This window comes from Haliotis rubra, unplaced genomic scaffold (assembly GCF_003918875.1).
Source record: "Haliotis rubra isolate DU_JTF1 unplaced genomic scaffold, ASM391887v1 Scf113, whole genome shotgun sequence".
Lineage (NCBI taxonomy): Eukaryota > Metazoa > Mollusca > Gastropoda > Lepetellida > Haliotidae > Haliotis > Haliotis rubra.
The window spans coordinates 1,248,290-1,360,053 of record NW_025765037.1 but is presented as its reverse complement, the minus strand read 5'-3'; the positions used below and the strand labels follow the sequence as shown (position 1 = coordinate 1,360,053).

The window sequence follows — 111,764 nt, the reverse complement described above, 5'->3', positions numbered from 1 at the left end:
CAGTGATCAACAACATGAGCATTGATCTACTCAATAGGGAACCGATGACATGTCAACCAAGCCCGCAAGCCTGACCACCCGATAGTGCGACAAGCATGGGTTACTGAAGATCAATTCTTACCCAGATCTTCACAGGTGTTTTTTCCCTTGATGCCTCCCAGTAGGCAAGGTAACAACTACTACTGGTCACACTGCTGTTCGGAATTAACATTACCTGGAGTCAAGAAGCACCTGAGTGAATGGAGTGAAGACGCAGTGGTTTACTGGATAATCTATTCACAAGACAGAATACTGACCCTGAGCCAACCAGTTTGTTGTCCCCCTAATGCCTGGCAGTAGGCAGGGTAATATGTATATGTTACACTGTTGTTCAGAATTAGCAATACCTCATGTCAAGGCTCTTCTTGTGTATAGAGCAAAGAAGCTGCAGTTCACCTGAATAACAGTGTGACTGTAAGTTATAGGTGATGAGAAATGGGTTTCAAGTCATGTTCAAGATCATTAAAGAACTGACATGCATATGTGTGCGTCTGCTTGTAACAGTCCAGAAAAGATACTATCTCACTTATTATCTGTAGTCAAGAGATGGTGGAAAGTGGAGGGTAAATGGAACACATTTAACCCATTCATAACTCTGTGGTCATTATACTAAATCCAGTTTATTATATTTTATATTATTGGTTAGACCGTCCGCCCGGAGTGCGGAAGGTCGCGGGTTCGATCCCCGACCGTGTCATACCAAAAGACGCTAAAATTTGGTACTTGTTGGTCCCTGCCTGGCGCTCGGCATTAATGGGTACAACAAGGACTGGTCTGGTCGGCTCGGAGTCAGTATAATGTGTCTGAGTGGGGTATTCATGCTTCACTGCGACATGGTATCTCAGTGAGCTAGCACTATAAAACCAGCTTAAGTCAGAGCTAGTACAAGCAGCCGCACATACACATACACACGCATGCACGTCGTCATATGAGCGAAATATTCTCAAGCACAACGTTAAACCCAATTCCACCACCACCATATTTATCCTCCATTTGGCGGGAGCAGCGGGTAGCCTTGTGATTAAAGCATTTGCTTGTCAAGCCAAAGGCCCCCGTTCGATTGCCCACATGGGGTACAATGTGTGAAGCCCATTTCTGGTGTCCTCCGCTGGAATATTGCTGAAAGCGATGTAAAACGAAACTCAGTCAGTACATTTGATGACACCATGGTGCGTTAATGAAACAGACCATCATGAATACCTTTAACATGACCTAATCATGGACATCACTAATCTCTCTGCCACTGAAGCTGGTTAGCTTTAGGTTTTACCTGATAACATGAGTCTCTTTTTACAACATGCATGGGTTGCTGAAGACCAATTCTAACATGTACATGGAGGTTACTGTTCCAGTAACGCACTCTGACGACATTCCAAATGATGGTGTGTGTATGACGGCTGGAGGCTTGTATGTGTGCCTGTAATGGAGAAGACGTATCGTACATGTGCGGTCAATATCCTTGAGATGTTGAGTCAAGAGTATACTGATTTGGAACAGATGTCCGCAAACGTAACACGATCGACCTGGAACAGGAGGTCCTGGTCGTCTTCTCGTGCAGGATCCCAGCAAACTCGGCAGCCCAATACAGTCTGTTAGTGAGTTCCGACAGGGATACTCTACAACCTTATATAGTCTCCCTGGTTCCGAGTAGACTGTCAGCCAACACAAGATACAGGTATAGAGGGTGTTGGTTTAGGAATGATGTAGGCTAGTCAGTTTGAACGTCAATTCACGTTTCTTGCGAGGGTCTCAAGGCAGTATTAGAGATAAACTGTCTCGCATTGTACCGTACGTGAAACTGGTCGCCATTTTGTTTTCCCAGAACAAACTGCTCGTGTCCACCTTAGTCAGCGTTTGTTAATGTTGCAGAGAAGACCTTCACCTTATTGCCTTGTCAAGTGGTATGTCCATATTGAGTACGTGTTGACTGCACCATCTACACATGTACATCAGGAACAGTTGATATAGGCTACATGTATACAGAAAAAAGGGTCTGGCAGAAGACTTTTCGTGACGCTGTTTGGTCACTTTACTAAACACACACAAATACAATCGTTTTCTAATTTGGCATCATGCATTATAATTGTTCTGCCATTGAGAATTTTGAATTTCATAAATTATTATTTAATAATAAAAACATTGTCTATATTAGCTATCATTATGTCAAGACACGAGAACATCTTAACTGTCAAGGGCGTTTGTTAAATGTAGGCCCACTTCTATCACAGAATATTCATATCTTCCAACTTTTTTAATCGTGGAATATTTGTAGGTTTTAGATAAATGGCTAAGAGTACTTACAGTCGCTAGCAGCTGGAGGGATGGTATAAATCCAGCTAGGGAACGTGCAGGAAGCAGAAGTATTGTAAGTCCCTACGGTCCCTAGTATGGTGACCAAACTTCCGTTGCTAGCGATCACTTACCATTTTTTCATCTCGTGTCCTTAATCGTTAGTGTATTATTTTAATTTTCTTTGATCTAGTTTTGACCAATATGTGATAATCTGCCAACCAGTTTGTTGTCCCCCTAATGCCTGGCAGTAGGCAGGGTAATATGTACATGTTACACTGTTGTTCAGAATTAGCAATACCTCATGTCAAGGCTCTTCTTGTGTATAGAGCAAAGAAGCTGCAGTTCACCTGAATAACAGTGTGACTGTAAGTTATAGGTGATGAGAAATGGGTTTCAAGTCATGTTCAAGATCATTAAAGAACTGACATGCATATGTGTGCGTCTGCTTGTAACAGTCCAGAAAAGATACTATCTCACTTATTATCTGTAGTCAAGAGATGGTGGAAAGTGGAGGGTAAATGGAACACATTTAACCCATTCATAACTCTGTGGTCATTATACTAAATCCAGTTTATTATATTTTATATTATTGGTTAGACCGTCCGCCCGGAGTGCGGAAGGTCGCGGGTTCGATCTCCGACCGTGTCATACCAAAAGACGTTAAAATTTGGTACTTGTTGGTCCCTGCCTGGCGCTCGGCATTAATGGGTACAACAAGGACTGGTCTGGTCGGCTCGGAGTCAGTATAATGTGTCTGAGTGGGGTATTCATGCTTCACTGCGACATGGTATCTCAGTGAGCTAGCACTATAAAACCAGCTTAAGTCTGGGCTAGTACAAGCAGCCGCACATACACATACACACGCATGCACGTCGTCATATGAGCGAAATATTCTCGAGTACAACGTTAAACCCAATTCCACCACCACCATATTTATCCTCCATTTGGCGGGAGCAGCGGGTAGCCTTGTGATTAAAGCATTTGCTTGTCAAGCCAAAGGCCCCGGTTCGATTGCCCACATGGGGTACAATGTGTGAAGCCCATTTCTGGTGTCCTCCGCTGGAATATTGCTGAAAGCGATGTAAAACTAAACTCAGTCAGTACATTTGATGACACCATAGTGCGTTAATGAAACAGACCATCATGAATACCTTTAACATGAACTAATCATGGACATCACTAAACTCTCTGCCACTGAAGCTGGTTAGCTTTAGGTTTTACCTGATAACATGAGTCTCTTTTTACAACATGCATGGGTTGCTGAAGACCAATTCTAACATGTACATGGAGGTTACTGTTCCAGTAACGCACTCTGACGACATTCCAAATGATGGTGTGTGTATGACGGCTGGAGGCTTGTATGTGTGCCTGTAATGGAGAAGACGTATCGTACATGTGCGGTCAATATCCTTGAGATGTTGAGTCAAGAGTATACTGATTTGGAACAGATGTCCGCAAACGTAACACGATCGACCTGGAACAGGAGGTCCTGGGCCCACTTGCACAAAACGATTGTATCTCTACAATAGTCGTAACTCTGATTGTAAGGTAATTGTAGGGTCACCCGCCTCTTGCACAAAGCGATCGTAAGCCTACAATAGTTGTAAGTTACAATTGAAACCTACAATAGCCCACTACCTATTGTAAGTGCCTACAATCGATGGTAAAAATGGCGTCGTACGTGGCTGCCGAAGAAGTCTCAGAAAAGATGAAACGCATTTTTAGAGATAGAACATCACAATTGGAGTTATTGACGGAAGGTGAACTCATTTCAAGGTATAGGTTGCCTCGGCATGCCATATTCTCACTTTTGGAGAAAGTTCGGCCACACATCGAACATGGAACCAAGCGTTCACATGCCATTTCCCCTGAAACTCAGTTGCTGGTTACACTTCGTTACCTGAGTAAAGGCGGTTTTTTTAATAAGAAATAGGTGATCTACATGGCGTTCACGAGTCCTCTGTGTCTCGCTCCGTCCATCGGACAATCCGTGCCATAAACAACGTTCTGGACATCAAGTTCAATCCTGACGCAAATAAAGTTAGAATGCAAGACTTCTACAAAATAGCTGAATTCCCCTGTGTTATTGGGGCAATTGATGGTACACTTATTACACTTATTCCCATTAAACGACCACCTGCAGACGAAGAAGTGGCCTACGTTTGTCGGAAAGGCTTCCACGCCATAAATGTTCAAGCCGTATGTGACGCCAACTTGAGGTAAGCTTAATTTCAGAGTAGCTTCCCTTGTACCTAAATATAGAATAAGGGAGTTAATGTTGTTCACGATTTGATCACATAATACTGAAATGTTACGATATAAAAGAATTGTAAACACCAGTTTCGTTATTATGAGACATAAGGGAAAGAATAAAGTTTCATATATACAAAGAATAAGTGGGAATAATAGAGTCAAAGCTAAAACGGCTGTAGGTGAATACTGGTACCTAATATACCAGGGAGACTATATATGTTGTAGAGTATCCCTGCTAGTACGTACTGTCTCCACCTGAATTCGTACCCAAAACGAACTCGTACCCAAATAAACAATAATTCTTTATTCCTTTTTTATTTAAGATGTATCCCAATTTAAGCACATACCTTAGATAGATAAATAAAAAAACACATAAACACGTGTAAAATCACATCAGATAATTATTAAATATTGATGACAAAGCACATTGGAGCTGGTGATTTTGCAATGAATTCAAAGAGATATCAAAATACTATTTTATTTTCAAGCAGTTGTTCAAACTAGTGGTCCCTTAAGTTAAAATAAAGTCAACTGAAACGAAAATAATAATTAATGTTTATATAAGCTTCGGTTTATTGTCCCTTTCTTATCAATGTATAATTTTTTTTTATTGTGAATTTGATAACCTATAGACTAAGTGATATGCAATATTTATCAAAATTATCAAATGTATGAATTTAATGTCTCAAGTACGAAATAAAATGAAAACAATGAATAAAAGTTTATAACTTTCAGAATAGTTTGCTGATACTCCCTGACTAGAAAGTGCCCACGAAATCACTCTTCAATTTGGTTACGAATCCACTCAAATTTGTGGGTATGAGTTCGTTTTGGGTACGAATTCATCGCCTCGCATTGATGTATGTATTTATATAGCATACGTTGATAACTTTTGATTATATCTCTGCAAACTGTAATATCTAATATTACATTTACAAACTCCTGTGAAACTTGTTTTCTTTTAATTAAAACAGATTTACCAACACTGTCATCAGATGGCCAGGATCCTGTCATGATTCCATGATTTTCAGCAACAGTTCACTGGGACAGTACCTGGAATTGGGAAATGTTGATGGCTGGCTTTTGGGTGATTCCGGTAAAGTCTTATTCAATTTCTCCATTTTTATTTACGAAAATCAGTGTGTAAATACTTACCTAAAGCTTATATGTTGACTATGGTCACTATTACACGGGAGTAAGCGCAGTAGATGGAACAGTGAAACAAATGCACGTGCGGTACGTGATAAGCCCTAACTTAAACCAACCCTACTTGTTCTGGTTGTTTCATTTAAAGTGCATACCACCTTGTGATACAAACCAATAATAGCGATTTGAAACTATGATCGTTTATAAACAACTTTTATCCTGAGTTGAATAAGTTCTAAGATTTGAATGTTCAATTGGCAAGGGAATTTTATGAGGATTCCTAAACTTAATTTCACTTTATTTGATTTACCTTGTCGTTTAGAGTTAAATTCATCAGTACGTTTTCACTGCAAACAGATTATAGTTAGTATAACACTCTTCTTGTCAAAGCATGAATAAGAAATGAATAAACTTACCAAAGTAAATTGACAATTTGGTCCACCTTAATGAATTTCTTAGTATCATGAACTTAATTTATCAATTTCCTTTATTAAAGGTATCCATGCAGGCCTTGGATTTTGACTCCACTCCTTAATCCAGAATCCAAATCAGAAGTCAAGTACAATTCTGCACATTGCAAAACAAGAAACACCCATTGAAAGGGCATTTGGTGTACTGAAATCACGTTTTTCGGTATGTATTTTTGTTACTTAAATGTATGTTATAAGTGTACTGTTAGGTATTGGAATAACAAACAAACAAAATCCATAAAATATCCATACAATTTCAATGTTTTATGACAAATAGAATTAATTTGTATTCAGATGCCTTCACAAGTCCACTGGGTGCCTGCAATTCTCACCTGAAAAGTGCAATGCAGTTATAATGGCAGCATTCAAACTGCACAATTTCTGCAAAGACAATAATTTGCCAGATCCACCCATGATAATGTCTGAAACAGACAACTCCACAGACTACTCTGTTGATACGGATCTTGCAGATGGAGTCTCAATAAGGAGAGAGAGCTGATTGCTAAACGATTTTCATAGGTAGGTCCAAAAGCATTTGCACCGAATACATACAAAAAAGTACAAAGGAAGTGAAATTTAATTATTTATTCATAACTCTTTTTCCCAACATGAACATAGAATATTCATCTGTTGACAACTCTTAAACCACACCAGATTATCAACACTGATCAAATTTCTCTGTGGTAAAAAATTTACATAAATCTCTAACATACTACCTGACAAAAATGTTCACTAACAAACATCATTCACTATATCCCAATGATTACTGGTAATTGTGACAAAGCTTTTCTTTAACAATATCTTTATTTTGCAATAACTACATTTTTTATCAATATCATTACAAAATGAACTTTACTCAATTGGACATGAATAATGCATCCATAAAGTGAATACAAAGGCATTATTATTAAGACGTGTGAGCTTCAGTTCTGAGTAAAATTCCTTTCAGATAATTAAAAAGATGCAATTTATTTTTTCTTTGCATACATTCATGTCAATACCTTTTTTTAATTTTTTTTAATTTATTTTTATTCATTTCAGATAGGTATACAAAGACAGGGAGTACACAACTCCATGTTAGGGCTTGTTACATTTTGGCAACAAAGAGTTACAAATTTTCAAAGTAAGAAAATATAGTTACTAATATACAAAGTCAGGGAGTGCACGACTCCAGCAGCAAACTTCATGGGTTACAGGCATGCTCGAGCTAGTTATACATCAGCAACACAGATTTACCAATTTCAAAATGTGGAAACATAGGTACATAAAGTCAGGGAGTGAACCACTCAAGCAACAGACTCCACGGGTTACAGGCATGTTCCACCTAAGTATACATCAGCAACAAAGATTTACCAATTTCAAAATGTGGAAATATAGGTACATAAAGTCAGGGAGTGCATCACTCAAGCAACAGACTCTCTTGGTTACTGGCATGTTCTAGCTAGTTATACATCAGCAACAAAGATTTACTAATTTCAAAGTGTGAAAACATAGGTACACAGAATCAGGGAGTGCATCACTCCAGCAACAGACTCTCTGGGTTAGTCCTGCCTGAGTTTAGTTTTACGCCGCTTTTAGCAATATTCCAGCAATATCACGGCGGGGACACCAGAAATGGGCTTAACACATTGTGCCCATGTGGGGAATCGAACCTGGGTCTTCGGCGTGACGAGCCAACGCTTTAACCACTAGGCTACCCCACCGCCCTCTCTGGTTAGTTATACATCAGCAACAAAGAGTTAAAATTTTCAAAGTGTGATAATATCAGGATGGGTATAGAAAGACAAAGTGCAAACCTCCATTTTTGTGAAATTTGTTAATCCTGTTGTTTTTTCTTAGCTATGTATTTTTTGACAAATACAAAATTCTGTATTATTTTCATAAATCCTGAAATCATGTCAATAACTTACTGATTTAAATTTTATTAGGTGGTACATTATAGTTCAAGCAATTTGAATATATTTCGAGGTGACGGGGTTTTGGCAGACAAGTTCTCTGTGGATTTAAGAATCTTGATCTTCTCCTCCTCCAACTGCAATTTTCGCCTCTGTAAATCAATAATGTTGTCTAATTTGGATGACACATATCTTCCAACTTTTTTAATCGTGGAATATTTGTAGCTTTTAGATAAATGGCTAAGAGTACTTACAGTCGCTAGCAGCTGGAGGGGTGGTATAAATCCAGCTAGGGAACGTGCAGAAAGCAGAAGTATTGTTAGTCCCTGCGGTCCCTAGTATGGTGACCTAACTTCCGTTGCTAGCGATCACTTACCATTTTTTCATCTCGTGTCCTTAATCGTTAGTGTATTATTTTAATTTTCTTTGATCTAGTTTTGACCAATCTGTGTTAACCTTGCATTTTGCTGTCCTCAGGGTTTTATCAATTATATGTATTTATCATGAATTTATGGCTGAAATATTGCCGGTGTGACTTAAAATCTTAACTCACTCACTTACTCGTGTGTTCACTGTCGGATCCCACACGACTGAAGACAGCATGCAGGCAGCACTGATCCTGGCTCCGGGCTGGATGTGACGCTCTGTGATTCCAGCTATATGAAGGGAGTAAAGAATCAAGCCAGGACCAGAAAGTCTTGTGACTGTACGGACATCATCTACGGATACTAGACTAACGTTTAGTCTCTGAATATATATAAGTTTGATAGAAATAAATAATTCAGTTTATATTGAAAAGGAGCCCCAGAGAGATGGGAGATTCCTGAACCAGAGGAAATCTAGACCTGCTTCATTTAGGGCTTTAGCGTTACAGAAAGAGCTGGGCAGAAGCGAAATTAATATGGTTCAACCCGTGAAGATCCGGGTAATATTTGATTTTGTATAACCTCATACTCACTTTGTCTAATTTCATATGATCAACAATATTTTCAAGAATACTATCTAAATAATAAGGAATTTGTAATTATTGAGTAACTGCCCACACACTTTTCAGGAGAAACTCTAACTATAGGCCTCTATATCTAGGAAATGAAACCTACTTTGTCCTCTATGCAAACAAGGTCCGGGTTAGAATATTGTAAGTAGCCCATGCTTGTCGTAAGAGGCGACTATAACGGGATCGGGTGGTCAGGATCGGTGACTTAGTTGACACATGTCATCGGTTCCCAATTGCGTAAATCGATGCTCATGCTGTTGATCACTGGATTGTCTGGTTCAGACTCGATTATTTACACTAAGAATGCAATTTCCGACGATAGGAATAAATAATTATCAATGGCTTGTAGCTTACAGTTTGAAACAAGAGCGTGTCTGATTATATTTTCTTCATAATACAGTTCTAGCGTAGTAAAATGTGTATAAAGAGCCACGTGATACATAAAACCTTACTCACTCGCGTGCCCGAACGAGACAGTGAGTTGGGTGAGTGAGTTGAATTTTACGCCGCTTTTAGCAATATTTCAGCAAAATCAGGGACACCCAAAATAGGCTTCACACACTGTGCCCATGTGGGGAATCGAACCCGGGTCTTCTGCGTGACGAGCGAACGCTGTAACCACTATAGGTTACCCCACCACCCCCCGGACGGGATAAGCATGTGATTAGCATCATGAGGATCGATTTGATGTGATGCCATGTTTGAAACGAGTCCGCAAACGCTACAACCTGGTACCATTAATTGCCTCTTGCGATAAGCATGGGTTGCTGAATATTAATTCAAACAGGACCTTTAGGAAAACATATTTTGACAATGAATGCCCTTTAACTATATAACTATCTTAAAAAAATAGATACCCTCTCGTCTACTCACGGATTTACGGTAGATTGTATTGATTTGTCTCGAATAATGCGCATTGTTGACCGCTCCGTTCCACAGTGTCAAAGTTGAAGGCTGTGACCTTGGAATCAAATCGCCCTTTGAATGAGGAAGGTGGCATTTATTGAGGAATAGTAGATAAATAAAGAACAGCTCATATTAGTCGTAGTAGCTATTCCTGCAGTATTCATGCGATATCTCACTGTCACATTGAGATAATGCGTTGACATGGTTACACAACTGTTCTAGCCTAGTCGAGCACGCACCTGTCGGTTTGTGTGGAATCTACGTGCGTACTGTATTAAACAGGCTTCTCAACCGGATCCATGAGAACGCAATTGCACTATTACACATTCAATGGCGCACGTTTCAGACTGTTGACCACAGACACAGCGTCGTAGTATTACAGTATTTGAGTTTGATCAAGATAATTTTGAAGGTAAGTGTACCTTTCAAAGGTTTTTAATGATTCGCCCAGAGGCGTACCACCACTTCCAAATTTAGTCGTTTTATTCATTGTATACCGGAAGAGACTTTATTAAGTATTACGCAGTTTGTTGTGGTGTGAAGATTTCTGGGACAATGTACATAATATATAATGATATGTTTTACTGTCAAATTTGTCAATGTATCAGTTTATTCATGCATGTTATATGATGGGGTGTAGATATTAATTAATAGAGTATAGAGATGGCTAGATGTCTCTCAGTCATGTCATATTGACTACATTTACACAAATATCATGAAGATATATGAGCCTTTGGTACATTCATATTATTCCAAATAAGTATATACACATAATGCGACTCATAACCATGTCTGTCTATATATCTACACCCACTCATGCATTTGAATCCATTACACACACATGTAGATATATATTTAACATGTGAATGATAGGAGGCATTTTATATTGTGGGATGGAGCCAATATAGAGATACACTTACAGTACCCAGATCTGTATCAATGCCTGTCAGGGGTGGTGGGTAGTAGCCAAGTGGTTGAAGTGTTTGCTCATCAGTCTGAAGACCTGGTTTGATTCCCCACATGGGTTCAATGGGTGAACCCATTTCTGGGGTCCCCTGCCATGATATTGCTAGAATATTGCTAAAAGAGGCATAAAACCTACTTAAACCTAGCATTTAATGGGTGTTGATCAGCCAATGACTATCTCCCAAATGAGTTGAATAGTACATATTTAAATACTTTCAAACAATACATCTGTTTTATCATATGTTATCTTTTCCAAACAAATCTAACACATCTATTTTTTTAAATTGATTCATGCTGAATCACTTGGTTCCAAGTTAATACAGAGGATCTAATGTTTGGTTAGTCTGTCTCACAGTCCATGAACTTTCACATTATTTTCCCTACTGCCAAGCTCCTCTCTGCAGTGCTAAAGCCCTAAATAAAGCAAGTCTAGATTTCAGGTTCAGGTTCTGAATTCCTGGTCTCCCTGGGGCTCCTTTTCAATTTAAAATGGGCTTGTTTGTTACTATCAAAATTATATGTATCTCAGAGACTAAGCATTAGGGTCTAATGTTTGGTTGATAGTTTCAAATTTCAAACACTTCTGTAGGTTTGTTTAGCTCTTAACCCACTTCATGTTCTTTTCTTACATCTTTTCTCCATAATTAAATTCTACTATTCCTCACAAATTTATATCTAAATGTTTTGTTATAATTTGAATTTTGTCAATGACCAATCAAACCCCTCTCTCAGTCATAGTTTAAAGTGTTTCTTCTAACAATATCAACTTGGTTGACTCTAGTTAACTGTTAATTAAATTATTTCTCTATAATATTGAAAAATGCTTTGCCTGACTTTGAACCAAATGCACATTCAACATGGCCATTGGAATTTATGAGTCTGGATAAACTGCAATATATTGTGAATATGTCATGGTAATGGGTTTATGCTCATGTGTTTTTAACTGACGGTATTTCATTTTAGAAATGTAGAGTAGACAGATGTTATGCGAAGTTTCCATGACAGAATCAATAGTTTAAAACCTGTACCTCCGATACAACCTTCTTGCGATAAGCATGGGTTGCTGAATATTAATTCAAACAGGACCTTTAGGAAAACATATTTTGACAATGAATGCCCTTTAACTATATAACTATCTTAAAAAAATAGATACCCTCTCGTCTACTCACGGATTTACGGTAGATTGTATTGATTTGTCTCGAATAATGCGCATTGTTGACCGCTCCGTTCCACAGTGTCAAAGTTGAAGGCTGTGACCTTGGAATCAAATCGCCCTTGAATGAGGAAGGTGGCATTTACGAGGAATAGTAGATAAATAGCAAGAACAGCTCATATTAGTCGTAGGCTATTCCTGCAGTATTCATGCGATATCTCACTGTCACATTGAGATAATGCGTTGACATGGTTACACAACTGTTCTAGCCCAGTCGAGCACGCACCTGTCGGTTTGTGTGGAATCTACGTGCGTACTGTAGTAAACAGGCTTCTCAACCGGATCCATGAGAACGCAATTGCACTATTACACATTCAATGGCGCACGTTTCAGACTGTTGACCACAGACACAGCGTCGTAGTATTACAGTATTTGAGTTTGATCAAGATAATTTTGAAGGTAAGTGTACCTTTCAAAGGTTTTTAATGATTCGCCCAGAGGCGTACCACCACTTCCAAATTTAGTCGTTTTATTCATTGTATACGGGAAGAGACTTTTATTAAGTATTACGCAGTTTGTTGTGGTGTGAAGATTTCTGGGACAATGTACATAATATATAATGATATGTTTTACTGTCAAATTTGTCAATGTATCAGTTTATTCATGCATGTTATATGATGGGGTGTAGATATTAATTAATAGAGTATAGAGATGGCTAGATGTCTCTCAGTCATGTCATATTGACTACATTTACACAAATATCATGAAGATATATGAGCCTTTGGTACATTCATATTATTCCAAATAAGTATATACACATACGCGCACTCATAACCATGTCTGTCTATATATCTACACCCACTCATGCATGAACGCACACACACATATAGATATATATTTAACATGTGAATGATAGGAGGCATTTTCTATTGTGGGATGGAGCCAATATAGAGATACACTTGCAGTAACCATATCTGTATCACGGCCTGTCAGGGGTGGTGGGGTAGCCAAGTGGTTGAAGTGTTTGCTCATCAGTCTGAAGACCTGGTTTGAGTCCCCACATGGGTTCAATGGGTGAACCCATTTCTGGGGTCCCCTGCCATGATATTGCTAGAATATTGCTAAAAGAGGCATAAAACCTTACTTAAAACCTAGCATTTAATGGGTGTTGATCAGCCAATGACTATCTCCCAAATGAGTTGAATAGTTCATATTTAAATACTTTCAAACAATACATCTGTTTATCGTATGTTATCTTTTCCAAACAAATCTAAAACATCTATTGTTTTTAAATTGGATTCATGCTGAATCACTTGGTTCCAAGTTAATCCAGAGGGATCTAATGTTTGGTTAGTCTGTCTCACAGTCCATGAACCACATTATTTTCCCTACTGCCAAGCCCTCTCTGCAGTGCTAAAGCCCTAAATAAAGCAAGTCTACATTTCCTCAGGTTCAGGTTCTGAATCTCTGGTCTCCCTGGGGCTCCTTTTCAATTTAAATGGGCTTGTTTGTTACTATCAAAATTATATATATTCAGAGACTAAGCATTAGTCTAATGTTTGGTTGACAGTTTCAAATTTCAAAACACTGTAGGTTTGTTTAGCTCTTAAATCGACCATGTTCTTTTCTTACATCTTTTCTCCATAATTAAATTCTACTATTCCTCACAAATTTATATCTAAATGTTTTTGTTATAATTTGAATTTTGTCAATGACCAATCGAAACCCCTCTCAGTCATAGTTTAAAGTGTTTCTTCTATCCATATCAACTTGGTTGACTCTAGTTAACTGTTAATTAAATTATTTCTCTATAATATTGAAAAATGTCAGTTTGACTTGAACCAAATGCACATTCAACATGGCCATTGAATTCCCGAGTCTGGATAAACTGCAATATATTGTGAATATGTCATGGTAATGGTTTATGCTCATGTGTTTTTAACTGACGGTATTTCATTTTTAGAAATGTAGAGTAGACAGATGTTGCGCAAGTTTCCAGACAGAATCCGTCAGTTTAAAACCTGCACTGATACAACCCAAAACTGCAGAATGCATACTTGTACCAACTTGCATCTGGTGCATATAAATATTTAGCTATTCAAAGAACACAGACTAACTGATAAATAGAATGATGAGGAACTGGCTTAGAGCAGTGAGTGAGTTTAATGTTACACCGCACCAGCAATATTCCAGCTATATGGTGGCGGTCTGTGAATAATCGAGTCTTGACCAGACAATCCAGTGATCAACAGCAGAAGCATCCATCAGCACAATTGGGAACCGTTGACATTTGTCAACTAAGTCAGCGAGCCTGACCACCCGATCCTGTTAGTCGATTCTTACGACAAGCATGGGTTACTGAAGATCAATATTCTAACTTGGTCATTCACCGGTCACTTAGAGCAGTGACTCTGATGACTACACGAAGAGTGACTTACAGTTCATGTCATGGAACTTTATAAAGTAAGATAAAATGGTCTTATCAGACACAGAATATTTTTTGTTATGAAGTTCTAAATCATCAATACCAAAACTCAAGCATTATAGAGCTGCAACCTGTATTTGTCTTGTGCCACAAGATAATTACTAAAGATTTCATAGATTATTGTCGGTTTGTTGTTTAACGCCACACTCAGCAATATTCCAGCTATATGGCAGCGGTCTCTAAATAATCGAGTCTGGACCAGACAATCCAGTGATCAACAGCATGAGCATCAATCTACGCAAATGGGATACAACCAAGTCACGGACCTTATTTTCATAGAGGGCGAGGTAGATTTCATTTCCTAGATATACAGGCCTATAATTAGATTTATTCCTGAAAATGTGTGGGCAGTTAAACAATAATTACAAATTCCTTATCATGTAGATATTATTCTTGAAAATATTGTTGATCATATGAAATTAGACAAAGTGAGTTTGATTTTATACAAAATCAAATATTATCCCTATGACTTCTATAGTAAAATTATATATATATTTTTTTTTAAATTACCTAAGCCATCAACAGTAATTACATGTAAATGTGTGTGTAGTCTGGTCTTTAAGCAGCAATAGAAATAAAACAATGACTGCCTCACCAGCTCCTTTTCAGAGTATAGGAAGCTAAACAGACCAATTCCAGTTCCACACAAAATGTCAACCGCTTAAAAATACCTGTGGTCACATCCAGCATAAGTTATAAACGACAGCATTAAATATTAAAAAAATACAGTCAGTTTTAATTACTGGATGAATATGAAAAACACAAAAGTCAAAATGAACCAATCGCACGGTCAGATGATTCTGTCTGCACTGTCTGACTCTGATTTGGTGTTGTGTAGCCATGAAGAAATTGTTTAACTGAAATTTTCTCATTATTAGTAAATAAGATTTGGTCTTAAAGCAATCCAGGCCTAATGGGATTGGGTGGTCCGACTTGCTGACTTGGTTGATGAATGTCATCATATCCAAGTTGCGTGGATTGATGTTCATGATATCAATCACTGGATTGTCTGGACCAGACGCTAATATTTACAAACCCCCATCATATACCTGTAATTTTGATGAGTGCAAAACAATTACTTCATAAGAATGCCAATTGCAGATCATCTAGCCATATTAAAATGTCATATAAAAGTTCAACAATAGATGCTGGCACATCTAAATACCAAAGGGCACATCAGAACATGATTATGAATGCTGTGTGTCCCACTAGAAAAAAATCCTTCTATCGCAAAATAGTATGGCTAACATTCCTACTGTGTCTAATCACTGACTGACTGACTGAGTTTGGTTTTATGCCGCTGTTAGCAATATTCCAGCAACATCACGGCGGGGGACACCAGAAATGGGCTTCACACATTGTACCCATGTGGGAAATGAACCCGGGTCTTCGGCGTGACGAGCCAACGCTTTAACCACTAGGTTACCCCACCGCCCCTCTAATCACTGATCTGATATTCTTGTTTTTCATTGAGTGTTGTCGTTGAATTAGGTTATCAATGTAAGTTACCAGGTCGATAGAGCTCCACAGATAGCGCTCAGTTAATACCGTATATTCTCGAGTGTAGTGTATATACCATTATTCGTGCCTGTAAAATGTCTAGATATACAAGGAACAGTTTTTATAACCAGAAAGTGAAATTACATGATTAAATTGTGTATTTAACTTTGGATTTGTTGACATGGTATTTCTGGTGGTCCATGCTTTTTGGTAATGACTGTGAATTGGTATAAAAACATCAAATATCTATGGCATATATAATGTGCACCCTCCCTAAACAGCTTTTGTAAAAAAAAGTGTGTGCTATGCTCAATATAAATACAGTACTTAACACAACTGCTATTATAAGACGGGCAGTGGGGTAGTCTAGTGGTTAAAGTGTTTGATTGTCACGACGAAGACCCAGTTTCGATTATCCACGTGGGTACAATGTGTGAAGCCCATTTCTGGTGTCCCTCGCTGTGATATTGCTGGAATATTAGGACTTTTTGAAAATATTTTTCTTTTTAGTCAAGCTTAAATTTTATATCAATTTTTTTTAGAGGTTTCAAATCAATAATAATTTCGATTATTTTGAAGCCTATAAATAGCATAGTTACTTTGAAGCCAAACGAATGCAACGGTAATTACATTGTTTATTTAACCCCAATGTGTAATAACATTGTTTTGTCTAATAGTGGAAAAGGTTTTCAGTATGCATTGTTTGTTTGTTTGTTTGTTTAATGCTGCACTCAGCAATATTGCAGCTGTTTGACAACAGTCTGTATGGAATCAAGTCTTGACCAGACAATCTAATGATTAACATGAGCATTGATCTACGCAGTTTGGTTTCGATAACATGCATCAACCAAGTCCACAAGCCTGACCACTCAAGTTGATAGTCGCCTCTTAGGATCAGCAAAGGCTGCGTCAAGTTCTAACCCAGATCTTCACTATTCGGCGTTGTTTGTGAGATTGTGTCATCTGGTGACTTAGCTGATAATATATAGTCACAACACAATCTCATGGTCATTGACGTCAACTACTATGTCACCTGAACCATATTTGTTTACATACAGCTGTTATTCCACCTAAGATTATTAAGTCTCTTCTTAATTCAGGTATATATCCAGGGCTTCTGACCAGGGGTCACCGAAATAACTTTAAAATTGATAGTGTACTCCGGTACAGTGGCACATGTAAAATCACTTGCCCTGATAGTTTTTCCGCTACCCGGGCCGATTTTCTTGTTCATTTTTGAAATAAATAACATAATTAACATTGGAAAGTCGACTGGACACCGGTACAGCGTGATATACACATTTATTTGCTCGACAGAAATATAACCCACTGGACTGGGACGTCAGGCAATGGGTTATTTCCACCCCTGCTGATCCGTGAAGATCTCGGTTAGAATTGATCTTCAGTAACCCATGCCTGTCGTAAGAGGCGACTAACGGGATTGGGTGGTCAGGCTTACTGTTTTTCTTCACACACGTCATTGTATCCCAATTATGTAGATCAATGCTGTTGATCATTGGATGGTCTGCACCAGACTTGATTATTCACGGATTGCTGGGAATATTGCTGAGTGCGGCACAAAACTAAACTAAACTCACTCTTGCTTCATGTTACTTACACAGGTATGTCTGTTTTGAAGGCTTGTACTACTTCTCTCAAATTTAGGGTGGGGCAGTTGGGTAACCTTGTGGTTAAAGTCACGGGCAGAACAAACTGAATATCAATAGGTAAATTGTTGTTCCGGAAACAATCAGTGACACATCTGCCAGTGGATATGATGACCAAGGAATAATATGTCAGTTTAACTACATTTCTTTACTGATGCATCGATGGGTCATTACGAGGCATGACAAGCTGCTGGTGTACCATGACGTGACATTTATTCCATAGCAGATGGTACAGTTCATCAATCAATAAATCACCCTGTAATAAAATATAATACACATATGATGGACTGCAAAATTAAAAAACACCACAACTACATATTAATTCTGCCACAGTTTATATAGTCACATTAATCTATACATGCAATGCATACAGCTTAAACCATCATTATAAATTATATACAATTTCCACAACCGAATACATTGTACTTTATGAAATGTCTCTTATCATAACTGAATTATATTATATCAGTTACACTCTATATAATAAAAAGAATACAAGTATTTGTATGGCATTCAATGCACATACTTATTACTACTAGGAGTAACAATATGTGTTAAATGCTAGATAAAATAAATAATAAATAATGCAACATAAAATAAATAATAAATAATGCTACATAAAATAAATAATAAATAATGCTACATAAAATAAATAATAAATAATGCTACATAAAATAAAGGATCACTCAAGTGAGTGAGAGAGTCAGTAGTTTAGTTTTACGCAGCTTTTAGCAATATTCCAGCAATATCCCGACAGGAGACACCAGAAATGGGCTTCATATATTGTACTCATTTGGGGAAATGAACCTGGGTCTTTGGTGTGACAACCACTAGGCTACCCTCCGCCCCAGTGACCTCCCGAACTGGTCATAGGTGTGATATGTTAATCATGTGTATATTACTCACAGATAATGCAGTTAACATCATACATATGTGAGTGATTTATACATGCCTTGTCGGTGACACCAGACTGTGTCTATAAACCCACAACCTTGTATACAGGATCATGGCAACCACAATAAGTAAATACTTCAGGTACTATCATGCTGGAATATTTACATACTGGTGAATCATGACTTATGTTGAAGTGAGTGAGTGAGTATGGTGTTATGCCACTTTTAGCAATTTTCTAGCAACATCACGCAGGAGACAATAGGCTTCACACATTGTACCCATGTGGAGAATCGAACCTGAATCTTCAACGTGACGAGTGGATGCTTTCTATCAAAAATAGAAAAATTAATTACTATTATGGAAATTGATCACAGTTGTGAGACTGGTACATGCTCAGATATTTTGAAGCCATGCAATAAACTTCTTGTATAGATGAACAGTCATGAATATGCTGTGGTGTTTTTGGTATTTATTGCCCATTACTTCTGTTATATTCATTATATTCATGGTATGTGTTACAGGCACAACCAAGGATGGATATCTCTGGCATGAGTCCAACTCGTAGTTTTATCAACCTTGACTCGGCAAGAGAAGAGGACTACCATCCACAGTGCGTTTTGTTGTTTAACATTGTGGTATTATTGCTGTATGATAACGGTCTGTAAATAATCAAGTCTGGACCAGACAATCCAGTGATTGACATCATGAGCATGAATCTATGCATAATAGAAAAATTGGGAGATTATGACATGCATCAAGCAGTGTGTGAAATAGCCACTGGCCCGCTAGCCAGTAAATCTCGGGCCAGTAAATCTCCACAGTCACAACTGGCTATTGAATATTTGGTAAGAGTTCAGCCCGTAACCCTCGCTTGAAATGTATTCTATTTATTAGGATTATTTCGAGGGTTTAGGGTTAGATTTTAGGGTTAGGGTTAGGTTTAGGGTTTAGGTTAAGGTACAGGCTGTTTATAAAAAACATAGACGTATATTCTTAGGCATATAATGATTAAAAATATACGGGGGTTACGGACAGAAATCTTTCTGAATATTTATGGGATCATTTTGTAAATATATCACTCTCTCCGACTTGTTAAGTTATAATACATTTTTAAATCATGATAAGGTTATGATAAAAATGTTCATCATGTTAGCTGCTTAAGTTCTTTGAGAGGCATTTTAGAAGTTGTGAAGATGAAGGAAAACCAAGTTCTGTGGACAGTCAACTCCTTAATTGCAATGAGTGCAACATTTTGGCATAGGTACTAACACCATTATGAAGCAAGTGCTTGATAACGGCGTTAGTACCTACGCTGAAACGCCACTCTCATTGCAGTAAAGAAGTTGACTATGCATAGAACATGGTTTTCCTTCATAGCTGCTTAATGATGAAACCGTCTCATGCTGACAATAATTATTCTCATCTATTTATGTAATCTTTTGCTTAGTTTCTACATTCTAATTTCAGGCTAGTGAATTATTTTGTGGGCTAGTAACTTTCAGGCATAGCTAGCCTGACTAGGTAGCAAAATGTGGACACTATTTCGCACACTGGGTACCAATTTCTGGAATTGAGCCTGGGTCTTCGGTGTGATGAGCGAACGCTTTAACCACTAAGCTACTCCACCGCCCTGTGCTGCATATGTAGCACGTTATGTGTATATGTGATGTCTCTGTAATGAAGAGACTTTGCACTAATGCTCCTGTGTTCACTCAGCAGTAAATGGGTACCCTTCAGGATGAAGTGGTAATGGGTCCCTAAAACCTTCTAGTGGCTTGCAGGCAGCTTGGGTTATGTACTTCCCAGGGAGCTGAGAATACAAAAATCCATTACACACTGACCCATTGTCCAAGGTAAAACTGTTGCATTTTGTGCAGACACAGATGTGACAATATGGCTGCCAGTACAATCTCACACCTGTACAAGTGTGATTGGGCAGTTGGCAGTTAAAGCATTTCACCACTTAACCATTATGGTATTGAATTATCCAGCTAGGCTGGGGTGGTGGGGTAGCCTAGTGGTTAAAGCATTCACTTGTAACGCCAAAGACCCAGTTTCGATTCCCCACATGTGTACAGTGTGTAAAGCCCATTTCTGGTGTCCACCACTGTGATATTGCCAGGCCAATGTTGCTGTAAAACAATTCACTCACGCTACCTTCATCAGCTGGATGTGTTTGTTTCGTCAGGGATGGGCCCATAAAGATCCAGAATCCTCATATTGCCACCATGGAGGAAGATTATCTCTACCACATCGCCCTCGGCGACAAGACGCATGACCTTAAGGAGATGTTCAATGATGTCAAGGTCAGTTCACAGGTTTTTCAGTTGTCAGACTGAACATACAGTTAAAGGGGGAAAACTTTACTCACATCAAGTTATGTCAAGCTTACATGATTATGAATATATTAATATATTGATGTCAAACCTGTACATCATGTAGGTGTATTACCTTAAGCTCTATGTAACACAGCTTTGTATATCTTGTATATCTGTGATATTACAATCTTGGGAACCAATACAAAAAATTGTTTTAAAAGTTATGTCAAGTCCATCCTCAATAATCTCCAGGGTATACGTTCTGATAAATATCCACTATACCCTGGATGCATCTACGGCTCGGCTTGATAATTTTATTACCTCCTTGGTTGGCTTTTTATCCAATCAGGTGTCTACGCTGGGAACTTGAGCGTACCAATCACAACTTTCGCTTTTTAAGTTATCTAACGGATTAAAGTTGGCAACACAATACTATATTGGCAGAGGTTCTCTGAAAGAGGTAGAAGGAGTTCTTGCATACATTTTTTTTAAGGTTTCAGACCTGTCAATTTGTCTGTATGTTTTCCCCCCAAACCTGAGTCACACTGCGAACAAACTTTCGCGGCTGCGACTGCTATCTTTGTTGACACTGGCAAGCTGTAACGGCGGCTTATCTGACTGGATACTGTGAGAATGCGAAACCAGCAAAGGGAGGTAATAAAATCATCGGCTGGAGACGTAGATGCATCCAGGGTATAGTGGAGATTTATGGGCACGTATACCCTGGAGATTATCAAGGATGCTCCATCTCTTGCTTCTGTTGTAGTTTGTGTGTTTTGGAGGCTCCCCAACCAGAATGCTGAAGTTTGCAGAGTTTATGAAGGAGCAGCTTCGTATCAAAATACCTGCAGGAATGACACTGTACAACATCGCCAACGGATCTGACAGATATGTCATTTACAAGACGGGGCCGGTGTTGTCCGTTAGTGTGAGTATATGCCAGTCTGTGTTGTACACAGGGGCGTGTCACGCTTACAAACAGCGTTAGAAAGACATATAGGTATATAGACCCTACCCTAGTACTATATAAAAGGAAAGGGATGTAACGACGGAACCACCCCCTCCTCAATCTAAGTTAGATTTCACCACGTAAACTATTTTTAAGGCCCCGTCGAGGCCTACGGATCAAAAGCGAGATGATTTCCCTACAAAATGAGCTATAAATGGTCACAATCGGATCATTATTTCAAAAGTTATACGCCACGACTCACCGAAAACAGCTACCTCCGCAATTCCAAGCCAAAATCATGGATCACCCAAGACAGCGAAAACTCACCTTTTAAATTCGTTTATTAATTCCAGACACGTTGACAGCACCTATGTAGGGCTAGATTCGATCGGCAACGCCATTCCACGGGTCTAAAAACTTATTGCAACATCTACAAATCGTTTCCTCGACAGTAAGAAGGCATTTTCTCCAAATCCATCGGCAATCATACTCACTTGTCGCCCACAGATGGCCTTGACATTCAAGTGATCTGAGCAGATCCGCAGAAACTGAATTGGGCCATCCGATTGGTGGAAAATATAATATACTGTAAGATTTTGACTGTTTGCTGGCGCAAAATATGAACTTTGCAATATTCCTTCTATTTTGGGTGATGTACGGAACAGTAAATTGTTAAGAATAAGTTTAGAGGTTGTAAAAATGCATTCGATATTGATTCATTTTTAGGAAATTATATTTATAAATATTTAACCTCTAAAATTATTCTTACAAATTTACTGCTCAAGTCACTTAATGTCAAGGCCATCTATGGCCTACAAAGGAGTATCATTGCCGATGGTTTTGGAGAAAATGCCTTCTTACTGTCGAGGAAATGATTTGTAGATGTTGCGATAAGTTTTTAGACCCGTGAAATGGCGCTGCCGATCGAATCTAGCCCTACATAGGTGCTGTCAACGTGGCTGGAATTAATAAATGAATTTAGAAAGGTGAGTTTTCGCTGTCTTGGGTGATCCATGATTTTGGCTTGGAATTGCGGAGGTAGCTTTTTTCGGCGAGTCGTGGCGTATAACTTTTGAAATAATGATCCGATTGTGACCATTTATAGCTCATTTTGTAGGGAAATCATCTCGCTTTTGATCCGTAGGCCTCGACGGGGCCTTAAAAATAGTTTACGTGGTGAAATCTAACTTAGATTGAGGAGGGGGTGGTTCCGTCGTTACATCCCTTTCCTTTTATATAGTACTAGGGTAGGGTCTATATACCTATATGTCTTTCTAACGCTGTTTGTAAGCGTGACACGCCCCTGTGGTGTTGTATACAAGACAGGGCCAGTGTTGTCCATTGTGTGTGTATATGCCAGTCTGTACCTGTTAGTGTGAGTATATGCCAGTGTGTACCTGTTAGTGTGAGTACATGCCAGTGTGTACATGTTAGTGTGAGTATATGCCAGTGTGTACCTGTTAGTGTGAGTATATGCCAGTCTGTGTTGTATACAAGACAGGGCCAGTGTTGTCCATTGTGTGAGTATATGCCAGTGTGTACCTGTTAGTGTGAGTATATGCCAGTGTGTACCTGTTAGTGTGAGTATATGCCAGTGTGTACCTGTTAGTGTGAGTATATGCCAGTGTGTACCTGTTAGTGTGAGTACATGCCAGTGTGTACCTGTTAGTGTGAGTATATGCCAGTGTGTACCTGTTAGTGTGAGTATATGCCAGTCTGTACCTGTTAGTGTGAGTAGATGCCAGTCTGTACCTGTTAGTGTGAGTATATGCCAGTGTGTACCTGTTAGTGTGAGTATATGCCAGTGTGTACCTGTTAGTGTGAGTATATGCCAGTGTGTACCTGTTAGTGTGAGTATATGCCAGTCTGTACCTGTTAGTGTGAGTATATGCCAGTCTGTACCTGTTAGTGTGAGTACATGCCAGTCTGTACCTGTTACTGTGAGTACATATGCCAGTCTGTACCTGTTAGTGTGAGTATTTGCCAGTCTGTACCTGTTATTGTGAGTATATCCCAGTCTGTACCTGTTAGTGTGAGTATATGCCAGTGTGTACCTGTTAGTGTGAGTACATGCCAGTCTGTACCTGTTAGTGTGAGTATATGCCAGTCTGTACCTGTTTGTGTGAGTATATGCCAGTCTGTAACCTGTTACTGTGAGTATGCTCTAGGCTTTAACAGATATTTTATATACACATACAAGTCAGGGATAGTGTTGTCTGTTAGTTTGAGCATATTATAGGCTGTGAGGCTGTAAAGTCAGCTATGTCAAACACGAGACATATTGTAGAGGTCAGGATGACCAAAGATAATATATTAAATGGGTTCATTTGAGTGAGTGAGTTAAGATTTTTAGTCACATCAACAGTACTTCAACCATACCTTAACTGGATTCATTTGAAGGACTGAATGATAATGCAAACAAAATATGTTGAAAATATGTTAATAAAAAAAGCAGCATTTGTAAGAACAATGTTTTGCTAAATTTAAACTAATTCAAAATGTATGTTTATATCTGCCTCAGCAACAATAACGTCTTTCATAGAGTTATTTATGAAATGTTTGCCCTTTGTTTGCATGGCAGCATGGTATGGGCATCCCATCCCTGTCCATCATCCTGCATGAAATACTGAAGCTGCTGCAACACGCAGAGTGTTCGGGGGTTACGCTGTTCCGGATCGGCACCAGTGGGGGGCTCGGTCAGTGTCATAACCTTAGTATTTCCTCTTACACAATAGTAGGGTCTACCCAGGTATCTGTATAATGCACAGACGGCCATAGTACCCATTACTGTCTTAGTAACAAAGATTACAGCAATAGGTGTAACAACTTCTAGCTAATAATAATGGTGTAACATCGCCCCATGCAATAAACAAGAAGTTATTATCCATTACGTTGTAATGTTTGTTATTGACTTTCCAACTTAGTGCCAATCAGACAATTACGGTCTTAGTGTCTTTGTGATCGCTATGTAATTGTACATACTCATGAAATGACTATAAAGATGCACTTGTGAGGATTCTTAGCCTTGCTTGTTGTTTTTCAGGCAGCTCTGAAAAATATTCCTGCTATGTGAGAGCAGTGTAAATTGTTGACTCTTGACCACACAATCTAGCAATTTACATTATAATCACTGATCTAAGCAATTGGGATTTAAGACATTAACCAGTGAGCCTGAATACCAGATGCTGTTATGCGCATCTTACGACATCATATCAGAGGCCCAGATAAGCTGCGTATCCGGGTAAAAATATGTATAGAAAATTTTCAATTATGCATTGAAACATAATTGTTAAGCATACCAATTACACATTTAAAATGTTAGATGCATAAAAGTTTAAAACAAATGCGTAGGGAATATATTTATAAAAATCGCTTGCGTAATGAAACAGACATAGATTGCTATCAAGTTGTACTGTTAGTATAGGACAAGTGTTGTACTGTCAGTATAGGATGAGTGATTTTTTATGAAATCATTTCCATTATATTTAATTTGGTTTTGATAAGGTTTGACATAAGGCAGAACATACCTGCTTAGTAAACTTACTGAATGACATAATACTTAGGTGAGTAAAAGGACTGAAATCACATTACATATTTGAAAGCAGTGGGTAACGGGAAAATGAAATACCCACTCAACATTCATAATACCCACTCCAAACAAATACAGTGGGTACAGTACCCACATGAGGTAAATCTCAAGTGGAGCTCTGATCATATTGGTCGCGAGGGGAACACTTCTGACTGAATCTTCACTCATCAGATTCCTAGTATGTTTCTAGGACCCCATTTCCTCAGGCTAGTTGTAAAGAGCAGATTTATTCAGTATCATGTGGTCAGGACCTGTGTTTTCAAGTCACTGTTTTGTGTGCCTTGGTATTTTACAGTTGGATGTGGTATATAGCGGAAAATTGTTAATTAACTAAAACATCAATGTGCTTATACCAGTGCTGGTTGTGTATTGTTGACAGGGCTGGATCCTGGATCTGTCGTGATCACCAGCTTAGGCGGTTGATGGTATCCTCAGGCCATACATGGAGGTGGTGAGTATCTCAAGTGTAAGGCTCTGATGTACCGTATTTCCTCTAATAAAGCCAGGCCGCTTATTTTCTCAACAGAGTTCCAGACCGGCTTATTAGAGGGCTGGCACCTTTATGCTTACTGGATTTAATTACCGTGAATTGTTAGTGAGCTGCTTTATGGTCAGACCTCGGCTGGCCAAGCTAATTAGAGGCCTCCACGATTATTAGAGACCGCCAGCTTGTCAAAGGAAATATGGTAATATTCAAAACAAGTTAAAGTTAGAACATACTTACTGCTGTGTGTCACAATACCCAGTACCCTACTGATTACCCATGGTCATGTGATTTATGCCTTCCGAGAAGGGGAAAAAACTCTGTCCAACATGTCAAAGATTACAGACAGTTTTAATGCGTGTTTATGTCTGCCATTTTGTAGGTTGAATTTTTGCCACACTAAACAATAAACACATAAACAACTATTCAATTTCCGGACCAAAATATTACCTATACTGTAACAGATTTTGGTAAATTTATTATTTAGAGATTTTCTGAATGTTATACATTTTCTCTGTGCTTGTTTAGTCATCCTTTGCACTTGCGTCTTATTAAGTCTAACACCAGACAAGTCAAAGTATATACATAGTCCCTTGATTTCAACACAATGGTGTTTGACCAAGTCGTGGTTGACAAGTACGGAAAGGCATCAACACGGACAAAATCTGACCTTGACCTTGCAGGCAATCATGGGCATGATGGTTCAGCTTCCTTCATTCCTGGACAAGGAACTGTGTCAAGAGCTCCAGGCCATGGCCTCGCCGGATGACCATTTCCAGACCATCATTGGAAAAACCATGTGTACCCATGACTTCTACGAAGGTAAGACTGGCTGATGATGTGTGCTCAGGTTATTCGTTTGTTTGTTGTTAGTCAGCAATATGTTTCAGCTGTACAATGGCTGTACGTACAGAATTGGATCTGGACCAGACAATCCAGTGATTGGCAGCATGAGTGATACAGAGTCAAAGGTGATGTTTCACCACCTTATTCCAACCGTTGTTTGACCATCACTTAAAATAACAGCAGCCTGCATACAGTCAACTATTGACCTGACAATCAGTTGATTTTGTGGCAGTGGTCCAGTCTGTCGGGGTACAATGACTATCTGCCTAATGTGATGGAGGTGATTGAGGAATATAGCATATCAAACCTGTGAATTAACATGAGTTAACCATGAACTATAACTGTGTTCAATAACCTTTATCACCCCTTGACTCTCCATAGTCCCAAAGGGCGGTGGGGTAGTCTAGTGGTTACAGAGTCTACTTGTCGAGCCAAAGACCTGGGTTTGATTCCCTACATGGGTACATGTGAAGCTCATTTTTTGTGTCCCCTGTCTTGATATTGCTGGAATATTGCTAAAAGTGGCTTAAAACAAACTTCGCTCACCCTAGTTCCAAACACTACAATTGTATACAGATGTCATTGTTTCAGTATGCTGGGATATCCACAATGTAAGTTTTCATGTGTTGAGTAACTCTAGCGCCTTCTTTCGCATAGGTCAAGCTCGTCTTGATGGAGCTTTCTGTGACTACACTGAGGCAGACAAGATGCGTTCCTTCGTGATCCATGACAAGGGTATCCGCAATATAGAGATGGAGTCACTTTGCTTTGCTGCCTGCTGCCACAGAGCAAACATCAGGGGTGAGCTGTCTGTGTTATCTTGTTGAATAATTCACTTGTCCCAAATATGAATGTAGACACAGATTTCATCATAAAGCTTCTGATATGATGAACATTTTTATCAGGCCGTAATCTTGCATGATTTAAGAGTGTGTTATAGCTTAAAAGTCACAGAGAGTGATATATTTACAAAATGTCATGCCATGAACATTCACTAGCCAGTCGGGCTAGTAACTATGGAGATTTACTGGCCTGAATGGATTTTTACTAGCCATGGGCTAGCGGGCCAGTGGCTAATTAAGCACACTGGTTGAAACACAGGGGAAATAGTGATCCGTGAGCATGTCCATTCATTTCCATTTCCCACAGCAGAACTCCAAAATTGTTGAATATTTCTTGATAATACATCTCGTACATATGAGTTTATTGGTGATTTTTTATTAGAATTTTTTTTGGTATTTTGGTAGGCAGCGACCCAAACACTATTAACAGTAAGTTGTGATACAACTGGTATACTGCTTAAAACCTGACTGACAGATCACTCACTCATCTATTTGATGTGACATTCCAGGTGCTGTGATATGTGTGACCCTTTTGGACCGCCTTCATGGAGACCAAATAACCACACCCCACAGTATTATGGAGGAATGGCACAACCATTTAACTGGTTGTAGCCAGATTCATCAGGAAGAAACTGGGTATCAAGTGATGAGTGACACTGTTCTACACTAAGGTATCATTTGGAGTTAGATAACATTCTTCTTGCAGAAGAGGAGTACAAGCTTTGCAGATCAGGGCCCCAATCCAAAAAGCGATCCTAGCCCGAACATCCTCAGGCATAGAACAGTGACAAGGCTTCATTTGCTTTGTGGAGCGGGGTCAAGAGGAAATTCTTTTATTACTAGTCTTGCATGTAAATGGTTGACATTATAACATAAAGTAACTTTCTTTAAAGCCTCAGGTAGATGCAATTCATTAATATTTCATCAGTTGGTGAGATGTCATTATTTGAAGCTTTTAATATTTCTGCAAAACAGCTATTATTAAACAGGTCCATTAATCTCAATTTTGGAAAATGTCTGAAAATGGCAACTATTGTGGTGCCTGATTCTTGCCTAATGTCCGGTGCATTATGTCTTATATTTCCCAGTGCATAAGGAGTACTGTATACTAGATGTACTGTTATTTCTAAGATGCCTAGCAGTTAGAACAATCCAAAAAAAAATACATTGTCAGACAATGAAGGTATACTTTTTATGATGTAACAATTAAATGATGTTATCCTGTCACTGCGCCATTCCAGTGTGCCCCTAAATGTCGAACCAATTTTACATTCGTCTATAGCAATAACTCTAACACCGTTTGTAAGCGTGACACACCCCCGGTGGTGTTGTATACAAGACAGGGCCAGTGTTGTCCATTGTGTCAGTATATGCCAGTCTGTACCTGTTAGTGTGAGTATATGCCAGTGTGTACCTGTTAGTGTGAGTATATGCCAGTCTGTACCTGTTAGTGTGAGTATATGCCAGTCTGTACCTGTTAGTGTGAGTATATGCCAGTCTGTACCTGTATAGTGTGAGTATATGCCAGTCTGTACCTGTTAGTGTGAGTATATGCCAGTCTGTACCTGTTAGTGTGAGGTATATGCCAGTGTCTGTACCTGTTAGTGTGAGTAGTATATGCCAGTGTGTACCTGTTAGTGTGAGTATATGCCAGTCTGTACCTGTTAGTGTGAGTATATGCCAGTGCCAGTTAGTGAGGAGTATACCCTGTTAGTGTGAGTATATGCCAGTCTGTACCTGTTAGTGTGAGTATATGCCAGTCTGTACCTGTTAGTGTGAGTATATGCCAGTCTGTACCTGTTAGTGAGAGTATATGCCAGTCTGTACCTGTTAGTGTGAGTATATGCCAGTCTGTACCTGTTAGTGTGAGTATATGCCAGTCTGTACCTGTTAGTGTGAGTATATGCCAGTCTGTACCTGTTAGTGTGAGTATATGCCAGTCTGTACCTGTTAGTGTGAGTATATGCCAGTCTGTACCTGTTAGTGTGAGTACATATGCCAGTCTGTACCTGTTAGTGTGAGTATTTGCCAGTCTGTACCTGTTAGTGTGAGTATATGCCAGTCTGTACCTGTTAGTGAGAGTATATGCCAGTCTGTACCTGTTAGTGTGAGTATATGCCAGTCTGTACCTGTTAGTGTGAGTATATGCCAGTCTGTACCTGTTAGTGTGAGTATATGCCAGTCTGTACCTGTTTGTGTGAGTATATGCCAGTCTGTAACCTGTTACTGTGAGTATGCTCTAGGCTTTAACAGATATTTTATATACACATACAAGTCAGGGATAGTGTTGTCTGTTAGTTTGAGCATATTATAGGCTGTGAGGCTGTAAAGTCAGCTATGTCAAACACGAGACATATTGTAGAGGTCAGGATGACCAAAGATAATATATTAAATGGGTTCATTTGAGTGAGTGAGTTAAGATTTTTAGTCACATCAACAGTACTTCAACCATACCTTAACTGGATTCATTTGAAGGACTGAATGATAATGCAAACAAAATATGTTGAAAATATGTTAATAAAAAAAACCAGCATTTGTAAGAACAATGTTTTGCTAAATTTAAACTAATTCAAAATGTATGTTTATATCTGCCTCAGCAACAATAACGTCTTTCATAGAGTTATTTATGAAATGTTTGCCCTTTGTTTGCATGGCAGCATGGTATGGGCATCCCATCCCTGTCCATCATCCTGCATGAAATACTGAAGCTGCTGCAACACGCAGAGTGTTCGGGGGTTACGCTGTTCCGGATCGGCACCAGTGGGGGGCTCGGTCAGTGTCATAACCTTAGTATTTCCTCTTACACAATAGTAGGGTCTACCCAGGTATCTGTATAATGCACAGACGGCCATAGTACCCATTACTGTCTTAGTAACAAAGATTACAGCAATAGGTGTAACAACTTCTAGCTAATAATAATGGTGTAACATTGCCCCATGCAATAAACAAGAAGTTATTATCCATTACGTTGTAATGTTTGTTATTGACTTTCCAACTTAGTGCCAATCAGACAATTACGATCTTAGTGTCTTTGTGATCGCTATGTAATTGTACATACTCATGAAATGACTATAAAGATGCACTTGTGAGGATTCTTAGTCTTGCTTGTTGTTTTAGGCAGCTCTGAGAAATATTCCTGCTATGTGAGAGCAGTGTAAATTGTTGACTCTTGACCACACAATCTAGCAATTTACATTATAATCACTGATCTAAGCAATTGGGATTTAAGACATTAACCAGTGAGCCTGAATACCAGATGCTGTTATGCGCATCTTACGACATCATATCAGAGGCCCAGATAAGCTGCGTATCCGGGTAAAATATGTGTAGAAAATTTTCAATTATGCATTGAAACATAATTGTTGCGTACCAATTACACATTTAAAATGTTAGATACGCAAAAAGTTTAAAACAAATGCGTAGGGAATATATTTATAAAAATCGCTTGCGTAATGAAACAGACATAGATTGCTATCAAGTTGTACTGTTAGTATAGGACAAGTGTTGTACTGTCAGTATAGGATGAGTGATTTTTTATGAAATCATTTCCATTATATTTAATTTGGTTTTGATAAGGTTTGACATAAGGCAGAACATACCTGCTTAGTAAACTTACTGAATGACATAATACTTAGGTGAGTAAAAGGACTGAAATACGCACATATTTGAAAGCAGTGGGTAACGGAAAATGAAATACCCACTCAACATTCATAATACCCACTCCAAACAAATACAGTGGGTACAGTACCCACATGAGGTAAATCTCAAGTGGAGCTCTGATCATACTGGTCGCAGGGGAACACTTCTGACTGAATCTTCACTCATCAGATTCCTAGTATGTTTCTAGGACCCCATTTCCTCAGGCTAGTTGTAAGAGCAGATTTATTCAGTATCATGTGGTCAGGACCTGTGTTTTCAAGTCACTGTTTTGTGTGCCTTGGTATTTTACAGTTGGATGTGGTATAGCGGAAAATTGTTAATTAACTAAAAACATCAATGTGCTTATACCAGTGCTGGTTGTGTATTGTTGACAGGGCTGGATCCTGGATCTGTCGTGATCACCAGCGAGGCGGTTGATGGTATCCTCAGGCCATACATGGAGGTGGTGAGTATCTCAAGTGTAAGGCTCTGATGTACCGTATTTCCTCTAATAAACGCCAGGCCGCTTATTTTCTCAACAGAGTTCCAGACCCGGCGCTTATTAGAGGGCTGGCACCTTTGCGCTTACTGGATTTAATTACCGTAATTGTTAGTGAGCTGCTTTATGGTCAGACCTCGGCGCTAATTAGAGGCCTCACGATTATTAGAGACCCGCCGCTTGTCAAAGGAAATATGGTAATATTCAAAACAAGTTAAAGTTAGAACATACTTACTGCTGTGTGTCACAATACCCAGTACCCTACTGATTACCCATGGTCATGTGATTTATGCCTTCTGAGAAGGGGAAATAACTCTGTCCAACATGTCAAAGATTACAGACAGTTTTAATGCATGTTTATGTCTGCCATTTTGTAGGTTGAATTTTTGCCACACTAAACAATAAACACATAAACAACTATTCAATTTCCGGACCAAAATATTACCTATACTGTAACAGATTTTGGTAAATTTATTATTTAGAGATTTTCTGAATGTTATACATTTTCTCTGTGCTTGTTTAGTCATCCTTTGAAGTTGCGTCTTATTAAGTCTAACACCAGACAAGTCAAAGTATATACATAGTCCCTTCGATTTCAACACAATGGTGTTTGACCAAGTCGTAGATGACAAGTACGGAAAGGCATCAACACCGACAAAATCTGACCTTGACCTTGCAGGCAATCATGGGCATGATGGTTCAGCTTCCTTCATTCCTGGACAAGGAACTGTGTCAAGAGCTCCAGGCCATGGCCTCGCCGGACGACCATTTCCAGACCATCATTGGAAAAACCATGTGTACCCATGACTTCTACGAAGGTAAGACTGGCTGATGATGTGTGCTCAGGTTATTCGTTTGTTTGTTGTTAGTCAGCAATATGTTTCAGCTGTACAGTGGCTGTACGTACAGAATTGGATCTGGACCAGACAATCCAGTGATTGGCATCATGAGTGATACAGAGTCAAAGGTGATGTTTCACCACCTTATTCCAACCGTTGTTTGACCATCACTTAAAATAACAGCAGCCTGCATACAGTCAACTATTGACCTGACAATCAGTTGATTTTGTGGCAGTGGTCGAGTCTGTCGGGGTACAATGACTGTCTGCCTAATGTGATGGAGGTGATTGAGGAATGTAGCATATCAAACCTGTGAATTAACATGAGTTAACCATGAACTATAACTGTGTTCAATAACCTTTATCACCCCTTGACTCTCCATAGCCCCAAGGGGCGGTGGGGTAGTCTAATGGTTACAGAGTCTGCTTGTCGAGCCAAAGACCTGGGTTTGATTCCCTACATGGGTACATGTGAAGCTCATTTTTTGTGTCCCCTGTCTTGATATTGCTGGAATATTGCTAAAAGTGGCTAAAACAAACTCGCTCACCCTAGTTCCAAACACTACAATTGTATACAGATGTCATTGTTTCAGTATGCTGGGATATCCACAATGTAAGTTTTCATGTGTTGAGTAACTCTAGCGCCTTCTTTCTCAGGTCAAGCTCGTCTTGATGGAGCTTTCTGTGACTACACTGAGGCAGACAAGATGGCGTTCCTTCGCCGTATCCATGACAAGGGTATCCGCAATATAGAGATGGAGTCACTTTGCTTTGCTGCCTACTGCCACAGAGCAAACATCAGGGGTGAGCTGTCTGTGTTATCTTGTTGAATAATTCACTTGTCCCAAATATGAATGTAGACACAGATTTCATCATAAAGCTTCTGATATGATGAACATTTTTATCAGGCCGTAATCTTGCATGATTTAAGAGTGTGTTATAGCTTAAAAAGTCACAGAGAGTGATATATTTACAAAATGTCGCCATGAACATTCACTAGCCAGTCGGGCTAGTAACTATGGAGATTTACTGGCCTGAATGGATTTTTACTAGCCATGGGCTAGCGGGCCAGTGGCTAATTCGCACACTGGTTGAAACACAGGGAAATAGTGATCCGTGAGCATGTCCATTTATTTCCATATCCCACAGCAGAACTCCAAAATTGTTGAATATTTCTTGATAATACATCTCGTACATATGAGTTTATTGGTGATTTTTTTATTAGAATTTTTTGGTAGGCAACGACCCAAACACTATTAACAGTAAGTTGTGATACAACTGGTATACTGCTTAAAACCTGACTGACAGATCACTCACTCATCTATTTGATGTGACATTCCAGGTGCTGTGATATGTGTGACCCTTTTGGACCGCCTTCATGGAGACCAAATAACCACACCCCACAGTATTATGGAGGAATGGCACAACCGGCCCCAACTGGTTGTAGCCAGATTCATCAGGAAGAAACTGGGTATCAAGTGATGAGTGACACTGTTCTACACTAAGGTATCATTTGGAGTTAGATAACATTCTTCTTGCAGAAGAGGAGTACAAGCTTTGCAGATCAGGGCCCCAATCCAAAAAGCGATCCTAGCCCGAACATCCTCAGGCATAGAACAGTGACAAGGCTTCATTTGCTTTGTGGAGCGGGGTCAAGAGGAAATTCTTTTATTACTAGTCTTGCATGTAAATGGTTGACATTATAACATAAAGTAACTTTCTTTAAAGCCTCAGGTAGATGCAATTCATTAATATTTCATCAGTTGGTGAGATGTCATTATTTGAAGCTTTTAATATTTCTGCAAAACAGCTATTATTAAACAGGTCCATTAATCTCAATTTTGGAAAATGTCTGAAAATGGCAACTATTGTGGTGCCTGATTCTTGCCTAATGTCCGGTGCATTATGTCTTATATTTCCCAGTGCATAAGGAGTACTGTATACTAGATGTATTGTTATTTCTAAGATGCCTAGCAGTTAGAACAATCAAAAAAAATACATTGTCAGACAATGAAGGTATACTTTTTTTATGATGTAACAATTAAATGATGTTATCCTGTCACTGCGCCATTCCAGTGTGCCCCCTCGTGATCGAACAATTTTACATTACGTCACAAGGTAAGCGACGTCACGATGCATGTCAGTTGTCATCGCCTCGTACGGCCTCCTACAGTAAACTACTCCGTTGCATCACGTTTCTTGGTTTGCAGTTGCTTCACGCAGCTAACATCACTGGTGGACACATTACGTTTATGTTTTACGACGGTTAAAATGTCTCAATTCGACTCACAAGTTTTCAGCGACACGGTAACGTTCAAAATGTTTACATTCCCACAATGCAATCGTGGAATGTCGCTTGACTACTCAGCTTCATCTGGATGTACTGATCTAAACTTATGTTGATAGTAGAAGTGCAACGTTCATATTGCCCCATATGGTTTACGTTAATGACAGATGTAATTAAAATAATTCAGAGAAGATATTTAATCCAACGTAAACCGTCATCAAACTGTTTTCATTTGTTTTTTTCTGGTAACGTTTGTCTTAACGTAGGGGGGGCAGACACATCAATAGAACAGCACGCCAGTTAACCCTTTGCAAGGATTCTTAATTTAGGTCACCGACACCGTCATTTGTTTTCTGCCTTAAATTAATAGTAATTATCCTTAGAAAATATTAAATTTGGCATCTTAGAAAAGTAATACAGTTCACCCTGAACTATTATAGTTGAAGTACTCTGACACAAGCGTCCTCTTACTTTAACTATAATAGTTCAGGGCGAAAGTGTGCTATATTACACTATACATGGTATTTCTTAAATATATGTAACAAATGGTGTATTTGGGGGTTACACTTTCTTAGTAAAGTACAAATTCCAGCATATCTTCTTTATTTGATTCCCTTATGGGTTTTGAACCCAGGCTTTAGTCAAGTGGCCAAAATCTGTATACATGTACATATTTAGTAGTGATTCATCACTAATTAGAGAATTTTAGCCATTCTTGCTTTTTTTTTAAAGTTTAAGTTGAAGAACAGAAACTCTAGTCATAGCTCCAGATACTGGACACAGGATGATGATTCTTGTTTGTTGTGCCATAGGTTTAGTGCTGTGTGACGGAAGCATGGATGTTAATAGACTGTAGTTTCCACAATTGTGATCATAGTGTCACCAGTGGCTTCTATGAGTTATGTCCCTTCTTTGTACATCGAATTGACAATCAGATTCCACCTTTTTTATATAAATTTTTTTTTTGGGGCTCCATATTGGGTCTGTTAATCACATGAACCAATCAGATCTCAACATTCTGACATTGAGAGAACTGGTTTTTCCATTTAAAGAGGGCTAAAGGGCATTTACCCTTCCTTGTCCAGGATTGTTAAAACACATTTGGACCAGAAATACGTGTTTTGTATCTTGGAGATTTACTGATGTTATACTTTGCTCAGTTCTGAATCATAATCATATAAAGAAACATTTCTATATTTGTTATCAACATTTCTTTCCCAAAATCAGATGTCAGAGTTTTGTTGTCAGGTAAGTTTCAGTTTTACCGTGATCCGGGTTAGAATTGATCTTCAGTAACCCATGCTTGTCGTAAGAGGCCACTAACGGGATCGGGTGGTCAGGCTCACTGACTTGGTTGACAAGTCATTGTATCCTAATTGCATAGATCGATGCTTATGCTGTTGATCATTGGATTGTCTGGTCCAGACTTGATTATTTACAGACCGCCGTCATATAGCTGGAATATTGCCAAGTGCGGCATTAAACTACCGTATATTACCGTAGATAAGCTGACCCCCTAACTTGACCCTTAAAATCAGTGTCACAACTCACTAAGGTTGAGACTAAGTCCATTTATATGTAGAACATGTCTCTGATCTTTAATGCTTGTTGTAAGAAGGAAATGAAATGTTGAATGGATGGTCACAATGACTGGCAAGCATCTAGAAACTGCAGTGTATGTGGACTCAGTTATGTTTGATGATTAACTCAGCTGTAATTCACAGGCTTGTATACACTACATTTCTCAATCACATTAGGCAGATAGTCATTGTACTGACTGACTGGACCACTGTGTCACAAAATCTACCAATTGTCAGGTCCATAGCTGATTGTTTGCAGGCTGCTGTTAGACTGAGTGATTGTTAAACAACAAGCAAACAAACACTTACACAGAAAGACAACTCAATAGATATGCAGTTATTAAAACATACGTATCTGCATTACTGGACCATGTTCATAGAACTGTCTAGAACACTTCAAAGGAGCTGCTTTTTCTTTGCTTTCATGTTTAAGCATAATCTGTAATTTCTCAGTAAAGCATGACAGTATATTGTTTGAGGGGTATGTTGGTTGTCTGTTTCATTCATTCAGATGTCATCTCCTTGATGTTGATGACAAAACACAGCTACCAGGTGTTACAAGCCATCCTTATACTGCATCTCTGTGATCTTGCATAATGTATTGTTACCTGTTATCTTGAGCAATAAAGTAATAAAACTGAGTTGTTTTCTATTACATCAGCCTGGCATTTATGTTGCCTGTTCCACAATGGGGGATCTTGCACCAAGTAGGTCTGTTACTCTTTAATAGTGAAACTGAAATAAAGCTGATATTTATTAGAAAGAGTATCTGGATTTAGGCAGTTTTGAACAGTATTGACATATTATGTCAGTGTGACTTGAGGTGGGTGTCCTGGAAACTTGAAGCTAGAGCTTTAACATAATAAGCACATGTGACACATGTGGTCTCACATTAGGCAAGTGAGTTTGTTAATGAATTGCCTCTGTACACCCAGTAGTGAATGTGTACCTGGTGGGATAGGTCATATGACCTTCTAGTGCCTCAAAGGCAAGCTTGGGTTATCTGGGTTAATACTGCAGCAGCGCTTAGCATTTACAAGTGTGTGGAAACAGGCGCTTTAAAAATGGACATTATTATTATATCAAGGATTTAAGTTGGATGAATCTGGTCTTTTCAACTAATGTCGAATCACACACATAACAAAGACAACTTTACACAGCAAGTTTTAGCACCTTAGCCCATGTTTGCCCAAACCATGTGGATTGCTGTTCATGCTATCGATCTCTTCACTGTCTGGTTGTAATACGATAGCTTGTTGGTAATGTTAAAGTGCAGAAATAACAATATCCACTTCCTTGTATTAGCATTCTCCAAAGCAGTCAACAAAGAGGCCAGAATAGATCTATATGTATCTGATGTCCAAGATATTTTTATGGATTAACTTCTTTTTAATTCCTCTCACAACGTTTCGAGACCATTCCAGGTCCCTTCATCAGGTGAACTGGCAGATAGGACTTTTTCATAGTCCTAACTGCCAGTTCACCTGATGAAGGGACCTGGAATGGTCTCGAAACGTTATGAGAGAAATTAAAAAGAAGTTAATCCATAAAAATATCTTGGACATCAATGTACAACTTCTAAATGCCGCTGAAAGACATTATATGTATCTGGTTTCTTTCTTCATAGAACCTGTGGAGATCCGGGTTAGAATTGGTCTTTAGTAACCCATGCTAATGTCGTAAAGAGGCGACTAACGAGATTGGGTGGTCAGGCTCGCTGACTTGGCCGTCACATGGTGTATCCCAATTGCGTATATCGATGCCCAGGCTGTTGATCACTGGATTGTCTGGTCCAGACTTGATTATTTACAAATCACCGCCATATAGCTGGAATATTGCTGAGTGCGGCGTAACTCTAAACTCACTCACTTTCTTCATAGAGTATTTTACAAGGGTATTGTTTGACTTCTTAACTCCAGGCTTTGCTCAAAACAAATGTTCAACTTGCATTAGAATCAGCCGAGACTAGCTCTTGGCTGCTTGTGCCACATTACAATCTGTAGAAAAAACAACACACATTCCCCAATCCTCTGTTATCATAATACCACCTGTAAAGATCCTGGTTAGAATTGGTCTTCAGCAATACATGCTTGCAAGAGCTGTCTACCGTGTTAATGCACGTCAACGTATCCCTATTGTGTGGATAGCTGATGATATCAATTACTGGATTGTCTGGTCCAGATATACTTACAGATCGCTGTCATATAGCTGGATAATTGAGTAGTTTAATACAAACAAAACCATAAATATCCTGGACCCATTCAGTATAATGGCTTTGTTTTAGTTCTGATTTGACATAATTCCCTGAAAGATAGCCATCAAACACCAATAATTCTCATGAGCAAGAGTGAGTGAGTGTAATTTTACTCCGGTTATAGCAGTATTCAAGCAATATCATGGCCAGGACACCAGAAATGGGCTTCACACATTGTACCCATGTGGAGAATTGAACCCGGGTCTTTGGTGTGACAAGAGACCGCTTTAACCACTAGGCTACCTCTCATGAGCAAGAGTAGTTCTGTACACAAGTGATTGAATAAGCAGCACTGGTGAATGGGTCTACAGTAGTAATCATAATATATTTGAAATAAATAGGCTTGCCCTCATATCGCCTACACCTCATTTCACAATGGACTGAAGAAGAGAATGCCCCGGTCACATCCCAACATTTACCAGTTCGTCAAGGAAATCAAGAAGATTGAGACAGCAGATAAAACATTGACGGTACAGATGACCGACAGGTCTTGGTGCTGTGAAACGTCGTGCCCAGCAGATTGACAGGGACAGAGATGCACCTAATTGAGAGACTAAAGCTACACCTGGCAACTGGACGAAAAACAGTGATGCAGTTTCTAGATGCAGTTGGACATTTAGTGAAATTACACTAATTGTTCTGTGACTGATGATTATGATGATGGTGGTGTTTGTGATTAACTTATGTGACTGATCATTGTGATGATAATGGTATTTTAACTTGTTGAATATATGACCTATTAAAGTATAAATCATCATTGCAAGAGTTTATTTTCATTAATGGAAGAATGCCACATTAGTGGAAGAGTCTACTTTTCTAAAGGTATAACAGCATTTATGTGATGTGCAGTCAACCCATAACTTGTTTTGATAAGGGTGTAGGCGAAATGAGGTCAGGCCAATAAATACACTGTATAGGTGAGGATGCATCAGACAGTGTGGAACACTTCTTTCCGGTGCACACCTGTCTCTGTTCTGGTGAGTGAGCCGAGTTTAGTTTTACACTGCTTTTAGCAATATTCCAGTAATATCATGGTGGGGACACCAGAAATGGGCTTCACACATTGTACCCATGTGGGGAATCAAACTTGGGTCTTCAGTGTGATGATCAAATGCTTTAACCACTGGCCACTCTGTTCTGAAATCAATGTTTACAATGCAAACCACTGGAACAAAGTCTTCAAACTTTGTACAAAAACAAAACAGAACACCATAATGTATTTCAAACTTTAATCCAGAAATGTGACAAATGCTCAGAGACTTGCTGTATATTAACAAATGAATGGACCAATCAAGTGCTGGTCAGTTTTATGAGAGAGGTCACTGAATACCCATACTAACTTGATGAACAAGGTAAAAAACTATACAGTGCAGGTTGTCATTACTATACAGAAAGGGGGTGGGGGCATACTGGGTATATCTTACAATGTGAATCATAACATCTGTCTGCAATACATGATGTGAAATAAATCTGTAGCCACCGCGCAATACACAACATATCTTAACACTGGTGTATAAGGTACATCGGGACTGGAAACGTCACTCTTCCATGTACAACATTGCTTGGAAATATATGGTGTATCCAACAATGTATTTCAAACATAAACATGCTAGATTGTACATGTGTAGTCATACATACTTGTAGTTTTCAACACATCACATTTTGCACACACGTGCCTTCAACAGGCTGAACAGGGCCATAAGAAAAATATCGTGACTTAATGCTTTTATTTTTGTAAGACTATGTTAAGGCATAGAACCAACAACAAATACAGCTATTGTCATGACTATGGCCCTGGATTTGTGATCTAGTAATGGCACAATAATGTTTAGCTCACAAAATTCTGTGCAAACTGCAAAGACCACATTTTACGTTGCTCAAGATTGATCCCAGATCCGAACCTTACTGAGAGTCTATAATAGATAACAGCCTTAAATACAATAACCATGGCTTCCTGTGCAATGGTTGTCACCCATTTACTTGGTACTGGTTCGTTCAGCCTCCTATATTCCGAGCTGCATGAAGATCTTTCACCATGTAGCAACACATTGTGAACACAATAAATTAGCGACATCAAAAACTTTGGACCATTGTTGGAAGAGATTTGCACATACAGCTTATTTACCTGCTTCTTTTTCCAAGATTCAACACTAGAATTATTTCAATTATTCAAAAGTAATACCTATCTTCAGTGAGACATTTTCTGCACAAGAATTGTCTTTTTACGCAGACTTAAGTGAATATCTTACTACATGCACAGTCCTAAGTTATTAATTAATGCAAGTACTTATGTATGATTTATTTAAAAATTCTATAGTCAAAAATGCAAATCTTTTTCTGATGGTGGACCTTGTACTGCAGAACAAAGCAATGTGGTCCTTGTCCAATAAACAAAGACAAGTACAAGACTTGGGGCTGTCCAAAATGCACCATTTAGTAACATTACCATAATCATATACAGTATTAAATGATTAGCACATTAAATACACAAGCATCATAGTTGTGAAAAATATATTACACACACATTTCGCCAGCACCCGGCTAGGCTAGAAGAATATTCACAGACATTGAAACTAATGATCTATTGTGCACTGTTCTAATATCAGTGCGTTGGCTTCAGCTCAAACATACAACTCCCATCTTTACATACATATATATTCCATGGGATTCCATAAACATGATCAATGTTGAGGCGCACATGTTGAAATAAATAGCTTGATCCACTCGTCCTTATCAAATATATAAAGACTGACATAAAACCTGATATAGTCCTGGTTGCCATACTGATTAAATCACACAAGTTTTTAAAACCTTTTTCTTGCGGGAATGACGCATTTTATTCTTTTAGTGAAATTGAGCTATTCTGGAATGACCATTAGGATGTTACAGAGAAAGTGGTGATACATTGCTATACATGGCCATTAGCCTTAAGAGGCAGGTTTGGACAAAAGAAGTCTTATAATTTATTTACTGTGGTCCTTTTCTATGTAAACAGTTTATTTAATCATAGTCCTGCTGAACTTTAATGATTACAGTATTTCATTTGTCTGCAGGTTACATGGGATGGATGAAAATAAGGGGAAAAGCATAATGGACTGCTTTGAACAACATTTCACCGAGCTGTGTCAGCATTAGGAGGGAAGTCAAAATTGGGCTTGTCATTGAAATTCATACCCTTCCTATGGTGTCACAAGCCCATGATAACTGGGATGATTATGAAATGCAAACCCACAATCAGTGTATCCTTGTGCTAATAAGGGACCTTACTCCACTCAGCAAAGTGTGCTATCATACTATCACCACTTGTATCCAAAAGCGATATCAGAGATCACCCAGTCATATTTTGCTGATCATGCAACTTTTCCTGAACGATGTGGACACCCTAAACTGCAAAGTGTTCCCTTATTTCCTACCTTCAGCATATACCTATGAATTGCAACTTATATAGTTAGGCAATCCAGACTGGTTTCAGATTAACAATTTTGAACAATTTCCTCTTGTATAAGTTTGACAAGATGAAATGGGAATTAATGTCAGCTGGGATTAATGGTTCTTTAGAACAATATTTCAGTTATGCCATAGTGTGCCAGCCTTATGTATGAATCAAGTCCCAAGTGATGAAGATCTCATATTTTTGACTGGATGAACACAGGTATGGTGTTGAAAAACTAACGATCATAATTAGGACAAATCTGTTCTTATAGGGAAAAACATGTTCTTAGAGATGCAGCTGTGCACTGTGAATTGCTACTGGTAGATGACTGGGACAGCTGTTTCCCATCCTGAAATCAAAGACTGGCTGGGCACCCTGTTTTAATTTGTACACATAGCTTCACATCCAAAAACGTACTTTAAAATTAGAAATCTATCTTTCCTTAAGGAAGGATCTTCATCAGAAACGTTCTAGTGCAGCTGAAAATTACTATATCCCGACAAATATGTCTATAATTAATCTCTTTTCATTCAAAGAATATTCCTTTTTGGTATCAAACATATTGCGACAATGAACATGAAAACTAAATCAGGAGACTGTCAGGATCTTTTAACACTGTATAATGGCTACATCTTAACAGTACTATGTGCCTTGTGAGGGGTTGGGTTGAGGTATGTAGTGAAGTAAATAATAAACTCTCACAAGACATGATTCAAGTTGTACACATTAAGGCTTACTTTTATACTGTCAACATTCACAGATCTGGGCTGGAGATGATGGTGAAATAACAATGAGTGAAAACTGTGTACCATAGCATACCATCAACAGCAGGACTCGAGTTGAAATCACGGAACATGAGACGGTCGACGGATGATTGTACTAGTATACACAACATGCTACATCATGCAATGTAATTTCTTTGGTACTCATAAACATCAATGATCAACAACTCTTCGTCCAGAAAAAACATAATTACACAAAATAGATCTGTCCAAGATTACAACACTGCCTAAAGTAATTTTCTCGAATCAGTAAGCGAACAAGAAAATAACCAGCCTTTACCTAATTCAGCAATCCTCCAAAAGATATGAATATTTTACACAAGATTTTATCATCAAATATAATTCATTAATCAGTTGACAGAAGGTAGGGAAATCTTTTCCAAATTTGAAATTTCATGAACATGCTTTCAATAAAGATGAGAATGAACTGAACAAAATGCAAACAAAATCTTGAAACACAACATATCAATAACAACTTCATGGTAACTAAATGAGAATCAGTTTTTCCAATATATGTAAAATTGGTTGAATATGTTTGCTTTTAGCATACAATTCATGAAGACAAAAATCATCAGATCATGCTTACTGCTTTAGACACAAAAATACACTTATCAGGGTTAATAAAGGAGCTCCCCAAGAAGAATAACACCACCAGTCATCATTGTAATGTGTTTACTTTTGGCTAGTGGGATATGTGCCGTTTTAACATAGACTGGAACGCTACAGAACCACAACTGTGGACAAGGTGGCCTTCATCCACAAGACGAAGCACTACAATCACTTTCATCATCAGTCACGGTCACCTAGATTGTTAGTGGTCCCCATCAAACCCTTATACTACAAAAGAACTTGGCTTTTTGAGTGCGTGAGTGAAATGAAATTCATACATCATATTCATATGGGGAATTGAACCCAGGCCATAACTTTAACAATCCACAAACAATCTTCCATTTCTGAGTAGTATAGATTTCCTGACTTTTCTTTTTCGAACTGGCTCATCATTTTCACAGGAAAGGTCCAATGAAAATTGTACATCAAATCAAGCTGAAGATCTATAGTATTACTGCATATCGTGATCTGAGGTGATTTCTCTCCTCCAGTTTAGATGTTACAGTTCATTACCATGAATTTCTCCCTATTGCTTAACTCCTTAGGCAAACATAACATGTTATATTTGGGATTACACTTTCTCAGTAAACTACAGATTCTAGTAGTTCTGTTGGGTTGATTCTCAATTGCATCTAACCCACACAACCACTGTGGCTTCCCCAAAATGGAATTCGGACAACTGGTAGTTTAGATCACGGACTTTGTGTAACCCTCTGTCAAGTGTAAATTGGCACGGCTCCCACGGTCGAAAGCTATGAATACACAATGCCATTAAGAAATGGTCAAATATATTTTGTCTGTTGTAACTGATGGGCACTGTCAAGTTCATTTCCATTGGTTGTTGGAGTTATTCTCCCCTGTGTGATACACGTGGATACATTGCTTTGTCATGACAGATGGGCTCTGGCTGTGTCCTACACACATATCTCGGTAAAGTGTCCTTAAGCAAACACCTTTCCTGACAAATTATATCAACAGCAGCATTGGATGTTCATAACAGGATTGTGAGAAATAGAGAATATATTCAATTCTTCCATTTCCTGAAGAGCTCCTTTAACAGAATTATTTTAAAGTATTCAGAGGATGATCACCACAATGCCCCAAACAACCCCAAATTACAAAAATATCATGCATGTTCTCTTATACAGATACACATTCAAAGAACTAAATACATTTTTGTCAAAGTGACATGTGTTTCTTTCGCACTGCTAAGTATTCTATACATTCTCTTGACACTATACTTAACAAGTCTGAGGTAAAGAGAATTATTTTCAATCTGAGGTAACATTCAACATAGCCACTGATTTCAAAAACACTGAAACCAGACTATCCCATGAAGGCTATTGCAATTAACATGATCACAGTCAAGCTTTCTACAGCTGGATTTTAACTAAAATTACCTATGATAAACAGCTAAGTGAAACCATGCTAGGTTCATGAGTCAAGATATGCAAATATTTTATATTGATATACATCACTTCCATACATTTACTTACAAGGTTGAACCGAGTACAAATGAATGTTTGCCTTCTTGATCTTGAGTGAGTGAGTGAGTGAGTGAGTGAGTGAGTCAGTTTTATGCCGCTTTTAGCAGTATTCCAGCAATATCACGGCGGGGCACACCAGAAATAGGCTTCACACATTGTACCCATGTGGGGAATCGAACCCGGGTCTTCAGCGTGACGAGCGAACGCTTTAACCACTAGGCTACCCCTCTTGATCCTGAAGATTACAAGTCCTGTATTCATAATCACGACAACATCCATATGTAACAATGTGCACTATGACCTACCTATCACAAAATGATAATAATAAGCTCCCTCGATTCATTATTCCCTTTTCAGAACAAAATGAACTTTCAAAATTAAACAGTTATGAGGACTTGCGTAAGAATAGCCATGCAATTAAACGTTAGGGCTGCAACGATATGGTTCGATTCATCGAAAATCGAATCTGACAATTCATTATCACTATTTCGATTCGATATTTGAGTGCTGTTCTGTGTTTAAACATCATATTTTATTTGTTTGAAAAGGGTTACATCACTTACATTCCTGATTTCCTAGTCAAATCTTGGAAAAAGTTTTCAGTGTGGTATGTTTTGCTTAATAAACTCTGAGAGTTAAATGAAATCTGATGTTTTTACTTGTATGAATAATCGAATCAAGGGTCCAATATCAAAAATCGAATAAAATTGAGGTCTGGGTGAATCATTGAAGCCCTATTAAACATTATTTGAGAACAATCATTATTTTTGTGATGTGTTAATTGTTAAATTTGCTATATGTACCTTGAAACAAGTGGAGAGCCGAAGTCAGACCACATTGCTAATGAGTATTCTGCTCGACCAGTAAACTATATTTATCTTTTATAATACATTAAAGGATTTCAAGGTATGTTTTCATTGTGTCAACTGTTTTTCACATGAATGTCAAAGGCAGTTCCACCATGGTAACATCTGCATGTACACAAAGCATTTCGTAATGGTGAATTTACTTAAAATCCAACAATAATACGACTTGACATTTCACATTACTTTCCAGCAATTACTGCAAACACACAGAACATACAATCCCTTCCTGAACAGGTAAATCAGCATTAAATTCATGGACTTCAGAATTAACCTTAGCATACAACTCACTGACAAAACTGGCGTTGTGGAGTGTTGCCAAGAGTTACCAGTATAGTAGCACTTTTTTTGCCCACAGGCAAAGATCATTGAGAACAGAAACATGCCCAAATAGCCTGCACTCAACTACACTTGACAAATGGTCCACATGAAGACTAGCTGCAGAGTATGACACTCTCAGATTCACAAACCGCTGTAATAATGTGCATCAATGGAAAGAGAAAAATGGCAAGCGTCAATTCGATTTTTGTCCAGTAAACATATATATTCCTGGTTGGGTGAACAATCACTTATGGCTAATTGAAACTTTAGACCTGGTCGGGTAAATATTTACTTCTGGAAACAATTAGCCTTGGTCGGTTCAACATTTAATCGTTGTTGGGTAAATAAATAATAATGAAGATTTATGATAACCAAATGATTCACAGAGACTCCCCTACATGTCAGTATGGAGTATGGTTTTATGCCGCTTCATTGCAAGGGAATCCAGAAATGGGTTCGACACATTGTACCCATTCAGAGAATCAATCCTGGGCCTCCTGTATGACGAACAAATACTTGAGCCACTCAGTTACTTCATTGAGCTAAGCCGAATTACAAGACAGAAAATAATAATAATATAGTGCAATAACAGACTCCACAAGGAGTGATACAGATAACTCACTGTACACATTGAGACTCTTCACCGATGATTATTACAGCAGTTTGTGTGATGTCATATACAATAAAATGTCGTAAGAAGACCCCCATCCACTTTCACATTACCAAGTCACCCTTCTAAACTCTAGCAATGAGTTACCAATCTGTACAAACCACAGAACATGTCTTGCAAATTCACAAAGCAATGTCATATGTATTTATATTTCTACATAGATTTCATTGCAGAAATCCATCCCAATATGATAACAGCACAAGATGCCATCTACAGAGTGTGAAAATTACCCAACACTTACAATGTACAATGAAAATAAATAGACAATATTACACATATTTTCAACAGGGCGATATATAGGGCAAGAGCCTTCATAAGGCTTACCCAAATGGGATGGGAGGCAGAAATTGTTCTTACAAAAACAAGGGAGATAATCTTGGATTTTCCAAGGTATAACTGCCTGCATTTCTCAACACTTTCACAAATCCTAAAACCACAGCACGAAGACAGTATCTTCACATGAATGATTTCGGCTTTTTGCTATATGGACACATATCCATTTCTTACAAGAAAAACTCTTCAAATAATTCATGGAGCATTCCCTGAAAGGTAATCTATGGACTTCAAAAAGGAACTATTCACCTACAGACGTACAGGCTGGTTCCCAAGAAAGATGAACGAAATCTAATTATAACATTGCACATTTCCTCCTTATTTACAGGGGTGGAAATAACCCATTGCCCGACGTCCCAGGCCAGTGTTTTTGTCTGTCGGGCAAGCAAATTTGTATTTCACACTGTACCGGTGTCCAGTTGACTTTCCAATGTTAATTATGTTGTTTATTTAAAAAATCAGCAAGAAAACGGTCGGTATAGTGGAAAAATTATCAGGGCAAGTGACTTTACATGTGCCACTGTACCGGAGTACACTATCAATTTTAAAGTTATTTCCACCCCTGATTTATTTTCTTAATAAGTAGTTTCTCATTCTAATTCTTATAAATATTGTCAAAATGGCTTATTTGACTTACATAGAGCTCAGAGGTTCTGCCAAAATTAAAAGTAACTGTTAAACAAGAGATCTATATTATAGGATATTTATATAGCGCACATATCCACGCACTAGTGCATGCTCAAGGCGCCATTATTGATGATGATCATTAAAGAACCCTATACCCAATTTGGTTACAAGAAGTAAAAGTACAAATAGATTGCACTGGATGAACGAAACTGACAATTACTCAAGTCCATAGATTACAAGTTTTGTGAGATTACATAAGGGAGATAACTCTTATTTTTTCCAAACATGACTGTCTCAAGAAAGAATGTCCATGGCAAGATCAGTTCAAGAGTTCACTTGTCTGTGCATAACTGTAATGTAAGGGATAGTGTCATCGGCCTATACATCTGAGTATGTCTTTTCCTGAAACTTCATGAGATATATGAAAATGGCAAACTGATTCATCCACAAGTATCATTATTTCTCAACATGCCTTTTTGATTGACAAACTGCATCAGCTGAGAGATGCAGGCATTAAGTTAAATCTGAACCAATGGACAGTACAGGTTACATGGATAATGTTAGAACGTCAGCATCTACCATTGTAAAACATTCACTTGCTGTGAAGAGTATGAAAAATGATTGCAAAAGGGTATATATATACATGTCATGCCACTCTATGAAAAGGTCTCCAGCTGATCAAAACAGATTTCTCTCTTGTACCTATCTTAACTCCTCAAAACTGTATTCAAATTGCAGAAAAATACTCATCAGACACAGTATGCAACAATAACATTTGTTCCTGCAAGTCATTAAACATTGTTATCTGTTCAGCATTATCTTACACTTTTCTCACATCCAAAATAATACTGTCAGATGTTATCTGTTCAGCATGGTCTCTCACTTTTATCACATCCAAAATGATACCGTTGGATGTTATCTGTTCAGCATGGTCTCTTACGTTATCTGTTCAGCATGGTCTCTTACTTTTATCACATCCAAAATGATACCGTTGGATGTTATCTGTTCAGCATGGTCTCTTACGTTATCTGTTCAGCATTGTCTCTTACTTTTATCACATCCAAAATGATACCATCGGATGTTATCTGTTCAGCATGGTCTCTTACTTTTATCACATCCAAAATGATACTGTCAGATGTTATCTGTTCGGCATGGTCTCTTAGTTTTCTAACATCCAAAATGATACCATCGGATTTTATCTGTTTAGCATGGTCTCCAAAATTCTCTCACATCCAAAATGATACTGTCAGACAAAGAGGGGATGAGAAATGAATGAAACTGTGGATAATATGAACAATTTGAAATGAAAGTGAGACTGAATGATAATGGACATGAGAACATGTCTGCCATCCAAACCCTATGACTGTTTGACTCGTTTGCGAGGTGGCCCCAGAGGTGGGCTCTGCTGACTTGCCAGAGCACGGAAAGCTTCAGCAATTAAGTGTGGGTGGGTTGAGATCATGGCTTTCCATCCTTGAGTTTCCATCACATCAGTTGCATGGCTGAAGAGAAATAATACATTCAAGTATGAATCATGGGAAAATGACACAATAATTTCTCAAATGCATGTATCATAAACATACATATGGAAAATGAGTGAGTTAGCGAGTTTGTTTTACACCACTTTTAGCAATATTCCAGCAATATCATGGCTGGGAACACCAGAAATTGGCTCCATACAATGTACCCATGTCGAGAAATGAACCCGGGTCTTTGGTGAGCAAACGTTGGAACTAATACTAGGCTACCCCACCGCCCCTATGGAAATTGAAACATAACAGGAACGATCATAAAGAACATAATGTATGAAAACAATCGCATGTTATATAGTCACTGACTGCTCTCTTCTTGTCAGAGAGTCACGCTGACGAACCCACAATTCAATTCCCTACATGGGTACAATGTGTGAAGCCCATTTCTGGTGTACCCTGCCTTGATATTGCTAAAAGCGGCATAAATATCCTTCTTGTGTCTTTCAATACCCAATGATGCTGGGCTCAATTTAAAAGATGTTAACCTATTTGGACCATATGCAACCTAAGATAGAAACCTAGTTGTATCAGCCAAATTCCAATTGCACTGCTTTTATTGCAATATGTAATGAAAGAAATATGCTATTGAATTATTTAGATGTTTTCAATCTCACCATAATGCAACTAATCCCTGGATTTTTTTTCCATTCCTCATTAAATTTGTATGTCTTAATTTGTTTAGCATTGCGTGTGGCTGGATTTACGTTTCAATTCATCTTCTGTACTTATATCACCCAGCCTCGAAATGCCACACGCATTGGCAATGTCAATGGAATCACTCGTGTTCATATTGGCATGTTTCTCAGTTTCATTTACCACTTTTGTCAGCTACATCTTTAGGAAAAATGCTTTAATATTGCTTGTTGTTTACTTTTGCTGGTTGCATGGTTATTTTCATTCACAGTTTGAATAATTAAAGTTGAGAGGAGGGTTAGCGTTTCACATAGCCATGTGCAATATATCTGTCAGCTATCACTTAAAATGATGATGTAGTGTGTTAAAACATCAGAGATTTCAGTGCACATAAACATTTTTTTGTGACATAGTACCCATGAAACCATAGCAACACAGCAACACAGCCACATAGCTGATCCCTGTTTACAATAGCTGTCATAGCCGAGAGGTGTCCCAAAATATCAATGTTTCAGTGCCATGGCTATTCCTAAAAAAAGGAGCTGACATAATTATGCTTATGATGTTAGATTTATCAATTTATTTCTCAAAAATTGACTTGAAGAATCTGGTGCAACTTAGACTGATAACTAGGTTCCACTTGTAATATTGGGTTGCACCAGTGCAAGTATTGCAGTTATCAAAGCAGTAAATCGAGCCCTGTGATGTCATATTTCAATATATGTAATCTGTGTGTACAACACAAAATACTGACATGCAACCCTCCAGGAACTTGGTGTAACAACAGAGTAGCAAAACTATGCCATTAAACAATGACGTGGAAGCATTAACAAAGGGAGATAATTCATCAGCCATACACAATATCCCACTAGAAAATACAACTTTCTACTTTGAAGGTTGATGAGTAACCAATATGTTTAGAAAAAGCTACAAAAAGACCATAAAACCCTGTGACCTGGTATTAAATTTTTTCATATTCAAAATATAAATATTCAATGAATATATATATTACTACTCAACATATGATAGGGATTGAGATGTCATTGATACTGTGATGCATGAGACATCTTAACTTTATTTAATAACTGACTGTGGAAAGAAACTACACTCACTTCATTTCCATTGCAAATTCTAATATATTTCAAATGACAACTTATCAGAACAAGAAGTGACATTCACACTCCATCTGAATACTCCCTATTCCAATAAGAAGTTCAGTAGTATACTGGTATATTAAAAAGAAGAACGAAGCATTCTTGACAATTTAGCAAATACCAGGAGAAAGAGGGTATTGGTTGTCTTGTGAAGATGTCTCTTATGAACAGTCCATGATGGTTCAAAATATAATTGCAGAGAAAATGCTGATAATGAAAATGGACTTACCTATTTACAAAATCTATTGCATGTGTCTTGAGCTGGTCTGCACTATGCAGATCAGCTAACACCAGAATCTCACAGACATTTTCTATTGTTAAGTTTGAACACAGGGCCTCTTCACACATCACTTTTAACCTCTCTAGAGCATACTGAAAATAAAACATACAAGATTATCATACCGTGATATATCAGAGTAATATCCTTAAATAATTTATGCATACAACAACCTTTGTATTTGCACAGGTATTTGCTGACATACCTGGAAACATAATCAAAGGAACTGGGATTCTCATGACCATAGTTTCTGATTTGCCAGGGAAGCAACTGTGCAAAAGCACCTTAGATGACTGGGCCACCCAGGCCACCCAGGCCCCCATTTGTACAAAGACTTTAACTCTTTCAACACCAGTCAACCAGAGGCATTTACTGAGGTCATAGATGAAGCCTATGTTTATGAAGGAAATTATAAGCTTGTAAAACGTTATTGCTACTACATCCCATACACCATTTAAAAGATCTAATCCTACTGTTGATAAATATGAAGTTTATTTTAATAATATTATTCAAATAATACAACTACAACTTAAATAAATTTATATTTGAATGAAAATGCAAGCTTACATTTATAACGTCCAGATAAACCACGAAAGAAGCAAAAACTATGGCGATTTTTTCCATTTGTGACATCTCATAACATGCCTGTGCCTTTTTCTTTTATATTTTCATTTTTACGTAATTAGAAAATTATTATAAAAAGATTTCTTAAACAATATGTATGGTCGCCTATTTCCCGATATCTGTGGCTTTCGGCTCGGTAAAATGACTGAAAATACCGCCGTTTTGGAAGCTTCGTATGAATAACATGCGCGGCAAATCGTTTGATGTCGGGCATCGTTCGAAAGCTCTGAACATCAACAATATCACTGTACCCTTGCCAAGAGTATTTTCACAGTTGTAAGAAGCGATTTTATTGGATAAATATTGGTTTCCAATGACGCTTTTTCGCCACAGTCTGCTATAAGGATCGTGATTGGTCAAAATCAGACACTTGACCTAAGGTAGCCAATCATATTACGGCAATGGATACCGTCCTCATAAACGAAAACTTTTAGATTTGGACAAAAGTTTTGGGTGAAATAATGCTATTCTGAACATATTAAGCAAGAAATCGCTACCTATACGTAAATTATGGAACTTATTGGACGTATCGTGCTAGGTTATGACCTGTGACAAAAATGCTTCATGTATGTATTTTCGCATTAAACATGGTGTCCGAGTGTGAAGATTGAGGCGGCGAGAGCCGAGATGTCACTTGTCAGTGACTTGACTTGCATTACATGATCGCACAAAAAGATGGAAATAGTAATTTTATATGTACGTTTGACAACTTTTATGAATGCTGTTGTTGATTTTATTCATTAGTTTATTCAATTTATTTAATAATTTCCTCGAAACATCGTTACTTTGCTCTCTGACAATGTTATTGTGGGTCCGCTGCCGAAGCATGTGTCCGAGAATCGTCGTTTTCAATAACATTGCAAAAAATAGTTTATAATTTTAATTCTGCTGGTAATATATGATAAATTGAAATTTAATAAGTGTTTTCAGACATTGTGAAATGTGATAGATTTGATATATGAATCAAAAGTCAGGTAGGTTCCTAAAATTATGTCTCATTTTGACGTGACTACTGCCTGGCCGATTAATCGGCCTCCGGTGTCTGGGGACTCATAACGTCGTGGCCGATTATTCGGCCTGCGGTGTTGAATGGGTTAAGCAGCGTTTGAAACTAAGGTGGCTAACTTTCACATATTCCACTTCAGATATGTCAATTATCATGGTAGTCTTTAAGTACAGAGAGTTAGATTTGACATGGTTTCCAGCACAATCTATGATTCAGTTACATCACAATTTTACAGTGTGAAAGCTTCTTGTGGGAAGTGAGCAGAACAGGAAGCAGTTTCTGAGTGAGTGAGTGAGTGAGTGAGTTATTTTAGTTTTACGCCACACTAAGCAATATTCCAGCTATATGGCGGCGGTCTGTAAATATTCGAGTATGGACCAGACATTCCAGTGGTCAACAGCATGAGCATCAATCTGCGCAATTGGGAACCAATGACATGTGTCAACCAAGTCAGCGAGCCTGACCACCCGATCCTGTTAATCGCCTCTTGCGACAAGCATGTGTTACTGAAGGCCAATATTCTAACCTGCACCTTCAAAGGTCAGCAGTTAGAGAACCCACAAGAACGGAAATAATGACAAACCAAGGATCAAAATCAATGACAATCCGGATAATTCTTAGATTTTAATCAATTTCATAGAATTTTACTGGCACATCTAAGAGACATATTGAACTGGGACATGTTGGCAACCATTCAGATTTAACCACACTACCTTGTCAGCTGCTGCTAGAAGATCATCTGCCATTTTGTCCAGATTCGGAGCTTTGCCTGTGTAAATAAATCTCAGCATCTCCCTCATCACTTCATGGTCCACATCAGTTATGTCTACCCGGTTCTGAAAACACAATGGGTGAGTGAGCGAGAGTGGTTTACGCAGCATTTAGCAAAATTCCAGCAATATCATGGTAGGGGGTCACCAGAAATGGCTTCACATATTGTGTCCATCTGGGGAATCGAACACAGGTCTTCAACATGACAAGGGGACGCTTTAACCATTAGACTACCCCACAGCCCCGAAAACACAATGTACTTGTATGAGATGACTGCATAAGTTACAGAAGCTGCTGGGATTCATTGCAAATGAAGATATGGATAGTGTGGAAATATTTTGACTCGATTGGCAACCGGTCATTGCCTGTAATTAGTTGATATTTTTCTCATTCATGCTCTTCTCTTTCTCTCAGTGTATCATGTTTGTTTGTGGTTCTTAAGTATTCATGTGCTAGCACTGGGTTTTGCAGTTTGTTTAATGGATATTCTTATAATTGCAGATATTATCTATACATTGACAATAAAAAGATAGCAATTGATACAAATGTCTGTCTCAATTTTTTTCTTCATTTAAAAAGCCTTTACTTTACAGTTGGTAGAATCTCAATTCATTAATCCAGTTTTTTTGGAATAGTACTGTTGATATGTAACTTTAAAAAAATGGAAACATATAACAAACAGAATATTTCATGTACCTAGTAAAACATGGTAAATCTGTCATCGAGTGACATAAAAATATCACATATTTCACTGGACACATGAAACATCATCTATATCAAACAGCTTTACACAAGGAAATATTATGCTAATGAAATTTTCTTGTACAAAGGCTACCTGTACAGTTTCTAATGATGATAAATAGACAGGGATGCAGTTGGGACCCACAGTATCTACTTCCTTGTTTTATCACCACAGTTATCAAGTTTCTACAGGATGAGATTCAACAACTGCTTTTGTCTGAGTAAAGTCAAATACTAGATTGTGTAAACAAAATACCATGAGGATTTTTACCTCCAGGAGAGTTCCCCGACTCATTTGGAATTCTGAACAATTCATATTTGAATCAGGTTAGTTTGGCACTATATACAAACATGGATGCAGGTGAACAAGATCTAGATGTATAAATCGCAGACCCAGCAAGTTGGAGGAAAGCCAGAATGATGCAGGTCTCAACACGTTTACCACTTTGTTCAAACCTACATGGACTTGTTTGGTGCTCAGACACCTTGAAACAATTTAGGCGAATTGGGATTTGAACACACAATCACACGTTTCTGGTGTGATCAAGGGACACAACTCTGCACAGAGAACTGCGGAGCCTTATATAACTGTGCCATCTGTCCCCCGAATTTGGTAGAAGCAATATCTGTTAGCAATGATTGCAATGTCGGAACCTTGACTAGACGGCACAAGAATGCAGAACAGAACAATATTCAGAGATGCTGCATGGTCAGTAGCTGCGTTCTGATGCTCTGCATTTTGGATATTTGCAAGACCATTACCAAATTTTAATTGCCTAACAAAGCGATAACACATCAACCAACACAATATCATTGTAATTGTATCTAGGTAATCTTGGAGAAGTCAAATGTACTTATGACTATCAACACAAACAAAATGGAAAAAACTAAGGTTCATAACTACCTGTTTTCTCTCTTCCATTTCATGCTCGAACATTGCACTAAATACTGGTGACCTCGCTGCAAGAGACAAATCATATATAACAAGAAGTTAACATAAATAGCACAATCAATGAACAAATCCTGACATATTACATGTTACAACATTTATAAACACAACAGACAAGAGAAACCAGTGGGTGCGGTGAAGTAGGTGAAGTAGGTGAAATTTGGTTTAACATTGTGTTCACGATTATTTCACTTACACAGCCACATCCACTTGTGCATGCATATGTGTGATTGTGTGTGCATGGTATTAGTCCAGACTAATACCAGTGTTATAAAACTACCTGATACACCATTCCTCCCTAATACCCTACTATTACACAGTTTATGGTATACTGACTGGGAGCCAACCAGTCCTGGTTTTCTTCCCATAATGCAAGGAGTGAGTGTGGTTTTACGCTGCCTTTAGCAATATTCGAGCAAAATATCACAGCGGGGGACACCAAAAATGGTCTTCACACATTGTACCAATGTGGGGAATCGAACCCGGGCCTTCAGCGTGACGAGTGAACGCGTTGACAACTATGCTATCCCACTGCCCCATAATGCCAGGAATGGTAACATTCATGATTGACGTAACAGCTGCTTGTATAAGTCCAATGGACACCCACAAATACCACTGTGATACTATGCGGGTGTTTAACATAGTTACCCTACTCTAACAAAGTAGGACAGGGCAGTCTTTGTTTTATCCCCTTAATGTCGAATCCCAGGCAGGGAAACAAGTCTTTTAACATGTTTTGGGATGACAAAGCTGGGAATAAAGCCACATGCCTTCTGTTCTGCAGGCAGATGTTGTATCCGCCCAACCACAGAGGAAGTTTAACAACGGTTGAGTGAGTAAATATTGCCTTACGCCGCTTTTAGCAATATTCCAGCAATATCACAGCAGGGGAAACCTGAAATGGGCTTCACATATTGTGCCCATGTGGGGAAATCGAACCCAAATCTTCAGCATGACGAGCTAACGCTTTAACCACTAGGCTACCCAACCACCCTTCTAACAAAGAAACATATATTTGGAACAAAGAGCTAAATACATGATGTCTTTAAAGGTGAATGAGTGATTGTTGTAAGCCATAGTCAATAATATTTCAGCTACTCTGCAGCCTACATTGAAACCAGTGGTAGATAGTAGGAGCACAAATCTACAGCACACACATCGTAATAATCAAGTCATGAGTTGGCCACAGCGGGGACTACCAGGGACCTATTCTTTCCAAACATCACTTCAAATATATACTTACAATCTTACACCCCCTTCGACACAAAAATCACCCAGGCAACACATTTAACCATCCAGTCATCATTAATTGGCCCTCACAGGGAATAGTGTAGTCTGTCTCACAGTCCCTGAACCACATTATTTTCCCAAATGCCTAGCCCTCCCTGCAATGCTAAAGCCTTAAATGTAGCAAGTCTAGATTTCCCCAGGTTCTCCCAACTCACTAGGGCTCCTTTTCAATTTAAATGGGTTTATTTGTTACTATCAAAATTATATATATTCAGAGACTAAGTGTTAGTCTAGGAATACTGGGGATGCATTTTTTCCAAACATCCCCTCAAGCACTTGCTTACACACACCGTACATGCTTTCAATAGTTTGGCCAAGAACGCAGTGTTCACGAATGTGTTTCAAGGTAACAGGACATTGGGTCCTGTAAGTTTCAGATGTCTGTCTGACCCACTGAAAATTCATAGGACCCAGAGAATAAAAATTAAACACACATTGCAGATTTAACATTTCTTATAATTGGCATTGAAATTAATTATAATTTATAAACAGCAAACAAGTGTCACATTTCACATACAACAACCTCAGTCAAAGTTACAGTGGAACACTTTTATAACGAACATGGCTATAGCTATAGCGAACTGTTTTAAAAGTCCCGAATAAACATTATATTATCATATAAAAAAGCGAATAGCGAACAACGGATATAACGAACTAATTTCAGTGGTCCCTTGGAGTTCGTTATAAAGGTATTTTACTGTATTGTGAAACTACAGTCAGTCACTGGGGCTGGTGGGTTGTAGACTTCCATCGGACTGTCTCCCGGATTTGTCCTAGGGTCCGACACTATTCATGAACACTGACAACAGTCTGGTTTCAACAGGCCTTGTGTACAATAACTGGTATTATTCTTCAACCCCTGACAATTGGAGTCAGTAAGCTGGATTACAAACTCACCTGCGAGTATTGCTTTGTGAGCAAGAAATTCCCTGCCCGCAACACAAAGTGTGACATCACTTGATGATGACCTTTCAAACAATGCCCCTAAGTCGTCACTGAGTCGACATTCTGGTACTTTCACTGGTGTACAGTTGGATTGTCCTGATACATTCACTGTGTCACCCACGACACTCACCTGAACAGGAAAACAAATATCATTATTGTTATCCACAAACATCATTTTATAAACATTAAACCTAACCTTCATCTAACAATGACTTTTCTTCATTGCTGTTATTCTTAAAGATCTTGTTATGTAGAGGAGAGTGACTTTCAGACATGGGACACTTTTCCATTTGTTTTCCAACAAAACGTCATGATGATATTATATATAAGTATTCAGTGGTTTTAATACCACTCTGAGCTGTACTTCATTTAAGTAACCATGGTTTCACCATGTGGGAGGAATGATTCAGACATAGAGGTCCAGTGTTCACGAATGGCGTTTCAAAGTAACAGGACACTGGGTCCTGTAAGTTTCAGATGTCTGTCTGACCCACTGAAAATTCACAGGACCAATACAATAAAAATTAAACACAGCTTTCAGATTTAACATTTCTTATAATTGGCATTGAAATTATTAACAAATGTAAAATTTGTACACAGCAAACAAGTGTGACGTGTCACATATGACAACTTCAGTCAAAGTCATTGTGAAATATGACAGTCGGACACTGGGGCTGGCGGGTTGTAGACTTCCATCGGACTGTCAGCGAATCTGCCGGATTTGTCAGAGGGTCAGACGCTATTCGTGAACACTGGAGGTCTTAATACTCTTTTAAACCTTAAAGCCTTTCAATGTTGACAAGTCACAAATGATGGCAAATTTGGTATAAAAACCAATAATCATGCAATTCTGGCATGGCAAAAGAGAACAATGCAAAATAAATAGCAGCACCTTAAGATGACTCGGCCATCCATGTTGCCAATGATAATAAATAAGAGTGAATATGAGTGAATTTTACACATTCGGTGACTGAAAATCTCACTACCAACCTAACTGAACATGCAGAACATATTGTGAGTAATTCATTTAAATACTGAAGAACAAGAAGAAACTTACTTCACAAAATATTGTTAACTTGTCATCCGGTAAAAGACCATTGGCTTCATCCATTAGAAAATCTCGACGGATGAACTTTTTAAACCCCCAATCTTTCCCTTGGACAAAGCGGTATGCTCTTTGGCTTTCTATAAAGAAAATGGGACAAATTATCACCTGGGTAAGTGCACAATTTTCAAACTGTACCAAGCAAGACTAAGAGTCATCACCAAAAAGCACTTTCATGAATCTAGTGAATGTTTTGGTTAAGCAGAGTAACCAACATTAGCATGATGAGTTTAGGACAAGTTTTTTCCTTTTTGGCAATGAGCCAACCTCCAATTTACCCCACAATAAACAAGAACATAATTATGAGAGACGTTAATGCATCCTTGCATTAAACCTGCACTTCCTTGTTATTTTGATTATATTTTTACTCACTGACTTCTCCAGGAAAAAACCCAAGTACCCTTATAACAAATGAAAATTTTAAAAACAACTATCCAGAAAATTTAAATTAATTTCAGTTAAAAACTGTACTGATTTCCATTTAGTTGTTTTTGCTCATAATCAAGCAGGCATAACAGACGAAAGGTGAACAGTCTGTGGCATGCCTGAATACGTCTTTAACGTGTTCTCTCTGGAGATTAGTCATGCTCCATGGACCACTATAGGCTCTGCATACAATGCCAGACAGACTTTAACTGGACTCACTTATCAGACAGACTGTGTTCAACTGTGATTCAGTTATCATGGTCCAAAGCAACAAGCATGAATTTGCTGGGTTTTAAGCCACTAAGAACAATATTTCACTTGTGTGACAGCCTTTCAGTTTAATGTGAGAATAATGCCCAAAGCAATTCTATTTGTGGACATTTATGACACTGATGGAAACAAAGAGCACTGATAGAGTGCTCAGTGTTGACAGACCAATTACTGCAACAATCATTAGATGAGAATCTGGGAGTCAAACCCAGAACCATCCCATCTATGTTCCAAGTACATGTGCTGAGCCAGTGTTTCGTCCAAGAATCCATACACACAGACCATTCATGAAAAGGGAGTCAGTGAGTTTAGCCACTTGTTGGGAGCTGGAGACTAATAAGCTCAGGTAATAACAGTCCATGTGATAACTCCAAACTCTACTGAAAACACGCATACAACCAAACATTTGTAACAGACTGGAAAAATGTGAAACAAATTACCAAACTTTTTAGACAGCAAAACTATTCATATAATGACACCAAATTGGACAAGTTATTTTAATCATATAGTACTTACCCATAGCTTTTGTTTCTTCCCTTTTTGCATTCAGTATTGAAAATTTGAACTTTGCTCGAACTTCACTTTTGTTGCAAGAGACTAATAATAAGTAAAGGGAGAGGTATTCTTTACTCTCTTCATCCAGACCCTTTGGATTCACACGCAAACACCTGCAAACAGAATAAATATGTGTATTGTTGTCAGAGTGTATTTATGTCATCAACACTAGATTTTTTTGTCAGACACACAATAAAAACAACAACATAAAACTCATCACTAATTCAATCGGCTTTGATATTCAGGATCAACCCAGTGTTCGATATCATGAGCATCGCTCTAAGCAATTGACATACAAATGACATACAAATCGAAGTCAGCAAGCCTGAACAACCGATCTTTTTAGCTGCCACTTTTAACAATCATCATGTGACTACAATACCAAGTAGGAAAGGTACAGATCAATACTAGTGGTGTAACGATTCTGCAACACAGCATTGTATCGTTATAAGAAACTCAGATACAATACACTGATTTACAATACGTCTTGCAATATATACAATTAATTTCATTACAAGTTACACTGCTCAGGGATTGGGATAGAGAACTTTGACAATGGGCCATTTTCAGGATTATTAGCCATTTTCTGAATTTAGAATGGGCCACTGCCCTTGTACCAATAATAAACTTCAAACCTTTAATGGGCCACTTTTTGGTTCTAATGCTCAAAATGGCCCATGGCCCCTGCCTTTCCCAATCCCTGCATTGGGAAATATGTGAATGCTAACAGAATATTATTTATGGAGAACCCTTTTTTTAAACATAAACCACAAGTTCAAATTGATGCGTGAACTAGCTTGATTCTCTCCATGCTTTTAACATAATGGTTACCATGGTTAGACTGACTGACTGAGTTTGGTTTTACACCGCTTTTAGCAATATTCCAGCAACATCACGGCGGGGGACACCAGAAATGGGCTTCACACATTGTACCCATGTGGGGATTCGAACCCGGGTCTTCGGCGTGACGAGCCAACGCTTTAACCACTAGGCTGCCCCACCATGGTTAGAACAACAGTGACTTCCCTACATGGACGAATTGTACAGAAGTCAAACACCCTCACCATTTCAGTTTATCATTGGCCCCAGCTGAGAAGGTTGAACTTTTCAGGACCTCTCCCATTTCCTCTCTACAAAAGCTAAAGTTGTTGATGGTCCATATGTAGGAAAATTTGATCACTTTTACCTGTGAACAATACAAAAAAACATGACTATAAAACAGAAAACAGGAATTGGTAACAGGCCTCAAGTAAAGAGAATATTAACAACTCATAACTGTGTTTATTAATGACAGTTTCAAATGCGTATTATGCCAAATTACCTGTCACCTAAACAGGTTGTGACAAAAGTAGAAGTGGTGAGTTTAGTTTGACGCCACAACCATATATATTCCAGCTATATGGCGGCGGACTGTAAATAATCAAGTCCGGACCAGACAATCCAGTGATGAACAGCATAAGCATCCATCTACATAAATGGGACACAATGATATACGTCAACCAGGTTAGCATGCTTGACAACCCGATACCTTTAGTCGCCTCTTATGACAAGCATGGGTTGCAGAAGACCAATTCTAACCCATATCTTCACGGGTCTGTGACAAAGAACTCTCAACATACAACATCTTTTATTCAATGCAAAATATCAACAAATGTCTTACTTGTGTGTAGCACCAGTTTTCTGCAACAGGACATGACACTTCTGGTGGTGGAGGGGTCGGCACCCGACAAACTGCCATGCGGGAGTTGTCGGGTGACGAGGACGTCCCGCGGTCCAGCTGGTCCGCCAGTTTGATGCCTTAGTGAGCCACAACGATGATTTTGTCAGGCTGGAGTAGAAAACTGGTTTCTGGAAACAGCACTGAAAGAAAAATGTACTTATTAGCAAAATATTATGTTCACCTGATTGCTATGAGTGAGTATGGCTTAACGTTAGCATGCTTGACAACCCGATGCAACTTTAATGTAATGCCTCTTTCCATGACAAGCATGGGTTGCAGAAGACCAATTCTAACCCATATCTTCACGGGTCTGTGACAAAAGAACTCTCAACATACAACATCTTTTATTCAATGCAAAATATCAACAAATGTCTTACTTGTGTGTAGCACCAGTTTTCTGCAACAGGACATGACACTTCTGGTGAATGTGGAGTAAATGCGGCACCGACAAACTGCCATGCGGGAGAGGTTGTCGGGTGACGAGGACGTCCCGCGGTCCAGCTGGTCCGCCAGTTTGATGCCTTAGTGAGCCACAACGATGATTTTGTCAGGCTGGAGTAGAAAACTGGTTTCTGGAAACAGCACTGAAAGAAAAATGTACTTATTAGCAAAATATTATGTTCACCTGATTGCTATGAGTGAGTATGGCTTAACGCCGCTTTTAGCAATATTCCAGCAATATCACAGCGGGAGACACCAGAAATGTGCTTCACACTGATTGCTATGACTGACTGATTGAGTGAGTTTAGTTTGATGCCGCACTCAACAATATTCCAGCTGTATGGCAGCGGTCTGTAGGGATTGGGAAAGAGAACTTTGACAATGGGCCATTTTCAGGATTATTAGCCATTTTCTGAATTTAGAATGGGCCCCTGCCCTTGTATCAATCGTAAAGTTCAAAATTTTAATGGGCCATTTTTTTTCCTAATGCGCAAAGTGGCCCATGGCCCCTGCCTTTCCCAATCCCTGGGTCTGTAAATAATCGAGTTTGGACCAGTCAATCCAGTGATCAACAGCATGAGCATCGATCTGCACAATTAGGAACCGATGACATGTGTCAACCAAGTCAGCGAGCCTGACCACCCGATCCTGTAAATCGCCTCGTACGACAAGCATAGGTTACTGAAGGCTAATTCTAACCTGGACCTTCACAGGTCTGATTGCTATGACATGATGAAGATCAAACAAACTAAAAGTTGGTCATCTACATTGACAACGAAATGTAACCATAAGAACTTTCTACCATTACCAAATGCAAGCTATTTCGAAAAGAGCTGCAAAGTAAATGGTGACTAACCCTAGCTGAGACATGTCAACCTGTTCAACACATAGTCGTGACCATGTTTTACCTATAGATAACGTGAAAAAGCAGGAACATCTGTGTCAGAGTAAACGGTAAACTTCAAAACCATGAAGTGATCATGTGAGGTGAGGTGAGGTGAGGTGAGGTGAAATTGGGTTTATTTAACGTCTTGCTTGAGAATATTTCGCTCATATGACGACGTGCATGCGTGTGTATGTGTATGTGCAGCTGTTTGTACTAGCCCAGACTTAAGCTGGTTTTATAGTGCTAGCCCCCTGAGATACCATGCCGCAGTGAAGCATGAATACCCCACTCAGACACATTATACTGACTCCGAGCCGACCAGTCCTTGTTGTGCCCACTAATGCCGAACGCCAAGCAGGTGCCAACAAGTACAATATTTTAACGTCTTTTGGTATGACGCGGTCGGAGATCGAACCCGCGACCTTCCGCTCTCCGGCCGGATCTCTAACCACTACACCACGGAGGCGGTCAAGTGATCATGTACTGCAGCAGGGAACAAGAATACTTATCATTGGACAAGGGATTTATCTTCACCTGCTCAGAAGTTAAAATATTTAGCCTTTAAGTCTGTGATAAATGATGATAAAGATTCATAATGAGAGCTAACAAATTCTCATTCCACAGGATTCATGAAAATAAGAGCATTAATGCTTACAAATTTGGAAAAATATCATAATTTTGTTAAAAATATGCTTGCCAGGGATGCTTAGTTTGGAATCCTAGATAGATCCCTGTTGTGTGATATAACAAAATGGCAAGTTAGCAACCTCCATAGCATGCTCCCATTATTCTGCTTCATGTAGCATGAGTTGTTTCTGTTTGATGTTTAACACTGTACAAAGTTTGCTCATACAGTATTTGAATCTATGGATCCCTTACAAAATGAATCTTCAACATCAGTCTTATGACAAAGACCCCTTGACGTAATATTTCTTACACATACAGAAACTCTCATATTTTAGATGTGCTTTATCTTATTTATCTTGGGTCTTCTTATCACAGAAATATATAATACTTATTCTTGAATGAGGACCCTTGCTTTTGTTGACGAGTTATTAACCAAAGCATTTAACCAACCAGAGAACATAATAAGCAATATGACTCATAACGATAATATGCTAAATGTACTGCAATATGTATTCTGAAATCTAGTAAACTGGTAATATCACACACCACATGTAATCATGATACACTTCACATATGTCAAACTGCCTCAACAGTTCTGGGCTTGTAACTATTAACCACAACAATGCTAAATAAGAGTATCAGGAAGAGATTTCCTAAAACATCCACAATTAACGGTGCAACACAACAAATAGTATGTATTACTGAATGGGAAGTAAAACAATAGGGTTTTCAAAAGGAAAACTGCTGACAACATGAAACAGGGGGGTTTCCCTTATGACTTGCATTGTCCCTGATTGGTCAAAACAGGATGATACAGTCCCTGATTGGGCAAAACAGGATGATGTGAGGCAGGAAGAAGTTATTTAAAGATTAACTACTAACTTTATCAAGACTTTGGGGAAGTGGTTCAAAAATAGTGTTGACTATGAAAATGACCAGATGAGATGTAAATATCATAGCATCATTGGTGTCACCTAGTGCCTGAAGTAAGCCTAATTCCTAGCAATCCAAAGGGAACAGAGACTTGCATATGTAACAAGCCTGCCCTCAAAGTTGCAAGTCCACATTTGATAATAAAAGGCTTAAGTACATAACAAAAGTCTCGGATGGGAATCAACCCAACAAAAGTACTAGAATCTGTATTTTTATTAAGAAAGTGTAATCCCAAATATAACATATGTTACATCTGGCCACTTTCTAAAATGTCATTGTGTAATCATCACAAAAGTAATGTTGAAAATCACAGTCTTAATCTGCTGCATACCAAAATTAGGTTCTGAAATGTCTATTTGTCAGTGGTATATGTAGGAATAAATTTCACCTATCCAAACAGAAGAAATACCAGCAAATGGATAGTGGGCAGGCAGCTATTCAAGAAACTGATATCATTAGCATTTCACACCCTTTCAATCAATTGTAACAAGCAAACAATTAACCTTAAGTTTTGGGATATGTGCCAAATATAATATTTATTATATATATCACAATGAAAACATGTAGATTACAAACTATCCTATATGTCACTACATCAAAAAGTCATTATAAGCAAGACAAGATTAGGCTATCAGATTGGTGAATTTTTCATGACAATTCTAGTGAGTGAGAAAAGCAAGATTTATGGATGTCAACTTCTTTATTGTGAATAACACGAAATTAGGTTATGAAATGTCTATTTGTCAGTGGTATATGTAGGAATAAATTTCACCTATCCAAACAGAAGAAATACCAGCAAATGGATCATATGGATAGTGGGCAGGCAGCTATTTCAAGGAACTGATATCATCAGAAAAGGAACCCTGAGACATCAGGTGATGAAGGAGCAAGCATACACTCCGAAACGTCGTGTTATTCACAATAAAGAAGTTGACATCCATAAATCTTGCTTTTCTTATGCATTCCACTTCTAAATGCCCTTCAAAGATTTGTGAGTGAGTAAAAATATGTCAAATGATTATGCTTATTGTTGCCTGGCACAAATGGGACAAAACAACACAGCTAGCATTAGCCGTATACATAGGCATGATAGGTACAAGGAGCCACACACACTGACTGACTGACTGAGTTTAGTTTTACGCCGCTTTTAGCAATATTCCAGCAATATCACGGCGGGGGACACCATAAATGGGCTTCACACATTGTGCCTATGTTGGGAATCGAACCCGGGTCTTCGGCGTGACGAGCCAACGCTTTAACCACCATGCTACCCCACCGCCCGAGCCACACACACATTTGTGCAAGCATGCTGCTATGGAAGTACAGTGATGTTAAATCCCATTCTTAATAAAATTAGATCAGGCTCTGAAGCCCTTATCGGCCAGAATCACCAAAGGTGAGGCATAGAAACTCCTAACTGCCTCATTCGACATGGACAGTTATTCTGATGGCTAGTAGCAGATCTAGCTTTTTGAGAGCAAGTGAGGATGGTTTTACGCCACTTTTAGCAATATTCCAGCAAAAAAATGGGTGGTGACTAGGGGTGTCATGATACACCAATCTCACGATACGATACGTATCACGATTTTTAAGGTCACGATACGATCACATCGCGATACATAATTTTCGCGCCTTTTCATAGCATTACCTTACCGGCAACGTACGTGCTCGCTGATTGGTCCATCAAAATAGTCTAGCCAATCACAAAAGCTGTTAGTTTCCAACCTACTTTTTAAGTAAAGCTAGCTACATCTATTTATCGGAGCGGTCTCGTATAATTTTACCATCAAGACTTCGAAGGAGATGGATATAGCATAAAAATTTGAATCGATATAGTTATAAAATAGGAATCGATACACGCAAGCATGTATCGCGTATCGTATCGTCAGTAAAAATGTATCGATGCATCGATACATTCGCGTATCGCGACCCCCCTAGTGGTGACACCAGAAATGGGCTTCACATATTGTACCCATGGGGAAATCAAGCATTTTAAGAAGAGCAGCAGTAATATTTATGCATCATGACAGTGTGGTAGTTACTTAAAGGCATCTGTACGGTTGTCATGCCATTACTATGCAGACTGGTACATATTTCATGATAAATTCTAACACTGACCGTTCTTTTGCTTATCTCTATGACAACCAGTGATAGAAATCTACACATACTCAAATCGTGTGCAAATAAACATGATAAAGGTATTTTGAACTTTGTGCTCAATGGTATGAGCTTAAGTCATCACTAATCAGGCTAGTATATAATACAGATTTGAACATATGTACATGTCTGATATATCCATTCAAATATTAGCATGAGAAATACCAGATGATGCTTTGATGTTTACAGATTAATGTTTCATGTTTTCTTTATAGAAATATTATTATAGAAATATTACATACTGTGAATTATGTTATAAGCTGTAACTGTTTATACAGTGGATGACTTCCCTATACGTCATATTTTCCCTGTAGAAACATAGTGTAAATGAGTTATGAAAATACCCATCGCAGATCAAGTTAGCTTAATACATACCAGCGAACATCCTTAACAGGCATCAAAACAAAGTGATATACAGTATGTTCACACTAAAACACATTTACCATGTTTACTGTACATGCTGGTCGGGGAAAAATAACAAACCCTTGTTCTGGCAATTTGTCAAATGTACTTCACTCTGTTATGCATTAAACTTCTGAGGTCACCTAGGGCACTGACAATACACAATGTCTGTACTGAGTGTGTATGGTTTTACACTGTTTTTAGAAATATTCCAAAATATATAAGACAGGGGACAGAAGAACTTAGGCTTCACATGTTGGGAATCAAACCCAGGCATGTGGTGTGACACAAACATGCTTTCATCATTAGGCTAAACCATCCGCTTAAAGTCTGTTTAATATATTTGGCCCATTTTACAATTCGATACACAAGGGAACAAAATAAAATAAAAAAACAGAGAAAAAGACAGAAATTGTTGCTGTGTCTGGAACAGGCACTGAAATCAGGAAAATCTGAGCACCCTTGGGCATAAGAGACAGCAAGCAAAGTCTATGAATTAACTGATACAATACTGACAATACAACAGACTGAGATTTTTCAACATTTGCTCAGAGGCCAATTTCCAAATTAGAATTTCAAAAACAAATGTTGTGTGCATGATTGATTGACTGAGTTTAGTTTTACGCGGCACTAAGCAATACTACAGCTATATGGCGGCGGTCTGTATATAATAAAGTCTGGACCAGACAATCCAGTGATCAACAGCTTGAACATCGATCAACGCAAATGGGATACGATGACATGTGTCAACCAAGTCAGCAGGCCTGACCACCTGATCCCATTAGTTGCCTCTTATGACATGCATGGGTTACTGAAGATCAATTCTAACCCGGACCTTCAAGGGTCTTTGTGTGCGTGAATGTGCACATGCAAATTATATATATTCTCAAAATATAAGACCCGTGAAGATCCGGGTTAGAATTGATCTTCAGTAACCCATGCTTGTCGCAAGAGGAGAGTAACGGGATTGGGTGGTCAGGCTCGCTGACTGGGTTGACACATGTTATCGTATCCCAATTACGTAGATTGATGTTCATGCTGTTGATCCCTGGATTGTCTGGTCCAGATCCGATTATTTACAGACTGCCACCATATAGCTGGAATATTGCTGGGTGCTGCATAGAACTAAACTCACTCACTCAAAATACAATGATTGTTTATCTTTGAATTTAAAAAAATAAAGGATGTCAACGCAGAAAAATATATTCTGTTCCTAATCTGGCACCTAGATCCTGGAAAAATATGTGACTGTTTAATCGTTGCTTACAGAAAGAAAACATTTAGCTGATAAATAGAGAGACTTCTTGTAACAAATGAGAGAGGTTGTAACAAAAGTTTGGTTGGTCTTTGACCATCTGAGGTGATGAAGTAAAACTATAAAGTGTGAAATAAGCTGATGTTTCTTTTCCTTCAGCATTTATCATTATATGAATATGCAATACACAACAATCCTCATGGCATTGTTAATAAACTGAGACACACTTTGTGATCAACAGCATTCAGTTACGATGTCTTAAGATAAGAACTCTTCTGGTTTTGTGTACAGTTTTCATGTAATCATGGAAATATGACCATGTATTGTATCTAGGAGGACTATTGAGGGGGAAACAACTATTGTGATAGCAATAGTCTATTGAAACACACTATCGCGATTGTGATAGTCTATTGCGACCAACTATTGCAATAGTTTTTCTCATTGAATTGTCTCATTTGAAGTCATTTCCCAAATGAATGTATAGTTTATATGAAATAAAAACAAGTTGAAGTAGTTTCAGTCTCTTTTAGTAACTGACAAGAAATTGAAACTTCGATCAAGTAGACAGTTAAAACAAACTCAGTGAAGCTGCAAGTCTGCACCCAAACAATAAAAAATACAGAACAACATGAATACTTGTCGACGGAAGTCAATTACTAAACTATCGATAGTTTTTCGTTTCTACCATCGACTAATTGCTATCAGCAACTGCATCCATCGATAGTTTGATGCATCGTTACAACCCTAATTGTATCTGACTATTATGACATGAATTTGCAGTGTGTTGTTTAACCCTGCACTCACTGACATTTGTAATATTTGTTTACACATTATCAACCACATCACTGAGCCTTATCAACTGACATATTGGGTTGACTCTTGGTATTATTACAGCTTCAGGATTTAAAAAAATAATTCAGTAAGACCAGTCCAAGGAACCAAGGGGTGAGTGAGTGAGGTTTTACGCTGCTTTTAACAATATTCCAGCAATATCACGGAGGGGGACATCAGAAATGGGCATCCTACATAGTACCCATGTGGGGAGTCGAACCTGGGTCTTTGGCATGATGAGCGAACACTATAACCACAAGGATACCCCACCGCCTCTTGTCTTCCTTGAAATGATTTTCATATTCACATGAACTACCGGTATCTGTTTGGGGTACGGCTTCAGCCCGTATCCCCCTAAATTTCTTTGAGTGGCATTTTTAGAAGTTGGACACGTCTATGTTCAGATACAATTAAAGAAAAATGTTAAAACTTATCCTTATCAGATGAGGAATGTATATTAAGATGATAAGATTTGTCAAGAATGATATTTATGGGGGTTTACAGGCAGAAGTCTGTCCCCAATTTGAAACAGAATTTCAGCATTGTTCAGAACAATAGTCCAAAATCTTTTTGTCATAAGTACAATTGAATAGTTTAAGGCTTGTAGTAGGCCATTATGAATTTTGAAGGAGGCTGGGCACCTACTCCAAGCCAGCAATTGCACAGGGGCTGTAATTCTAAGATTCATATGTCAAGAAAGTGAATCATTACAGAAGCTAAGATGTCCATAGTTTAGGATCACAATGCATCTTATTGAATTAAGAGTTTCAGTTAAATATTGACCCACATTATAACCATATAAATATTACAAATAATATATGTTCCTACCTGTAATTAAAACCACTACTGCTACATGTAAAACATAAACATGCTCATGAGTAGTATGCAAGCCATAAATGGCACAAGACCATTTCATTTAACAAGTGCTAAAAGTGAGAATTTGAAACCTTCCACTTCAGAAGATGATAGACAAAATACCACCTTATAGAACATAACTGCATTGTTTGTTTTGAGAAACTAAGGTGATCCTGCAAAGCAGACTTTCAGCATCTATAATTCTATTTAACAATATGTATGTAGCTTATAATGTAAAGTGAAACTAAACTCATAATTTGCACCTCTCTGTCATCACTTAATGAAAATAAATCTATGCTACTTACACAACTGGGTCCTATTGGCCGAAACAAACCTTATTAATGATGGTCAGACTATGCCAGTGACAAACAGATTTCTATCCTAAATACATTAAATAATATGGAAGAATGGCTTTGTTCACCATGTCAGTTCTTCCTGTTATATTCTAATTTGGGAAGTTTCACAAATTTCTGTAGCACACTCTTGGTTTCATGTCAATTAATTTTAGGTCATTGACTGACTGTCATTCAAGATGTGCCAAGGTATTTATCAAATGTGGTAAAGATATGAGAGAATGTCTTCACAAATATGTGGAATCATGATAATGCCTTCATGTCATTTGTTTGCAGCGAATTCAAAGACATTTTATACTAAATACTTTATACTGAAGATGTTGAAATGCATAGATAATACAACAGAAAAGTAGGATCAAGCTACAGCATAAGAAATACATATTGTTCTGGAAAAGTATTTGAAAAAATTCAGTTGCTTTTAATGATTTATTACGACAATTTATTAAAAAAATTTGATTTTGGTTAAGTGTATAGAACTTGTGCTGACACCTTTTTTGCCATACATCTTCATTCTACTTGGCAATCAAACAGGAGTTGTCCTTACACTACACATACTGTGTGCATGAAATGAAACAATCAAAATGAATGTGGTGAATAATTTGCCTCAATAGTTTGACAACCGGGTTTTGGCACATGTGTGGACACATACTGATTATGTCTAATCCATTCAGTCATGTGTTCTAACATGTGAATGTCAAGAACTCCATTTCATATCATTATCAAGTAGGTGAGTGAACGACCTGTATTAAAAATACAAAACACTCAATTCCACGGAATGAAAGTCTAATAAGAACATTCTTACAATTTTGTACACACTCAAAAGAGTAAGCTAAATCAAACACTGACAGCTGTGGTCTAAACATGTTGAGTCGCACCGGTCTAGCATATCGTTTTCTCGTGAGGTGAGGGTTAATTGAGACCATTTTTTTCCAATTGCTAAGCGATTCTTCGAAGTATCCAGAAAATATTAAGAAGAGAACACGTCAATATGTGATGTACTTCATGAGGGACAGGTCAATGTGCCCTAAATGTTTGACCTCTTACGAGGAAATGAGTGACATCGTCTGCATGTGCGAACTGACAAAAATAGAATGATCTACATCCGCTTTGAGAAACAGCTGACATGAACGAAGCAAATCGTTAACTTGTGAAATAAAAATTCACCTGTAATACATTAGGGAATAAAGTGATGACTGCTGATACTTAAATCTAGCGAAAATTTACGAAAGGTTTTGTAAACAAACAATAGAGTGCAAATGACCGTCACTGCACTGAAAGCTCTGAGCAGAAATAGGCCGAATTTGACAAAGTGCTCTCGTGTGAAAATGCGGACACCCGATTCTCACCTCACTGAAAAAAGGGTGCTGGCTTCGGCTATGGCATCATTTCTGTTTTACTATATCCCTTCTATTAATGAAAGAGTATTCCAGAGGTTCCCAACATGAATTTTGGCACATAAACCACTGTTCATGAACTTATCTTCCTGTCCAGATTCCTGAACATGCGCAGACGATTCGTGATACAGTTTCCCAAACGAGGTTATGACCTTTTAGTCTCTAACCGAAGTTTAACTTTGATCACCTTTTGCGAAAAATGCGAAGTAATATTTATATACATACACCAATAATATCAGTTAACGATTCGTATAGTTTAGCAACCAATACAGTTTCACCTTTGAATACAATTCTTTGTCAAGTGACAAGTATCAAATTCTTATCAAGGTGAAGGTCAAACTAATAATGTTCTGCGTATAACTAGCTCAAAACACACGGCGCAAATGTCAAACAAACGCTGGTGGTCTCATGGTCCTGTCTATTGTAAACGTTCTAGACCATATCACTGAAATGTTTTGGTGTAGTTCACTGTATTATGTGAGTTAAGATGAGCAACATATTCTATGTAATTATTTGCTTTCAAGCTCAAGATCTTGTGTGTACATATCATTGATGTATTGGTTTGAGTTTTTGGTTTTTGTTTATTTTTTGGGGTTTAATTTGGTAACACAGGCTTAGGTGTATTTCATCATGTCACGTACACATGATGGTGCAATTCGTAAGTATTCTAATCACTGCACGTGAACGAGTAGAGAGAGAGTCACACGTGGTATGCTTTTGTGCTTTATGTTCAAATTAACGAGCAGCTCTGGTGGATCAGATTTCGGACAGGGTGTTATATGTTGAATATTAAAAGAACTCTTATATATACAGTTCAAATAATACATTATAACAGCATGCTAACAGGACGGAAATGCAATTAAGAGGTTTAAGCGGTACCATGGAACACTTAATTGTAAAATGATACTAACTCTATATTCCACACATTCCTGACCAAATCTTGAGTCTTACATTGTATGCTGGGCAGTAGTTTGTGTGTCTCACAGTCTCAGGACCATTTTGTTTTCCCTTCCGGTCAGCCTCAGTGCTCTCTAGCCCGATTGACCCGGGTTAGAAATGATCTCCAGTAACCAATGACTCCGGAATCGGGTGGTCAGGCTCGCTGACTTAGTTGACACATGTCATCGTATCCCAGTTGTGTAGATCGATGTTCAGGCTGTTGATCACTGGATTGTCTGGTCCAGACTCGATTATTTACAGACCGCCGCATGTCATCGTATCCCAGTTGTGTAGATCGATGTTCAGGCTGTTGATCACTGGATTGTCTGGTCCAGACTCGATTATTTACAGACCGCCGCCAACACTAAACCCAGTCACTCACCGAATGATTAATCTAGATTTTCTGAAACACCCGTATCTGACCGGGACCCTTTTCCAATGAAATATATGTTTCCAACAACATTGAAGACTTTCAGACTCGCCCTTAGACAAACTGGGCAGCTGTGTATACATGTATCTATCTAACGCGCACACCTGCATCAAAATCGGTCTTTGGGATCGGTTACATGTCTCAATAATTACAAGACCCAAAAGAGAAATAAAATTGTGAATAAAACCACAATTCAGCTAAGCATAATACATATTTCTTATCCCATATGGCAAATACGGTCTCATACAAGGATAATACTTACTGTGCCATGTGATTCTTGAAATCATGATATTTTCATTCGGTGAAGTACCTTCACAAGTTACCTATAAAAAGTATGTTTGAGTGTATATCCCCACTTAGGATGTAGTACCGCTGATTTGCAGCAATATATGGCCGCGGAAACACCCACACTTCGGGAAATCCATATCTTATCGGGTTTTTCAGAACGTCAGACAGTAATATATTGATCATGAAACAATGCATGTATGTTACTTAAAGGGACGCTCATCTCTGGCTTCTTCCGTCTCTCCAGCCTGGTTTCCGTGATCTGCTGCGCTACGCTTCGACACTAGACCATGGAACCAGGCTGCCACCTGGGACGAAAGGACTCGCTGGCTAACGCAACTGCGCATGGCAAGAGACTGGGCTACCGTCTGTAAGGACAGCCGCCATAAACTTGGAAACAGTGTCTGTACGTGCACATTTCTGTTTGGTTGCCCATGATATATGGCGATTTCGATACACCAAAGGCGATAATTTATTTCTTCAAATTAAACAGACAAAAAGAACGATGGTTATATAAATACTTTCAGTTTAAAAGATAGTATCCTTGCATGCAGTAAGCATTTTCGGATTTCTGATGCATGGATGATGCGATGACTGGGATTGATTTAGATCCCATTCTTGTGTTGTATAGCATGCTATTTCATCATTTCATATCAACTGACCTATTTTATTAAAGGGGCGGTGGGGTAGCCTAGTGGTTAAAGCGTTGGCTCGTCACGCCGAAGACCCGGGTTCGAATGCCCACATGGGTACAATGTGTGAAGCCCGTTTCTGGTGTCCCCCGCCGTGATGTTGCTGGAATATTGCTAAAAGCGGCGTAAAACCAAACTCAGTCAGTCAGTATTTTATTAAGATTTCATATTTGATTTTATTATAGACTGTAAACAAAACCCCTTTTTGCCATTACATATGGTTATTGTATACCGTCGCGTACGATCGACTGTTGCGTGAGTGAGGTAAGTTTTACGCCGCACTCAGCAATATTCCATCTACATGGCCACGGTCTGTAAAGAATCGACTCTGGGCCAGATAATCCAGTGATCAGCAGCATGGGCATCGATCTACGCAACTGGGATACGATGACATGCGTCAACCACATCAGCGAGCCGCATGACAAGCCAACGCTTTAACCACTAGGCTACCCCGCCGCCCCTTATGCATTACGAGCTAAACTTCGTGGTCCCTTTGACTTCGTTATAACCGTAGTGTTACCCATTATACCGAAGAGTGAGTGAGTTTGGTTTTACGCCGCTTTAAGCAATATTCCAGCAATATCACGGCGGGGGACACCAGAAATGGGCTTCGCACATTGTACCCATGGGGGGAATCAAACCCGGGTCTTCGGCGTTAGGAGCGAACGCTTTAACCACTGGGCTACCCCTCTCGCCCCTATACCGAAGAATGTTTGTGAGTACAACTGGCGTTATGACCGATGACTAAACTGAAAATTTGAAGGAGTAACCGATTGATTAAACTGGCACAGGCTTTCGTCAATTTGTTTTTAGTGTGCGTGCGTGTGGTGGTTTACAAAAGTAGACGGAACTCCCCATATCTTGGCGTGAAGTGAATCTATAAAAAACATACTTTTTTCATATAATTAACTGGGAAAACGTTGATTGATTGTTCATTGTCGAAGGCTCGTGGACATTGTCACGTGTACTATCTCAGCTGAGCACCGAGACGTCACGGAGGGAAACGCCTGGAACAAACTCACGTGACCAATGGCTGCTAAGAAACGAATACGCCACGAAACCCTATTTCTCTTCATTTTGTTAAAAGAACATGTGTCATGGAACACATTTCTCTGTCGGGTGCAGATGTATTTGTTTCCTATATTAGGATATTGACGGATAGATATTTTGGTAATTGCCTGATATTGTTCGCACAACTTCTGTTGGTTACGGTTTTTGCATTTAGTTTTCATTCATTCATTGTAGAACTTTTATAAAATATGACACTCGGTTTAATTTGATAAATGTCGAGATATTTTGGTGATTTGACAAACTGGCTGAAAAATCTTTTCATTTATTTAAAGAATTTACTAAACATGATTAAGAAAATCCAAAGTGCTAAAAACATCACAATAGACTGATCATGCTCTGATTAAAAGCGATCGATGTTTGTTTGTTTTTAACTCGGCTTCCACTTCCACATTACATAACCAGCGTTCGAAATACCTGCCTGCCCAACCGCCCGGGACGAGTTATTTTCAACACGGACTGCCAGATTCTCAAATTCACCTGCCCGACTGTCGGGTTAAAATTTAGACATGTATATGAAGATATTCATCATATTTCAGGATAATAAATCATTATTAATTCACTCGTAAAAATAAATGATGAATTCCAATTGGATGATAAACTACGTCGCTTGTCAAACCTAAATTATTTGCGGGCGGGTAAGTTTTGGTCTGGACTGGCAAGTTTTACATCTAACCACCCTGTGGTCCGACTGAATTTGTCTGGAGTTTCATACCCTGACATAACATGTAATATATATGTGTCACATCAGACCGTAATTCATAATGTTGAGTATTTGCTCCAGACCCGAGAAATGGGAACCTTTGTCGGGTAATCTAAGTGGTGTTACCACTAATTACACCTGTTATAAAATCATTTACTGACAAGAAAGTAAGAAAAGTTTATGGATAACAACTTCTTTATTATATATGATGCGACGTTTAGGTATGGATTCTTATACCGTTGTCAAGCAAGAGTGAAGTCCTACAGCACAGCACAGACTTATATACATGAACAGGGATTAAGTAATAACAACATGTAGGTATGAATCAGGGGGATTAACAATAACAACAAGGCACGGTGGCAATAATGTAGTGACAATAGGAAGCCAATGGTGGTGGAGGTAAAAACAAAATATACATGCTGATGAGATTAATTAACAATGATAGCTGAGGTGCTCTAATCTGTTGTTTTTATCAGATCATTGTATGCAGAAGGGATGAGATATCCCTGGTCTCTGTTGATTGAGGGCTTGTGTCTCCGGATTTGAACTACTTCTGCAAGTTTCCTTTTGGTGAAGTCCTGATGGTTTTTTGATAATATCTCCACATTGTCCCAAATTATGTTGTGATTGGGACAGTTGATGATGTGGTCTGATATTGCCGAGTTTCTGTCAGATTTAGTGGTAGATGATAAGTGTTCTTTGATTCTGATATTTATGGGCCGGGAGGTTTCGCCTACATAGGCCTCGCCACAGTCACAGTTGATTTAACAGCCCTCAATCAACAGAGACCAGGGATATCTCATCCCTTCTGCATACAATGATCTGATAAAAACAACAGATTAGAGCACCTCAGCTATCATTGTTAATTAATCTCATCAGCATGTATATTTTGTTTTTACCTCCACCACCATTGGCTTCCTATTGTCACTACATTATTGCCACCGTGCCTTGTTGTTGTTGTTAATCCCCCTGATTCAGTCCTACATGTTGTTATTACTTAATCCCTGTTCATGTATATAAGTCTGTTCTGTGCTGTAGTACTTCACTCTTGCTTGACAACGGTATAAGAATCCATACCTAAACGTCGCATCATATATAATATAATAGTTGTTATCCATAAACTTTCTTACTTTCTTATTAGTCACCAACTTCTAAATGCCAATCAAACAGATCATTAACTGACCATTAAGTGAATGATGACAAATAAACAGGTGTAGGTTTATACCACCAAACATGGGTTAAATCAATCGCTGTATTGCATGAAATTTTAATTGCCTAAAAAACTTTGGGGTTGACTTAGGAATCCGAAAAATGCCTACACTGCTGGGATACTTTATTACAATCAGACAAGAATTACCGGGGGTATTTGCAAGTAACGGTATCTGATGGGCATCAACCGTTTTTAATGTTTTTAGGTTGAGGAAATTCTGCCAAGGTGGACAGCTGCCCAGTCCCCGTGTCCATCACGGTCGAGGGAGCAGGGGCTGGATCGCTCTAGATCAGGGTCCGTTTAACTTGTGGGGTAGCCTAGTAGTTAAATCTTTCTCTAGTCACCCCGAAGATTTCCCATCTTGAATTTTCTTCACCAATATAAAAATGGTCAAGAAATCGTTCATAGGAAAGCCACGTGTGCATTTTGTGTTGGCTTATTTGAATTTACAGCATTCTCACTGAAAGAACAATGTCAGTTGAAAAGGCAGCTAAATAATGATTTTTTTCCTGAATCAGTGTGACAGCCAATACAGGTGATCCGCTAAATATACTTTGCAGGTGTGGAGGCTGACGCTCGAGCAGGCGAGGAACGTCGACTGCAGCATAGTTAACTGGGTTATTTCAAACTTAGAGACTCCAGTTTTTATTCTAATTAGTGAGTGAGTGCTGGTTAACGCCGCACTCAGCAATATTCCAGCTATATGGCGGCAGTCTGGAAATAATGGAGTCTGGACCAGACAATCCAGTGATTAACAGCATGAGTATCAATCTACGCAATTCGGATACCATGACGTGTCAACCAAGTCAGTGAGCATGACCACCCGATCCCGTTAGCATGGGTTGCTGAAGATCAATTCTAACCCCTATCTTCACGGGTCTCGGGTGGGATGAGTACACGATGTGATCCCGGTAAATGTAAATTAAGGGTGTGGAGGTTGGCGCTCGAGCAGGCGAGGAACGTCGACTGCAGCATAGTTACCTGAGTGACTTCAAACTTAGGACTGTACTTTAAATTCTAATTAGTCCCATTATGGACGATGGCTTTGCATACCTACAAACATTTCATTTGTCATTGTTATGTGTATTTGGCGACGAGATCCTCAATTTATCTGAACATATAAACTCGATGTTTCAATCGAGTGTTTGCTTATTGCGATATCAATCCTTGACTGTTTAATGAACGCGGGATCACCCAGATGCCAACAAGCATTTCCTTTAGGAGCTCAGACACATGGCAGAAGAAACCAGACGTGTTCGTGGCTAAAGTATCCCAACAAAGTCATTATCTATTGATGATTTCATTAGACATCTAGATTGATTCGAGGACGCCGTATTGGTTGTGCGTGCACAGAGAATACCGGACAAACCAGTCAAAGCAAAGCGATAACATTACACGCTAATTAATAATGGAAGGCACTTACAGAATCTGCTGCTAGATCTTGAAACTTGTTGGAACTTGAGTTTGAACATGTCTTGATTTGCAGGGTATAATATTAGACTAACGCTTACTCTCTGAATATATATAATTCATAATGTACATGTATAATTAATAACAAATAAACCCATTTAAATAGCAATAAACCTGTAACATATGTCATGCCGAAGACCCGGGTTCGATTCCCCACATGGACACATTGTGTAATGCCCATTTCTGGTGGAATATTGCTAAAAAGCGGCGTAAAACCAAACACACTCACTGACCTAAATCCTACAGTCGTATTACAGTGTCAGCATAAGCCCGGAAAAGCCCAATGGAAAAGTGCCACAATTCTCAGTGCAGTGTTGCGACCCTTAGGCGGATCCAGCGTTTCTAGGTTTCCATCCCTGGTTTCACCATCGATGTTCATGCTGTCGATCACTGGAATGTCTGGCCCTGACTTGATTATTTACAGACCGACGCCACATATAGCTGGAATATTGCTGAAGATTTTACAATTTCAGATAGACACAGAATCTCATTGCAAAATAGATCCGTGAAGGTCAGGGTTAGAATATTGATCTTCAGTAACCCATGCTTGTCGTAAGAGGCGACTAACGGGATCGGGTGGTCAGGCTCGCTGACTTGGTTGACACATGTCACCGGTTCCCAATTGCGCAGATCGATGCTCCAGCTGTTGATCACTGGATTGTCTGGTCCAGACTCCATTATTTACAGACCGCCGCCATATAGCTGGAATATTGCTGAGTGTGGCGTAAACCTAAACACACTCACACACTCACTGCCAAATGCGGCGTAAAGCCATATTCACTCACTCTCAACGGAGTCCCCCTTTAACTTCAGAATATCCCAAAACTCCGAAATCAAGAAGGGGAGGTGTAAATGTACCCACATTAAAACTGCCATGTTTGATAAACGTTCACTGCAAGCATTTAACGTTCATCGGGACGGTGTTAACGTTGTATAGCCTGGTGATTTTATAAAAAGCTTTGGCTCGTCACGCCTAAGACCAGGGCCTAGATTTTCGAGGCTCCCTAGAGCTAAGGTATAGCCGTAAGTTAATGTTAATGTATGACACTTAAGACCGTTTTAACACCAGAAGAGCTTCGAAAATCTAGCTCGAGGGTTCGAATGCCCATGCACATGGGTACAAAGTGTGAAGCTCATTCCTTGTGCCTCCAGCCGTGATATTGCTAAAAGCGGCGTAAAACCATACTCACTCGCCGACACTCAAGAATGACTCAACTAACACCGTGTGGAAGGCGAAGAGGTTGTCAGGCATCCCAGTAACTCATTCAGAAGGAATGCATGCATATATGAATATGCATTCATATATGAATATGCATAAGCCCAAACAGTTATCTATGCCATGCTGTCAGTCGACTTGACCTTCTTTTCGTTCGCAAGTAATATAAATTCGTTTTCGTCGATAATGTATGATTTTATGGCATAGCAATAATATATGTATATGTCTATAATTTTTGTCGTTTTTCTGATTGATTTCGTTTGTGAGTGAGTTCTGATTATTCCAAGAACATAAATAGCTCTATAGGTCTACTGAGTACACATGTACTGAACATGTTTGTGAGAGTGGTCACGTGTTGTGACTCGCACGAAAACCCCAAACTATAATTATCATTACATGTAAACCTGGTTAACGGTCACTGGATGTTTTGTGGGATATATTAGAAATAATTTAAATATACCGTTCCTATTTATTTTGAACTGGAATCACAATTCCCTGCCATAGCATGAATTACCTTAGCCACGCGAGAGTAAACAACGTGTCTGTAGGGCCGATCGTAGTCTGTCTCACAGTCCCTGAACCACATTATTTTCCCTACAGCCTAGCCCTCCCTGCAGTGCTAAAGCCCTAAATGAAGCAAGTCTAGATTTCCCCGGGTTTTCTGGTCTGCTTTGGGATCCTTTTCAATTTAAATAGGTTTGTTTGTTACTATCAAAATGATATATATTCAGAGACTAAGCGTTAGTCCAGGCTGATTGGTAAAGTGGTTGAAGCGTTTGTTGGTCACAGTAAATGGGCATGGTGGGGTAGCCTAGTGGTTAAAGCGTTTGCTCGCCACGCCAAAGACCCCGGTTCGATTCTCCACATGGGTGCACGTGAAGCAGTGAGTGATGCCACTTTCTGGTGTCTCCGGTCGTGATATTACTGGAATATAGCTAAGAGCGGCGTAAAATTAAACTCACTCACACATTATCATCAAGGTGCTTGACAATACTTGAAGCACAGTAATTTGAATTTGAAATTCGTACCACCGATCCTATCTGAAAGCAGCACATGCAAATAATATGACTCGTTCCTCAGAGGTTGATACCATCGGCTTTATGTTTGTGAATGTGTGTTGTTTAAAACGTCGTACTCAGAGGTACTTCACGAACCTGATAGTTTCCCTTTTACCACAAGAGTGGATTGCTGAAGACAATTTCTAACCAGTACCTTCACGGGGCCACGTACACGGAAAACTAACCGTGTTAAGTATCATACATTGCTTTCAATCACCTGCCTTTCTGGTCGATATATTATTTACCGACCATCGTGAGTGAGTGAGTTTATGTTTACGTCACATTTAGCAATATTCCCGCAATACCACGGGACACCATGACACCTAGGGATTCGAACCCGGGTCTTCGGCGTGACGAGGGAACGCTTTAACCTCTAGGCTACCCCACCGCCCCTAAACACAAAGGAAAATAAGCAACGAAGTGTCAAACCCATATAGATTGCACATTCACAGATTACGTTTGGCACAAATACCAGTTATTATCACTGGTTATATGTGTAACAAAACACCCAGTTTTCGGCCGTCTCATTGAATACATGGCTAAAATATATTTTAAGTAAAGTTACGAATTCTCGTTTCACGTGTGTTATATCGGAGATACTCGATACTATTTAAGCATTTCACATTTGTAACATACTATTTTAAGATAAACGGATAATTGAGGATTTCCGCTGTGTATCCCGCACGCGGCGGAGCCATGCGTTTGAGTTAATGTGATGTAAGTCACATTGACGCACACATCCTCTTCCAAGAACACGCTTTGTCGACTGTTGGCGTTTGGTAGCTCTTACCGTTCACATGCATTGCCACGTGCACAGATAAGTGGCCTCAATACCATCCCCGACAGCTGACGATTCTTTTACGAGTGCTTCGATAGATGTATATCGTCCTTACGGCCTTTTTCACAATTTTCAGTGTCGTCAATAAAATGTGTGTGCATTTGTCGTGACGAGTTACATTGTCATGGTTGGCTCCTGCCATTTTTATATTTGTTTGGTTCAGTTTTCTTATGTTGACGGGAGATAGATAGATAGATAGATAGATAGATATATATAATATATATATATATAGATAGATATATATATATATATAGATAGATAGATAGATAGATAGATATAGATAGATAGATAGATAGATAGATAGATTATTACACGAGCAAGTGTGTCATTTGACTTATACGAAATGAGTGTGAAATTGTGTATTGCCCCAGCGAGAGCGAGGGCAATACACAATTTTGCACGAGTTTCGTATAGGTCGTGTGGCACACGTGCGAGTGTAATAATTTCTTTATCATCCATTTTATTCATGTACATTTGTGCAGTAAATAACGGTAAGCAAGTGTGACATCCCTGTTCATTGACGTCACGTTCAATAATTATTGTTTAATGACGTCACAAAAATATCACTGTTTAATAATTTGACAATGTTATCACACATTGTGTAATAACATCACGTCATGCCGTACGTATGACGAAAAACTGGTTTCAGTTATGACGTCACAATGCTAATACCTCTGTCACAATAGTATTAGACCTTGCTTGACTCGCGGAAAGCTGAGAGTCATCACACTCGTTGAATTCTTAGGAAAGAAGTACTTTGCTCGATATTATTTTGCTAATGTTGGGTGAGTAATAAATAAAATACTAAACTATGTCCCGTGTAATACCATAATACCATATGGTTTGGTATCTAACGAGTGAATGGTTTGGTATCTAACGAGCGAAAGCGAGTTAGATACCAATACCATTCACTAGTTTCATAAATATAGTATTACACGGGACATCGTTTAGTATTCTCTATATATGACACTGGTTATATTTCACCATATGGATAATAAATTAGATTAATTTACGTAACTGACGTCAAAGCCAGTTCTGCCAAGCTGGGTGATACATACCAACACGAGGGATGGAGAGCTGTTGACATCTATATTTATACCTACACGCCTTACGATAAAATACAATATCTTATAGCATCAAAACAGCGTCGACCTTGACTCGGGTCTCACGTAAACAGCATGCACGTGTTTATAACACAAGTGCGGTGATGAACCTGATGTAGTGCGCAGTCTACTTGTACTGGAAACATTGACGCAATGGGGAAGGCAGCATGCATTGGATGAGTGAGTTGATGACTGACTGAATGAATTTGTTTTTTTACGCCGCTTTTAGCAATATTCCAGCAACATCACGGCGGGGGACACCAGAAATGGGCTTCACACATTGTACCCATGTGGGGATTCGAACCCGGGTCTTCGGCGTGACGAGCCAACGCTTTAACCACTGGGCTACCCCACCGCCCCTAGTGAGTTGATGAGTAATGTTGGTTGGTTTGTTGCATTCAGCAATAATCCAGCTATATGGCGGCTTGCTGTAAATAATTGATGCTGGGCCGGACAATCCAGTGATCAACAGCATGAGCATCAATCTATGCAACTGGGATACGATGACATGTGTCATCTATGTCAACGAGCCTGACCACCCGATCCCGTTAGTCGCCTCTTACGACAAACATTGGCTGCTGTAGCCCAATTCTAACCCGGATCCTAGGAGAGCGATAGGCGTTAGTGAAGAAGAACAAAACAACAGTTTGTTGTTCAACGCTGCACCCATCAATATGCTAGGTTTGTGCTATGTTATATAGGGCAGTCTGTAAATATTTGAACCAGGATCAGACAATCCAGTGATTGACATCATAAGCATCGACCTACAGTATTGGGATACGATGACATGTATCAGTCAAGCCAGCAAGCTTGACCACCTGATCCTGTTAGTCACCTCTTCCAACAAGCATGGGTTGCTGAAGGTAAAGATTTCCTGGATGTTCACCGGCAGGGGCGTAGCTACCATTATATAAAACAGCCCGAGCTTACCATGATTTTGTGCTATGAAAGCCGTGCAAGCCCTAACACTATCTAAGTATAAATCTTGGCACGCCCCTGATGGATCGCATCTGCACTGACCATGTGGCAACATTCCATGTTAAATAGAGTCAGTGTGAATCAGCTTTCGAAAAAATTGAGACAGAGAATATACATGCTATGAAACAAGTATATGTCCTATGTCAGGACATGTGGACTTAAACCACATGTCTTCACCTTTCATTTGTACTCTGAACCAAATACACATGTCCTAACATTTCCATTTCCTTCTTTATAACCTACTACTGATGAAACACAACTGTTACCTGAGTTGATGAGCAGTGACATATAAAAATCAATAGATTGTCAGTTAATAGTATATTTCTTTCATTGCTATACATAGCATTAAACAAAGACAGACCCACTGAACAGTATCCCAGTTGGGCTTAACCTTAATGTACTAACAGGGGCAGATAACGCTTTTTGAGAAAGTGTGTGTGTGTGTGTGTGTGTGTGTGTGTGTGTGTGTTCCATGAGTTCCAATGGTCATTTTATAATCTTTCATGCCAAAGGGTGTGTGCGTGTGTGCGTGTGTGATGGGGGTGGGTTTTTTTCATAGACACACTCTGGTGTCACCCACAAGCCATGTATAAATCACTCACATATGTATGATGTTAACTGCATTATCTGTGAGTAATATACACATGATTAACATATCACACCTATGACCAGTCCGGGAGGTCACTGGGGCGGAGGGTAGCCTAGTGGTTGTCAAGCCGAAGACCCGGTTCGATTCCCCACATGGGTATGATGTGTGAAGCCCATTTCTGGTGTCCCCGCCGTGATATTGCTGGAATATTGCTAAAAGCGGCGTAAAACTAAACTCAGTCAGTCAGTCGAGTGATCACTGGGGCGAAGGGTAGCCGAGTGGTTGTCAAGCCGAAGACCCGGTTCGATTCCCCACATGGGTACAATGTGTGAAGACCATTTCTGGTGTTCCTCGAAAGTGGAATGTTTCTAAAAGCGGCGTAAAACCACACTCTCTCATTCACTCGCTATATTGTTGAATGGGATTGAATACCAATCCCACACCCGCGATCATACATGGTATACATACGGCTGCTGTTACAGGGAACTGATGGGTGCCCAACACCCATAGTATACATACAGCTGCTGTTACAGGGAACTGCTGGGTGCCCAACATCCATGGTATACATACAGCAGGGAACTGATGGGTGCCCAACATACAGCTGCTGTTACAGGAACTGATGGGTGCCCAACATCCATGGTATACATACAGCTGCTGTTACAGGGAACTGATGGGTGCCCAACATCCATGGTATACATACAGCTGCTGTTACAGGGAACTGATGGGTGCCCAACATCCATGGTATACATACGGCTGCTGTTACAGGGAACTGATGGGTGCCCAACATCCATGGTATACATACAGCTGCTGTTACAGGGAACTGATGGGTGCCCAACATCCATGGTATACATACAGCTGCTGTTACAGGGAACTGATGGGTGCCCAACATCCATGGTTTACATACAGCTGCTGTTACAGGGAACTGATGGGTGCCCAACATCCATAGTATACATACAGCTGCTGTTACAGGGAACTGATGGGTGCCCAACATCCATAGTATACATACAGCTGCTGTTACAGGGAACTGATGGGTGCCCAACATCCATAGTATACATACAGCTGCTGTTACAGGGAACTGATGGGTGCCCAACATCCATGGTATACATACAGCTGCTGTTACAGGGAACTGATGGGTGCCCAACATCCATGGTATACATACGGCTGCTGTTACAGGGAACTGATGGGTGCCCAACATCCATGGTATACATACGGCTGCTGTTACAGGGAACTGATGGGTGCCCAACATCCATGGTATACATACGGCTGCTGTTACAGGGAACTGATGGGTGCCCAACATCCATAGTATACATACAGCTGCTGTTACAGGAACTGATGGGTGCCTCCAATACATCCATAGTATGGGTATACATACATACGGCTGCTGTTACAGGGAACTGATGGGTGCCCAACATCCATGGTATACATACAGCTGCTGTTACAGGGAACTGATGGGTGCCCAACATCCATGGTATACATACAGCTGCTGTTACAGGGAACTGATGGGTGCCCAACACCCATGGTATACATACAGCTGCTGTTACAGGGAACTGATGGGTGCCCAACATCCATGGTATACATAACACCCATGGCTGCTGTTACAGGGAACTGATGGGTGCCCAACATCCATGGTATACATACGGCTGCTGTTACAGGGAACTGATGGGTGCCCAACATCCATGGTATACATACGGCTGCTGTTACAGGGAACTGCTGGGTGCCCAACATCCATGGTATACATACAGGCTGCTGTTACAGGGAACTACTGGGTGCCCAACATCCATGGTATACATACAGCTGCTGTTACAGGAACTGCTGTTACAGGGAACTGCTGCGCATGGTATACATACAGCCCAACACCCATGGTATACATACAGCTGCTGTAACAGGGAACTGCTGGGTGCCCAACATCCATGGTATACATACAGCTGCTGTTACAGGGAACTGCTGGGTGCCCAACATCCATGGTATACATACGGCTGCTGTTACAGGGAACAGCTGCTGTTACAGGGAACTGCTGGGTGCCCACATCCATGGTATACATACAGCTGCTGTTACAGGGAACTGCTGGGTGCCCAACATCAGGACACACATCTACATTGTGTTCAGTGTATCAGTAGAACTTATACACTAGAACTGGGCCTTGGGCTTCTAAATGCTGAGTTGTGGAAAATATGTGACATTACTATTACAAACCAATGACCGATAGAGTGAGAAATGGTCAATGTTAGTCGCCTCTTACAAGTATGGGTTGCTGAAGATCAATTCTAACCCTGATGTTCACAGACCCATTAACTAAGTGTCTTTGAAAGGATCTGCAGATCAAGAGTTCAAATCCATGATTGATCGTCAGCAGCATATGTCTTCATGGTTTCCCTAAGATGGTCAATAACAGTGCCACTACAGCCTGTGTCATAGGGTAGTCTCAAGGATGTAGTGTCAGACTCTCACGCATAAGGCACTGGTTCAGTTTTCCATATGGGCACCAAGTGTAAGAATATCCTATGATAAGACTATACCCTGTCACTTACTGTGGGCTTTCCACACACAAAGCTATCTCACAGTGGCACAAGAATAATGTTACATCCGACTCACTCACTGACTGTAAACTCTCGCAGTGTTGTCATGGCAGTAGCATATTGTTTTACAATTAATAAATCGTCTCACATTGAAAACAAAGACATACAACAATATACTTGCTCATGAAGTAGCACACTGACAAAATAATGAAAATTGATATAAAATTAAAATATCTATGAACTCTTTAAAATAGTTATTCAAAGAAAATTCACCAACAGAAATTCACTTATAAGTGAACAAAGTCTTCCCAGAAGTATATATACTGAATAAATATATTCAGGGATTACCTGATGCATGGAGATAAAATGAGATCTTCATGTAGAGAAGTAATAATAATAATAGTGTGTACGATATGGATCACAAATAACGTGTCCATTTATATAGCGCCAAACTCCACACCAGGTACGCACACAGCGCTAACAATGAATAGCACAGCACATTATTACCCCGGATAGCCCAAGCTGCCTGTTAGGTGCTAGAAGGTTATAGTCACATTATTTATCCCACTGGGTACCCATTTTCTGCTGGGTGAACAGAGGCAATTTAGAACAAACTCACCTGCCTAAGGTGAGACCACATGTATCACATGTGCCGTGTTGTGGGGCAGGACTGAAGTATTAGATTGTATGATTGTATTAAAGTACAATCGAGCACCGTTGTGTCGAACTCTGATAACTCGATTGTCTCGATATAACATCTCGGTCCCGGCATAATCCTTCATAATTTATCTTTATTCAAGCTCTTTTAACTCGATACGGTTGTCTCGATATTTCGGATATCTCGATATAATTTCATGGTCCCAACAAGGAAAAATACGCTTTTAACTCGATATTTGCAAAGAAACTCGATATTCACCTACCATGGGCAAGTATCCCTCTGAACTGAGGTTGTTTCCACACGTTTCACACGGTGCGGCATGAATCAAAGGGATGCGGTAGTGTAAACTAATCAGGGCTAATTGAGTTGAAGGTGTCACTTGTTTGTTATGTAATTAGGATTAACTAAGAAGGAATTAATTAGGAAGTACTCACTGTTACGACTAAACACTACTGATAACGGAGTATAGTTTCGAATCGAAACATACTGAGAAGTGTTTTGTTTTCTTTCATAGTGATATGTGACGACATGCCCTGGTCGGATGTCTCGAAGTTCGGATAACTCGATATTTTTTCTTGGTCCCACGAATATCGAGACAACGGTGCTCGACTGTAATTGATCTGATCTGTGGATCCAATCATGTCAAACTGCACCTGTAAAGATACAGGATAGAATTGGTCTTCAGCAACTGATGCTTGTTGTAAGAGGCGACTAACGGGATTGCGTGGTCAGGCTGGCTGACATGGGTTGACACAGGTCATCGGTTCCCAATTTGCTGATCGAAGCTCATACTGTTGATCACTGGATTGTCTGGTCCAGGCTTGATTATTTACAGACTGCCGCCATATAGCTGGAATATTGCTGTGTGCGGTGTAAAACTAAACCCTCTCACTCACTCATTGTATCCCCATTCAAAGTGTAGATCGATGCTCATACTGTTGATCACTGGATTGTCTGGTCCAGGCTTGATTATTTACAGACTGCCGCCATATAGCTGGAATATTGCTGATTGCGGCGTAAAACAAAAATCAAGCAATAAACAGGGCTGCAACTAATACCCTATGATGTAAATACAAGTTGCATCACAAATATAGGGAAAAGAATATGAATGTTAATTCATATATGTTATAGAAGGAATTAAATACCAAACATGTTGAAACATATCAGTGCGTCTTTTTGGCAAATCAAACAAACAATGCATATGCAACAATGCCTATAATTAGGGGTGGGTATTGCAGAGAATTTTCATATTGCGACATATTGCGATGCGAAAGCATGTATTGCGATATGTATTGCAATATATTGCATAAAGTATTTTTAAACAAAAAACTACTTATAATCGAGTAAATTCTTGATTTATAGAGCAAAAACACAACAAAACCACTAGGCTTGATTAAGCTTTAATAACAACTTTTAATCATGATAAAATAAAAATGTGAATAATATTTGGCACAAATGAAACAAGGACATATCCGAAGATTTCCGAGTGTTACGAAGTTTTCCGAATGCAAGTCAAAATACCGATTTTCGATCAGCGTATCGCAATACGTATCGTTTTCATGTCTGAACCGGTAAACCGGTTATATTGCGCAGCCCTGCCTATAATAGCCTTATGACCATGCTGTAATGAGCCTTGGCAAATGGCACAACTTCTGCAACTGTATTGCTTGTTTGTCTTCCATCTTGCATGTCTTGCTTGGATAAATAACAGACGAATTCCAAGTTAAACACACTTTTCTTGTAAAATATTTTATTCTAATGACAAAGAATAACAAATTGAATTCATGAAGGGATACAGTTCGAACAAAAAAAAGATTTGTATTACTCACAACAGGTGTAGCAATATATGCAATGAAATAATACCATATGTCACTGTCTATAAAGTGACACTATGCATTAGGCTACCCCTCTGTACAAGCCTTCAAAATCAATGCTAATTTCTATACTCTATCTTCAAAGCGATCCTGAATGAGTGAGTGAGTTTAATTTTATGGCACACACAGCAATATTCCAGCTATATGGCGGCAGTCTGTAAATAATCTAGCCTGGACCAGACAATCCAGTGATCAACAGAATGGGCAGCAATCTACGCAACTGGGATACACTGACGTGTGTCAACCAAGTCAGCGAGTCTGACCATCCGATCTTGTTAGTCGTCTCTTACGAAAAACATGGGTAACTGAAGACCAACTCTTACCCGGATCTTTATGGGTCTGGGTTTGGTTTTTTTGTGGTTGAGCGGGTTAGGTGGCTGACTTTGTGTGCTGGCGATTAGGTGCCTGACTCTGAGGGTGTGGGTTCGAATCCTGGATGGGACTCAACCCAACAAATGTACTAGAATCTGTACTTTACTAAGAAAGTGAAATCTCAAACATACATATGTTACATTTGACTACTTTCTAAATGGCATTATAGGGGCGGTGGGGTAGCTTAGTGGTTAAAGCATTTACTCATCACAACAAAGACCCAGGTTCGATTCCCCACATGGGTTCAATGTGTGAAGCCCATTTTTGGTGTCCACCACTGTGATATTGCTGGAATATTGCTAAAAGCAGCATAAAATTAGACTCACTCACTAACTCTCAAAGGCTGGGGCGTGTACTGGAGAAATCAGGAGAGCCTGTACATTCTTCAGGAACCAACAGATGTCAGTGGTTTCTCTGACTTAATCAACAGATGTGTGTGATTTCTCTGACTTAATCAACAGATGTGAGTGGTTTCTCTGACTTAATCAACAGATGTGTGTGGTTTCTCTGACTTAATCAACAGATGTGTGTGGTTTCTCTGACTTAATCAACAGATGTGAGTGGTTTCTCTGACTTAATCAACAGATGTGAGTGGTTTCTCTGACTTAATCAACAGATGTGTGTGGTTTCTCTGACTTAATCAACAGATGTGAGTGGTTTCTCTGACTTAATCAACAGATGATGTGTGTGATTTCTCTGACTTAATCAACAGATGTGAGTGATTTCTCTGACTTAATCAACAGATGTGAGTGGTTTCTCTGACTTAATCAACAGATGTGTGTGATTTCTCTGACTTAATCAACAGATGTGAGTGGTTTCTCTGACTTAATCAACAGATGTGAGTGGTTTCTCTGACTTAATCAACAGATGTGTGTGATTTCTCTGACTTAATCAACAGATGTGTGGTTTTCTCTGACTTCTGAATCAACAGATGTGTGTGATCTGACTTAATCAACAGATGTAGTCTCTGACTTAATCAACAGATGTGTGTGGATTTCTCTGACTTAATCAACAGATGTGTGTGATTTTCTCTGACTTAATCAACAGATGTGTGTGATTTCTCTGACTTAATCAACAGATGTGTGTGTGATTTCTCTGACTTAATCAACAGATGTGTGATGGTTTTCTCTGACTTAATCAACAGATGTGTGTGGATTCCTCTGACTTAATCAACAGATGTGTGTGATTTCTCTGACTTAATCAACAGATGTGTGTGGTTTTCTCTGACTTAATCAACAGATGTGAGGGTTTCTGACTGATGTGGTTTCTGACTTAATCAACAGATGTGTGTGGTTTCTCTGACTTAATCAACAGATGTGAGTGGTTTCTCTGACTTAATCAACAGATGTGTGTGATTTCTCTGACTTAATCAACAGATGTGTGTGATTTCTCTGACTTAATCAACAGATGTGTGTGGTTTCTCTGACTTAATCAACAGATGTGTGTGATTTCTCTGACTTAATCAACAGATGGGTGATTTCTCTGACAGATGTGTGATTTCTCTGACTTAATCAACAGATGTGTGTGATTTGTGTCTGACTTAATCAACAGATGTGTGGATGTGATTTAATCTGATTTCTCTGACTTAATCAACAGATGTGTGTGATTTCTCTGATTTCTCTTAATCAACAGATGTGTGTGATTTCTCTGACTTAATCAACAGATGTGTGTGTGATTTAATCTCTGTGACTTAATCAACAGATGTGTGTGATTTCTCTGACTTAATCAACAGATGTGAGTGATTTCTCTGACTTAATCAACAGATGTGTGTGATTTCTCTGACTTAATCAACAGATGTGAGTGATTTCTCTGACTTAATCAACAGATGTGTGTGATTTCTCTGACTTAACACATGATATGTCAATAAAGGAATAAGTATATTATGTTGCATAATGACACATATGAGCAAAAAAATGAAATGTGTACTGTGTGTTTTGGTTTTCAGACAGACAGACAGACAATACTTTATTACCTTAAAGGGAACTCGTTTTGGTTCACAGAGCTTGACAAAAATACAAATGAATAACAACATAAAATATGACATTATTAAAAACATAAAAAGAGATAAATATATACAGGGCATCTGTGTTGGTGTTCCACGTTAACCTGCTATCAATAAAAGTTCCAAGGTACTTGTACTCAGTGACTGTCAAGTACCGTGGAACTTTTATTGATAGCAGGTTTCCTGCAGTATATGAATATATATGAGTATATATCCTCTCTGTCCTCTGTAGTGGGTAGGTTATGTTCACATCTGCAACACCTCTGTCACATCCCACCAGAACCAAACACAAGGGTTAGTGAAGCCAGACAGTTTCAACACATGTCGTCTAGGCAACAGAATTGTTTTCATGACGACCATGCTTAAAAAAATTAAAAAATTCAATAACTGCAAAATATCAAAATTTCATTATTTATTGGGAAATACGATCTCCCATATGCAGTGTATGAAATAAGCCAAAATCCCTGCCAGACATGAGGGCTGGTAACTTGAAAATGTTACCAGCACAAAATGGATTTAACCAGACCAGACACCAAGCAAGATATGGTGAATTTACTCAGATGTGTGGAACTTCTAAATTTTTACCAGACCATCGGGCCGGCTAGCTGTAAATCTAGACCGTCCGTCAGAAATCTAGCCCGCCTCGGGCAGTCCTTATTTCATACACTGCCATATGCAATATTGAAATGATATACATCAGTTCCAGATTGCGTTACTCTAGATGTCATGATGCATTGTGATGTTCTCAATACATTGTAATATAATCTGTACATTTCAGAAAGGGATGTGTCAAATATATCCTCACAGATGGTCAGTGTGGATTGTTATCTGACAATATCACACATCTACCATTTATGACATTCCCACAATGTTTATAAAAAGTTATACAGTTCTTATAATTTTTCCCTTGCTTTAGTAGATGTGTGGTGTATATATTAGTTGCTAAATGGTCGATAGATAGAAGTCTGTGTTGCTGATAAGCTACAGAAGAATCAGGTGATGCTTAATATTTTTCTAGTTATATATAAATGATCCGAAAAATAATTACCTTCAAACTTCTTTCTGGCTGTTTCTGGTATGCAGGTCTTGGCACTGCAAACTGGAAATATGACATTTTGCACTGTAAATCAGATTGTAGACACCCAAAACGTCTGTGACTCAACAAGCCAGTACAAAACCAGTCCTCGCCAGATTTTAGTAAAATCAATGTCCTCATACATCGTTTTTAAATACTAGATGTAGAAAAAGTTTAATTGGTAACTGAAATTTTAAAAGGTTTAAACTTGACTCAAATATTTTGGCACTTTTTGGCACAGATTACCTGTGATTCTGACCATATTAGAGCAAAGAACTGGATATTTATATTCATCACTTGACATCTTAGTATGTGGGACTTAAAACATGAACATTGATGATGAATACCTTATCTGCTCAAACACAAAATGCCTCTGAAGGAAAATAGCTTATGGAACAGTTCTTCACTCCTTTTAACCATGTAGTGTTTATGTATGGATATCCTTACCTGGCCATTCCTCACGGGGTCCAGCATGTTGAACATGTTCTCCCACGAGAAGTTGGATGTTGCATTACCTCGGCCACCTGAAACATGGTTAGTGGAATCTCCGTTATCGGAATGATACACTAGTGGGTGGCATATAATGAACCTTCGTTATCGGAATGATAACACAAGAGGGTGATCTACAGTGGAATCTCCGTTATCGGAATGATACACTAGTGGGTGGCATATAATGAACCTTCGTTATCGGAATGATAACACAAGAGGGTGATATACAGTGGAATCTCCGTTATCGGAATGGTAACACTACATAACAGAGGTCTGTACAAGGTGATATACAATGGAACCTCTGTTATCGGAATGATAACACTAGAGGGTGATATACAATGGAACCTCTGTTATAGGAATGATAACACAAGAGGGTGATATACAATGGAACCTCTGTTATCGGAATGATAACACAACATAACAGAGGTCTGTACAAGGTGATATACAATGGAACCTCTGTTATCGGAATGATAACAACATAACAGGAGTGGGTGAGTGGGTGGGTTTCTGTGATTGATTGGGTTTTGGGTGATTGATTGATTGATAAATTGACTGATTGATTGGGTTTTGGGTGAGTGAGTGAATGAGTGGGTTTTGGGTGATTGGTTGATTGACTGATTGATTGGGTTTTGGGTGAGTGAGTGAGCCCCTGGCCTGTCTCAGCATGGACATGGTGCTGACAAACTGTGAACTATAATTCAGGTCAGCCAGAACTAACACACAACCAACAAGAGCAATGTGTCATATCTGGTATAGTCCAGTGGTTAAAGTGTTCGCTCATCACACTGAAGACCAAGGTCCAGTTCCAAAAATGGGAAGCCCATATCTGGTGTCCCCCACTTTGATATATATTGCTTGAATATTGCTAAAGCACCAAACTATGTTCCTAGGAATCTAAAAATGTCTGAAATGACTTGACCAGGATCTTTAAAGGAGCAAATGGAAGGTAGCACAGGAGTGAGTGAGTATGGTCTTATGCCACTTTTTAGCAATATTCCAGCAACATCATAGCTAAGGACACCAGAAATGGGCTTCACACTTTGTACCCATGTGGGGAATCGAACCCAGGTCTTTGGCGTGACGAGCAAACACTTTAACCACTAGGCTACCTACCGCCCTGTAGCACATGAAATCAAATGGCAATAGTAAACTCACTCTGGTGGAGCTTCTGTCTTTCTTCCCTACAGCAGCAGCAGTACAGGATGAGAGTCAGACTGACCACCAGGACAATAACAGCAGTGACCACTGAACCCAAAACTACAAGCATCCTCACACCGGAAACACCTGAAATCATTTCAAGTTGAACCAATTTATTTACATTGTTTAAAGCTAAACTTTAGTATATGTATCAAATTTCAAATTATGTCCTAGTCAAATGATCTATAATAATATTATATTCAAAGGTCTGGTAAAACATTTGAAAAGTAAGCTCACAATCTACTCACAAACTACAATAATATTAGAAGATGAATTTCATTTCATGTTTATTTGCCCACAATATAATGATTTCAGAACAAGATATATGTTAAATTTTGACTGTAAAGATAGAAATTCTCTAATAGCCTTCTTCAAAATGAAAACAGCATTTATTTATATATGTATGCAAAATATATTAAGGAAGTGTTTATGCGAAGTAGCGCATTGGTATTGTAAATATATAAAAATATGTTCTACTTATTGTGCACATCATTCCTTTTATATTGTATTATACATTGTACATGGGCCTGTGGCCTTTCTACAGAATAAAGTTATATATAATGTTTACAATTCATTTATCAACATTTATCATTGTTAGAAAATGTGGGAAATTTGGTCATACAGATTCTCACCTTCATCATTCTGATCCCTGAAATTGTGTCCAAACATATATGTAAGTGTTAGATTATATTCACTTTATAATCATATTAACTTGTAATATTAGCTCTGTGCAACATATTAACCAACCAAAACACAAAAAATGACAAATGTTAAATAGTTAAAGTGTTCTAGATTTAATTACTAATTATAAATTCATATCTGTGATAGTCTAGTTGTTTTACTGTCCTTCCTTGACAGGTGTTTATAATTTTCTTTCAATTATCATAAATCTATAACTTGATTTAGTCACGATGTGGATGAATTATTGCCAATGTGACTTCAAATCTTAACTCAATCACTCACTCAATGACAATATGTACAATGTAATGGTGTTGTGTGACACAAGAGCGTTGTAGCTCACCTTGTTTCGGGCACACCACCTGGACCTAGGACACAGAAAGTGTCCACAGAGAGGTGCTGTACAAGCTTCAGTACATCACAGGCATCGGCTGAGTTTGGGACTGTCAGAAGGGAAAAACATTTGCAGTTAGGGGGAAAACAGACACTGTTAGAAAGAGATATGTTTACTGTCAGAGGGAAAACATTAACTGTCAGAAGGAAAAAGACATTTACTGTTTGTGGGGAAAATATATTTACTGCTAGAAGGAAAACAATTACTGTTAGAGGGAAAAACATTTACTGTTTGAGGGAAAATGTTTACTGTATTGTTTTCCATAACTTGTTCTGAGAGGTATACATACCGGTAATGATAACAGTACATAGTCAAATTTTCAAAATTTCAAGGCTAATCCATCCCAAATTAAGCTACATACTGTTGGTGCCATTATAAGTAACGGTCTGCAGAGGAACGATCTGTCCACTGACAGGAAGGGTAGGTGTGGCAGCAAGCTTCTGCAAGATGGCGGCCAGAATGGACCAAGGGATGTCTGTATTCCTTGTGTCAACACGCAGCTCTACGTCAGCTATCACACTTCCACTCCTGCAAGAAGTTCCCGACAGTATTTGTCAAAACCAATATTGGGAAAACATTGTTGTCAGTGTTGTTATGAGATTAATTCTAAAAATGACAGCTTCAAATGCTACAAAATAATGTCAAATAAGTATTATTTCAAATAAACTAATTCATATTTTGAAAACAAAACATATTTTGACCAAAAAGGAAGAAAATAGTTGGTCTTGCCAGCATTTTCTAACTAAAACATGTCCAGTCTCCCAACCAAACATTATGGTTCTTCACGAGTCATGGAATTGCAGCTTAAATGCATTTCTTGAGAATAGCAGCCATTTAATGTATGTTGGCATCAACACAGGAGACATTGTGTAATATTTTCAAGTGGTAAATATCTAAAGCCTCCATCACTTTGGACTTTGATCCCAAGCCAGCACACCATGATTTATACATGTAAATGGAAATGAATAAGGGAACACATGAAAATACAAGTGTTCTTTTATTTATTTCCCGAATTTCACTCACAGTGCAATACACACCTTGTGAAGAAACCTGAAAAGGAATAAAGGAATACTTGTACTTTCATGTGTTCCCTTATTCGTTTCCATGATATAACTGAAATACCATTCCCAGCAGCTTCAGTCCTACTCACCTTAGTGAGCCTGTCTTGCTAGGTACAAAGGCTTCTCGTGCCACAGTCTCCACAACAGAATCCACCTGGATTATATGATGTTTGCATAATTCAAAATCAACATGTCTAAAGATCATGTATTTTCTCTTCTTTATAGAGATCCATCTATGTTTACCTGACAGTGAACAGTGTTACAGTCATGATTCTTGTGTTACTAAGATAGTGAACTGTCACTATCATGACACTAAGATTGAAAATGTGTTACAGTCATGATTCTTGTGTTACTAAGATAGTGAACTGTCACTATCATGACACTAAGATTGAAAATGTGTTACTGTCATAATTCTTGAGTTACTAAGATAGTGAACTGTCTCTATCATGACACTAAGATTGAAAATGTGTTAATGTCATGATTCTTGTGTTTATCATGACACTAAGAATGAAATTGCGCTACTATCGAGATTCTTGTGTTACTAAGATAGTGAACTGTCTGTGTCATGACACTAAGACTGAAAATGCGCTACTGTCATGATTCTTGTGTTACTAAGATAGTGAACTGTCTCTGTCATGACACTAAGACTGAAAATGCGCTACTGTCGTGATTCTTGTGTTACTAAGATAGTGAACTGTCTCTATCATGACACTAACACTGAAAATGCGCTACTGTCATGATTCTTGTGTTACTAAGATAGTGAACTGTCTCTGTCATGACACTAAGACTGAAAATGTGTTACTGTCATGATTCTTGTGTTACTAAGATAGTGAAATGTCTCTATCATGACACTAAGAATGAAAATGCGCTACTGTCGTGATTCTTGTGTTACTAAGATAGTGAACAGTCTCTGTCATGACACTAAGACTGAAAATGTGTTACTGTCATGATTCTTGTGTTACTATGATAGTGAACTGTTGCTATCATGACACCAAGATTGAAAACGTGTTTCTGTCATGACACTTTGGGTTACGAAGATGAACTGTTACTGTCATGATACTGAGAGTCGCTAAGACGGTGGACTGTGTCAGTATTATGACAACTAATATTATGACCCTGTGTATCACTCAGATGGTGAATATATGACCCTGTGAATTGCTAAGATGTGGACAGTGTCAATATTATGACAATGTATCACTAAGATGGTGAATATTATGTCACTGTGTATCACTAAGATGGTGAATATTATGACTCTGTGTATTGCTAAGATGGTGGACAGTGTCAATATTATGACACCTTATATCATGACACTGTGTATAACTAAGATGGTGAATATATGAACCTGAGTATTGCTAAGATGGTGGACAGTGTCAATATTATGTCACTGTGTATCATTAAGATGGTGAATATTATGACCCTGTGTATTGCTAAGAAGGTGAACTGTGTCAATATTATGACAATGTGTATCACTAAGATGGTGAATATTATGACCCTGTGTATTGCTCAGATGGTGGAAAGTGTCAATATTATGACACTGTGTATCACTTATATGGTGAATATTATGACACAATGTATTGCTGAGATGGTGGACCATGTCAACATTATGACACCTTATGTTATGACACTGTGTATGACTAAGATGGTGAATATATGACCTGTGTATTGCTAAGATGTGGACAGTGTCAATATTATGACAATGTGTATCACTAAGATGGTGAATATTGTGTCACTCTGTATCACTAAGACGGTGACTATTATGACTCTGTGTATTGCTAAGATCGTGGACAGTGTCAATATTATGAAACCTTATATCATGACACTGTGTATAACTAAGATGGTGAATCTATGACCCTGAGTATTGCTAAGATGGTGGACAGTGTCAATATTATGTCACTGTGTATCACTATGAAGATGGACTGTGTTAATATCATGGCACTATGTATCATCAAGATGTATTTGGGTTAATATCATAACACTGTACAGTATTACTAAGATGGTAAAATGTGTCACTTTTATAACACCTTGTATCACTAAGATGAACTGTCAATATTATGTCACTGTGTATAAAGATGGACGGTGTTAATATCATGGCACTATGCATCATCAAGATGTATTTGGGTTAGTATTATAACACTGTACAGTATTACTAAGATGGTAAAATGTGTCACTATTATAACACCTTGTATCACAAAGATGGTGAACTGAGTTAATATTGTGACACTGTAGAAATAGGATGATTAATATTATGACACTGTGTATCACTAAGATGTGAACCATATTAATATTATGAATCAAAGTATTATTAAGATAGTGTTTGACTTGGATGTTGGACCATCGTAGTAACACAACACTATTTATCAATAAGTTATGAACTGTAATAATAACATTTATATAATGTCAATATTATGACACAAAGTATTAATAAGATGGTGTTTGACACTATTTACAATAAGATGGAGCACTGTGTTAATAACATGACACTCTCTATCACGATGATGGGGACTCACGGATGTAGCGATGCTGTCTTGCAGACTGACATACAACTGAGATGAGGAACTGCCGTTGATGATGATGCGCCGATCCATGTTCAGTGTAATGGTTGTGTTGAAGCTGATGAATGCCGCTGTCAAATGAAACACAGCACGACTGAATAAGTAAGATTTAACTAATCCATCACTGACATCACAACCTCAGATTAAAAAAAATCCACTTTTCATTCTTCTTTTCCAAATGATTCTTCAACTAATTTGCATAATGCTCAGTCATATCAATATTTGTATGTATTGCTTTTCAGTTTTATTTTTTTCTGCTCATATTAATGGTTGGTATTTGGAGATTTGAAAAAGAAGAATGCAGCTAAAATTGTCTGGCTTGATGCATTAAAGTTTACCCCAAAACAATTAATTACGTAATAATAAGACAGTAATGAGGTATTCTTACCTTGACAGTTGTTCCCGGATCCAGAGTACCCCCGCGGGCATACACAGTCGTAAGTCCCAGGTAGGTTCACGCACTCGTACTCACACCTGTGTAGGTGGCGCTGCAAACACTCATTCTCATCTGCAATATAGTCAGGAAGTTACTAATAAAACCTTTGCTAATAAATACAGAAATTATGTAACACCTGTACTGTTCTGTGTTTATCCTCAAAACAGCAATGACAAAGTTTTATTCAACTAATTTGCATAAATAACAATAAACAAATACTACTCCTTGTTGTCTTCCATGTTTTATAGTACAGTGGAATCTGTCTATTACGGACTGGCCTAGGACCGACTCATTTGTCCGGATTGTAAAGCGGTCTGGATTGGACAACTTTTGTCCGTTACCGTAGACACTGCCACGATGAGTTACTGTCTATAAGCCGAATATTGAGGACCAAAGAAAAAACTGTAGAAGGTGGTCGGCTTATCTATGGGTTACACTTTTGTCAAACTTTTTTCAGAGGCTAAGAAAAACGACATCCTATCGCTTTGTGTGAACAAACAACAGAAGACAACTTTGCCAGTAAAGTCGTCAAATTTGCAATTAAACATCACTAGACAAGGTTATTTACCTTTTCAGTTCTAATTTGTTCTTGCTAGGCATTGTCTTATATGCAGGGATTAAGATTACTGTGTGTATTTGTCTCATATACAGAGCCGGAAATAGCTCGATCTCGCTATTTCCACCGTGAAAACAGTTTGTTGACATGTGATTGTTCAGCTACACCAATTATGCATTCGTATTCATTTTCTGTCAACTACACTTCGAGGCGTGAGTAGGCGCAATATGATAGTGATTTCTGTGAATAATGCGGGTTGAAGTTATAAATATTGGGGGACACACGATTTCATTGCAGCTAATAGAAACATTTTGTTTTAAAAACATTTTGAGTAAATTACAATCTCGTTAACAGTGATCTGTTATGATATAAAAAGAAAACCAAAACAGGTTCCCACACTAGGGGTTAGTAAAACGTTTATTAGAACATACTTCCTTTTTACATCCAAGACAGAAACTGCCAGTTGTGTTGTAGTCTGACTTGGCCGTGATTAGGACCCCAACCGAAGTAACGGAGATCTTTATTCAATGGACGGTTATTTTAGTCAGCTAAGTCCGGATTACAAAGCATTGTTCTCATAGCAAGTTGATTGTTGGGACTGTTTTTCTAGTCCGTAATACGTAATTGAGAGAGTCCGGATTATAAAACACGCTTTAATGATCAATTAAGAACAATTTTGCCGGGACTCAGGGACTTGTCCGGATTATTGAGAAAACCGGATTACAGAGAGTCCGGATTTGACAGATTCAATTGTATAAACCATCACCTGTGTGTTTGTTATCATTCACTGGAAGCTCAGTCAACGAATTAATGAAACACATAATTACTGAGATTGCCTCCCAATTAAGGTTCCCATTTGGCATTTCTCGTGTCAGGGATGATTATGATGATGCTTATCCACATGCCCAAAGAGGTCCAGCCTATGAGCAAGCTGATGAAGCAAGGACGTCATCTGTGGGATGACTAAATGCCTACTCATGCATCAGTCACTGAGCCAGACGCGCCAATCCTGTGAGTCCCACCTTACCTGGGGTGATGGGGTAGCCTAGTGGTTAAAGTGTTCGCTCGTGATGCTGAAGACCCGGGTTTGATTCCCACATGGGTACAATGTGTGAAGCCCATGTCTGGTGTCCCCCGCCATGGTATTGCTGCTCAAAACCTCACTCACTCACCCCTCCTTACCACAAGCAGGAATATTGCTAAAAGCAACGTAATAACCTCACTCACATCAAATGATCCCTCCTTACCACAAGCAGAGATTGCAGTGGACCGGGTATTTTGTTACCTAGAATACCCATGGATAATGTAAATCAAAGACTCACCAACACAGACATCATTAGCAGCTTTAACATATCCTGCATCACAGTCACATTCAAATGATCCCAGTTTGTTCCGACACTTTCTGATTGGCTGCTGTGCACACGGGGGCGGAGCCTGCACATTCATCCACATCCGTCTCACACATGCTTCCTGTCCACTGTGGTCTGCATGTACAACCGCCAGTCACAGCATCACACGACTCGGTGTTGTCGAAGACACAGCTGCATTCGTGGACACAGTTATCTCCAAAGTGTCTGGCATCACATGCTGAAATTACAACATTTTCTGAGAATTCACATAATTATTTTCGCTTATACCAACAATGAAATACAAATTTACAGCTGCGAAATAAATGAAAGACTTTGTTCAATCAATCACAACTTTGATAAACACTAATGAATTAAATTATTAATAAAAACAATACAATATATCCAAAAATCAAACACTGCAAATGCACTATTACTACTTTACATAACTAGTATATGTGATATCAGGATATAAGTAGCACAGCAAAGTCATGATTCTCATTCTGGAATGACAATGATGAATTGCAAAACAAACATCATCAAGCACGGTCTCCATCCATCAACTTCACCAACCAAAAACAATAAAAATTTAAATCTCTGGGGCTGAGGATTTTGATAAATCTATCTGGGAGCGTTGAGTTTTGAGATTCTGTTTATCATCAAGATTTTTCTTCCAGCTCTTTGCCTTTGAATCAGTAACAATCGCTGAGTTGAGAGTACAATGTACAGGTAACAAGCTTCAGAGGTTGAGAGATTAATGATGTCATGTAATTGTGGTGTCATGGTAACTGATGATGTCACAATGGCCTGCAAAGCATTGTGATGCAATTTCATAACATTGTTATATCCTTAGTATCACAAAGGTGATAATTCTTGTGGAAGCCAGTTACATGAGTTTTGAGGTGTATCAGCGATAAAGACTTAGGGGGGAGATAACTCTCTTTCATGTGTGAAGCACATCACATGCATAAACCTCACATGTGACCTGGTGAATGCGCAAGAAAACAGTCAGCCATCTTAAACCTACACAGCTTGGCATAAAGTAACAAAACCTGAATAAATATATGAATCCATATACGACTAATGATAGGTGGATACATCACCTGTACTCACCACTACAAGAGTTATTAGTTCTGACATAACCAGGAAGACAGGTACAGGCGTAGGATCCATTCCTCTCATTACACACGCCGTTGGCGCTGCAGATGTTGGGGGTGTCGGTACATTCTGGTACGTCCTCCGTGCATGTCGCTCCCTTCCACCCATTCCTACATGTACAGCTGCCGTCGGTTGCGTTACAGCTGATGGTGTTGGCGGCGGCGTTGCAGCTGCAGTTGTGAGTACAGTTGGGGCCATACTTCCAGTATGAACATGCTGAGAACGATATGCGAAATACATACTTAATTTAATCATCAATAGCTGTCATGGCCACTTAGCCATTGCAATAGTATTTTGATAGTTCCTGATAGTTTTGTGACAGTTACTAGCACATGTGAAGTTGTGGTGGTCCGATTAATTGAAATAATCGAAGATTGGTCGTAGTGACTAAACGACCAAGCAATCGATCATAATTTCTCATAATCGAACACAAACAATTCTGGAACACTTGTTTTCATTAACAATATTTTTCACATGGTTGGTTTTGTCTGTTACATTTCGTACGCACTACGAGCTCGCTTCAAGTCATGATTGAATTTATCGTAAAGATTCCAAGAAATTTATGTTCCTAACATACTAGTTATCCTTTAAAGATGTGAAATTCTTCCCCCAAAACCCCCAAAGAACTGAATTTTGTCCCTTATTTTTATGTGCATGAACAAATTTCAATAATGACGCTGACCAATTATTTTCGATGATTGATCGCTAGTAATTAACCAATCATCAATTATAGATTTTAACCAATTCCCTACACTAATGTGAAGTTGTGTAGGTCAGGTTAGGGTTGGGTGTGGTCATGGCGCTGTCAGGGAAAGGGAATATTGTTTGGGATTTTGTTTGAGACACATCAGCACCTTCAAGTCAAACAATACTTTTGAAGTGATAGCCAAACATATCTTGGGACTCACAACACAATACCTTTTAGAACACTAGTATACAGTATATCAAGCAAACAATACTTAGGGGCATGAAACTTCAGGACAGTCTATTATCATTCCAGCAGTTTCAGGAACAGGTTACCCTACTAAATATAGCTCGGCAATGGAAGATCCATGGCTGTATTAAACATTAATATGTGTGATGCCTAACCCTAGGGTGTTGTGAGGCAGTTACTGGAGCACTGTAATACTGCAGTGTTAAGGAAACAAACAAACAAACTTCATACCTGCCACATTACTACCTAAACTGAATGGTAAAATATATCTTGATTTATGTCTGACAAAGCTATGTCTATCTAGTGTTATTCAGTGGCGAATCGGACAGAGGTGTGCGTGTGTGCGTGTGGGGGAGTGGGGTGTCAGGGGTTTGAACCTTCTTCCCCAACACACACACACACACACACACACACACCGACTATTAAAAGACCACTTAATGTTTTGCAATGGCGGAGCCAAGGTGTGGTTTGAAAATTTCTGGATCCGCCTATGTTATTCATGTCATCTACTGATTTTCAACAGCTCATGGATGTCCATGGACCAGAGTTATTTGTACCAGAGTTTTTTTGACCAGTCACACGATTCATTAAGTTTGTTTTATGAAGATACTATGTTTATTAGACTTTTACCATGACATGTAGTTTTGTCTGAGGCCAGGGAGAATCCTTCATCACAGGTACATGTGTAGGATCCCACAGACTCCACACAGCCTTGGGAACACCGAGGGGGAGATAACTCACACTCCTTGATGTCTGGAACAGAGAATCATGTGAGTGAGTGAGTGAGTGAGTGAGTTTGGTTTTATGCCGTTTTTAGCAATATTCCAGCAATATCACGGCAGGGCACACCAGAAATGGGCTTCACACATTGTACCCATGTGGGGAACCAAACCCGGGTCTTCGGTGTGATGAGCAAACGCTTTAACCACTAGGCTACCCCACCGCCCAGAGAATCATGTCATCTTCTTGCACATCCTCAACTGTCCAGCGTATGTTCCCATTCTGTTATGATAAATACCCACCTGAGTCTATTTTTATTCCATTATTTCAATTTTACTGAAATTCACCAGCTTCACAATATGAAATATTCTATACTATAATACACAGCAAATGATTCCATGACATTTGATTGGCTTACAAAGCAACATCAGGAGTGGAAATAACCCATTGCCCGACGCCCGAGTCCAGTGTTTTTTTCTGTCGGGCAAGCAAATTTGTATATCACACTGTACCGGTGTCCAGTTGACTTTCCAATGTTAATTATGTTGTTTATTAAAAAAATCAGCAAGAAAACGGTCGGTATAGTGGACAAATTATCAGGGCAAGTGACTTTACATGTGCAACTGTACCGGAGTACACTGTCAATTTTAAAGTTATTTCCACCCCTGAACATAGACCAAAACAATAAGCCATGTCTGATACAAAACTGCTGTTTAATATGATTTTGACTTAGCAGTGTATGAAATAAGCCCAAAACCCAGCCAGACATCTGGGCTGGTAACTTCAAACACTTACCAGCCCAGAAGAGATTTAACCAGTCCTTCTTAAATACTAAATAGACAGTGCCAGTCACTAGGACACGTTATCTGAACATTTTTTTCACCTGTCCATCGGGCTGGCTGTAAAATTAGACAGTCCAGCAGAAATCTAGCCCGTCTCGGGCAGTCGGACGGGCCTTATTTCATACACTGGACTAAGGAATCATAACGTAAAATCCCGTGAGTCCATTTGCATAAATCCACAACATGTATTGAAACAGTGTTGTAAAACTCCATTAATGCAAAAAATATAGTTCTTTCAAACCCCGAAGTTTATGATTGATTTGTTCCTAGTATTGGCCTACCATCACAAGTGGCTCCGTCTGTGTTGAGCAGATAGCCAGGACTACAGAAACAGACCTCCACACCATCACTGACTCGACACCCTTGAGAACATCTTGTTGTGTTGGAGCACTCGGTCATCTCTATAATAAACGTAAAGAGGCATGAACGTAGCACTTGTATATTTATTGCTTCACAAATGAGATGGACCTCAAGCTGCTTTTAACCTTATTCCCCTAGCACTGTAGGGAAATGAAGAACAAACATAAAATACCCTACCCTACCTTTCTTACCAGTTACATATACACTAACTTGCACAGCAGGAGACAGATAGCTAAAAGTTTGTTGTTTGTTGTTCAACGCCCCTTTAGTCCAGATATATGACTAAATAATCCAGTGATCAACATCATGAGCATCGATCTACACAACTGGGATATGATGACATGTGGCAACCAAGTCACCAATACTGACCACCTGATCCCATTTGTTGCCTGAGCTTACGACAAGCATGGGTTGCTGAAGACCAATTCTAACCCGGATCTTCACGGGTTTACATATTGTAATCATGACATGACATGAGACAGGCATTATCAGGCAATGCTTCTACCACTAGGCTATCCTAGCACCACTCACAGCACAAGCAAAAAAATATCACTTACTGTACAGTCAATCATCATCCTTGTTCTTGATATGTAACTTAATAGTCCTTTGAGAATATTTATCGAAAACATGACCATAAATGTACACTGTGTATTATAAAATGTAAAGTAATCTATATGTTTCAGTGATTCCATGGATTTTTATGACATAACAAATTCAAATGAAGCATGCATGTCTTCATCTAAAATAATCATTAAAAAAAGTTATGATTCTGCTGAGGAAGCACAGACCATTGGCAGCATATTGTAGCCCTCAAGTTTCTTAGCTTACTTACAGATCCAGGTAGAATGTATCCAGTATTTAATAATGACTACTTAAGAATATAAGGGAACTTACGTATACATGATTTTCCATCACTTCCATCTAGAGTGAATCCCTCAAAGCAGTCACAGATATATCCCCCATGTGTATTGGTACACTCCTGTGTACAGCCGCTAGTAGCAAGGTGACACTCGTCAAAGTCTGGAACAGTCCACTCAAGTACAGTAAAACCAGAAATTATTGAGAATGTAAAGATTGTAATTTTTTATATGTCTTTCACTCATTACTCACGTATTAAATGTGAATATTAGCAGAACATAACTCCAGATTCAAAGACAGGTGAACAGTTAGTATTTTGTCAAGTCACCATGGGCAGCAATGCAGGCTTCAATGCGGCAGGGCATACTACTGATCAAAGAAGTTAGAAAGTCATGGTCCATGCTGTCCCAAAATCGGACCACCTCTTCTTTCATTTCTGCAATATTTGTCAGATTTTTCTTATTGACACTTTCCTTCATAAGTCCCCAAACATTTTCTATTGGATTTAGGTCAGGGCTATAGCTTGGCCAATCTAATAATGTCATATTTTGGGTACGAAACCAGGCCTGTGAATGCTTTGAACGATGTTTTGGGTCGTTTCCATACATTTCCATAGAACACGTGAGCAGATGGAAGTAAATGTCCCTCGAGAATATCTGTGTACCGCTCACTGTTCATATTCCCTTCAAATACACAGAGGGGCGTTGCCCCTAACACAGATATGCCACCCCACACGTTAAATTTCGAACTGTACTTTGGGCGCTGATACAAAGGTTTTTCAGTTTGTTTGGTCCAGAATTTCAGTGTATTAGGAAACAGCCACACAGACCTTTCATCTGAGAAAATCACATTGTCCCAGTTAAAATGTCTATGCTGTAAGCACCAGTTCAACCTTCGCTCCTTTTGTTCAGGTTTCATGATCGGTGATGGAATTCCTCAACTTTTCTGCCAACCCATTGCATGAAGCTCAGTTCTAATTGTCTCCTTACAGACAGCCACAGTTTTCTAAACTCCTTCTTTTTTTTTGAAGAAACAAGAATACCAAGTCACCTCCTGTCACCGACAGTCAATTTTCTGGGCCTACCTGTGCCTCCCTGGTGCTCAATGCCATATCCATTTGCAATATTTTTCAAAACACGATAAACAGTTGACAAAGGGATGCCTGTTCTACTTGAAATCACTTTAGCTGATCTGAGGTCCTTGTTATAATACTCTAAAATCAACTTCCCCTTCTCTAAATCATCCATACTGAGGATCACTGAAAAGGTCGTCTGCGAGCAAGTAAACAAAGGAGGATAACTCTTCACAAACTAATGAAAAAGGATTAACGAAGTTGTCTCTCTTGAATGAAACCAAGCACTTGATAGCTGGTCAAGGTTGTTTATACTAAAAATCCAAGTAAACATTTTCATAAAATTCTCAATCATTTCTGGTCATACTATATATCCATTGCCTACAACATATATACACTTGCCCTCACTGTAGTGAGGTGGGGTCACATGTCTTTGCAACTCTATATATACAGCTACCTCTCATAGAGCACGATATATAGATGCACCTACCTCTGCAGGTGCCCTTCCCTTCAAGAACAAAGCCAGGGTTACAGCTGCAGAAGTAGCTTCCTTCAGTGTTATGGCAGTTGTGGTCACACATGTTGTCTTTTGAACTTGAGCACTCATTCATTTCTGAAAAAGAAGCACAAAAGCAGTCAAGGGTTAGTGCAAAATCTGATCCATCCTAGACCTAATAAATCTTTTAAACAACAGAAAGGAAGAACTGCCCAGGGGCAACTCTGCTCAGACTTGCTCATGTTTCACGTAAGACTGTTTGATAAGGGTATTATTGGATTCAGTTTCTTCAACTCATGTTTTCACGTAAAACTGTTTCATAACGGTATTGTTGGATTCAGTTTCTTCAACTCACCCTCACAAGTGGTGTTGTCAGCAGAGAGGGAGTAGCCAGACCGGCACTGACAGCGGTAAGATCCTGGCAGGTTCTGGCAGTCCGAGTTGGCCTGACAGGTGACGGTGGAACACTCGTTCTTGTCCTGGTCGCACTTGTCCCCAGTCCAGCCGCTGTAACACACACAGCCCAGTGTCTTGTCACACCTCTGGGAGCCCTTGGGGTCACAGCTGCACATGTTGCTGCAGTGACTCCCCCAGTGCTGGCTGTCACAATCTGAACAGACGAACAAGTTGTACAAGAATACCCCCTGAATGTCATTAGTAGTGTTCTTATGAACCTTGTTACTTCTTTGGCCATCATCACTGTTCACATAATAAGTTGATTTCTCAATCATATCAAGATACATCAAAATCATTCCAAAATAGGCCACCTGACAGGACCAATCTGTGATATATACTTGTTAGAATACTTCCCTGGACTTTGTATCTTGACATAAATTCAGAATGTTTTCTCTTAGAATATGGACATGCATCTATTCATCATACAAGCCCAAAGTTATTTTAACTAGACTCTAAAGTGGCTAAAACTGTAGTGGCTAAATTTACAGACTGTGATTCTACTTGCAGTCATCCGTTCTGCACACATTAGGATACCATTAACGTTTCTGTCTCAGAATCCTCAAGGGCTAGTGTTTGCTGATCATTCTGGACTGGTTTCAGACTAAGCCTCTTGAATACACAATGCCATTAAAAAAGTGGTCAAATTCGCATTACACATTCTCAGTAAAGTACAGATTCTAGTCATTTTGTTTGGTTGAGTCCACAAAAGTACTAGAATCTGTACTTTGCTGAGAAAGTGTAATCCCAATATAACCCATTACATTCAGCCTCTTTCCTGCTTCTCAGAACCGGGTACTCATGACCTGTCTCAGATTGGATTGACCCGTGAAGGTCCGGGTTAGAATGTACATTCAGTAACCCATGCTTGTCGTAAGAGGCGACTAAAGGGATGGGGTGGTCAGGCTCGCTGACTTGGTTGACACGTCATCGGTTCCCAATTGTGCAGATCGATGCTCATGCTGTTGATCACTGGATTTTCTGATCCAGACTCGGTTATTTACAGACATATAGCTGGAATATTGCTGAGTGTGGCGTCAAACTAAACTCACTCACTCACTGAGATTGGGTTTGGTTTAGTTTTTTTATAGCCACACCGTAAATAATCCCGTGAGGACCAGACAATCCAGTGATCAACACCATGAGCATCGATCTAGGCAATTGGGATACAACGATGTGTCAACCAAGTCAGTGAGCCTGACCACTTGATTTCGTTAGTCGCCTCTTACGACAAGCATGGGTTGCTGAAGACCAATTCTAACCCGGATCTTCACGGGTATTCTGTCCCAGAGTCCACTGGAATAGTCATATGACTATAACAGGCAGCTTGGGTTATCCGGGGTAATAATGTGCTGTGCCTTGATTGTTAGCGCTATGAGCATACCTAGTGTGGAGTTAAGCGCTATATAAATGGACACATTATTATTATTATTATTATGAGATTCGTCTGATGCAGTACCTGCACATGTCCGCTCATCGTTCTGCAGCGACATCCCGCGGGGACAGGAGCACCTGTAGGTGCCGGGGATGTTCTCACACTCATGGCTGCACTTGTTGCTCGTGTTGGAGGTGCACTCGTTAATGTCTGAAAGAGGTGAAATGTTACATGTAACATGGATACTTGTGTAGGAGGTGCACTCGTTGATGTCTGAAACAGGTGAAATGTTACATGTAACATTGCTGGTGTTGGAGGTGCACTCATTGATGTCTGAAACAGGTGAAATGTTACATGTAACATTGCTGGTGTTGGAGGTGAACTCATTGATGTCTGAAACAGGTGAAATGTTACATGTATTCTGGCTGCTGGTTTTGGAGGTGCACTCGTTGATGTCCGAAACAGGTGAAATATTACATGTTCCACATGACTGCTCACAGGCGCCTGATGTGGACATTATGGAACATCAATAGACAAAACTGTTTTCAGCAATTCTCATTCAGCATCATAATATTTGCCTCAAAATGATATCTAGCTCATTTCAATGGTTCCACACTTTTCTGGGAAGAATGTGTGAAGCCCACTTCTGGTGTGATACTTTTGGAACATTGCTATAAGCAGCATAAAACTAAACTCCCTCACTCCACAGTTTTCATTCTTTATGAATGGCCCATATCAACTTGATGTCTTAAATACACATTTTCACAAATAGCCATCAATGAGATGAATCACGAGATGAATTAACACTGAATTTTACAAAACTGTAGCACTCGGGACAGATAAGCCATAGCTCCAGTTGTATAAGGCTGTGTATTAGCAAATAAATTGTATTGCAATATGTATTGCGAGATATTATATATTGGGAACTTAAGTGTTTGACACCGAGTGGCACTATTTGTACAAGTTGATCTTATTTTCTACATTATAAGACCCTAAACATATATGTTATGGTTCTGATAACACCAATCTCAAAATGAGGTTGCATAGTCAGGGATTCTATGTTCTTATTATACAATATATAGCATTACAGTATGCCATTTTGTCATTGAATAACGAAGGAAAACATTTGTTCTGAATGAAAGTATGTGTAGGTTTTAATTCAAACCATAAAGATAATCACAGAAACTTCATATACCATTGTTCTTAACCCAATATACCAGTTCTCAGACAAACATATTGTAATATGTATCGCTTGAAAAGCGCAGTGCGATATACCGGTATATTTTAGTGTTCTGGTGTTCACAGAGTCTGCATTAGTCAAGAGTCTGGTGTTCAGAGAGTCTGCATTAGTCAAGAGTCTGGTGTTCACAGAGTCTGCATTAGTCAAGAGTCTGGTGTTCAGAGAGTCTGCATTAGTCAAGAGTCTGGTGTTCACAGAGTCTGCATAAGTCAAGAGTTTGGTGTTCACAGAGTCTGCATTAGTCAAGAGTCTGGTGTTCGCAGAGTCTGCATTAGTCAATACCAGTAATACCGAGCAGTCCTAGGTCCTAGTTCTGGGGATGTTCTGTACATTACCTAGGCATGTCTTCCCGTCTACAGCCAGGGCATATCCTCGTCTACATCCACACCGGGGCTGGTTGTGCTCCATGATGCAGTAATGGCTGCA

General features: G+C 39.0%; 3 protein-coding genes and 4 long non-coding RNA genes across 7 annotated transcripts; 4 read left to right on the top strand and 3 right to left on the bottom strand.

Moving 5' to 3' along the window:
- The first annotated feature begins 10,241 nt into the window (after positions 1 to 10,241).
- On the top strand, positions 10,242 to 28,873 carry LOC124291354 (uridine phosphorylase 1-like). The gene is given in 10 exon segments (XM_046728340.1): positions 10,242 to 10,410; positions 19,185 to 19,273; positions 20,852 to 20,969; positions 21,748 to 21,909; positions 24,512 to 24,626; positions 25,899 to 25,933; positions 25,935 to 25,970; positions 26,687 to 26,825; positions 27,507 to 27,650; positions 28,201 to 28,873. Coding segments are annotated over 9 exon segments (987 nt in total). The 5' UTR covers positions 10,242 to 10,410; positions 19,185 to 19,196; the 3' UTR covers positions 28,362 to 28,873.
- A 1,463-nt stretch (positions 28,874 to 30,336) lies between these two features.
- On the top strand, positions 30,337 to 34,501 carry LOC124291319 (uridine phosphorylase 1-like; the record flags this gene model as incomplete). The annotated part of the gene is made up of 5 exons (XM_046728294.1): positions 30,337 to 30,463; positions 31,726 to 31,796; positions 32,509 to 32,647; positions 33,325 to 33,471; positions 34,010 to 34,501. Coding segments are annotated over 5 exons (624 nt in total), but the record flags the coding sequence as incomplete, so codon positions are not given.
- A 14,268-nt stretch (positions 34,502 to 48,769) lies between these two features.
- On the bottom strand, positions 48,770 to 49,019 carry LOC124291326. Its single transcript, XR_006902191.1, has 2 exons — positions 48,963 to 49,019; positions 48,770 to 48,878 (listed from the first exon to the last, which is right to left on the bottom strand). It is a non-coding gene; the product is annotated as an uncharacterized LOC124291326 (long non-coding RNA).
- A 35-nt stretch (positions 49,020 to 49,054) lies between these two features.
- LOC124291308 (speckle-type POZ protein-like) lies at positions 49,055 to 62,057 on the bottom strand. The gene is made up of 9 exons (XM_046728284.1): positions 61,852 to 62,057; positions 61,256 to 61,377; positions 60,153 to 60,304; positions 58,893 to 59,020; positions 57,788 to 57,965; positions 55,556 to 55,611; positions 53,853 to 53,975; positions 51,462 to 51,604; positions 49,055 to 49,415 (listed from the first exon to the last, which is right to left on the bottom strand). Exons 1-9 carry the CDS (start codon positions 61,927 to 61,929, stop codon positions 49,271 to 49,273), a joined length of 1,125 nt encoding a protein of 374 aa, XP_046584240.1. The 5' UTR covers positions 61,930 to 62,057; the 3' UTR covers positions 49,055 to 49,270.
- A 10,344-nt stretch (positions 62,058 to 72,401) lies between these two features.
- LOC124291698 lies at positions 72,402 to 75,000 on the top strand. Its single transcript, XR_006902263.1, has 3 exons — positions 72,402 to 72,522; positions 73,913 to 74,105; positions 74,958 to 75,000. It is a non-coding gene; the product is annotated as an uncharacterized LOC124291698 (long non-coding RNA).
- A 17,201-nt stretch (positions 75,001 to 92,201) lies between these two features.
- LOC124291300 lies at positions 92,202 to 93,648 on the bottom strand. Its single transcript, XR_006902185.1, has 3 exons — positions 93,569 to 93,648; positions 93,095 to 93,145; positions 92,202 to 92,407 (listed from the first exon to the last, which is right to left on the bottom strand). It is a non-coding gene; the product is annotated as an uncharacterized LOC124291300 (long non-coding RNA).
- On the top strand, positions 92,478 to 105,614 carry LOC124291294. Its single transcript, XR_006902184.1, has 3 exons — positions 92,478 to 92,670; positions 95,014 to 95,018; positions 105,566 to 105,614. It is a non-coding gene; the product is annotated as an uncharacterized LOC124291294 (long non-coding RNA).
- Positions 105,615 to 111,764: the final 6,150 nt, after the last annotated feature.

What these genes read in the sequence shown, in the direction of transcription:
- LOC124291308 (XM_046728284.1), bottom strand. Translation starts at nt 61,929, where the DNA reads ATGGCAGTTTGTCGGGTGCCGACCCCTCCACCACCAGAAGTGTCATGT. An exon ending in AGTTAACAATATTTTGTGAA is followed by an intron (nt 57,966 to 58,892) that starts GTAAGTTTCTTC and finishes TTTCCTGTTCAG; the next exon opens with GTGAGTGTCGTGGGTGACAC. An exon ending in AAATGGAAGAGAGAAAACAG is followed by an intron (nt 53,976 to 55,555) that starts GTAGTTATGAAC and finishes TTGTGTTTTCAG; the next exon opens with AACCGGGTAGACATAACTGA.